This window comes from Malaclemys terrapin, chromosome 2, assembly GCF_027887155.1.
Source record: "Malaclemys terrapin pileata isolate rMalTer1 chromosome 2, rMalTer1.hap1, whole genome shotgun sequence".
In the NCBI taxonomy this organism is placed as follows: domain Eukaryota; kingdom Metazoa; phylum Chordata; order Testudines; family Emydidae; genus Malaclemys; species Malaclemys terrapin.
This window is the reverse complement of record NC_071506.1, coordinates 273,505,279-273,649,457: the sequence shown is the minus strand read 5'-3', so window position 1 is coordinate 273,649,457 and position 144,179 is coordinate 273,505,279. Positions and strand designations below refer to the sequence as shown.

General features: G+C 41.9%; 1 protein-coding gene across 2 annotated transcripts; it reads left to right on the top strand.

Annotated features, from left to right (window-relative positions):
* Nucleotides 1-55,762: 55,762 nt before the first annotated feature.
* LOC128833204 (sodium channel protein type 5 subunit alpha-like) lies at nucleotides 55,763-136,886 on the top strand. Of its 2 annotated transcripts, XM_054021228.1 has the most exons (27): nucleotides 55,763-56,005; nucleotides 57,744-57,862; nucleotides 59,866-59,982; nucleotides 61,894-62,022; nucleotides 64,047-64,138; nucleotides 65,066-65,287; nucleotides 68,279-68,342; nucleotides 69,725-69,866; nucleotides 81,262-81,459; nucleotides 82,410-82,592; nucleotides 83,203-83,604; nucleotides 85,107-85,233; nucleotides 91,232-91,470; nucleotides 91,878-92,066; nucleotides 93,245-93,610; nucleotides 98,319-98,765; nucleotides 101,799-101,939; nucleotides 104,414-104,537; nucleotides 108,079-108,233; nucleotides 112,480-112,653; nucleotides 113,168-113,290; nucleotides 123,779-124,057; nucleotides 124,817-124,874; nucleotides 129,865-130,002; nucleotides 130,664-130,764; nucleotides 132,347-132,617; nucleotides 135,302-136,886. In XM_054021228.1, exons 1-27 carry the CDS (start codon nucleotides 55,763-55,765, stop codon nucleotides 136,507-136,509), a joined length of 6,051 nt encoding a protein of 2,016 aa, XP_053877203.1. In that variant the 3' UTR covers nucleotides 136,510-136,886. The 2 variants fall into 2 exon arrangements, with proteins under 2 accessions (XP_053877203.1, XP_053877204.1); XM_054021229.1 differs by lacking the exon at nucleotides 101,799-101,939.
* The last annotated feature ends 7,293 nt before the right edge of the window (nucleotides 136,887-144,179 follow it).

Below are 144,179 nucleotides of genomic sequence, written 5' to 3'. Positions count from 1 at the left end.
GACAAGAGGTGTGAGGATACTTAACATGGGGAAACTGATTCAATCTGTGTAATGACTCAGCCATTCCCAGTCTCTATTCAAGCCTAAATTAATGGTATCTAGTTTGCATATTAATTCAAGTTCAGCAGTTTCTCTTTGGAGTCTAGTATCGAAGGGGTAGCCGTGTTAGTCTGGATCTGTAAAAGCAGCAAAGAGTCCTGTGGCACCTTATAGATTAACAGATGTATTGGAGCATGAGCTTTCGTGGGTGAATAACCTCTTTGGAGTCTGTTTTTGAAGCTTTTCTGTTGCAAAATTGCCACCTTTAAGTCTGTTACTGAGTGACCAGAGAGGTTGAAGTGTTCTCCTACTGGCTTTTGAATGTTATGATTCCTGATGTCAGATTTGTGTCCATTTTTTCTTTTGCGTAGAGTCTGTCCGGTTTGGCCAATGTACATGGCAGAGGGGCATTGCTGGCACATGATGGCATATATCACATTGGTAGATGTGCAGGTGAACAAGCCCCTAATAGCATGGCTGATGTGATTAGGTCCTATGATGGTGCCACTTGAATAGATATGTAGACAGAGTTGGCATTGGGCTTTGTTGCAAGGATAGGTTCCTGGGTTAGTGTTTTTGTTGTGTGGTGTGTGGTTGCTGGTGAGTATTTGTTTCAGGTTGGGGGGCTGTCTGTAAGCGAGGACTGGTCTGTCTCCCAAGATCTGTGAGAGTGAGGGATCATCTTTCTGAAAAAAATCTGAAAAAACAGATTGACAGAGCCAGAAGAGTACCCAGAAGTCACCTACTACAGGACAGGCCCAACAAGTTAAATAACAGAACGCCACTAGCCGTCACCTTCAGCCCCCAACTAAAACCTCTCCAGCAAATCATCAAAGATCTATAACCTATCCTGAAAGATGATCCCTTACTCTCACAGATCTTGGGAGACAGACCAATCCTGCATAAGAAGAATTTTTGGGTCATATAGATCCATTTTAGTGGCTTTATGTTACTCCCCTTTCCTAGCCCCTTGTGAAGGTGGTATGACCGGGGAAGAAAGACCATGGCTGCAGTATTTCTGCACTTCAGTTTTCCCCAGGTGCTCACATTAGCCTTGAAGAGTCATAGGCAGCCAGGCACAATTGATAACAGTCTTAAGGCTGCTCTAAGTTCCACCAGTGGCTGAAGTGGCCCCATGACTGGATAGCTGCAACAGTGGTAGGAACTCACCTTTCTCTCCCTCAGCTTTGTGGTACTGTGCTAAGCACAGCTTAGCCAGACGAAAGAATCTGGCCATTAGGTCTGCCAGAAGGTTCAGAGAGTAATTATTTTGTAAAGAAAATTAATAGCATCTAATTCACCAACAGCTTTATCTGTTGTATTGGGAAAAGCTCTTGAAGTGTCAGAAGAGAAGCTGGGACCCCAAATACCTAGATTGATGAAATGACAGTTGATGTCCCAGTCAGGACCAGAAGGGACTAATGTTAGCAGTGACATTTGGATATGATGCAGTTGAAGAGAGGTTCTATCGGAAAGAGACTGTTCAGAAGATTGTGACAGGACACTAAATTAAATACAAGAGCGAAAAAAAACACAAAGTGTTTGAAAAATGCTAGAAGGGAGAGAAGTGATGTAGTTAAAGAGTGAGTTTCACCTCCTGATGCAACTTTTAAAATGTATGGAGTTTCTTTTATTAAAGTCCAAGTTGCTTAAAAATAAATAAATAACTAGATAAATAAAGAAATTAAATATAAAATAATAAAATAAATTTATGTAAATAAATAGAAATAAATAGAATAAATAAATTTTAGCTCAAATTAGAATTTATCATCCTTTGCTTCTGTTTCCTATTTTTTGATGGGGTTTGCTTGTTCTGCTATAGTGTAAGTTCTTCTGGTCAGGGATGGTATCTTAGTCTGTTTTGTAAATTGCTGTTGTAGTAAAGAGACATGGCCACCCTCAGAGATTGACAGGGAGGGACGGCCAGATGCCCCTTGGTTGGCAGAACCAGGAAGTCCACACTTACCATGCCGGAAGCAGAGGGGTGGGACAGGAACAGGAAGTATAAAAAGTGTGCCCTGTAGCTCAGTTTAGCACCAGCTGCCAAAGGAAACGGATGTGTTCTCCCCACTGCTGATGCAGGAACCCACAGAAGACTTTAGTGATTGTAGCAGGATGAGCACCCGCTCCAGCCCTGATGGGGTTGGAAAAGCCCTGCAGAGGACTGAGGCTGGGGGAGGGAGCAAAACCCCACTGATTGGCAGAAGTGGCTGCAGCTGGGGCCATGCCCCAATCAGGGCCCAGCTGGCCCTATAAAGGCATTCAGAGAGGGATGGGCCTGGCTGCAGGGAGCTTAGCCAAGTGCCTAGAGTGGAGCAGGGCTGGGGAGAGGCCAGGGAGCTCTGGCCTAGGAAAGCACCAGGCTGCAGGCCTAGTGGAAGGCTCAAGGGGCACTTGGGTTGCAAGAGGCAGCAGGTCCAAACCCCTTCGCCTGTGATGAGTGGCTGATACTGCAGTCTGCCCCAGTGAACGGTGGCTAGATGGAGACTGGGCAGTAGCCAAGACTGAGGTGAAGTGGGGATAGTGGGTGGGGGTTCCCCTGGGGGAGACCCAGAACTGTGAGGGGTTACTGCAGGGGGAGGGGGGGCAGCACCCAGTTAGAGGCACCGGGTCCTGGGAGGGACACAGGGGCCAGCAGAAAGGCAAATCACTGGCCTGCAGAGGGCACTCTGGAAGCTGGAGAGCTAATTCCCGGGGACAACCAGCAGGAGGTGCTGCAGGGGTGAGTCCACCAGCTTACAGTGACCCAGAGCTGCCAGACCCAACCAATGCTGTGGAGCTGCTGGGGTTGCCATTGGTGGTATACCCTGAGAAGACACCAGACTCCCCACACCTAGGTTCCAAACCTGAGGAGAGTAGGAAGTAGTGCAGGGAAATTAGACAGCCATCTGGTTGAGTTCTGGCCTGATACAAGGTGTCTTGCGGGCGGATCCCCACTGGCGGACCACTCCACCACTGTCGGCGCCCTGGCCTGGGACTCAGTGGAGTCTGGTGGGCCCACGTCCCCCTACCCTCTGCCACCCCACTCCTGTTGTGGCAGCCTCCCCACCATAGGCCAGGAGTCCTGTGTCAGTCTACTGCCTGAGCCCTACATGGAGTTTGGTGCTCACACAGCCTGAAGGCCAAGTTCCTAGACTCTTACCTGCTCTACCTTGCTTGAGGGCTGCACTTCTAGACTGCTTGGTGCCCTGCTCTTCCTAAGAGCCTGGGCCCCTCAACTGTTCAATGCTCTACGCTGCCTCAGGATTTGAGCCCTAGAGACAGCTAATTCCCCCTTGTACAGACTGCTGTGCATGACAGCAGAGGAGTGGCTGCCCTCAGAGATTGACCATGAGGGATGGACATGCATGCCTACAGCTGTGTAAACTAATGGTGTAATGTAAATCTTAAATAAGATTCTAAAGCAGCATTGGAGGCAGATAAGCAGAGTCCTGGGGAAGCAGCGTTGTGTGGAGTATTTGACTCAAAACTAATGTACAGAAAATTAAATTTGATTCAAGTTCAGTCAGTATTCACAAACTAGTGGTGGTTTGCTTACATTTTTGTCATGTCTGCAAACTTTTCAAAGCATATAATAATTAGTAATAATGTCTGTCTTTCAAAGTGTAAGCCCTTTGGGGCAGGGAGTGTGTTTTCTTGTGCCGTACTTGTAATGGCTATGTCTTTGAACATCTAATTGCTGTTAAGCAGATGATGCCATAAACCAAGTCAACGCTATTCTACCTCACAAACTCAGCCTACTAATGCACAATGTCTAGTGCCACTTTGTAGTATAGAGATTACATATTGGATACACTGCTGGGATCTGTTTAGTGTCTTCAGAAGGCTTTACTGAGTGAGAACAGTGTTGGGGAACAGGCACAAACTCTGATCTCTGAACCTCTAAACAAGATGGATTCAACTTTCCTGACAAATGGGAAATAGAGAAGAATAGGTTCCACCAAAACAAGCCTGGTGAGAGGGATCTTCAAATCAGCTGATGTGACCTGAGTGGAAGAAGTAGTCAGAAGTGTAAAAGTCCTACAAAGTGTGATGTCAATGGAAAAATCATTCCACTTTGCCCAGAACTGTGTGACTGCTTTGTTTGAGACTTCTGAGTTAGTGACCTGCAATGTATTCCACCACTGCCAAAGAATTTCCCTAAACAGGCACCATGGACTCTGATGACCTTTGGCGAAGCTGTGTGACTCCTCCTTCTCTATGTTAATTCAGAAGCTTCATGAATTCCTAGCAAAAGAAGGAAAGACTTTAAATGAGATAATAAGAGTTAGGAAAAGGCTAGGGATAGGAAAAGCTGATGGTTGGATGCAGGTAGCAAAAGGTTGGAAACAGTAGTGAAGGTGAAGAGGATGGAAATAGGGACAACAATGAAAGGAGGAGGAGGAAATTGTCAATTTTGTTTTGGACTCCATTGCCTGCAATGGGCACTGGATCAGTCCCATCCCCGCTCCACCTTTTTTTTTTTTTTTTTTTTTTTTTAAACAGACTGTTACAGAACATTATCATCATACGCTCAGAGTGAGATACTCCAATCAACCAACAGGATGCTAAATTCTATCTTAACCAAAAGTAACAAAAGCAAAAATAACAGTAGCCATCAACCTCCTTGCCAGGTGTAAATGGTGGGGGGAGGGAAACAGGTCTGGCCATTGCTGTTATTTGGTTAACTAGAAATAATTGGAAATCTAACCAGACCCCAGAGTTGCAAACTTTGATAAAAAAACAATGGCTGAACATCCTCCAGCAGGAGGGCTGATATAATTGGACCCAAATAATCTGATTTCCTTCTTCACCCTACCATAATCACCTAATGCATAACAATAGGCATATAATAAATTCTTTAATAATTATTATGATTAAACAACACTTATTGACAGTCTTCAACAGTTGTTTGTATCCAATTGGAAATTTGAGTCCATTGCAAGTGATATAAAAGATATAATTCTGTTTCCCCTATATAATAGAACTGGTGACGGAGTAGAGTGTGGAAATTACCAAGGGGTCTCCCATCTATCTATTCCTGGTAAAGCACTGGCAAGAGTCCTCAATCAGCTTCTACAACACTGTGTCAGATTTCTTTCTGAGAGGCACTTGGATACCTCAGTGATGAATGCATTATAAATGCTTGGACAGAGTCATCAAGTGGTTTCAGAGTATGATGTGGTACCAGTGGTATGATCTTTATTCTTTGCCAGCACCAGAGAAGATAAGTGAAGAATATTAACCATAATAAGTGGCTTTTATCAATCTACAGAGGGCCTTTGAAAGTATTAAAAAGATATTTAGGCAACTCCTCAGGAAAAAAATGGCTTCCTGGGCAAGTCAGTTGCAATCAGCTGTTTATTTCATGAGGCTATGCCTAGAAGAATCAGTTATTGCAATAATGTCCTTCCACCTTGCGCACCCCGCCCCAGCCCTGTGGTAGCTCCCCGCCCTCCCCTGCCCTGAGGCACCGCCCCTGGCAGCTTCCCTCCCCCTGGCAGCTCCTTCCCCGGGAGCCGGGCAGCAGCTCCCAACCCCAGTTCACCTCTGCTCCGCCTCCTCCCTGAGCACGCTGCCCCCGCTCTAATTCTCCTCCCCTCCCAGGCTTGCGGCGCCAAACAGCTGATTGGTGCCACAAGCCTGGGAGGCGGGAGAAGTGGAGCAGCGACCTCGTGGCAGCCCAGCCCAGGAATGCTATTTATAAAAAAAAAAAAAAAATTGTGGGCCCCGCTTTTTGGCACCCCCAAATCTTGGCCCCCTAGGCAACCACCTAGTTTGCCTAAATGGTAGCACCGGCCCTGGTCCTTCCTGATCCCAATCTGATCAAGACAGGTGTGAAGCAGGGATACATATTTCTACTGGGTTTGATTCAGTATGTTTTTTTTGCTGTTATTGATGAAGTTTGTTACAATCTGCAGCCAGGAATCTGCATTCATCTTGAAGAAGATAGAACTTTCAATCTGTCATACAAGGAAGCAAAACCTAAAATCACTGACTGTCTCCAAAATCTGCCTTCTGCTGCTGGTCTTTTTGTCCTTTCTAAACAGGAGCTACACCAAGAAATGGCTACACATTTTAATATAGTAGCAATGAACTTTGGTCTCACTGTCCGTATATTTAAAAAAAAAGGCCCAAATTCTCTGTCAATATCCCCTGGTTACCGTGTTGGTCCAAAATCATCACCAAAAGACACCAAGTTTACAGTTTTATAAGATGTTATTATTAACTAATGTTCAAAAATTCAGGCTTCATATAAGTATTCAGATGCTAAATCTCTAATATTCTTCCTTTGCTGAATATTTTTTAATATAATGGAAATCATTTTAAGAAAGAAAATGTATCATAATGTTATTTACTTTTACTACAGTACATATAGTATTTTCCATACTTAGAATGGGAAATACCACAAATACTGTGATAGTCATCTAGAGTGCATTTTTAAATGGCATCTCCTGTATCTGTTCAAAGCTGAATAGTTAGGAGGCACAGTTCCCTTCCCATGATATTTGTGGCCTGGTAAGCTCATGTGCTTCTCCTCTTTTTTTCTGAATGCCAGTTCTGATGGTGGTTTACGGTAATCCAGAGACAGGAGCCTCTCTCTCTCTCTGGCCTCTCCATGTAACGCCAGATGAATCTTCTTTTATGACCAGTTTATATAAGACAATCTTACTGTTGTTCCTTTCCTACCCATTCCCCACCTGTAACTAACTTTAGCTATTAGTGTGTCATTCTGCCCAGGGCTGGCCTTACCATGAGGTGAACTGAGGTGGCCACCTCAGGTGCCAGACTGTGTGGGGGTGCCACTAGGATCCAGAGTGTAGAAAATTGTGTCTGCTGCTGGTGCATATATATCATCTCTGCTCTAGATGCACAGAGATGGTGGAGTGCTGTGCTGGAGGAAGGAGGGCACAAGAGACATAACAGGCAGGGAGGAGAAAAGTGAGAGGGAATAACAGAAAACAGCAGGAGCTGCAGGGAGAGAGGAGGAGGAGCCTTTTATGTATCTCGCTAACACCCAGGAGCCTGGACTGATTAACACCAGCTTCTCAGGGAGCTTCCTGTTTCCTGCTGCTTCCCTGAACCCACTTGAGGAGAACAGGCAGTCAACTGAAATAGTAGGAGCCAGTTAGGCCCTTAAGACGCTGATATCTTCCCTCACTCAGGCCCTGCTCCCAACCTGCTTATTTGTCCCTTTCAATTGAGTGTTGAGAGCCACTATAGCTGGCACAGAACAGCAGTCATGAGTGAAAGAAGAAAACGCCCCTCTGGGGCAGGATTCAGAAAAAGAACGAAAGCAAAGGAAGCTTTTCTATCTAAGCAGGAAGGCACTCTCCTGAGATACATAGACACAAATGTTCACGGTGAACCTTCTGGCCCCAGTGAGTATGTGAGTGGTGAGGAGATGCCTGATCTTCCAGTTAGTCAGAGTGCAGGTGATCTGGCAGCTACTGCAGCATCCATATCTCCATCTCAAATGGATGTAACCATGCACATTTCTGAAGAAAAGTGTAGATCAGAGAAGAGTGCGGTGGAGGCGCAAGAAACAGCTGCTGCTGAGTTTAGTTCCTTAAGTCTAGATGATCCAGGACTGTGGACCCACTTGAGCAGTAGCCTGAGGGACTTCCTTGTATTGCATAGGCCACAGCAAGTGAAATACTTCATGTTCCCCAAAGACAATGAAAATAGAAGTTTCCATCCAACACATTACTGGCGTGAAATCCTCAATAGTGACAAAGTGGAGAGGCCATGGCTTACATACTCAATAACGCAGAATGCTGCATACTGTTTTTGTTGCAAACTGTTTTTGTTGCAAACTCTTCCAGTCTAATGTTCCAGCCACATTGGGTTCTACAGGAACAAAGGACTGGAAAAATCTGACTAGAAATCTGGCATGCCATGAGAAGGCAGCAAATCACCAGAGAGCATTCCATAGGTGGAAAGAGCTTGAGATGAGACTAAGGGTAAAGGTCACAATAGATGATCAGCATCAAGAGAAGATTACATCAGAGTCTCTTTACTGGCAAAATGTTCTGAAAAGGCTCATTGCCATTGTGAGAATGCTTGCTACCCAAAACCTAGCACTGCGTGGCACTTCAGATCAACTGTATGTGCCAAACAATGGAAACTTCCTTAAAATTGTGGAGCTGATAGCTGAGTTTGATGCTGTACTCCAGGAGTATCTAAGAAGAGTCACTACCCATGAAATGTACACACACCACTACCTTGGAAAAACCATTTAAAATGAGATCATACAGTTACTGGTAACAAAAGTCAAACAGAAGATTGTGGCAGATCTGAAGTCAGAAGATATTACTCTGCTATTCTGGACTGCACGCTTGACATCAGTCTTACGGAACAAATGACTTTAATGGTGCGTTTTGTAACAACAACAGAACCTAGTGAAAATGTCCCTGCAATGGTGACTGTCAGAGAGCATTTTATAGAATTTATTGACATTGATGATACTACAGGAGCTGGTATGACAAATGTGCTTCTTAAAAAGCTGGAAGATACAGGAATTGTGATAGCTGACATGAGAGGTCAGGGCTACGATAATGGTGCCAACATGAGAGGAAAGAACAGAGGAGTGCAGACACGGATCCGAGAGTTAAACCCTCGAGTTTATTTTGTCCCATGCAGTTCTCATTAATTGAACTTGGTGGTCAGTGATGCAGCATCAGCTTCTAGTGAGGCTGCTGAATTTTTTAATGTAATTCAAAGCATCTATGTATTTTTCTCTGCATCAACTTTTGGCAAATTTTGAAGCAACATCTGGGAACATCCTCTCTGACACTGAAACCACTGCCACACGATGGGAAAGTCGAGTGGAGACGATAAAGCCTATCAAACACCAAATTGGGAAGATAGATGATGCTATAGTTGCCATTATGGAGGATAATGCTATGACAGGAACTGTTCGTGGGAGAACAGTGGCAGAGGGAAATGGAATCACCAGAAACATATATAACTTCAAATTTCTGTGTGGCTTAGTGTTGTGGCATGACATACTGTGTGAAATAAATGTTGTAAGCAAGAGACTCCAAGGTGTTGACCTTGATATATCTGGAGCAATGGAACAACTGGACAAAGCAAAGTCAAACCCACAGTCTTACCGGTCAGATGAGGGATTTCAAAACGTTCTGAAGAGTGCACAGAAGTTGGCAGAGGAACTTCACGCTGAAGCTATTTTCCCACCCATTCAAGAATAGAAGAGTCACCGAAGAAGATGACATTTTGATTACGAGGCACAGGATAATCCCATAAGAGACCCCAAACAACAATTCAAAGTTGAATTCTTTAACTGGGTGCTAGATTGTGCTGTACAGTCAGTTGAAGAATGTTTCATGCAGCTCAAGGAACACAGCAGTATATTTGGGATGTTGTATGATATTCCAAAACTCCTCACTATACCTGAAGAAGGCCTATACCAGCAATGCAGGCACTAGAGACCGTGTTGACACATGATGGCGTGCGATATTGATGCACGTGATTTAGGTGATGAATTAAAAGCCCTTTCAAGATACGTTTCAGCAGGATCAACTCCAAAAGCTGTTCTGGAATGAATAGACTTTTTATATACACACAAATAAGATGACCACCTTCTTTCCAAATGCTTTTGTTGCTCTGCGCATACTTACAACACTTCCTGTAACAGTTGCCAGTGGAGAACACAGCTTCTCCAAGCTGAAGTTAATAAAAACACATCTACACTCCACAGTGACACAGGAGAGGCTGGTCGGCCTTGCAACCATCTCAATAGAGCATGAGCTGACCCAGACTGTGGACCTTCAGGAAGCAGTTCAAATCTTTGCAATCAAGAAGGCACGGAAAGCACCACTTTGATGATTCAAACAGATAAAAATGCCAGTGTTTACTATGCAGACAAGAAAAGTTACATTTGCTGTTCAGGCATTTGAAAGTTAAGTGTTACTTAAAATTTTTGAACAAGGCATTTTAAGTTGTTAGTTCTCCTTTATTGGGATAGGTAGCAGAGCAGTACCATGAGAGGAGTAGAACAGGAAGAAGGCAGTATTGAGATTTTTCAAAGTTTTGGCCCAAGCGAGGGGGTATGAGGGCGTCATTTGAGCTCCCCGTCTCAGGTGCCAAAATGTTGTGGGCTGGCCCTGATTCTGCCAGTATCAATTAAGTTTGCTTAAGTAAGGAAAAAGTGAACCTCATCATGCAGATGTACTTACATCTGTGTCATTAGTATAAACAAACAACATACCTCTAAGTCAAAGGTATAAGAAAAGGAGCATTCAGAGTAAGGTCTTTAACTTTTCAATGATGGGGGAAAAATCCTTTTGTGAAAGAAAAGGTTATTTTTCAAAAGACATTTAGCCACCATGACAGTGAAAATAACCTTTAATTTATGATGATGGGTTCAGTACTTATACCTGTCTATACAGAAGCAGATGTTCTAATTGCAATGCTTTTTTCATAATGTTTTATAACATTCTATTAATAAAATGTAATGGGGAAAGTAATATCTAACTCGTATATTCTGTTATACTATGTTGGTCATTGGATTTGATTATTAACATGCTGCTGCAGTAAAGGATAAAATAATAGATACAATTTTATTACTTATTGCTTTTTCCATTGTTCAGTTTTTAACTCCTCTTCAGCTGAGCACTGTTTGATATTCACCTGAATACTACAATTTTTAATACTTAATTAAAATTTAGCTGATAAACATGAACAGGGATGAAGAGCATTGTCAGTCTTCTGGCGTGACTAGCAGTCCGCTAGCATCTGACATGGTTTTCTGGAGGCCTACCCCCTAAGCTATTGTGATACAGGAAGTAATCCATCTGGAAACTGTCTGTGCTGAAAGTGCTTGCCCTCTTATTCTGTCTTGCATACAAAATGAAGAGCTGAGGGGACAGCCTGAAAGGCTTAGTTCTGTCAAGATGGAAGGCTAAAGCTCACCTCACATCCAAAGTATGTAGACACTCCTCATCCCTATTTGAGTGTGGCTTTGGGGGAGAAAACATGTAAGTATATTGTCTGGTTTAAATGAAAAGCCAATACCACTTTAGTTAAAAATGTTGGATGTAGCCTCAAAGTTACTTTATCTTTGAAAAATCACATGTGTGGAGGTCCTGCCATGAGAACCAGCAACTTACTTATCCTTCTGGCTGATATGATGGCAATGAGAAAAGATACTTTCTGATACAGGTGAGGCCAAGAACAGGTGGCAATAGGCTTGCATGGAGGACCCATCAAGGCAGATAATACAATGTTAAGATTTTAAAGTGGTACTGTATCTATAACAGGAGGAAAAAGCTGAATAATCTTTTAACAATCTAGAGAACATGGGTTTGGAAAAGACCAGTCTCCCTTGAATGGGAGGATGGATAGCTGAGATCATTGCTAAGTGAACCCTTAGGGAGCTTAGAGAAAGGCCCGAGGATTTGAGATGTAACAAGTACTCAAATGTCTTGAATCTTAGCTTCTGTTGCCTATATTCCCTGGAGAATGGACCAATTGGTGAAACACTTCCACTTAGCTCAATAAGTGGCTTTAGTGGACTGTTTTCTACTATTAAGTAATATTTCCTGAACTGCCACTGAACAGTCTTTCTCAGCTTTATCTAACCACTCAACCACCATGTCATGAGGTGCAGACTGTTTGGATCCAGGTGCAATATTCACCCATGCTGCTGAGATAGCAGGTCTGGGAGAGGAGGCAGAGGCCATAGAGGTGGAATCAAGAGACTGTGAAAATCCAAGAACTAGCATTGTCTCAACTATGCTATAATAATTATCTTGGTATTGTCATTTCAATCTGACAACCTTCAGGATGAGAGGAATGGAAGGGAGATGCATACATGAGACTTGGTCCCCACCATAGGAAAAGGCTGTGGTTAGTGAGGCTGGACTATGACACACTTGGGAACAGACTTGACATTTTCTGTTATCCTTTGTCACAAATGTATTGACTGATGGACTGCACCAGACCTGAAAAATGTTTCTGAGCACACACTTCTTCAGGGACTGCTCATGATTTTGGGAAAATCTCCTTCTGAGGTGATCGGCCAACTGATTCTGGGAACTTGGTAAATACGTGGCAATGGGAGTAATGTCTTCTTTGATACAAAAGTTCCACCACTTCATTTCTTCTTGACAAAGCTGATTGGACTTTGCCCCTCCCTGTCTGTTTAGGTAGTACATCGCAGTTGTATTGTCTGTCAGTGTTTGGACCGACAAGCCTCTGATGCAAGGGATCAAAGCATAGCATGCCCCATGAAGTACCTGGAGTTAAAGGATGTTGATATGAAGAGTTGCTTTGTGCTCCATTCATAATGCTTGTGTTTTCAGGTTCTCTAGGACCCCACCCTTTCACAGAGGCATCAGTAATGATTCTCCTGGATGGAAGTGGGTGAGAAAAGGGTGCACCCCTGCAAATGTTGTTCTGATCAGTCCACCACTGTTGAGATTGTAGGACTGCAAGATGAACCCAGACCAACTTGTCTATAGGATGACTGGTCAACAGACTGACTTCAGTGACCTTTGAAGGATACGCAGGCAAAGCCTGACATTGTGGGTCATGTAAGTACATAAGGCTGTGTTGCCAAATAGCTTTAGACACATCAAGACTGTGATGGTGGTGTCTGACTTGAGAGGGAGGCATAGTTGATGAATGGTCTGAAATCTCTCCAGAGGGAGAAAAGCCTTGAATTCATAGAGTTGAGTAGGGCTCCACTGAACTTGGTTTTCCATGGCAGGACTCATGTGGATTTTCCCCTGTTCAGCATGAGTCTCAGATGGTTGAAGAGATGAACGATGAACTGGATATGATGGAGAATCTGATGTTTGGATCTGCCCTGCATTAACCATACATCCAGGTCAGGGGAGATGAATATTCCCTTTCTCCTCAAGTAGACCATCACATACTTGGTGAAAAGACATGGGGTTGACAACAGGCCGAAGGGAAGTATTGATAGTGTTGGGCTGCTATTAGAAATCTTAGAAACTTCCTGTGAGTTGGCAGTATTGTCACATGGAGGTAGGCATCCTGCAGATGGAGGGCATCAAACCAGTCATTGCAGTCTAGGGAAAGAATGATTGATGCTAGGGAAACCACACAAAGTCTTACATACTTGATGAACTTGCTGTGATTTCAAAGGTCCACCCTGGGTCTCAGATCTCCCCCACACCTGGTACTTGATGGATCAGAAAGTATTGTCAGTGAAACTCCTTTCCCTGATGTTGAAGGGGAACTTCCTCTAGGGCCCCTAGAGTGAACAGTGTCTGAACTTCTTGAAGGAGCATTGACCAGTGAGATTGGTCCCCGAATAGCGATGGGGCAGGTGGGTGGGAATGGGAGATGGAGAGAAATAGGATAGAATATCCCAGTCTCACAGTGCTTAGGAGCCATTTGTCTGTAGGTATAGAGTCCCAAGCAGTGAGGAAACAGGACAATCTGTCCCTAGAGGAGAGATGGCTGGAAGATCACTGATGACTGACTATATTGCTGTCTTCGAAGAAATCAAATGGACTGCTTCTTAACAACTGAGGATGTTGTCGAGCTGAAGTTAGAGGGCCTCTTTCTCTGTGATTTGTGCTTTCTCTTCAACAATTTTTACTATCTTGGTGGGTATACAGGCTGTCTGTTATACTGATGTTGATGTTGTTGTTGGATCTGTAATGATGGCAGATGGCTGGGGTATCGATTTCTAACAAACAAAGGGTAGCGTGAGAGTCTTTAAATAATGTAAAGTTTCACTGGTTTTATCTGAAAATAAAAGTTAATCGTCAAACAGGATGACCTTTGTAGTTTGCTGGATATCAGAAGCTAAGCCCAAGTTCTGTAATCATGAGGGTCTCCTCACTGTTAGTGCAGAGGCTATTGCCATAGAAGTAACATCAGCCACATCAAGCATGGAGTGAAGCAACACCTTGGCCACCATGGAGCCTTCTGCCAGAAAAGCTTTAATTTCCTCCCTTGCATTTTTTTGGTAGTTTGTCAAAAACTTGGACATTGCATTGCAGTTTACAAAGTCTCATTTAGCTAACACTGTCTTCTGTTTCACTATATGCGCCTGGAAAGAGGAAATGGAATGATTTTTTTCTCCCAAATAGATCAAGTATTTTGGGCTCTTTTTTCTGTGGGAGTTGATTTAAATCTCCCCTGATGTGATCTCTCATTGGTGGATGTAACTACTAGTGAGGCAGGATGGAAATAAGATATTTATCTGTGCGCTTAGTTCTAGGAGCTAAGGAGACTCGTGTATTCCACAAGGTCTTTGTCAGTTCTAGAAAAACCTCATTATTTTGGAGGGCAGCTGGCATGTAAGTATTCTCTTTCACAAGCTCAGCTTCTATGCTCAAAGCCCCAGCCATTCTTGTTAGCAGTGCCTGATGAGACTTAAAATCCTCTGCAACCAGAGAAGAAGAGTCCAGGATCATGGAGTCATCGGGTGAGAAGGAGGAAGGGATAACAGGAGCCAATGGATGCTTATGTGATAGAACTGGTTCATCAGCAGTGGCTCCTCCTGCAGTACATAGAATCATAGAATATCAGGGTTGGAAGGGACCTCAGGAGGTCATCTTGTCCAACCCCCTGCTCAAAGCAGGACCAATCCCCAACTAAATCATTCCAGCCAGGGCTTTGTCAAGCCTGGAGCTCAAGGGTGAATAGAATCTCTGTGTGCTTCCAATTTAGGTGGCTCTGGAAGCTGTTTTGCCAAAGGCAGTGGCAACCTTCCTCTAGATTGGGCCAGTGATTGAGACGTGGGGGACCAGGAAACACCAAAGGGTTCCAATAATTCCATGGAGGGAGACCATAAGGCATGGGCAGCCAAAAAGTATTAGGCCCTGATGACTTGTTCCTGCTGAATGATTGGCCCTGCCCCCGGTACTGATGTTCTCCTGGGGGCAGCCTAGATGATTAGCTAGAGTGACTGCATCTAGGAGAGGATGGTGAGATACTATAAGATTCTGAGCTCGACTGAGAAGAATCATCTGAGTAGTCCATGGGCATCAGGGGTGCAAAGCCTGATGGGGACACTAGGTGATCTGTTGTATCTATAGCCCTCTGTGAAGATACTAACATTGGTACCTAGGTAGATATGGTAGTTGGTATTACAGTGGTGCACAGAGACACTGAAGGCATGTCTTTCTTAGAGTGGGTCCTGACTACATTTTGCACTGTAGCACCGACTGACGACTGTTCCGGTACTGAGGTTGTTGGTACTGAGACAGGGAAACAGGCTAGTACGAACACCGATGGTCCAATCTATGATGACACTGTGTGTGCTGGTGCCAAAGAGGGCACTGAGTCCTTGCCATATTTTGTAGCTGGTGCCGACACTAATATAGCTAACAGTCTCTGCAGCTGAGCTGAGACCGACAGGCCCCTAAAGGAGGATGCACCACCAATGCAGTGGACTTATGCACCACAATAAAGTCTGGAACAGAGAGGCAAAATGAGTCGTTTGCTGCTTTATAAGCTTGTGGAGTTGTTAGTACCATAACATTAGTGCTGAAACAGTGTCCATTGTTACCAGACTCAACAGCTGTTCTGCTGACAGTACCAGGGTCAATGGCATGGAACTAATATCCTCCTGCCATGATATCCGGGAGACATGGGTAGATGTCCCAGCTCTACTAAGTACCTGAAGAATCCCAATGATGTTTCAAGTATTTTTTTAAGGAAGAAGAGGAGCTCTTCTTTCGACTTCAAGAGTCTCCAGTCTGTCTTCTGAGTCCTCTTTCAGGGGGGCCCTGAAGGGGAAGAAAGTTCCCTCTTTCTTCATGGAGAAGAATCCAAGTCCAGGGGTCTGTCAAAGACCATCACAGGTATAGTCACAGTCTGTGGTGGCAGGGTGCTCAGTTGAGGCCTTTTTGCCTGCTCCCTGTGATGGTGTTTGAGGCCACAAGTCTCTGGAAATCTGCATCCTTTTCTTGAAAGAATCAGCTACTACACCTCTCCTGCATGTGTCCCTTGCTGAGGCACAAAGGCAGTGCACATGGGGGTCACTACTCAGGATAGAACCCCACATGACAAACAGTGCTTAAAGCCCAATGAATGCTGCATGCTACTGGTGACTACACCAAAAACTATTAAAATAACTTAAAATATAATAAAAACCCTCACTAACGGGTACTAGCTGCTAACTATCTACAGGTAAGTAGAAAGCTAAACTCACAGATTGCACAGAGGAAAATGTATGTGAGGTAAACTGAACAGGGAGCTCAAACTTGGGCCACAGGTGATGAGAAGGAAATGATCGGAGACCGGGCTGCCCCACCCTTATATTGCCTTAGCAGGGGCCACAATGAGGGGTCACCCCAACAAGTATTGCTACAGAAAACTCTCCAGCTTTAACATTCTGGGCACATGCACACGTATGCAACCAGTCAAAGAAGGAAGTAAAGTTCTGGGTATTATAAAAAACAAGGGTAAGATGAACAAATTGTAGTTATTTTCCATTTTTTTTTGTTTTAATGTAATATTTAGGTATGTTTTCCAAGAGGCAGTTGGAGACATTTCTTTTAGCAGAGACCAATTATGCATTGGCTTCAGCCTAACAGTATCTATCAAAGTGTCACAGATGCTTTCATGTATGCAATATATTGCTTCGTCAGACCGCAGAGAAGGGAAGATTCAGGCATCACAGAGTTTTCCGCTTAAGTAGGTGTTGAGCAAATTATCCCATTACATTTCAGCATGCATTAGTCCATTAAAGAGATGAAAATTCCTTTGTGTAATCAAATGGTTTCAATGTGTACTTATACTAGTCATTTCCTGTTACTCCATAAAGTTCTTATTACCTTTTATTAAAAAGATCTGAGTTTTTATAGGACTGTAACTGTAAAAAATCATTTGATAAAGGAAACATTCTCTTATATTTGGCAAAGTAATTAACTGTAATTAATAACAGTAAATACAATTAGTGATTTGAAGGATTTTGTTTTTCTCTTAATTTATTAACATTCTGGGTAGCTTTCTCATAATGGATTTAGTTCCTTATTTACCAGAAAAAAAATCTTTCTTTATTTGAATGTTAGAACAATCCTGCTTTGAGAAAAGGACAGGATGAATATGACTTCTAAGGCAGTGATATGCAGACCTCAGTGGTTCAGGAGCCAAATTGGCAATCAACATTACCGAAAAACAGTGTGAATTCATTGTTTCATTTACTACAGTACTAGTCATATTTAAACAGTATGACAGGGAAAATACTTATATATTTTCTCATAGCAACTAAGTTAATAACTTAGTGAAAGTTGATAACTTACTTGGTTAATAATATAGTAAAAGTATCCTGGTTGCTTAATAACGTTAATATCATGTGCTGCAAAGAGCTGCAGGAGACGCATTAAAGAGCTACTCCTGAAGGAATTCTGCACCAAAAAATAAATTCTGCATATTTTATTTGTCAAAATAATGCAATATAATCACACCAGTTTCACTTATTTTGGTAATTTATTTAAACTTCCATACAGAAAAAAAATCACAGTAACTGTTCAGCATTTCCTAAACACATGAAAATTAAGGTTTCAGAGAGGCAGCCGTGTTAGTCTGTATCCACAAAAAGAACAGGAGTACTTGTGGCACCTTAGAGACTAACAAATTTATTTGAGCATAAGCGAAGTGGGCTGTAGCCCACGAAAGCTTATGCTCAAAAAAATTCTTAGTCTCTAAGGTGCCACAAGTACTCCTGTTCTTTTTACATGAACATTGAGTTACAAATACTGTACTGGTAACCAAGACCCGGTATTCCAGTTATAATCCTGGATTTTCATTTAAATTACATTACTTTTATTTTGGTGTTTGGTGTTCTATAAAGTAGAATGTCGCTTTAAATTGCTCAGAGTTTCACACAAGAAAGTCATCCGGGTTTGCTAATCATTGTCCTGCATTTTTTTTAAATGGATGAGTAAAATAGATCCTGAGCTGTAATCTAACCCCAATGTGCCTCTTTGGCACAGGAAAAAAAGCAAGAGAGCACAGAGATCTTCCTAGCTGATGATTCCGTTACTGTCATTTACACCACTCTGGCAAGGTAAAGGAGCCTTAATTGACTACGGATGGCATCAATTAACTAACAGTGGGAATGAGCAGCCTGTCTGTTCAGTTGTTACATTTCTGCTCTGCCTCAGGGGCAGAGCCTGTTTCACACAGCCCTACACGTCCAAGCCCAGGATGCAGCAGCAGTGACGAGAGGATCAGAATGAATGTCTCATTCATTCTCATGCGGGCAAGCACCCAGCCCCACCACCTTAACGTCTCTCCTTGGATGCAAGCATGCACGCTCAGCCTCCCTCTACTCCGCTGTCTGCTGCCGGCTGCTCCCAGCAGACGCCTCCAGGCTGCCGTGGAAGGGATATGTGTTCCCCACAGATTTCTTGGCTCCCCCATTTTTCTGCAGATTTCCATAGATGTCCCTCCACATATATCATTGCTATATCTCCAGATGAGGCAGTCTGCCTTAGTCTGCCTCTCCTCCCCCAGAGGGTTACAAGATCTTTGGTATGCTGCCCTCGACTGGCAGGACACATACTATCAAGTTTCAGAGTAACAGCCGTGTTAGTCTGTATCCGCAAAAAGAAGAACAGGAGTACTTGTGGCACCTTAGAGACTAACAAATTTATTAGAGCATAAGCTTTCGTGGACTACAGCCCACTTCTTCGGATGCATATAGAATGGAACATATAATGAGGAGATATATATACACACATACAGAGAGCATAAACAGGTGGGAGTTGTCTTACTAACTCTGAGAGGCCAATTAATTAAGAGAAAAAAAAAAAAAAAAAACTTTTGAAGTGATAATCAAGCTAGCCGAGTACAGACAGTGTGATAAGAAGTGTGAGAGTACTTACAAGGGGAGATAGTCAACGTTTGTAATGGCTCAGCCATTCCCAGTCCTTATTCAAACCGGAGTTGATTGTGTCTAGTTTGCATATCAATTCTAGCTCTGCAGTCTCTCTTTGGAGTCTGTTTTTGAAGTTTTTCTGTTGTAATATAGCCACCCGCAGGTCTGTCACTGAATGACCAGACAGGTTAAAGTGTTCTCCCACTGGTTTTTGAGTATTTTGATTCCTGATGTCAGATTTGTGTCCATTAATTCTTTTGCGTAGAGACTGTCCGGTTTGGCCAATGTACATGGCAGAGGGGCATTGCTGGCACATGATGGCATAGATCACATTGGTAGATGTGCAGGTGAACGAGCCCCTGATGGTATGGCTGATGTGATTAGGTCCTATGATGATGTCACTTGAATAGATATGTGGACAGAGTTGGCATCGGGGTTTGTTACAAGGATAGGTTCCTGGGTTAGTGGTTTTGTTCAGTGATGTGTGGTTGCTGGTGAGTATTTGCTTTAGGTTGGGGGGTTGTCTGTAAGCGAGGACAGGTCTGTCTCCCAAGATCTGTGAGAGTAAAGGATCATCTTTCAGGATAGGTTGTAGATCTCTGATGATGCGCTGGAGAGGTTTTAGTTGGGGGCTGAAGGTGACAGCTAGTGGTGTTCTGTTATTTTCTTTGTTGGGCCTGTCTTGTAGGAGGTGACTTCTGGGTACTCGTCTGGCTCTGTCAATCTGTTTTTTCACTTCAGCAGGTGGGTATTGTAGTTTTAAGAATGCTTGATAGAGATCTTGTAGGTGCTTGTCTCTATCCGAGGGATTGGAGCAAATGCGGTTATATCTTAGAGCTTGGCTGTAGACAATGGATCGTGTGGTGTGTCCTGGATGGAAGCTGGAGGCATGTAGGTAAGTGTAGCGGTCAGTAGGTTTCCGGTATAGGGTGGTATTGATGTGACCATCGCTTATTAGCACAGTAGTGTCCAGGAAATGGACCGCTTGTGTGGATTGATCTAGGCTGAGGTTGATGGTGGGATGGAAATTATTGAAATCATGGTGAAATTCCTCAAGGGCTTCTTTTCCATGGGTCCAGATGATGAAGATGTCATCAATGTAGCGCAAGTAGAGTAGGGGCGTTAGGGGACGAGAGCTAAGGAAGCGTTGTTCTAAGTCAGCCATAAAAATGTTGGCATATTGTGGGGCCATGCGGGTACCCATAGCAGTGCCGCTGACTTGAAGGTATATATTGTCCCCAAATGTGAAATAGTTGTGGGTGAGGACAAAATCACAAAGTTCAGCCACCAGGTTAGCTGTGACATTATCAGGGATACTGTTCCTGATAGCTTGTAGTCCATCTTTGTGTGGAATATTGGTGTAGAGGGCTTCTACGTCCATAGTGGCCAGGATGGTGTTTTCTGGAAGATCACCGATGGATTGTAGTTTCCTCAGGAAGTCAGTGGTGTCTCGAAGATAGCTGGGAGTGCTGGTAGCGTAGGGTCTTAGGACAGAGTCTACATAACCAGACAAGCCTGATGTTAGGGTGCCAATGCCTGAGATGATGGGGCGTCCAGGATATCCAGGTTTATGGATCTTGGGTAGCAAATAGAATACCCCTGGTCGGGGTTCTAGGCATGTGTCTGTACGGATTTGTTCCTGTGCTTTGTCAGGGAGTTTTTTTAGCAGATGGTGTAGTTTCTTTAGGTAATCCTCAGTGGGATCAGAGGATAAAGGCCAGGCCCAACAAAGAAAATAACAGAACACCACTAGCTGTCACCTTCAGCCCCCAACTAAAACCTCTCCAGCGCATCATCAGAGATCTACAACCTATCCTGAAAGATGATCCTTTACTCTCACAGATCTTGGGAGACAGACCTGTCCTCGCTTACAGACAACCCCCCAACCTAAAGCAAATACTCACCAGCAACCACACATCACTGAACAAAACCACTAACCCAGGAACCTATCCTTGTAACAAACCCCGATGCCAACTCTGTCCACATATCTATTCAAGTGACATCATCATAGGACCTAATCACATCAGCCATACCATCAGGGGCTCGTTCACCTGCACATCTACCAATGTGATCTATGCCATCATGTGCCAGCAATGCCCCTCTGCCATGTACATTGGCCAAACCGGACAGTCTCTACGCAAAAGAATTAATGGACACAAATCTGACATCAGGAATCAAAATACTCAAAAACCAGTGGGAGAACACTTTAACCTGTCTGGTCATTCAGTGACAGACCTGCGGGTGGCTATATTACAACAGAAAAACTTCAAAAACAGACTCCAAAGAGAGACTGCAGAGCTAGAATTGATATGCAAACTAGACACAATCAACTCCGGTTTGAATAAGGACTGGGAATGGCTGAGCCATTACAAACGTTGACTATCTCCCCTTGTAAGTACTCTCACACTTCTTATCACACTGTCTGTACTCGGCTAGCTTGATTATCACTTCAAAAGTTTTTTTTTTTTTTTTCTCTTAATTAATTGGCCTCTCAGAGTTAGTAAGACAACTCCCACCTGTTTATGCTCTCTGTATGTGTGTATATATATCTCCTCATTATATGTTCCATTCTATATGCATCCGAAGAAGTGGGCTGTAGTCCACGAAAGCTTATGCTCTAATAAATTTGTTAGTCTCTAAGGTGCCACAAGTACTCCTGTTCTTCTTTTTGCACATACTATCAAGTAGCAATACATCCCTCCCACAGGAAATTCCTTCATTTCATAGCAGGAGGCACCAATTACCAATATACACTGCTTCTCTTTGGCCTGTCATTGGCCCCAATGGTCTTCACAAAGTGCATGGTGCTAGCAATGGCTCATTTGTGCCACCTCAGCATCCAAATTTTCCCTTACCTGGATGATTGGCTGGCATGCAGGGCTTCAAGTGTCCAAGGCCTGGTCTATACTGGGGGGGGAGGCAGGGGATCAATCTAAGTTACGCAACTTCAGCTACGTGAATAATGTAGCTGAAGTCGACATACTTAGATCTACTCACCGCGATGTCTTCACTGCGGTGAGTCGACAGCCGACGCTATCCCATCGACTCCGCCTGCGCCTCTCTCGCCGGTGGAGTGCCAGATTTGATGGGAGAGTGCTTGGCGGTCAATTTATCGCATCTAGACTAGAAACAATGAATCAACCCCCGCTGGATCGATCGCTGCCCGTCGATTCTATGGGTAATGTAGATAAACCCAAAGTACAGCACAACATTGTCGTTATCAGACAGCTGTTCACTTGTCTTAGCCTGAAACTGAATTTGGGCAAGTCAAAGTTACAGCTGACACCGCACATAACATTAATAGGCTGTGGCAACAAGGACTGCTCCTATCTACCAATGGACAGGTTTCAAGCTGTACTATCTCTGGCTGAAACTACAAAGTCCAGTCCAGTCAAAACACTATATTCCTGACTTCAGCTTCTCAGGCACATGGCCTCATGCATGTACACGATTCTCATGCCAAATTTCACCTAAGTTATTTTCAGCTGTGGCTCCATTTTGTATATCATCCATCAAGACACTCTCTGGATTTGTGCCTTTGCATACCTGCATAAGTGCTTCAATGCTTGGGCAGGTGGTTACAACCACACAATGTTTGCAAAGGGGTGAAATTGAGAAGCGAATCAAGTCCATTATTTTGTTAAGTGGAGGACCCATTCTTCCCTCATGTATGCAATAGTGAATGAATAAATCATGTAATTTAAATATACAGCACTTACCTCATCACTATTTACTTCAGGTTTATGTCAATTTTATCTAAATAAATTACATTGGTGGAAAACTGTAGTAACACAGTAGTGAAACAGTTCCACAGGCTGTGAAGTTCAAACAGTGTTTCCTCTTCTCACCTTCTCCTCACTTCATAGAAAGATCAAAGTCCACACACATTTTTATGAAAGTCATATACACCTCTACCCCAATATAACGCTGTCCTCGAGAGCCAAAAAATCTTACCGCGTTATAGTTGAAACCAAGTTATATCAAATTTGCTTTGCTCCGCCGGAGTGCGCAGCCCCCTCTCCCCCCCAGCACTGCTTTACTGCGTTATATCCGAATTCATGTTATATCAGGTCGCGTTATATCGGGGTAGAGGTGTATTATATACTGTGAGCCAGTTCTCTTCTCACAAAGATCATAGAGGCATATAAGACCCTTGACTTAATTGAAGTTACTCCTGATTTCCATGCATGTGAGAAAAGGATCAGGTTTCTTTTGTGTTTTGCTTCTTCAAGGAGATTAATAATAAAATGTTTCTACTGTTTGGTTATATGTGTTTTCTGAGGGTATATTAAACTGATTTCTTGTTACTGTATGTGTGTTGAGTGGTAAAGTGCTTGGTATTGTCAGGGCAAGCCCCTAGATATACCTATTCTTGGTTGGTATAAGTAGACTAGCGATGCTCACTTTTTAACTTGACTTTGACTCAATACCGTAGCTCTTAATATTGTGCAGTTAGACCACCCAGAGGAGAAAAATGGAGCAATGCAGAGTACTCTACTTAAGTAATTAAATAAATTTTCGTGCTGTTTGAAATGTGCATTAGACCATTTAGAAAGCTGAAAATTTCTGTATGCAACAGAATGGTTTCAATATGTTCTTAAAATGAAAGTCATTTGCTCTTATTCTGTAATACCAATTATCCATTTAAAAGAGTTTGGATTTTAGATCAGTGTCATTTCTTATTTCATTCTCTGATAGAAGGAAATGGGAATCCTTTATACTAGCTCTTTATTTTGACAAAGATGCCAATTAACTACTTTGTACAATTAGACTCCACTATTATGTAGACTAGAAAATGGCTTAGGTTTTCCTCATAAAGGAAAGCAGAATATAATAGAACGTTAAGAGCTATTCTAATCTGTTATTACAAAGCACTGCAAATCACTAAATACTACTTCAGATCATTCCCCAGCCTTTACACTGGGTGAGGAATCTCCATGTAAGTTAATGTTCACTGCATCAGCTTTGATTTGAGTTTCCGCACTGTACAGCAGCCCTCTCTCCCCATGGGGTTGGATTGTCAGCAGAGGCCACTGAAGAAGCTAGAAGTTATGTGGAGTCATTGGATCTATGTATGGATAGACCCTACCCTGCAATGTGAGAACTGTGTTTCAGGGGCAATCCCCATCTGTTTCTATGGGAATAAAAGCAAATCCTGCAACAACATTCAATAGAACAGGCGTTCTCAAATTGGGGGTTGGGATCCCTCAGGGGGTTGCAAGGTTATTACATGGGGTGGAGGTCACGAGCTGTCACCCTCCACCTCAAATCCCGCTTTGCCTCCAGCATTTATAATGGTGTTAAATATATAAAAACGTGTTTCTAATTGATAAGGGAGGGGGGTCGCACTCAGAGGCTTGCTATGTGAAAGGTGTGGCCAGTACAAAAGTTTGAGAACCACTGCATAGAACAATAAGGTAGAACCTCTCTGGTACTAAACTCACTGAGTTCTCTTTTTCCTACAAAGGGATAACCCACATGGGGGAAAGTTTGGTCCTTTATTTGCTTTGCTTTAAATGTGAATTAAACTCTGTTTGAAGTACTTTCTAGTTCATTTCAACTACTGTCCTATATATGTCTACAGAAGTTGCAAAATCCTATTTTTGCAGGTTATATCTCTTTGTAATTAGAAATTCTATTGTTTGCAGTTAAGAAGCTCTTCATTTTTATTTTAAGTTTAACCCATTACAGCATGCAAGGGTTTTTTTGATTAAGGATTTATACAGTTCCACATTGAAAGCTTGAAATCTGTCAGAGAATTGTAAGTTGAAATGTTTGACTTAACAGTGGAAGAGAAAGAACATCATATTGAAAATCTCCCATTTCTGAGTGCATGTTACTATAGAAATTCAACCCTACCTTGCATATTACTAAAACTTTCTGTCTATATCTCATTTCTCAAACGTTACAACATCCCCTCCCTCACAATTTCTAATTTCACAAATTATGACCGTTGCATTTTTGTGAGACAAAGAACATGACATAACTGTGGTTTGGTATTTTTATTTCATGATCAAAAAGTTCACATCTTTCCAGATACAGTTTGTGTTACCAACCCCACTGTATATCATTAAAAACAGATTGTATTGAATTGGGAATGGAATTTACTATGATGTTTCTGGCTAACGTCTAGACGAGGGGTTCTCAAACTTCATTGCACCACAACCCCTTTCTGACAACAAAAATTATTACATGACTCCAGGAGGGGGTCCGAAGTCTGAGCCCAGGTGGCAGTGCCAAAGCCCAAGCTCCACCATCCCAGGTTGGGGAGGGGAAGCACAAAACCAAAACCCAAGCCCAAGGTCTTCAGCCCCAGGCAGGGGGCCTGTAACCTGAGCTTCACCACCTAGGACTGAAGCCCCTGGGCTTTGGCTTCAGTCCTGGGTGGTGGGGCTCGGGCTTCAGCTTCGGTCCCGGACTCCAGCAAGTCTGTGCCAGCCCTGGCAACCCCATTAAAATGGGGTCTCAACCCACTTTGGGGTCCCGACCCACAGTTTGAGAACCGCTGGTCTAGACTATGTGGAAGGACCAAATGTTTATCTTTAATATTTTTGATGATGCCAGCTTTTCAGAACTGCATGCACAGATGTTCAGTGAGATGCATATCTAATTTGCTCTCACAATTAGCACAATTGCATTCACAAATGTGGTAATTTCATGAGAAAATGACCAGTTAGACATGGCTACTACAGTGATGACAGCCATATAAGAACCTAGATAGATAGTGCATGGAGCTGCAATATACGTACAATTCTTCTTGTCTTGTTATTTCCACTCCTTGTTACTTCTAAATTGTAAATTCTTCATAGCAGGGACTGTGACTTTCTATCCATACTGCAAAGTGTCTACATTTCTGTAAAATAATATAATACAACAGATAAACTGTATATACAATCATCAGCAAACACAAGTAATTAAGCTGTCAGTTTAAAGAAAACTAGGAACTGAAATTTCCTGATACTGGAATAAATACTTTTTAAAATCTCAGTTTAGTATTCCAAGGTTCTTGCTACTCTAGGGAGGGCAATAATTAGGAGGCTGTTGAATCCAGTAATTTCAACCAAACATGTAACTTTCTTGTAAGTCATGTTACTTGACATTTAATGAGTGCTGTTCTTTTCAGATAGTAAATATATATATACTGAAATGTTTCTCTTGTCTTTAAGTATTAATTTATCTTAGATTCAAATATCCATTAAGATCCATCCAATATTTACTTTGTCCATTTAGATTAAGCCATTTTCTACACTATATCCATTCTCAGGTGTATTGCTTAGCCTTTTAGCGCCTCTGGATCACCTTTATGCATTTGCACTCTGCATTCATTATTTTGTAAAACATATCCACATGGTTTCTTGCCATTGTGGAATTTTGTTTGCCACTTCTTGTTTTCATAAAGACTACAGTTTATGAAAGCAGCATTTACACTTTCCCCTTTCCAGATGTCTTTCACCCAAGCATCAGTAGCGTAGCTGGGGGGGAGCAGGGGGAACAGCCGCTCCCCTGAGCACTCACTTGGGGGCGCTTCCCAGCACGTCCGGGTCTTCGGCGGCACTCAGGCACTCACTTCGGCGGCGGGTTTCTTCAGTCGCTCCGGGTCTTCGGCGGCAATTCAGCGGCGGGTGCTTCAGTTGCTCCGGGTCTTCAGCAGCAATTCAGCGGTGGGTAATTCGGCGGAAGGTTCTTCAGTCTTCAGCGGCAAGACTTGGGGTTTTCTTTTTTTTCTTCACTGCTTTGCAGCAGGTGGCGCCTTTTTTTATATGTTTGCTTCCCCTGCTCTTAGAACCTGGCTACGCCACTGCCAAGCATAAATTTCCTCCAGTTTTGTTTCGGTGGTCCACATTTCTTCCCTTCATTTACTATCACAATTACCTTATTCGTTTGAGGTTCTTCTCTTCTTTAGACTGGAGTGGAGAGAAACAAGGTGGAAGTAGAGCGGGGAGCATAGAAATAAACAGATAAATGCCTCTCACACCATGGTTGGGGATTCAAAAGGAGAGGTTGGGTGAAACAAGTGGAGATGGGAAAGGGTTGAGTCAAGTAGCAGTTGCTGTCTAAATTATGTCCTCCTCTAAACATGGTGGATTTTCAATAGGGAAATGCACTGGAATTAATTCTGCACCAAGTAGCATTAACTCTTTCTCCACACTTCTAATCCCTTCGGAGATGGGTGAGACAGAGGGAGATGGGGCACAGGTGTAGTGGGGAGAGCAAATGGGATTATAGTTCTTGAGGGAGCAATGCTACCAAGTGTTCGGGAAAGGCCAAAGAATATTGCAGAAGAGAAACGTTTGCCTTGAGATGGACCAGGATTGTTTAGCTTGTTGGTCTGCTTTTCACATTGATCCTGAGGTTCAATGGGAGATTGTGGTCCACAGGCCCTGTTCTTTCCACACGACTTTAAACATTTTCCTCTTTGAGAGGATGATATGGCGATTATTCTTTGAGGTGAAACTTACAGAGATCTTGAAGTAGTTTACTTGTCCCTTTCTCATGGATAGTTTCTAGGGATGGATATTTCAGCACCTATTTATTTCCTTCAAACTATACACGAGTAATGAAATACAGATTGAGTGGAACATGATAAAGAATATGTTTTTAAATTTTTTTTTAAACTTTTAATTATCAAGAGTTAGGTTGTGTCTTTAGGCACAGCCCTGAGCAAGAGATGGTGAGTAACTTGCGTCACCCCAAGAGTAGCTTGGGGAGGCAGTGTGATTCAGACGTGGACCTCCAATTTGCTAGTCCTCCCCAACTTGCACTGAAGTGGTAGTAAATATAGTCTATACCAGCAACAAATTCCAACACCCCTTCACCAGCACTGACCTGTGAGGGGGTATGGGGTGGAGCCAAAGCCAGCATTCTCTTTTGAGTGCTTCTCCATAGGCACATTCCATTAATGGATATGTATCTGGTTCATGTACCAGAGATTGGAGCCTTTTTGAGCCAGCAGTATCCATACAGCATACAGTCTTCAGTCCTCATGCTCCATAGCAAGGCCATATAATGGCAAAGCACACCAGCTGCCACCCAGTTCTGCTCATTGCCTCCTGGCTTAGGGACATAGTTCTGACTGTCCTAGAGACTGCCAGCCCTTTCTTTACTATATAGTTGTTAGCTTTTATTGATAGTTTAGTTAGTAGTTATAGTTATTTGGTTGCCTCTTGCAGCCCTTGGTTCTTCAGAGAGTTTCTGACTCACCTTCAGAATGGCTTTGTCTGGTTCTCCCAGATTCAAACTCTGCCCCTCATGTCAGGGAGCTTTCCCAGCCTCAGATTTGCACTCAAAGTGCCTCAATTGTCTGGGAGACTCACACATTCCCAGCAATAGTGCAATTTGTAAGGCTTTCAGCTCTCACAAGAGGAAGGACAGGGAGGCCTGGCTTCGGGTCTTTCTGATGACCACGTCCATGAGACCTGCTTCAGATGGGGCTTGCTAGACCCTGCTGTGTGAGAACATTCAGAGTCCAAAAGCATAGGGGAGGGGTCTTTGCCTTTGAAGGCTCCAATGGTGTGGACTTGAGAATGAGAAGTTATCACAGTGTACAGTACTGGAGTTCTTTGTGATGTGTTTTTCATATGCACAGCCACAACTTGCGCTTCCATCTTCTTTACCTCAGCACCAGATTCTGCAGTGAGAAGGAACCAAATGGCAGCTGGCACACTTCACCCATATGTGCTCTCAGTGTGGAGCATGAGGACAGACAAACGCATGTGTTCCCTATGGGTACTGTTGGCCAAAAAGACTCCAATTTCTGGCACATGAGTTGCATGCACACCTTTAATGGAATGTGCATATGGACAACAGATCTTGAAGAACTTCAGTTACTGTACACAGGAAGTAACTTCTTATTCTGCAGTCCAATCCTCACCCATAAGGGGATGGGAGTAGGCACAGAGGGACAGGTGTTTAAAGGTATGTAGGCAACTAAAGATGCAGAAGGATGCCTAGTGGGATTTTCAAAGGTTTCTAGTGGTCTGTGATGGGGTGCTCCACTCAGCACTAGGATGGTGCCTTCTCCTGGTCACTCTGGGGAATAGCTCATCAGGTAAACACCCTTTCCCATGGTTGCACGCCATTTCTCTGCCTCTCTCTCTGGGTCTGCAGCCCCTCTCTAGCACCAAAAACTGCTGTTGCCACCTCTTTGTGACTCAGCCGTCCAGCCAGGTCACTACTGTATCTGCATTATCCCCTTTTGGGGTATCAAAGTCTTCCTTCAGCATTCACTGTCCCATGGTGTCACTTCCTCAGTGGCTGGCAGGGGAACCTGGGCCTGCCCTCTATTCCGAGTTCCAGCTCAGGAACACACTAGTCACCAGTCAATGTCTGTTCCCTTCTAGCCTTTACTGCCTTTCCCTGAGCCTTGTCCTACCTTCCTGGCTTCCCCCTTCCCTGTGTTTGCCAACCCACAGGCACCTAACTTCTCCCAGGAGTGACTGCAGAATTTTCTATTGACCTTTCTGCTGCCAATATCCTGCTTTTCATTCCTCTTCAGCTGGGCTCCCTCACTCAGTCAGGAGATTACTTAGTCATCTGATTCCTCTCAGATGTGGCCTGTTGGGTCTTCTTTGTCTTCATTATCCCTTTCAGGGCAACTGTGGGGTAAACACCCCAGCACATGGCCTAAATGCTATTTATTTCAATGGGAGTTGTGCACTTTTGAAAATCACACTAGGCACCTATCTGCATGATTAGAAAACTAAATACCTTTAAAATCTGTCCTTCAATGCTTTTTTACGCCTGTGTGTCTGGACCCAAGGTCCAGATAGCCTATGCAGGGAGGAAAAGGTGGTTTTTACTCTCCTACATGGGCATCTAATCCAAATTACAATCTAGCTCTATTTACTTCAGTAAATAGATATGTCAGATACTATGATGATGAGGGCCATGTAAGGACAAAGGTAAATCGATAGCATAAGACATTGAAAGGAACAAATATAATATAATTTTGAGTTTATATTATGAATTCTGAGATTTGTTTGATTGATCTGTGCAACCTGCTCCTACTTTATGCTGTTAATTGAAAATAATAATGAAAGAAGTGAAACCAAATGGATGGATAAATCTTTTGGCTGTTTCTCTCTAAATGCAGTGTATGTGGCTAGTTCAGCAGCACCATGAGACTTCCTTTAACTGTTCCTGGATTTCCACATTGACCTATTTTAGAAGTATATGTTTTGCCCATGGAACTAAATAGTTAATATAACATCCTTTTCTTTGAGTTCTAGCCAACCAAACCCAGTGTGACGTTATTGACATGAACTGTGACCATATAGATCATTATTGCAACCAGGGTCCTATGGCTGCACCAGGTCTTATACGAGGAGGTCAAGTAGGGTGTCTATGGAAAGGCTGTAGTTTGCTGGTTATGATTATGCTGTCTGTATGTGTTTATCATTTTTGTATTTGAAGTTACAAATATTGGCTATGTGCTTGTATCTCAATGTGTTTGATGCTAAATAGCCTCTTTGAAGCATTTGGTCACCTTCTTGAGAAAGGACTATTCTCAGTAAGTGCCCAATCAAGAAACACTTAACTGACAATGGACTTTGGGAGACGCCAATCCACATCTGAGCTTTCCTGGGAACATTCAAACTAACATGTAAACAATGGCATCAGTCTGCAAAAAGCTGAATCATTCATGGACATGTGACTTGCCCAGGTGGCTACAAATTCCATCTTGTTGCTGTGACTTTGCACAGAAGAACAAAGGGTTTTCCACCCACAAGAGAGAGAATATAAAAGGCCCTGGAAACCTCTCCATTTTGTCTTCAGCTGGCCCAAGAGATGACCTCTCCACCCCAAAGAGATGCCTGGAAGAAACTGGAACAAAGGACAGTAACTATGGGGGTGTGAGTGATTGCTGGACCCAGACTAGGAAGGAGTCCAGTCTGTGAAATAAGCTTTTTGGAATATCTCTGGGGGTGAGATTTCATCTGTAATCAGTTTCTTAATGTATTAGGATTAGACTTGTGTCTTCTGTTTTATTTTGCTTGGTAACTTACTTTGTTCTGTCTGTTATTACTTGGAACCACTTAAATCCTACTTTTTATACTTAATAAAATCACTTTTGTTTATTATTGAACCCAGAGTAAGTAATTACTACCTGGGAGAGCAAATAGCTGTGCATATCTCTCTATCAGTGCTATAGAGAGTGGACAATTAATGAGTTTACCCTTTGTTGACTTTAATTCTCTGTAAGCCAACCCTAAGCCATGTTGTGAGTCGCCCCTCCCTCTGTGAGAGCAACGGCAGACAATCGTTTCGCGCCTTTTTTCCGCGCAGACACCATACCATGGCAAGCATGGAGCCCGCTCAGATCACTGTGGCAGTTATGAGCATTGTAAACACCATGCGCATTATCCTGCAGTATATGCAGCACCAGAACCTGCAAAAGCAGGGGAGGAGGCGACGGCAGCGTGGTGATGAGATTGATGAGGACATGGACACAGACTTATCGCAAAGCACGGGCCCTGGCAATTGGTGGTAATGGGGAAGGTTCATGCTGTGGAACACTGATTCTGGGCCCAGGAAACAAGCACAGACTGGTGTTGCAGGTTCTGGGATGATTCCTAGTGGCTGCGAAACTTTTGCATGCGTAAGGGCACTTTCATGGAAATTTGTGACTTGCTTTCCCCTGCCCTGAAGGACAAGAATACCAAGATGTGAACTGTGAGGGCTGCTCTCAAGTGAGTGGCAATAGCCCTCTGGAAGCTTGCAATGCCAGATAGCTACCCGTCAGTCAGGAATCAATTTGGAGTGGGCAAAACTACTGTGGGGGCTGCTGTGATCCATGTAGCCAATGCGATCACTGAGCTGCTGCTATCAAGGGTAGTGACTCTGGGAAATGTGCAGGTCATAGCGGGATGGCTTTGCTGCAATGGGATTCTCTAACTGTGGTGGGGCGATAGACGGAACGCATATCCCTATCTTGGGACCGGAGCACCAAGGCAGCTAGAACATAAACTGAAAGGGGTACTTTTCAGTGGTGCTGCAAGCACTGGTGGATCACAAGGGACGTTTCACCAACATCAACGTGGGATGGCCGGGAAAGGTACATGATGCTCGCATCTTCAGGAACTCTGGTCCGTTTGAACAGCTGGAGAAAGGGACTTACTTTCGAGACTAGAAAATAAGCGTTGGGAATGTTGAAATGCCTATAGTTATGCTTTGGGACCCAGCCTACCCCTTGATGCCATGGCTCATGAAGCCATACACAGGCACCCTGGACAGTAGTTGGGAGCTGTTCAACTATAGGCTGAGCAAGTGCAGAATGATGGTAGAATGTGCCTTTGGATGTTTAAAAGCACACTGGTGCAGTTTACTGACTCGATTAGACCTGTGGAAGCAGAGAAAAGAACTGACAGAAGGGAACTGCAATGCATGATGGTTGTTAGCAAGAGTCAGGCTTCGTTAGCAAGAGACAGTCTTTGTTAGCAAGAGTCAAGCTAGCTGTGACCCTGATAACCCTGATAACGCGAGATTTGTAGAAGCGAGGATTGTGTGAGGATTGTGTGAGGATTGTGTGAGACGGGTGAGAAAGAGCTGTGTAAGAAGTCATTGTGACCTCAGTATAGATAAGGTGTAGAAGACCTTGTGTAGATAAGGTATAGAAACTAATTGTATGTTGGCAAGAGTCAAAACAAGTGAGGAAATGAGATATCAAGATGGCCTATGTATAAACAAAATACAGCTGTCCCTGATTATTTCTGTAATGAAAGGTATAAATGCTTGCTGTAATTAGTTACCAGGGAGAGACCTACTTGCTCTCTCCTCTGCACATGTGAGAGTTAATAATAAAGCCTCTGACTTGCTGCACCTAAACAAAAATAGTGAGAACTCAGTTTTTCTCCGACAATTTGGGGGCTCGTCCGGGATGGCAACGCCCACTGAGGCAACGGCAGCTGCTACGGATCGTTCCCCTTCGAACCCCATGGCGCCACAATAGAGGTAAGAGACCTTTTGAAATCTCTATTGGGGTGTCGGAGGAGGACTGTCCGTGGGGCCGTCTGCCCCTGTTGGGCTCACGCCATCCGAACTTATTGACTGTGCAGCAAGGTCAGATGCTGAGCGGCGTAATAGGGGAATTGTTTGCCGCCCCCTGTAAGCATATGCTAGGTGCATAGGGTTTGCACCTGTATTGAGGAGTTGTTACTGCCTCAAGAGGGGTTTTTACCGCCTCAAGTGATGCATCAAGGTACTTGGGAATAGTACCTGGAGGTACTCAGGAGTAGTACCTGGTAGAAGGCCTTGGTATGTTGGTGTGTGTAGTCGGTGTGTGTGTGTGTGTGTGTACACAGTGTGAATTGAGTGTTACCGGAAGACGCCCAGAGTACTCTGCGAAGTCTTTTGGCTCGTGACCAGAACTACTCTAACGCAAGCCCGGTAACTAGAGGATCTTTAGGAGATCCGACCCATGTAGGTTGACTCGGCCTGGCATCGTCCGGCGAGGAGGCTACCTGGGTCTAGGAGTGTGTGCACCCATCTTTCCTCCCCTTTTCCTCTCCGTGTGAGCCACTGACAGTCTGACCATCTCACTGGATGCAACAGAGTAAGCGGCGCTTTCTCTCTGAGATTAGCCGACGCTCTTTGCTGAAGGGAGGTGTAGGGGGTCATGGCTATCCTTGTTAGTCACTCCTGTGTGAATACCCTGTAGGGAGAGATCCTTAGTTTATGAGCCGCTAGCGCGGACAGGGCATCCTTCCCCTTTTGAGTGTGTGATTGGAAAATGGGTGGGGGACAGTCTAAGTCTTCCCTTTCACCCCCTAAGGGTACCCCAGCTTATTTCATGTACGTACATTATGGCCCGAAAACCTGCAGGTATTTAGATAATTGGAATCTTTACACGCGTGCAAATCCATCTAGACAATGTCCACTAGAAGGTACCTTTGATTTAGACAAACTTAAATACCTTAAAGAAACTCTGGCTTCACCAAAAGCCTCTGATACACAGTGGGAGCAATTTGTTGGTGGGAGGAAGCAACAAAGAGACTCCACGAGTCTCGAGTGCGGAGTCTAAAGGACTCCCAGGAAAAGTTAAAAGCCCAAGTGCAACATTTACAGCTTAAATGCAAGGCATCCAGCTGTTTAACCCCTAAAGCGATTCCTTCTGCTCCTGTGTATCCTAATCCCGTTCAAGCAATTCCTTCTGCTCCCCTTTATCCCCAATTAGTTAGGTCTGACAGTGAGGAGGAAACTGCTGAGGATATTTTAGATTTCTTCAGTAACATTCAGCAGCAGCAGCAGCCCGTGCTGCCTCCTCCCCCTGCACAGCCTGGGTCTGCTAACGAATCTCACCCAGCAGTGCCAGTTTCACCACTGCATGTATCAGCTGCACACATTGTTCTCTCTTCCCCTGGGAGAGAAGCCTCCTCTTCACCACAAAGAGGTGATTCTGAGCCTCCCAGTAGCTCCCCTGATTCTAATCCCTCTGAGGAAAGTACCCGTTATCTTACTAGAAGTGTGGCACATGCACTCCAGGTTCCTTTAAGAGGCCTGGAACTATTTCTCAAATGCGTACTTTTCTTGGCATGACTGGGTACTGTAGACAATGGATTTTAGGCTATGCAACAATGATTAAACCCTTACAGGATCTGACTAAGTCAGGTACCCCTGAGCCTCTTCCTTGGTCTCCAGAGGCTGAACAAGCTTTTGTTGCTGTCAAGCAAAGTCTGTCCAGTGCACCAGCCCTGGGACTTCCTGATTATGCTAAACCATTCACTCTTTTCTGTCATGAGCGTAATGGGTTTGCTTTGGCTGTATTAACGCAAAGGCACGGAGACAAACACCGTCCCATTGCTTATTACAGTACTGCCCTAGACGCTGTGGCAGCTGGATTTCCCCCTTGCCTGCATGCTGTAGCTGCAGCAGCTCTTGCTGTTCAGGTATCTGAATCTATTGTCTTAGGATCTCCTTTGATTGTTACTGTTCCTCATGCTGTGGCTGCTCTCTTGTTAAAATCTAAGACACAGCATCTATCCACTTCTCGTCTTACAAAATATGAGCTTGTCTTGTTGTCTTCATCTCATATTACTTTGGCTCGTTGCCCTGTTCTAAATCCTGCCTCCTTGTTGCCTGGGCCCAAAGACGGAGACCCACATGACTGTGTGTCTGTGACATCGGTTCTCTCTCGTCCAAGAGATGATTTACTAGATGTGCCTTTGCAAAATCCTGATCTTATTTACTTTGTAGATGGTTCGTGCTTGCGAGATTCTAAGGGCAAATTGGTTGCTGGTTATGCTGTGTGTTCTGCACATGCTGTTATTGAAAGTGCTTTCCTTCCTTCTGTGTTTTCTGCTCAAGTGGCCGAACTTGTGGCTTTAACTCGAGCCTGCATTCTCGCTCAGGATCAAGCAGTTACAATCTATACAGACTCTCGTTATGCTTTTGGAGTGGTACATGATTATGGGTTGCTCTGGAAGTATAGAGGTTTTCTTACATCCACTGGTTCTCCTATTAAGAACAGTCTGTATGTCTCTGCTCTTTTAGATGCTCTTTTATTGCCCAAAGCTATAGCTGTCGTGAAATGTACAGCTCACCAGACCCCTCATGATGAAGTTACCCGTGGAAATGCTTTGGCAGACTCTGCAGCCAAAGCAGCGGCCCTTTCTGCACCTCAGGCTGAATATACTTGTGCTTTGATTGAACAGCCTCCACTAGCCTCCCTTGAGGATCTGGCCAAGATCCAGGAAGCAGCACCGGCAGCTGAGAAACGTTTATGGAGTGCTAATGGCTGTATTCTACACCCTGATCATCTTTGGCGTGCCCCAGCTGGTCGCCTGGTTGCACCGAAGATGCTAATGCCCTATCTTGCTCGTGTATACCACGGAATGGCTCACGTGAGCAAAGGGGGGATGGTTGCTGCGGTTAACTGAGATTGGTGTGCATTCGGGTTCCCAGTCATTGCACATCACTACTGTCAACAATGTGTGATTTGTCAGCAGCATAACATTGGTAAAGCTGTTAAAGTTAGGCAGGCAGCTCACCCTCCCCCTTGGGGACCTTTTGTAAATATTCAGATTGATTTTATTCAACTGTCTAAATGTTGTGGCTATGAATATGTATTGGTTTTGGTGGATGTATTTTCAAATTGGGTTGAAGCTTTTCCCTGCAGGAAAGCAGATGCCAGGACTGTTGTGAAACTTCTGCTTAAAGATTTTGTACCACGATTTGGCATCCCTGTGAGTATCAACAGTGACCGTGGAACTCATTTTACTGGACAGATTGTAAAGGAGTTATGTGCAGCTTTGCAGACTCAACACAACCTTCACTGTCCCCACCATCCGCAGTCTGCTGGGACAGTGGAACGCCAGAATGGAATTCTGAAAAATAAACTGGCCAAGATTTGTGCTGAAACAAACTTGAAGTGGCCAGATGCCCTTCCTCTGGCACTAATGAGTATGAGGGCCACTCCCAATCGAAAGACTGGACTCAGCCCTCATGAGAGTCTGACAGGGCGCCCGATGAGACTACCAACTGCGCCCCCACTGACCCTAGCTCAGATGGACATTCATTTAATGGATGACACAATGCTTAAGTATTGTCAGACACTAATGAAATGTGTTAAGTCTTTCTATACACAGGTGAAAGAAGCACTACCCAAGGATCCTGTGCAGCCCTGCCACTCGCTGGAACCAGGAGACTGGGTCTACATAAAGGTCCATCAGCGAAAGACTGCCTTGGCTCCATGCTGGAAAGGCCCTTTCCAAGTCCTGTTAACTACCAACACTGCTGTGAAGTGCCAAGGACTGCCCACCTGGACCCATGCTTCGCACTGCAAAAAGACCCCTCCGCCTGGAGAGGATTCTCCAGCTGCTGATCAGCCTATTTCTCCTGCTAACTCTGCTGTGCCTCCTGGACAGCAGGGAAAGAGGACAAGGTGAAGTGCTAGTAACCTCTCCCTTGTCCACTGACAGATCTACTGTGCCTTTGAATTCTTTTACAGGAACCACACCAGTACAGGGTGAAGTGCTAGTAACCTCTCCCCTGCACTGTGGTGAATCACAACTGTTTTTGAAGAAGAAAAGAAGAAACACTCGCTCTGCTGAAACCACCAAAGTCCAGAACCTTCTAACTACAAAGGACATTAAGAACTGGCCCTGGTGGAAGAAACGAAGCATTGTTTATTGGCAAGGAGGGAACTGTGGGGAACGTTCCTGGGAATGTGGGGTCCAGTGGCGGGGTGGATTCTTTCCAGGATCAGGGCTTTGTGCTTATGGACAGGTACCTTCAGGATGCACTGCCCTCCCTAATTGGCTTTCAGATGATAAATATCAAAAACGCCTTGCCACTACAAAGACTACACCTACCACTAGTCCCTTGACCCTTGCCACCACCACTGTAACTTATCCAGATACAAACAGTACTACACATTCCAATGAAACTCATTGGCCAAGACATTCACATCTCAGTGATTTACTGAAATTTTGCTCAGAGAAATTATTCTTTAAAGTTCAAGACAATGTATATGAGCAAACAATTGAATGGAGAACAAATGGATCAGTAGAGATAAAAATACATGATATCACTACTAGTGAACCCCCAAGAATTAATAACTGCAATTGATGGGTTCTATAGTGAAGTAGATATGATGATTGTTCCTGGAATTTGTACTGTGTTAAATGAAAGAGGCCCTTATTGTTATTTGATCACCCAATTAGTGAACAATCGAACAAGCACTCAAAGAGTTTGTTCTGCCACTGGAAATTTTACCTGCATAGAAATGATTCCAGTGACTGATAATGTGACTTGTACCTTACTGCAATACACTCCATCTTATACCATTAATGTTAATGCCTCCCGGAAATACATAAAGGTGTTTGACCAACAGATGTGGTATAGTACTACACCAAAGAGAGATGTAGTAGGATATCGATGGACTGTGATTAACACCACACTGGGAACTGTTAAATTTTCATTGCCCTTATCCAGTTTCCAGATTACCTCTACATACCCGAACTGTTCACAAGGGGCTGCCATTAGATTAGCACAACAGAGGGCTTGGGTTATTTCTTCTAGAAAGAGAAGAGACTTGACCGGATCCCTGTGGGATGGGGCCAATAGTGCAGCAGCAGTTTGGAATATTTTTAAGAATCAGGAACATGATGAGAAATTGGGCCAACTAGAGAAGGCCATAGGCCTTGTTTCTGGAGCACAACTAACCCAGGTACAGGCTGGAGTTGGTGAGTTACATGTTATCTCCGCCCTTAGTTCTATGACCCAGAAGTTACTGACAGAGATGGTATTGAATATCACTGAGGCTGGGAAGGCATTGCAGTGGGATCTAGCATGCTCAGAGATTCAGGATTTCTTGAATGACCAGCTAATGGCCATTCGGAATGATCTAGAGCACCAGGCTTGGCCCACTGCCCTTACAGACACGTCAGGAGTGCCATCTGACCTGTGGCCATGGAGACATACTTGGAAACTTTCTGGGTGGAAGTGTGGACGTTCTCAGTGCTCCTTCCAAGCATATGGACCGGTACAGGGGGTGTGGGCTCCCACATACCGTATCCTGCCAGGTCCATGGGGAGGATGCATATGGGATTGGGTAATTCATCGAGACATCTGGGAAATTAGACCACCTGGTATGCCCAATCGATTCTTAGTTAGTGCTCCTAGGATTACACCTGACATTTGGATCGGGTTAGGTAACCTGTGGACATTCTGGCCATTAGAACCCCCACAGCTTCAGTGTACACGTAAACTGAAGCCAGGAGAAGTTGTCACTGTCTATGACTACGTTTGCTGGGAGGGTAGGGGACAAGGAACTACCCTGACAGGACACTTACTCTTCCAAGCTAATGATAGCTGTGTGTATGTTAATGACACCATATCACAAGACATACATTTTAATCTCACTACCACTGCAGGCAATCATATCATTTACTGGCCTGCAGATAGAGTTTTTCAAGTAGCCCTTAGGTTCCAGATACCCTTTAATTGGACTAGCTTACTATCTGATAGATTTCAAAATTTGCTTTCATTGTTACCTGAGATTCAGAAAATCTCTGAAGTACAAGGGCAAATTCACATGCTTCAAAATGTATATCAAGTAGAAAAGTATGCCTTTCACACTGCTTATAGAGTATCTACCTTATGTACTAAATATGATGTATTGTGCTTTATGACAAAGGCTGTACAACAACCCCATTATAGTATTGCTATGGGAATGTTATTGCTTGTATTGTTATTAGTTAGCTTAGGATTATGTTATTGTTGTTGTAAAAGACGTAATAATAGTAATACCTTTCATGTTCATGCTAATCATGCATTATCATTGCATCCAATCAAAACCCCAAAGGTTGAAGCATCTGATTTAGAATCTGAAGTCCAGGACTTGATGCAAATAGAGATTTGAGAATGTTTGTTGTACTAGAAGTACAAAAGGGGGGGGTTGTGGAAGCAGAGAAAAGAACTGACAGAAGGGAACTGCAATGCATGATGGTTGTTAGCAAGAGTCAGGCTTCGTTAGCAAGAGACAGTCTTTGTTAGCAAGAGTCAAGCTAGCTGTGACCCTGATAACCCTGATAACGCGAGATTTGTAGAAGCGAGGATTGTGTGAGGATTGTGTGAGGATTGTGTGAGACGGGTGAGAAAGAGCTGTGTAAGAAGTCATTGTGACCTCAGTATAGATAAGGTGTAGAAGACCTTGTGTAGATAAGGTATAGAAACTAATTGTATGTTGGCAAGAGTCAAAACAAGTGAGGAAATGAGATATCAAGATGGCCTATGTATAAACAAAATACAGCTGTCCCTGATTATTTCTGTAATGAAAGGTATAAATGCTTGCTGTAATTAGTTACCAGGGAGAGACCTACTTGCTCTCTCCTCTGCACATGTGAGAGTTAATAATAAAGCCTCTGACTTGCTGCACCTAAACAAAAATAGTGAGAACTCAGTTTTTCTCCGACAGACCTCAGCAAAACCAATATTCCCATCGTTATTACTGCTTGCTGTGTGCTCCACAATATCTGTGAGAGTAAGGGGGAGATGTTTATGGCGGGGTGGGAGGTTGGGGCAAATCGCCTGGCCGCTGATTACGCACAGCCAGACACCAGCGTGGTTAGAAAAGCACAGCAGGGCGCGCTGCGCATCAGAGAAGCTTTGAAAACCAGTTTCATGACTGGCCAGGCTACGGTGTGAAAGTTCTGTTTGTTTCATCTTGATGAAAACCCACCCCCTTGGTTCACTCTACTTCCCTGTAAGCCAACCGCTCTCCCCATCCCTCCCCCCCTTTGATCACTGCTTGCAGAGGCAATAAAGTCATTGTTGTTTCAGATTCATGCATTCTTTATTAATTCATCACACAAATGGGGGAATAGCTGCAAAGGTAGCCCGGTAGGGGTGGGAGAGGAGGGAAGGACAAGGCCACACTGCACTTCAAAACTTATTTATTGAATGCCAGCTTTCTGTTGCTTGGGCAGTCCTCTGGGGTGGAGGGGTTGGGTCCCTGGAGGCTCCCCCCCCACATTCTTGGGCGTTTGGGTGAGGAAGCTATGGAACTTGGGGAGGAGGGCGATTGGTTACACAGGGGCTTCAGTGGCGGTCTGTGCTACTGCTGCATTTCCTGCACCTCAACAATACATCGGAGAATATCAGTTTGATCTCCTAGTAGCGTCAGCATTGTACCCTGCCTCCTCTCATCACTCTGATGCCACCTATCATCTTGATCCCGCCACATGTCCTCACATTCATTTTGTGCTTTCCTGCACTGTGACAGTGTCTGCCTCCATGCATTCTGCTGGGCTCTTTCGGTGCGGGAGGACTGCATGAGCTCAGAGAACATTTCATCACGAGTGCATTTTTTTTGCCTTCTAATCTTCACTAGCATCTGGGACAGAGATGATAAGGGGAGCATTGAAACATTTGCAGCTGTGGGAGGAAAAAAAAGGGAGAGTTGTCTTTAAAAAGATACATTTTAGAGAACAGTGGGTAGACTCTTTCACAGTGAACCAAGCTGTTAACATTACATAGCATGTGTGCTTTCTTTACAAGGTCGCATTTTGCCTCTTATATTGAGGGCCTGCCGCTTTGGTGTGAGAGATCACACATGCAGGGCCGGTGGGCAACAGAATTCAGCTTGCAGGCAGCCATGGTAAGCCACAGTCTTTGGCTTCTTTAACCTTCATAACATGCGGGGATGGTTTCAAACAGCAGTGCCTTTATTTCACATACCAAGCACCCATTGGGTTGGCCATTTAAAAAGGAGGGGCTGTGGTTTTCGGGTTAATGTGCAGCACAAACCCAACTAAACCCCTCCCCCCCACACACCCAATTCTCTGGGATGATCGCTTCACCCCTCCCCCCACCACATGGCTAAGTTTTGGGAGTACATCCAGGAGAGCTTCATTGAGATGTCCCTGAAGTCTTTCCGCTCCATCCCCAGACACGTTAACAGACTTTTCCAGTAGCTGTACTGGTCACGAATGCATCCCAAGTCTTCAGGGCAAATTAATCATTAAACACGCTTGCTTTTAAACCATGGATTATATTTACAAAGGCATACTTACCAGAGGTCCCTTCTCCACCTTCTAGGTCCGGGAGCCAGCCTTCGGTGGGTTGGGAGGGTACTAGATCCAGGGTGAAAAACAGTTCCTGGCTGTCGGGGAAAATGGTTTCTCCGCTTGCTTGTTGTGCGCTATCTTTAACCTCCTCCTCTTCCTCATCCTCCTCGTCCCCAAAATCCGCATCCCTGTTGCGTGCAAATCCATTGATGGAGTCCACACACAGGGCTGGGGTAGTTGTAGGGGCACCCCTTAGAATGGCATGCAGTTCTTCATAGAAGCGGCATGTCTGGGGCTCTGACCAGGAGCAGCCGTTTGCCCCTCTGGCTCTTTGGTAGGCTTGCCTGAGCTCCTTAAGTTTCACGCGGCACTGCTGTGGGTCCCTGTTATAGCCTCTGTCCTTCATGCCCTTGGGAGATTTTTTTCAAATGTTTTGGCATTTCGTCTTTTGGAACGGAGTTCGGCTAGTACGGATTCATCTCCCCATACAGCGATCAGATCCAGTACCTCCCGTTCGGTCCATGCTGGAGCTCTTTTGCGATTCTGGGACTCCATGGTCACCTATGCTGATGAGATCTGCATGGTCACCTCTGGGCTTGCCACGCTGGTCAAACAGGAAATGAAATTCAAACGTTCACGGGGCTTTTGCTGTCTACCTGGCCAGTGTATCTGAGTTGAGAGTGTTGTCCAGAACGGTCACAATGGAGCACTCTGGGATAGCTCCAGGAGGCCAATACCGTTGAATTGCGTCCACACTACGCCAAATTCGACCCAGCAGGGTCAATTTCAGCGCTAATCCCCTCATCGGGGAGGAGTACAGAAATTGATTTTAAGAGCCCTTTAAGTCGACAAAAATGGCTTTGTCGTGTGGACGGGTGCAGAGTTAAATCCATCTGACGCTGCTAAATTCGACCTAAACTCGTAGTGTAGACCAGGGCTAAGAAAGAAGGACAGAGCATCAGTGACAGAAAACTAAGGCTTAAATAGGAATTGAAACAGAATTTCTCCCAGCCTATTGCAAAGCTATATTAGAAGCCCTGAGAGCTTTCTTCTCCACTTCCACAGAAGCTGCCAAAATACACTCTAAGGAACTATAAATTCTGGTAAATTGTGTCATTAGCCCTGACTGCATGTAGTCCACAGTAGAACTTAGCAGCAAGCATTGCAAAGAGCTATCATCCTCTGTAGTTAAAAATATTGCTCACATTTGGAAAAGCTTCTCGGGATCTGCAGATACAATCCCTTATGATGGTATCCAATTACCAGATTGCTTTCATCCCTTGAGGTCAGCCTTTCCTAACCAGAGGAAATATTATCAGATGCCCTGGAGGAGACACAACCCAAAACCTGTGAATCAGCCCCCTTCCTGTCATTTTTGGTACAAGAGAGTCATGAGCAACTGGGGCCTCTTCTGATTTAGACAGAAAATGCTTCATTTGGAGAAGGAATCTTCCTTCCCCCTTAAAACATATCACGGAGTAACCAATGCTGAAATAAGCTATTCTGGATGCACTGGACCTGGCTAACTATTGTCCACTATCAAACCTTCCATTGATGATCGAGCTTATTGAGAAACTGGCCAAAAGTAGCAACAAGCTTATTTAGCTAAAGCCAATATCCTAAACCCGGCACAAACCAAATTCAGGCCAAGACACAACAGGACAGTCCTTTGATGATGATGGATAGAGGTCAGATCTCCAGTCTCATACTCCTGAACTTCTACACAGCATTCATCCTGGCTGATTACAGGAGAGGGGAATGTTGAAGCCCAAAGGAATGCACTAAAATAGCTTAAATACTTCCTGGAAGGACATTTCCACAGGGTAGTTATAGGAAACAATACCTCCCCCACCAGACTCCCTTACTTGTAGAGCCCCACAAGATCAATTCTTTCTCCAGTCTTATTCAACAGCTGTATTCAGTCACTGGAGAACTGGCAAGACTTCATGAGCAGGAGAAGCCCTCCACCACTGCCATACACACTTTATGGTTTCAGCTGATTAATCTGTGCTTTCTAACATTCATTCTGAATTTGCTACAAAGTTTTGCCCTCAAAATTAGAATTTGTTAACAATTTTTGGGATCAAAAACCTGAATATCAAAAACATATTAGTGAAGGTGGATTGCAATCTTTCACGACTGCAAAAGCTATACCTATTTTTCCATTAACATCCTTTCTTTCTTTTCTTCCTCTCTAATTTTAACCTTATCCTTTCAATATAGTTCTCAGACTCAGCACCATATATATTTTGCACTATTTTGCTAGTGGAAGGAGATGGAAAAATATTCAAATAATACGAAAGTATTTACGGTGAAAGTTTTTGCAATACAGACAGGGAGGAGAATCCACTACATGAAGAGAAGAGGTTGTAAAACAGATTTTGCCTTTGTATTTCCTATCTGCTTTGTTCAGATTCAGTGCAAACAATGTTTTTTTGTCAAAGATACTCTTATTTCTGCAGCAATAGAATAAAATTGTAAAGGAATACTCAGCTAGGAGCCTCCCCCATTCTTTGTTTACTCGAGTTACAGCCTTTCCCATGAGATCTTATAAAATCACATTAGTTACTTTCACATCTAAACAAACACACACTCCTCCTTCATTCCCTCCCTTCCCTCCATATACACACCCCACATACAAATAACACTGTCTCTGGCGTAAGAGCCTAGCCAGGGTGGAGAGGAATTGCTTAAGGGGGAGATACAGATGGTGATACATGGAGGAGAATTTTCTAACCCTTGGGAGATAACGGGCCTGAAACTTGTTTCTCTTTGAATTAATGAAATGAATTCTGGAGCCTTTCTTTAGAAGGAGTGGGAAAAAATGTAAGTTTTATGTACTTAATACATTCTTTTTCTTCTTGGGAATAGGAATATTGTTGGGAACTTTTACTTGCTTCAGTGACGTATTACCTGCTTAAAAGACATTCAAGAAGCTAAGCAAACCCTTTCGTCTAGGTGAGTGGTTTGAACAGAACATTAAAATTGGGCAGGAGTTAAAGAAAATGTGAATGTTTATTTCTCTGAGAAGTGAAATGGAGTTTCTCTCACTCCAATTTTAGTATATTCTATCCCTATGATTTCAGATAGGGTCAAATAACATTTAAAAGACAGAGTATATGGTTCAGTAAAATTTGATCTGCTTTGATGTTGAGATGCCAGAGATAAGATTGTTTAGTTATAATTTTTTTCTTCAAAACCAAAAAGTCCCCTAGAATCTGGAATTATTTCAATAAAGTAAAGTTTAATACCTCATTATTTTATCAGAAAGTGAAAATGTTTATTTTATTTAAGAACGCCACATGCTGACTGTGATTAACCTTTATATTCTGAAAACAAGAAAACAATAGATCTTCTTTTAAAGTGTTTTTTTTTTAAATCAGAGGCTTAATCAGGTCTCTGTTTTGTATTTGAAACCAAAATAATTCAGTAGGAAACTTGGAAGATGATATTTGGTGATCATGGTTTTATCAAGACCAGGGCAATGACTCCAATGAGAGAGAGTTGGTGGGAAAATAAATTAAAGAATGATGTAGCCAGTGGAAAAGTGTCTGAGATTAAATATTTGATGGGCATTTGGCTGGGGGAAATGAAGATAAACTTTTTAAAGACACCTAAATGGCAGTCAGAGGTCTGTTTGTTTTGACCAGTTAGGACGGTGAAAGGTCCTAAAGATTGCATTTGGGGTAAATCTCTGGAAAGATGGTATAAAATGAAATAGAAGCCATACAGAGACTTTGTCAACCCTCACAAGTAAATCTGTAGATGTACCCAGCTCTGAGCGTTTTTGAAGCTCAGTCCATGGTCCTGGTATGTATTCCAGTAGCTTGTTTTGTAGGTTTAAGTGTTTAGTACTGTTGAATTTTCTTTTGAAATTGTAGGATTTGAACAGAAACTATTTTATGAGTTAAAATGCTTATTTTTTTTTATCTTGGCTTCTTGCTAGGATAAACAGGGCAGGTGAAGATGCAGATTATGGCAAACTGGGAACTTTTATTGTCTAGATAGCCTTTTCAGATTACTTTAATGCAAAATGGGACCTTCAGAGCTGCATTCTGCACATATGAGGGTACGTTTACACTACCCGCAGTATCGGCAGGTAGCGATCGCTCTATCGGAGATCAGTTTATCACGTGTAGTAGACGCGATAAATCGATCCCCGATTGCTCTCCCGTCGACTGCTGAACTCCAGCTCAGCGAGAGGCAGAAACAAAGTAGACGGGGGAGCGGCGGCCGTCGATCCCGCGCCGCGAGAACCCGAAGTAAGTGATTCTAAGTTGATCTAAGATACGTTGACTTCAGCTATGCTATTCTTGTAGCTGAAGTTGCGTATCTTAGATCGATCCCCTCCTCCCCCCATGTAGACCAGGCCTGAATTTTAGCTTCTTTCTGTGACTAAATACTTTTAGGCTAGAATTTGATACAAGTTGTGATTTTTTTTTTTTAGATTTGGAGGTCAAAATTTTCAGCCTTTGGATGATTTTCAATAATCCTTTGATAAGTGTCGAAAGTTAATGCTAAGATTATTTATTTGAGACCAAGGCATTGAACTCCTATATGCTTAAAATTTTCTCATGTTTTATTGAGGTTTTTACTTTTTACATTTATCCTAAGAAATGTATGAATCATTTTTAGAAATAACAATTAAGATTTTGTTGGCAGTGAGAAAAATGTTTTCCTTTAAATTATACATAAAGTTTGTTACTCCTAAACATTGTACTCTGGGTGTGAACTCCTTTTCTATGTAGGAAGATACCATCTGCAAGCAACTTTCTGCATTTCAAAAGTGACAAATTTGTGGTATTTTCAGTATGTATCTTATTAAAAAAAAACTCATCTTAAATTTTTGTTTCAGTGGGATTTTTATCCAGTTTTATTAGTTTTAACCAAAACTTCTAAATAGACAGTAGAAATATAACCAGCTTCTAATTTAAAATGTTGCTAATTTTTGGGCTAGAAACATACATACATTCATATTTATCTTAGTTATAATTTTAAATACACTATTCTGTCTAAATATACTGCTTATAAATTGAATCAGAATTTTTAGGAAAAATCTTAGGAGCAGTTTGTGATTTTCTAATTAAGCTAGAAAGATGGTTACATTTTAGCTTGATAATATTTATCCTATTTTGTTCAGACTGAAACAAAATTAAAGTAAATAAATGCATATGCAAATTTACTGCATCCCTAAAGTTTCTGGTCATTTGCCAGTGTGGCCTTTAATATTGCAAAGATTGCTCCTCACTGTCTTCTGCAATTTATGATTTTAACCACTTTGTCTTGTCCAAAGGATTTGTGTATCTTAAACAATGAAAAATAATAATTGTGTGATAAATAATTGAGAGTGCCAGAGACTGAAGTCCTGTCCTCCTTAAAATTACAGCATAGGCATTGAGGCATTGGAGGTTTAAGCATCCTCATACCAACCTGCCAGTGTTCTTGAAACCTGTCTCAAAGGGAGCACAGCTAGTAGCAAGAGTGTAATTTGCTTCCATACACATTTAGTCCTTAGTCTCTCTGCTAAGACCATCAACAGTGGTCCCAGTTGCGATGGTGTCTTTGTGATTTAGGCAGCAGTCCACTTGGAATTGGACTCAGACCACCAATGAATTTCAAATAAGGCACTGAACAACCATCAGGTGGTAATAACTTTTAGTCACTACTAACCAGGACTGTATTAAAACTGCTTTGCTAGATCCAAAATGTTCCAAATACTATTCCCAACCCTCTTACTCCTCCAGTGCCTTCAATGGAATATTCTTTGAACCACTGTGGTGTCACTTCAAGTGGTTATATCTGAAAGATTCTGAACATCCAAGGAGTGCTTGGCAGAGCTCAGCTCAGAAGGGGAATCATAGAATCCTAGAATATCAGGGTTGGAAGGGACCTCAGGAGGTCATCTAGTCCAACCCCCTGCTCAAAGCAGGACCAATTCCCAACTAAATCATCCCAGCCAGGGCTTTGTCAAACCTGTCCTTAAAAACCTCTAAGGAAGGAGATTCCACCACCTCCCTAGGTAACCCATTCCAGTGCTTCACCACCCTCCTAGTGAAAAAGTTTTTCCTAATATCCAACCTAAACCTCCCCCACTGCAACTTGAGACCATTACTCCTTGTTCTGTCATCTGCTACCACTGAGAACAGTCTAGATCCATCCTCTTTGGAACCTCCTTTCAGGTAGTTGAAAGCAGCTATCAAATCCCCCCTCATTCTTCTCTTCTGCAGACTAAATAACCCCAGTTCCCTCAGCCTCTCCTCATAAGTCATGTGCTCCAGTCCCCTAATAATTTTTGTTGCCCTCCACTGGACTCTTTCCAATTATTCCACATCCTTCTTGTAGTGTGGGGCCCAAAACTGGACACGGTACTCCAGATGAGGCCTCACCAATGCCGAATAGAGGGGAATTATCACGTCCCTCAATCTGCTGACAATGCCCCTACTTATACAGCCCAAAATGCTGTTAACCTTCTTGGCAACAAGGACACACTGTTGACTCATATCCAGCTTCTCGTCCACTGTAACCTGTAGGTCCTTTTCTGCAGAATTGCTGCCTAGCCATTCGGTCCCTAGTCTGTAGCAGTGCATGGGATTCTTCCATCCTAAGTGCAGGACTCTGCACTTGTCCTTGTTGAACCTCATCAGATTTCTTTTGTCCCAATCCTCTAATTATCATGATGGTGATGGGATGGTGATGCAAAGGTGGCTTTAAACCACCTTTTCACTTTCCTGATATTAAGCCAATATGCAATGGGTACCTCCCTTTGCACAGAGTAGCATCAGGGCTAAGGACCGTGAGAAATTTTTCACACACAAAAAGCACACTAGTGTAAATCCAGAGTAAATCCATAGAGAATACAATAGAGTTACACTGGATTTATACTTTAGTGCAAATAAGATCAGAAGCAAGCTTCTTGTAAACTGCTACAAATAGGGAAAATGAGGTGAGTATGATATTTTCAACTCTTAGTTTCTTTGTTTTTTCATCTTACTTTATACCTTTCAAATGATTATAAAATGTTTTTGTATTAAACTTTCATTTTTTAAGAAATGGGAGTACAAAATATGTCTTTTTAAAATTCACCAATATCATAATGTCTGTTTGATATGTTCATTTAAAATGATCAGAGTTCATGGAATATAACAACACATTTGATAAAACAAAAGGCCTGATCTGCAGCAGCTTTGAACTGTTCTACCAGCCCCAATGCTGTCTTACCCAGGTCCAAAAAAATTCCTGTCAGATGGCTTAGACCTACCATAGTGACTCTCCTGAAGCTAGAGCAAAGGGCATGACTAGGGTGATCCCCAGCTATCCTGGCTGCTAGAATGGCCCCTTGGGGCCTAGGCAGCCAATGCAACTTAGAGCAGCCACCTTTGCAGTTGGTTTTCTCCATGGGCTGGATAAAATCAATATGTCTAGGAGAAAACAAGAGTGAAATCCTGGCCCCATTGAAGTCAGTGATAAAACTAAAATGGACTTCAGTGGGGCTAGGATTTTCACTTCAAATCTTTAAACAACATTTAATTCCAGTTACTTACAATATAACATATGAACGTATTATACAAAAGTCCTTAACTGATCAGAAGAAAAGTTGAAAAGGGTCAGGAGAAAATTACCCAAGAATTAAGAAATGTAATTTACTAGTGACAAAATTGGTCACTAACACTAATTATCTACCCTGTCCCTCTTCCTCACCCCGGAATCAGCCTAATGGGTCTCAAACCACAGTTCTGACCTCTATTAAACAGATGTACTTCCACTGATTCAATGTCAGACAGAATTCAGACCATAGTCACTACAAGAAAAAGAGAGAGAAAATCTCTTCTACAATAATTTAGTTTATACATCAGAAGTAACATCCCTGAAAAAGAAAAATTGGAAGGAAAACACCTTTACTGTAATAGTTTAAGTACACATTTGGGTAATCATTTGATAGGTAATAATTTACAAAAAGTATACCAAAAAGCTAAAATCTCAGCTCATCAATCATATATTTGGTTGTTTGCTCATTATTTTGACTCTTGATCTCAGCTTGAGCGTTCAGGACTTGAAACTGTCTCCAACAAGAAAACTCTTCATTTTAAATACCCCCAAAGTATTCCATGAAAGGCCATAATATTTTCTATGTGCTGTTGTTGCCTCCATAACATCGGGCGGGGGGACTCTCTTAATGGCCTTGGATTAACAATTTAATCCACTGATGGTCAAATTGCTAAATCTAGCCTTGATCCAATACAAATTCAAAAATAACCACAAGTGCACTTTTTAGGTAACATAAATGACTTCATAGGATACTATTGAAGATTTCTGAATAAACAAGGAACATTTTTTTAATCCTATATGTTATATAACGATAAACTTTAATTAGCAAAAGTTTAGGTACCTCACAACTCTCTGTGGTTGAAGTGTATTTTAGAAATACTTCTGTTCCATTTAAGTCAATGGGAATTTTGCCATTGACATCTGTGACAGCAGGATCAAGCCTTTATTTCCTGTGTAACACCTAACCATTGTCCACTGGTCAAGACATTTGCACAAATATTTGGACCAGAAAACACACTCTGGCTCTGAATCCCAGCTCTGGCCAAGGAGTGCTTGGTAAAGTCACCATCAGAAGGGATTCTAGAGTGACTTGTGTACCCTGCCGCCAAATTTGGGCCAGCCAGGCTCCACCCCAGTTCCTGCCTATATATTAGAGTAACTTTGGCACTGGCTACTAATAATCCTCAGGAGAGGATGACATTGCTAAATCTAGCCTTGATTGGATACAAATGCAAAAATAATCACGAGTGCACCTTTTAGGTAACATAAATGACTTCATGGGATATTATTGAAGAGTTTTGAATAAACAAGGAACATTTCATTTAAATTTGAAGAAATTTTATATTTTGAAGGATTTTTTTTGATGCAGGAGAAGAGAGAAATCTGTAACAAAGTCTTCAAGAAAACAACATGAATGGTGAGGTCAGGGTAGGAAGCGTTTTAAATGATTATTTTAATATCTTGAGTTTTTGAGGCTGGTAGACTTTTACTGAAGCATTTTTGCTGATGAGCACCCGTGTAACATTTGGCAGATAGCACAGCAAAGCAATTATTGTATTCCCTCTGTGCACTGCACAGAAATGGTATCATTTCATCCATCATTCACAGCTCTCATTATCAATACCACAACATCTGAATGATTCCAAACAACAAAAAACAAATATTTGTTTGGACTTTAATACATTAGAGCAGGTTTCATTTTAATTGCACTACAATATTTTGAGCTGCACTGATTTCAAAATCACATATATGCAATATAAAGTTGCAAAGAATGAAATATTGCGAAGATATAGTGGCCCTGATTCAGGAAAGCACAGAAGGACATGTTTTCCAGAATAGGGATGTATTGAAGCATGTACTCAAGTGTTTTCCTAACCTGGGGTCAAAAGCACAAAACACATCCCTTTCTACTAGTAAAAAGCTATATCAACTACCAAACAAATTTTACTTCCCAGAATTCATTATTTTTGCCTTTTTTTTGTTTTGTTTTGTTTTTGGTATTGTGACTCACTCTGAGCAGTCTCCTCTTCCTAGCCTGGTGTTACTGGCTCCAGTTTTAGAGCATAACTCAGTCAAAATTCAAAGACATTGAAAAGAAGAAATGGGAAGTTAAGAATGACCATGAGCACTATTCTGCATTCCGCCCTCCTAGCCTCTGAAGTTTCTTCACCAAAGCAATCTGGCAACACCATGAGGAGTGTCTTGGTGAATATTGCCACCTTACACTTAATAACAGTAAGGCAAGTGGCAAGTCTTGACTACTTCTCATTTTGCTACAATATGTTTTGTCATGTCTTCTGAGTAAAAGCTCTTTTTAATTGTTCCCATATTCCTGTGAGCCAGAATGCAAGCCTACAGCAAGGGTTAAGAAAAGTAATAAGCAGGTAAGAAAACTACCTTTCTCCCTCATTAACATGTTGACCAGTCTGGAGATACAGTAAACTGTAGGAGTACAAAACTCCCTTCTGTCCATTTCATACATTTCATATGTCTTGAATCACATTCCTCCAAATATTTCTATACTTCTCTGAGCTTAAAATATGTGCAGTCATTGTGGGTAAAATTTTTGAAAGCACCTAAGTCCCATTTTCAGATATAATTTAGATATTTAGGAGCCCAAGAATCATTTAAAGTCAATGGCAATTAGGTTCCTAGGTGCCTAAGCCCCTTTTGGAAAAAACCCTGGGAATTAGGCTCCTAAATCACTTAGGTACTGTCAAAAAAATTCCTTCTGTGTATAGTAGATCGATTGATTCTTTGCTCACATAACCCAATTAAGCAAAAAGCCATAAAATATGTGTATAAGCAGAGTCTGGATGAGCTCTCCCCTGACATCTAGTGATGAGCTGTGGAAAAAGACTTCAGAAGCTGATCTGGTTTGCATGGACACACCCACCCTGCCTAGGTGCTCAACATGATGGGACTGCTTGCCCAAATGATCACTTATGGCTGGTGCTGGATTCCCAGTCTCCTTGTTATTGGGGCAGGAATAATAAAGGGTTGTTATCCTTCTTGTGTGAACCGAGGGCAGCAGAACTGTACCTGGCATACCCCAATGGAGGGACTCACTCTCAACATAGCAGCACTTGCTAGGCAGGGGACATGGGTTCCAAAGCCTAATGGGGTGAGAGAGGGTGGGGACAGGTACTTGTACTTCGTGGTGTGGGCCCTGTTTAAGGGTCCTAGACACCATTTGACCCTTCCTCTCTCCATGGTATAAGAAAAGAGTTAATTTAGACTCAATTGAGAGTCTTGTTACATGCTGCAGAGCTGAAATCACTGATACCTAGGCCTAAGTATTAGCCCAACTTTGGGACAGTGTCTCTATTGCAAGAGACTGCCCAATGTGCACCAGCAGTGAGGCTCCCCCACTAACAACTGAAATCACTGAGAGCTGAGTTAAGTGTGTGTGTGTGGGGGGGGGAGCTGATGACATCGTGGTGAGTGAGCAGCTGGTGGAGAGGTGCAGCAAGTGGCTAGCAAGGCGGCTGGTGGAGAGGTGCGGCAAGGGGCTAGCAGGGTGGCTGGCAAAGAGGCATGGCAAGTGGCTTGCAGGGCAGCTGGCGGAGAGGTGTGGCCAGCAGGGCAGTTCGTGGAGAGGTGTGGCAAGCGGCTAGCAGGGCGGCTGGTGGAGAGGGCCAGAGCAGAGCTCCACAGAGGTGTGCCCGAGCAGTGCAGTGTGTAGGGTGCCTCCTTACCACCCCCCCCGCCTTCCATACAGGGTGGGGGGTAAACTCTGTGGATGAACCTCTGAACTCTGGGGCTGAACTGGCCAAGGACAGCAACTGTAAGTGAGATACAGAGAAGAGATGGGCACATTAAAGGGACTTTTGGGTTGCTTGACTTAAAACCCTGAGGGGAAAAGGATGCCCCAACTTACTTGGGGGTGGGTTTTTTGCTCATGGTTTGTTTTTATGAACCCTAGTTGTGGTGTTTTCCCAAATTAATGCTTAGTTAAACTCATAAACTCATAAATTGTTTGCCCTATGTAACACCGATAGAGAGAGATGCACAGCTGTTTGCCCCTCCCCCCAGGTATTAATACTTACTCTGGGTTAATTAATAAGTAAAAACTGATTTTATTAAATAAAAAAAGTAGGATTTAAGTGGTTTCAAGTAATAACAGACAGAACAAAGTAAATTAACAAACAAAATAAAATAAAACATGCAAGTCTAAGCCTAATACAGTAAGAAAACTAAATGCAGGTATAAATCACCCTCAGAGATGTTCCATTAAGCTTCTTTGACAGACTAGCCTCCTTTTAGTCTGGGTCTAGCAATCACTCACACCCCTGTAGTTACTGTCCTTTTGTTCCAGTTTCTTTCAGGCATCCTTTGGGGTGGAGAGGCTCTCTTGAGCCAGCTGAAGGCAACGTGGAGGGGTTTCCCCAAGGGCTTATATACTCTCTCTCTCTTGTGGGTGGAAACCTCTTCCCCTCTCCTATGCAGGATCCAGCTCCAAGATGGAGTTTTGGAGTCACATGGGCAAGTCCCATGGCCATGCATGACTCAGTTTCTTACAGGCTGATGCCACATTCCCTGGAAAGCTGAGATGTGGATTGGCATCTCTCGAAGTTGATTGTCAGCTTAAGTGTTTCTTGATTGGGCACTTACTGAGAGTAGGCTTTTCTCAAGAAGCTGACCAAATGCTTCACTGAAGCTACTTAAAATCAAACAGGTACATAACCAATATTCATAACTTCTAATACAAAAATGATACATGCATACAAATAGGATGAGTATATCCAGTAGATCATAACCTTTGCAGAGATATGTTACATGGCATATCTAGCATAAAACATATTCCAGTTATGTCATATTTACACTCATAAGCATATTTCTATAAAGCATTATGGGGTGCAATGTTACAGCCATGTCTGGAGATTAGCTGACCTCATGTCTGATATGCCCCCTTCTTCCCACTGCTCAGACTGCATCCCCTCTCATTCTCTGGACATACAGTGTTCCCTTTTTGTGATTCAGCTGTTCCTTCTTCATGTCTTGGCCCTCTGGCCAGATCATTATATGTTTTCCCCTTCCTTTGGTGACAAAATCCCACAGGATAAACCATCCCAGGCAGTCTTCATGTCGACTGCCCTAACTGTGTCACTTTCCCAGTCGCTGGGAGGATAACCTAGGCCTACCCTCTACTCTGGTTTCCAGCCCAGGGATCCTCTAATCATTGGCCAAGGTCTGCAACGTCCCACTTCGCTGCTGTTTGCTTTAATCTTTTCCTACACCCTCTCTCAGGCTTCCACCCCACCACCTTCTGGGTAAACTCTTTCTTCAGGGCTTGGATCCCTGGGGTTTCTACTCTCCTCCAATAGGTTTCCTCCTTTCTCTATCTAATGCCTAGAGAGTGACTGCAGCCTTGCTCACTGTAGCCCTTTTTTGCTGTCATCTTCCTGGCTTTATACTAGCCCCTCCTGTTCCTTTTCAGCTGGGCTCCATTGTCAATCAGGGGTTACTTAGGCCACCTAATTCCCCTCAGATGTAGCCCATCTAGTAAATTGGCCCTTCTCACCCTCATTAACACTTTCCAGTCTAATGTGGTGTGAACACCCCATCACATTCCCCTTTTCGAAGTTAAATGCTACTATGATGGGGTTCTTTGGTATTTTTCTTCCTACAAGGATGTTAAATTAAATTACATTATGGTCGCGATGACCAAATGGCTCAGCTATATTCGCCTCTTGGACCTGATTCTGTGCGCCACTTAGGACTAAATCAAGAATTGCCTCTGCCCTTGAGGGTTCCAGGACTAGCTTCTCCAAGAAGCAGTCATCCAGCAGGGCTCCTATTCTCGGCCGTCAGCTTAAGATGCTTTTACATTTTTGCTTTGTATGCCCCTTTTACAGGAGATGGAGATAGAACACTGGTAGCAACTGGTTCCATGGCAGTTGGAGTTTGGCAGTTGGGTTCCAACACTTAGTTCATAGAATGGTGGACCCCTGCTGTCCATCCATTTGGGGGCAAGGGGGAATCTTATTGATTGGAGGAAGGCGACAGCAAGGGGGAACTTCCAGGCTTCAAGGAAGGAATCTGTTATCTCCTTTTTCAAGAAAGCAAATTTGCTACTCTTTGATGGAATTAATGAAGAGAAAGAAACAAATGTGGCAGGGCACCTCCTCCATCTTGTTGGGCTTAGCACTTCCTCCTCTTGCAATGGGAGGGGGGTGCTGGAGTAAATCACCCCGACTTCGCAGAGTGTTTGTTTTCTCATGCCGGATTTATCTAGCCATATTTTCAAGGTCCAAGGAGTACTCTTCTATCAAACAAAAGAAACAAATTCACAACACAAAATAAAAGGGATATCTTTTCCTACCCCCCACTTTGGGGGAGGATGCTGTCTTGTTATTGGCTCTGGTGTGCCAGTCTGTCCCCTAAACAGGGAGGAGAGCAGCCTCTCACTCTGGAGAAGCCTATCTCCCTCTGCCATTAACCTGCAGCAGCTTGCGTCCCCTCCTCTTTCACCAGAAGAGGGGTTTGTAAAGGTCTCGGGCAGCCCTTAATTGGTCTCCAGAAACCCCCGATTGACCCGAGATAAACTCTTGTTAGTTTACATGGAAAAAGGCTAAAATATCTGACATCCACCACTCTCTTACAGCTGTCCAGCCTGACTTTGTCACATAAGACATCTCATTTAATAAGTAATGCATGTTCTGGTCGGTGGTGGTTGTTTTGTTTTGTTTGCCTAGGAGATTGACAGCTACCAAAGCAGGTGCAGTTATAAGACAACTGCAAAGCTAACTGTGGTTGGTTGTATTTGCCAGGTTTTTGGTAGTCACTTACGTTGATACCTCTTGTTAGCTGTTTTCACTACTAGGGATACAATCTGTAACAGGAGGAAAAGGATGAAAAGATGGCTGACTTCTCACTACCATGTTCTAACAATTTCTGCAAGTTCACGCGTGAATCCTTGGCTGCTATTGAGAAGCGAATCGCTGCCAAGAAGGAATGCGTAGGTCAGAAGCCTGAAGAGAAACCTCGGCCCCAGCTTGACTTGAAGGCTTTCCAGAAACTGCCTGCTCTCTATGGAAATCCCCCTCAGGAGCTCATTGGGGAACCACTGGAGGATCTTGACCCTTACTACAGTGACCACAAGGTTAGAGCCATCCAAAAAGTTTGTTGTTTTAAACTTTGCTTTATTAAGATGTGCAGAGAAGAAATGCTTATGCTGAGGGCTATGATTTTTATGCCTCCTTGACCAGTTATTAGTAGAGAGCCTTTTCTGGTTTAGGGGTCAGAAAGCTAAATTTGGCAGTGCTTCCTTTGAATGATTATATTAAGACAGCTGTATTAAATCAGGTTATAATAAAATAGGTACCTAACATACTTGGAGTACGAAGTGATAATGTAATAAAACCTTAACTGTACAATCTACTAATCAAACAGAATGAAATTAATCAGCACGAGGCATATGCACCACTTACTTTCTGCTTAAGCTATCCAAATAGGGCTCAAGTGGGACTTTGGTGGTGTATGTTAGCCCTCTCCACAAAGATGAATTTCACCCACACTGAATATAACATTGGACACAATATAAAAATCTGTTACTACATGATGACAGAAAACAGAGTTATTGGTTTATCTAAAGTATCTTCCAGCCTACTAGACCTATGTGTAGGCTGATCAAAGACACTACATTACATGTAGCCTCTCTCTAAAGGCTGCTGATAGTCAGAATCACTTAATACAGTCTATTTCCTATGTTACAAATTTTAATAAGGAAATACAGAATATATATATATATATATATATATATATATTTACAGAACCACCAGTTCTTCAACAATGTTTTCTATAGAATATATTTTAGTCTTTAAAATATACCTGAGATTCTGAGACTTGAACCCATGTCTCCCACACTCTGATTCAAGCCCTATTCCCCAGGCTAATGGGATGGGTTTTTCCAAGTCTTTCCTGTTGCAGTTGTTACATCTTGTATAAATAATTCAATATTCATTGGCACAGGGACTTAAACCCAGGTCTCCCATATGCCCAGGTGAGTTCCAAAACAACTGAGCAATAGAGTCGGTCTCTCTCTGGTCCAAAGAATATTTAATTATTTATTCAAAGTGGAAGAGCTCCAACTAGAGAAATTGAGAAAGGGAAGAAGAAGGACTGACTGTATATCCCAGTTGTTAGGACACTCCCCTTTTCCAGTTTTTAGCGGAAATTCCAGGGTCCCTGGTTTTTCAGAAATTCTACCCTGGACCTGAGAAACCTTCCCAGTTAAAATGTCAGCATTTTGTGGGAAAAGTTTCAGGTCTGACAAATCAGTATTTTTTGATGAAAAACTTTTATTGAAAAATTCTGGACTAGTTGTAATGTCGATATTAGTGAATTCTGAGAAAGTGGTTCAGTAAATAAAGGCCCTGATCCTGCAAATGCTTACAGATGTATGTAAATTGACTCTCACATGAGTTGTCCCATTTACGTTAATGGGAATACTGACATGAGTAAAATGACTTCTTTGCAAATTCTTTTTGAGATCAGGGCTAAAGAAGGAAGTTTCCCACTGAGAACTTCCAACTGATTAATTAATAGCCTAAATTTTCCTTGGGAAAAAAAGGACATGTAATGTGTTCTCCATAGTACACAATATTTCTTATTGATTCATTGAAAATTGTGTGGTATAAATATATAATAAATCAAAAGGAATAGACAAGAATTACCAAAAAAAAGTCTTTCCGTTTAAACAAAGTGCAAGTCCAGACATCAAACTTTTACCTATAATCTGCAGCTCTGGCCACAAATACAAACCATTAACATCCTCAATTCAATTTCTGTAAAAGTTTAATATATTTCATATTATCTCTCATGTTTTGTTTTCTTTAAAGACATTTATGGTACTGAACAAAGGAAAAACAATCTTCCGATTTACTGCCACACATGCCTTGTGTATACTTAGCCCTTTTCAGCCGATCAGAAGAGCAGTGATTAAAATTTTGGTACACAAATATCCTTTCTGTTGGCTTTACTCATTCTATTTTTTAATAATAATACAAGATAATGGGTGTCATACTGTGCTTATTATATTTTGGACCATATGCTAGCTCTAGCCTTTTTATAAAACAATAATACATGTGCTCCGGATAGCTCACGGATAATTTTGAATGATTTTAGAAATGATTATTATTAGTGTATGAAACTGGAAAGTACAGGGATAGATCTGTACAGAGGAAGGATGGCCTTGGAAACCAGGTAACCGAGGGCCCAATTCTGATCTCACTATACCTGTGTAAGTTGGGAGTAATGTCATTAAAGTCAATGTGCTTGGTTCACTAGAGTGTTTAATCAGTTGTACACTGTGAAGTTACACTGGAGTACCACAGTGATACTTAGACCCAAGAGAGGGCATGATCCTGCCACTGTACGGATCTCAGAGTGCCACCAATCACATGGAGCCCTGCAAAGGTGTTATGAGCACCCTGAGGTGAAGTACGTTCTGTAATCCAAAGTCCATCCTAGTAGCAGGGGACAGGGTCTGATGGAGAGGTGCTGCATATGGCTCTGCAACGGTACAGGGAGGGAGATTTTTGTCTAGGATCACCTCTCCACCATGCTGAAGTATGGTCGCATGGGCTGGCAAGCGTAGTTCAGACATGCCCCTTCTCCAGCAGGGCTGTCCGTGTTCAGGCCCATGGTGCTTTTGGTGCAGCTGTTGGGTCTCTGGAGGTCCCTGTCTGAAAGGATGGCTCCTAAACTTGCAGCTGGTAGGCATAGAGGAATTTGAGGAGGGAAGATCTTCTGCATGCAACCCTTCTTCCTGAATTGCATGTCCACAGGGAGTGTGGTGTCCCACCCCTTCTGCCCTCTGCACACTCCTCCAGAGCTGGGTGCACATGGATCACATCTGTGATGTGGTGACTGTATCTGCTTAGCTTTCTGCGCCAGTTGCAAGAGGGGATCTGCACCAGTGATGCCACTGAGCTGTGCTCAGTGCTTTTGTAGATCCTGTGTATGTGGGAGTGCAAGCCACTGGCACCGCTTTCAGGCTTACACCCATAGTTACTATACTATAAAATCAGTGTCAGTGATATCAGGATCAGTTCCCTGGATTATGTTCCTGGCTCTTTCTTTGTGATCTTGGATGAGTGACTTAACCGCTCTGTTTCTTCATCTGTAAAAAGGGCATAATGCAATACATGCCTCAGAGTTTCACGAGGAAGTCACTGTTATTACCTTTACTTTTATTGCATTAGTGCCCAAGGGCACCAGCCAGATGCAGTACAGACACATACAAAGTCATGGTTCCTGCCCTAGAGAGCTTATAATACAATTTAAGATGGAGACTCCACAAAATGAGCATAACAAATTATATGAGAGAAGAGGAAGGGTAGAAGGAGAGTAGTGCCAAGCAGTGATATATTTTCCACACGTATCTTTTTGAACAAATGGTTTTTGTGTGAGGCAGGATGGTCTTGTGGCTAAGGCACTGACCTGGGACATTGACATCTGGATTCAATTCCCACCTGTCACAACTATCTGTGTCACCCTGGGCAAGTCATTTTGGCCCAGTTCCACAAAGTTACTTAGGCTCCTAACTTCCATTGAAATCTAAATACCTTTGTGGATCTGGGGTCTTTATCTCTTTGCACTTCAGTTTCTCATTTGTAAAATGAGGATAAAAATACATCCCTTTCCCCACTCATTGTCATTCTTTTCTATTTAGACACTGAGCCCTTTGAGGCAGGATCTGTTTTTTATTAAGTTTTACATGCAATGCCTAGTGCAACGAAGTCCCAATCTTTGTTGCTTAGATGCTACTGTATTATAAATAATGTTAATAATAGTGTATTATGAAGTGACATTAATTAAAATGAATAACATCAAAATAAAATTAAGCATGTCATAGAATTTGAATAAAATATTAAATCCACAATTGTTAAAACACTTTGTGTATTAGTGATATTTTCTGAGTATACAATAATGTTCTTTACCTTAACTCCTGTTACTTACATGGTTCACTATGTTTATTATGTGCACTATTTTAACCAATTGTGTCTTCATGGCTATATTTGATTCTCCTCGGAAGTCTAAGTCACCTGCAGCTCCTGAATGGAACATCTATGTTGAGTAAGTATTTCTGTAGGAATTTATTTTTCCTAATTCTCTAGTTCTAATCAATTAGCCTAATCTTGTAGTCCTCTCACAAGGTAATGTCATAGAATCATAGAATATCAGGGTTGGAAAGGGCCTCAGGAGGTCATCTAGTCCAATCCCCAGACAGATTTTTACCTCAGTTCCCTAAATGCCCCCCTCAAGGATCGAACTCACAACCCCGGCAAATGCTCAAACCACTGAGCTACCCCTCCACCCCATATTGGAGTCAGTAGGATTTTTGCTTTGGTTAGAACTTCAGGATTATTACTTTGTGGAAATAGGGCCATCATCTATTTTCATTTGCTCCATTGTAAATCCAGAGTAACTCATTGGAGAGCAGGATCTGAGCCATGAAGGAGAAAAAAAAGTGCTAAATTTCTTTTATTGTTTATCTTTCTTCCACCTTTCATTGCTCTAAGCCCTGAAGTCCTTCCTCAGTTTTTACTCATTGCTTATCCAGACAAGTCTCCCACCCATGTCAATATTGAATAAGGATTTTAAAATGTGATCCTTTGTCTTTTTAAATTTCTTTCAGTGATGTTGAGTTGTGCACTATTTGCTCTAGTAAAATATTCTGTCAGATGCTTTTTGCTTGTGGAACTCTGTCTTCTACATTGCCAGTTCTTGCAATGTTATCACTTTCACTAAATATCACAATATTTAGTATTTGTCTTAAAGCCCTAGCTCCTGGAGTCATGTTAAAACCTGAAAATCTCAGATTTAAAAAAAAAGGTACAATTCTAGCCCTCCTAGTTGTAGAGGAAAACTTGAAAATGTGAACCCTAATGGCCTCAACAACAGAAGGCAAAGAAAAAGAACCCCAAATGTATTATTTCTAAAATGTCATTATTTTTAGGCCAATTGTGTGACTTTTTCAGGCCTCACTCATGAGTTTTGAACACTTGCTGCTGGCAATCCTGTAATGAACTCTATGTAGCTGGCTCTCTGCACCTGCACAAATCCCATTAACCTCACTGCATCTCCTCTTCTTTTGGAGCACATTGCAGGATCAGCATCTAAATTAGCAACTTTCAGTCTATCAGCTCATCCACTTTGCTAACTGTAATATCTGAATAAAACTGTGTCATGATTTTAATATACATCTCCAGTTGTAATGGTGTGCTGCCCTAAGTTTCTATGTAAGGGAGTCAGAATTTAGACAGAATATTATATGCTGTGAGAATTGAAAATCTGTTTGAATGAACTCAGACAGGATTTTCAGAATATTTTTTCTCAGTGTAAAGGGCAACATTGCTGTTAAATAATTTCTGAACATATTTTCTGAGTATCAGATGCTTTTAGAATTCCCGCAGGAGACCTCGGTCTTGCTGAAGTGACAAGTGCACTCAGAAAAGCCAGCAGAGCATTTACTGACAATTTCCATTTAAAACAATGCTGCCTTTAAAATGAAGATCCTGTAAGTTTGTATTTCTGTAGGTTTTTCAATGTTCTTTAAAGAAATGGCTCCCAGACTCACAAACTGACCAACATACAGCTATTTTGGCACATTGCCAGGTGACGATATGAATTATCTTCAAAAATTTTAAAACTCGCCTGTGATTTTGGATACCTCAAATTTAGAGTGCCCAATCTGAGACACCTTAAAATTTTAGCAAAGAAAATTGTCAGAAGCAAGTGAATATGCTGCAGACACAGATGTTGGTAACTGCATCCAGACTGCTGTCAGCTAATATCTCAAATTGCCTATGAGTTAGATCCTGATCCAACACCCGTAGAAATCGATGGAGCCTCTCCATTATCTTCAACGGGGCCATTGGACTAGCTCCTGGGGGCTCTAAGGCAGCTCACAGAGTGAGTACGCTGAATGTGCCTCCTCCACTAATTGCTAATGTTCTCGCATTTCTTGGACACTTTACTCCCCAGGTACACTTTCACTGGCATTTACACTTTTGAAGTATTGATAAAAATATTGGCAAGAGGATTCTGTCTGAATGAATTCACTTTCCTTCGAGATCCATGGAATTGGTTGGATTCCAGTGTCATTGCTATGGCGTAAGTAAGGGTGTATATGTATATTAAGGGTTATCATGCAGCTAAAGTATTTTTGCTTGTTTTGATTTTTTCTCTAACTTTTCACTGAAGTGTCTAAATTGTTGTACTTTGCACCCAAGATACAAAATCATTTTAAGGAGCAATAACTGTATTTGGAAAAGCTATCCAGTGCTCCTGTATCCCCTTCATTGTAGGGTGTAGAGGATAGCAACAGTATGCCAGTCCCTCAAAAGAGGATAAAAGGGACTGCATAGAGAGCAAAGACAGCAATAAGATATACTGTATTCTATTACATAGAAACCAGCAGCCCCTTTATTTGAAATAGGAAAAGGATCTGACCTGACAGGCAGTAAGATTTAATATCTGTAGTGTCATGAAGTGTGTGTGCGTGCATGCATGTATATGAAGGCACTTTGGCGACATACATACAGACACCATTGTAGTCAGTGAATCAAATCTGGGATTTCGTCACCAGAAACACAAGTTGAGCTTGAACTACTGAAATTAGAAAGCTATTACAGTGGCAGCCACAAGAGGGAAATAAAATCAAACCCATTAAGCCATTGTATTATAGACTCTTCCTATTATTACACAAGCATGTCAAGAATATTTGCAATCCGCAGCTCAGGACTCATAGGGGATGTCCATTTTTATGTTAGTTTCCTTTCAAATATAAATACCAACAAGAGGCAGAACCTATTAGTCCAGGTTTTATTTGATTACTCCAAACATTCCAGAGTGTTGTGAGTTCCAAGGGCACTGGGTCTTTTAGTTCCTTCTGTCTTGGTTTCTTTTTATCACAGTAAGGCAATAAACAGGCAATACTATCATCCATAGCGATTCCAATTATTTCATTGTAGTAGATGGTATGGAGTACACTCCATACCAACAGTGGCTGGAGCTACTCCCTACAGAGTTCCTCTGAGCTGTCTGCATACACAGCCTCTCACTCACTGTGCTCCCAGTGACAGCACACTGACTGCAGCCCAGTCAATAAAGAGGAGACGAGGAACTTCCTATCACACACACAAATACAGCCATGGACTGTAGAGTTCGATTATATCCATAGGTCCCTTTTTGTTACTAGTTCACTTGGCACTATTGGCTATTGTTCTAAGGGAAAGAATATCAAAATGATACTTTAAGGGAAAAGAGAAATGTGGAGTTACATGTGCCAATGTTAGTGTGTGTAAGTGAAGCTTTGCTGTGGTCTTCCCCATCTTTGCTCCAAACAAACCAGATTGTGTATAAAATAAACTAGGAGAAACATTCTAAGTCACCTCATTAATATCTCTGCCTGTGAAGTCGTGACTCACTCAAAGTCTCAAGCTTGACCTCCTGCTTCACCAAAAGAACTCTGTGTGTGTGTGTGTATGCGTGCGTGTGGAGGGTGGGGAGGAAGGGGTAATATCAGATAGAGCTGAGAAGCAGAGAAGAGCAAAGACTGTAGTTGATAGCTATTGAGGACTCTGTGTTATGGGAGGATGTTAGGCGTCTTTTGTGGAATGGGGCTATTTGGGGGGAGAACGGATTGCTTTGCATTATGGGAATATGGGACACAGTTCTAAAGGAGAGATTTAATTCATTTTGTTTTAGGGAGGAAAATAGATGGATTTTTTTTTAGGAGGTAGGCCTGTGATGCAGGGGAATTGATAGCTTTATTGTGGGTCTAGGGAGGAGGCATACTTTGAAGTTTTACTTGAGGATCTGGTCAAAAAGAAATTATTCTCTTCTTCCTCTGCTTTAAATACATAATTTTGAATAATTTCTGTGTTATTTTAGTTTAAATTTAAAAGTGTATTGTAGGAAGTTGGCAACATGCATAATCAAGCACTGCCATGTAAATAGACTCTATTTGAAGTAACCAAGAAATAGATTTATAATACTTAGGATGAGCCCTTGACATGTGGTTTGTTAATGCACAAGATATTATATACTCAGAAAGGTTAGCAGTTACGAAAAGGCATATAAAATAGTTGCTTTGTTCATTCAATAGCATATTGTGTCATGTCTTGATTTTACAGATATGTATCGATATTTAGTAGTCTACGCAGTGTTTCAGTCCTTCGCACATTCAGGGTTCTGAGAGCTTTAAAAACCATTTCAATAGTCCCAGGTAAGAAGCCCAGATCTTTGAATATTTTCTGCCAACTACAAGTGATTTTCTCCTCCAACTTTATTATTGGTTGTTTTTTTTGCAGGTCTCCTGTCTTTTTTTTATCTGTATAACTTTCAGGTGTTACAGATACCACTGAATTTGTGGACATGGATGGTGTCTCAGGATTGTTGACCCAGTCAGAATGATTTAAACACTGGAAATAATTTGCCATCTAATTTATTTTGTTTATTTATGTCTGAGGATTTTGTTTGATCTTTATAATGTCTATTACACAGAAAGCCCTTCTAATTGTTCCTGTTTATCATTTTTTTTGACTGTGCAATGTCAATACCTCAACAGACTTGTGCTTTATAATTATTTATTATTATTGGGTCAGATCCTATTCAGTTTTTACTTATTCCTTAATCAGGAAAGTCAATTAGGTATTGCCTGATTAAGGAAGGGCTGTATAAAACTTGAATAAGGTCAATGAATCTGGTCCATTGGTCTCTGTCTGGTCCGTCTGTATTATTTTCTGTATGTCTCTAGAGTTCACAGGTCCTCCCTAGGTAGCATCACTGTAAATTTTATTAGCATGATGCTTATTCCCCTTTCTAGATTATGAAAGACAGACTATCCTGATCCTTGCATGGAGGAGGGTGCAATACGTGGGGGAAGAACATAATAAGTCTTCTGCCCTCCATACAGCCTGCTTTCCCCGCAAAAGTGCTAGGGATAAATGTGTGTAGGGGAAAAAACTACATTTCTCATGTTGATCACTTCTAGCTCATCTGGACTATGCTCGTATTGCAAACAGGCATGTAACACTGGCCCAGTAAATATGAAACGGTGGCTGCTGTATCTTGTTTTAAATCTCAAAAAGAATGGTATACCGTATGTGTATCAGTTTCTCAGTCCATACATGGTTGAATTTCATCTCTCTAGGACTGAAGGTCATTGTAGGTGCACTGATCCAGTCTGTTAAGAAACTTACTGATGTGATGATCCTGACCCTTTTCTGCTTGAGTGTCTTTGCCCTCGTAGGCCTCCAGCTCTTTAAGGGCAATTTGAGACATAAGTGTGTCAGGCGTTTTAACTACACCAACGGAACTATTACTTCAGATGATAAGACATGGGACTCCTTTGACTTGTTTATTAAAGATTCAGGTAAACTGCCCTCTTATTTCTTTTTAAAATTGTAGTATTGTATATATATAGAGAGAGAGAGAGAGAGAGAGACTCCTGCACTGCAAATGATATTGAAAATACCAATGAACTGCTACCACAACACATTAGTCATCAAAATGCCAGAGTGGTTTGCAAATGTCCTGGGATAATTTCTGATCTTGGTGATACAATTCTGTCTCTCTCTCTCTCCCCCTTCTCCCCGCTCATCAAAAGTATTGGAAATAGTGTTCCCAAAGTTTCTGATAATATTCATCTATGTTTCCCAGTGTGATACCATAGTAACTGAAATGCACATTAGCTCATTCTCTGATGTAATTCCCAGAAGTTCTGCCCTGTACAGTGTGCTAAACAGTTATAACTGTACAGAAAACTGTATGTTTAAGTAGGCTACACATTTATGTGTTTTGATGTGGCCTGTGAACAGTTTTATTAAAGATTCAGCTAAATTGCTTGATTTTTTTCCTTGAAATACGTTCTATATCTCTTTATTCCATATGTATGTCATGACCACAGTTAGTGCTGAAAGTATGGATGAGAACAGAGGTATGTGAAAACACATCAAAGCATTCTCAGAGGACAGGCACTAGTTAGATGCACCAAGGGAAGAAAGAGCTTTATGCAGAAGAAATATCTCAAAATACACCAGAGGAACCACACCAGAAAAAGTATTTGCATGTGTGACGGGTTGCCACCTGGAGCTGGGATACCACTGAGCCCTCTGACCCACCAGCCTGGGCTCCCTCACACTGTGCTGCTGTGACAAGCTGCAGAGCCCTCCAAGGTTGCACTTTCACCAGCATTCACACAGGTAGGGACACACCCAACTGCAGTTACATGCAGGCTTTCTAACCACCAGCCTCCCAGCCTAGGACCCCAGAGCAGTACCATCCTGCCCTGGTCAAATCTGGCTAGTATATGGGTTTAATACCCAGTCCACCTCCCCCTCAATGTGAAGAAGACCATACACACTTGTGGTGACCAAGCTGAGATTTTCCCCTGACACTTTAGTCAAACACACACTGGTTTGGATTAAAACATAAAATAAGTTTATGAACTACAAAAGGATAGATTTTAAGTGATTATAAGTGATAGCAAAGAGATCAAAGCAGATTACCTAGTAAATAAACAAAACTGCTAACTTAGCTTAACATAGGATATGAATTAGCAAATTCTCACCCTGAGTGATAAATAAACAAGCTGGCAGATTCTTAATGTACAAACTGTCTTTGCTTTGCAACTTGGGTTTCCCAGGTTTTCATACACAGGCTAGAAATACCTTTAGCCTGGGACCATCACTTCCCCCAGTTCAGTCTTTGTTCCTCGGGTGTTTCCAGGTGTGTTGTTTTAGGGAGAGGTGAGGTACCATCATGATGTCATTTCCCTCTTTTATATCTTCTTCCCACTTGCTGGAAAGCTCTTTTGCTGTGACCTGGGTCAAACAGTTCCCATTGTGTAGTGCTAGCTCTGAGAGGTTTCTATTGTACACAGTTCCTGGGGTAAGCCTTGTACTTGTGTGCTTTTCCTCAATGAGCCATTAACATTGTTTCACCTTTTTACTATTGTACCTGAAAGGCTGCTTGTGGGTGTTTTCAACCTCACATCATTTTTCAGTATCACATACATAGCCAAACTTCATAACTTCACATAGGATGATAGCACATACAATCCAATGAGATATTAATGTCTAGCACAGGGTGGGCAAACTTTTTGGCCTGAGGGCCACATCTGGGTGGGGAAATTGCATGCAGTGCCATGAATGTAGGGCTGAGGAAGGGGGTTGGGGTGTGGGAGGGAGTGCGGGGTGTGGGAGGGGGTGTGGTGTGCAGGAAGGGGCTCAGGGCAGTGCCTCAGATGGTGTCATATGATCCTCAACCAATAGAGGAAATTTATGAGGAGGAGAAACATCCTCAGACTGAAGATTTACAAGTGCCTATAGCTATTTAATCCTCATCTTCAGACGAGGCAGTGATTTCCTCTACATTGTCTCATCCAGATGACTGTAAGAGCTTCCAAGAACTGCTAAAGCAGATAGCAGAGTTCCTCCAGAGTCCATTAGTGGAGATGCAGGAGTCCCCACAGAAACTGCTAAACATTCTCCATGCCATAATGCCACGGTGTGTGACACTCCCCATTAATGATGGTTTATTGGACCATGTAAAAATATTTGGCAAACACCTGTGATAATCACCCTACATCCTACCCTGGATCTATGAGTAAGCAATCATTTTGACAGGTTGGTCAGGATTTGCACCACCACCATTTTGATAGATCTAGACCCTTTTCACCCTCTGTTTGGAAACCATCTACACTTCTTCCAGGAGCCATGGGTCTCTATAACAACAGACTGCTAAGTACTGGAGATTGTCTCAGTACGTTACTCCATACAATTCCATTGTACACCTACCCCTCACCCCCTTTCCCCATCTCTTTTCAGGAATCTCTCTCATGAAAGCAGAGAGAGAGTTTGGGAGTTATCAAGAGTACACTATATATATATAGAGAGAGAGAGAGAGGGAACAACTCAAAGACAGAAAAATTACTTACCTATATAGTAACTGGAATTCTTCGAGATGTGTTGTCCATATATATGTATTTCAGGACCTGCCCTTGTTCCCAACTACTACAGAGTCCTATTATGTATGGATTCTGCAGTGGCAAGGGAACTGAGTGGCAGTTGGGCATGCACCATGTTTTTATGCCCTTGGTATGGAAGCATAAGGACATTTAAGGTACATGCAGGGAGACAATGGACACTGCTCACCAAAATACTCTAATCTCTAGTGCATGGGGTGCAACGAGTGGAATGAACAGCACATCTTAAAGAACTCCAGCTACTCTACACATGAGTAACTTTTTTTAATCATCAAATGCCTATTTTACCTGTGTGTGTGTGTATTACAATTCATATTAATCTAGCGGGTTGATGTTAAAAAGTATTCTTGATTTACTATGCTTCCATTTTTATTGTAGAAAATGTTCTCAAGAAGAATGACACCACTGATAGCTTGTTATGTGGCAATGGCTCAGATGCTGGGTAACTGCAATCTACAATCTTTCTTGATTCTTTTCTTTCTTTGCTTCATATTCTTTGGCTTAACTCAGTCCACCAGTGATTAATGTAAAAAACAGATTTCATGTTCCTAACAACAACAGTAATGGGAACAAGGATATATACAAATAATAAGACAATTTAATGAAGGATAGGGGACAAAGCTCAAACCTGTGGTTTCCTTACTCAGGTCTAAATTATTTCCAGGCCTCCTGGAAGATGTTCTTGCAATTACTTTGACTTTCTTCTCAGGAATGCATTTAATACACATTTCCATTTAGTGAATTATATTTTAAAAGAATGATATGTGGAGAAGGAAGTAGGATTAACTTCAGTGTTTCTAATAAGAATGGGTGCATCATTTCAGAGAGAAAAAAATCTAATCCAAACTTTTCCCCTCCCCAGTGATGTAGGAAGAGAAGATTGAGAAAAAGGCTGGGGAGTTTCAGATGGGGATGGGCTTGTGGAGCCAAAGCTCTGCCTACTCCCTGCCTGCTTTCAAGGCCTGAGTGTGGCAGGGGGAAAGTACCAAGCATGTAACCCCAGCTTTCTTTTCTACCCAGTGCCCTGTCCCTGTAGTTGAGATACAGGGAGGCTGTGTGGGAGAGTTTCGGGAGGGAGGGTCTTAATTCCCCTTATGTTTTTGTGTGGCTGAGTAAGCCTGGGCCACAGTCTGGCAAGTGCTCTGCTCTGCACAAGACACAGAAAAGTCAGCCTCTGCCTTGAAGGTCTTATAATTCACAATCTAAAAATCATCTTAGCTCACAGTGCCAAAAATAGATCATAGAATATCAGGGTTGGAAGGGACCTCAGGAGGTCATCTAGTCCAACCCCCTGCTCAAAGCAGGACCAATTCCCAACTAAATCATCCCAGGCAGGGCTTTGTCAAGCCTGATCTTAAAAACCTCTAAGGAAGGAGATTCCACCACCTCTCTAGATGTAGAGATCAATCCTCTAAACAGTTACTTTTGTACCCATATTCCCTGTGATTTCAGTCAGAATATGTGTTAAGACAAGATACACTGGAAGACTCAGAGGAAGTGTTAACTAGAATAAGAAATATTATATAGAATACACAAACAGATATATACATATATATCATTAAAATGCAATTGTGTGCATCTGTTTTTGTATTACTGTCTCCACCCTTCCACTCTATGTCCCTCTTCCCCACCAAACTATCGCAGAGGTGTGGAGGACATTTGCATAGCATGGGATACTGTTTGCAGGTCTCACAAAAGAAGTGAATCCCTATATTTGAGTTTCAATATAGTTGACTATATTCTAAACTTACACATGAATTGAAGCTGCTTCCCTTTAAATTTGCACATTTGAAGCTTTCATCACTTTTCTGTTCTCCTCTGTAGCTCCTGTCCAGATAAATATATATGTCTCAAAGTTGGGGAAAATCCTGATTTTGGCTACACAAGTTTTGATACATTTGGCTGGGCCTTTCTTTCCTTGTTCCGCCTGATGACACAGGATTACTGGGAGCGTCTCTATCAACAGGTATCAAATTTACTTATTTCAAATACAGTAACTCCTCATTTAAAGTCGTCCTGGTTAACGTTGTTTCGTTGTTACATTGCTGATCAATTAGCATGCTCGTTTAAAGTTGAGCAATGCTCCCTTATAACGTTTGGCAGCCACCTGCTTTGTCCACAGCTTGCAGAAAGAGCAGCCTGTTGGAGCTAGCTGGTGGAACCAGGGTGGGCCGGCAGCCCCGCTATCAGCTCCCTGCTCCCCTAAATTCCCTGTGCGGCAGCAGCCCAACAGACTATCAGTTGCTGGGCAGTTCAGCTGCCCTGCCCCCCACTGCTGTGTGCTGTTCCTGCCCTCTGCTTTGGAGCTGCTCCCAGGAGCCTCCTGCTTGCTGTGCAGAGGTGGGGGGAAGAGGGGTGCTAATGTCAGGGTGTCCCTCTCCCCCCGCTTCTATACCTTAGCTCCACAGAGCAGGAGGCTCCCAGGAGCAGCTCCAAGGCAGAGGGCAGGAGCAGCACACGGCAGGGGTAGGGGGTGGCAGCTGAACTGCCCATCATTTAGCAGTAAGGCATTCCCTGGGAAATATCCCACCCTCTTCCACCCTCTGATTTCACCACCTTAACCAAGCTTCACAGTCATCATAGCTGTGTACAGTATTAAATTGTTTATTTAAAACATATACTGTGTGTGTGTATATGTATGTGTATACACACACACACACACACACACAAAATACAGTCTTTTGTCTGGCAGAAAAAATGTCCATGGAACCTAACCCTCCTTTTACATTAATTCTTATGGGGAAATTGGATTAATTTAATATTGTTTAGCTTAAAATAGCATTTTTCAGGAATATAACTACAATGTTAAGCGAGGAGTCACTGTACTAAGTAAAGCAGTAACCTAACTGGCTAAATGTATAAAGTATTTAAAATTTAAAGAGAGAAAAAGAAGTTCTCCTTCAAATGATTGTGCACATATACATGCCACTGTAGGTGTGTGTGCGCCTAGTGCCCTCAAGTCAGAGGCTTTTGTCAGTACTACCATTAGGTGGCACATGAACCCCTGCTCCCCTCATGCTGTCAGGTAGGGCATAAAGGGCATGACCGATGCGTCTCTCTCAGTTCCTTTTAACTGCCCATGGTGACAGTTGGAGCTCCCCATTGCTCTGCTTCAGTTAACCATCTTTCTGAGTCTTTGTATATATAGTTAGTTAGTGTCTTAATAGTTTAATAGTTTAGTTAGTTAGTCATTGTAGTTTTACAAGTTCCTGGGAGATTTATTATAAAAATCCCCCAGAATTTAAACAGTGTGCAAGGTGTAGGGCTGTTTTTCCTGTCATGGATAGGCACGCCAGTTGTCTGATCTGTTTAGGTGAGGGACATATGAATGACAAATGGCTCCATTTGTAAGTCCTTCCCCACCAGGTCTAAAAAAAACAAACAGTAGTTTGAAGATTCACCTCATGAAGGAGGTAATGCAGCGTGCATCTGAACTGGACCCTGACGATGAAACAGTGGATTTTGATTAAACCTGAAGTACCCCTCCAGCCATTTCTCACCTAAGCACAAGTTGGACGAGAAACCTCATGCTTTGTCTTCTTTATCAGATTGGAAGCATTCCAGACTCTGACTCTGTCAAAAACTCTTCTAAGTCCTCTGATACATTTTCTTGACCATACAAATCTAAGTGTTCCCCAATACTGTCTGAGGAGGCACCCTTGACTCTGGTTCTGATATGGCTGCCAAAACTGGTGTCTTCACCTGTGCTGGATCCTTTTTCCTCTCCTTCATTAGTTTAGTCTGTTTCAGCACCATCCTTGGTTTTTCCTTACCTGACACCCCTTTGGTGCAGCTGAATCCTCAGCTTGCACCATCAATGCAACAGGTGCTGTCAATGCACTCTGTGGCTATCTCAGCTCTGCCAACTCCCTTGATGCCCTCTGTAGTCATGCCAGCTCTGTTTATGCTCTCACTGATTACACTGCTCTACAGCCAAAATGCTTCTGAAATAAATGTAGTCAAACTTTACTAATTCTGGGTCACTGAGAACGAAAATGATGCTTAAAATTGTTGATTGGCTCTAGTTTTCAAGATATGCTATTGGGTCAGAATATACGACCCTTGACTTGGGAATGGCAGAGGATAAGTGAGTTATAAAAGGAAGGGATCTCAATTTAAACCAGAAATGACTAAAATACATCTTTGACTGGATCTATGAATAAATCTATGGCTGGGTTTGGACAGTACTTGCTTTTTAGGCAAAACAATGAATGATGCAATCTGAAGCTGGTATTGCGTCATACATGATATGAATTGCATCATGTTATTCCTAGAAGTCATGGATGATGCAATCATAATGAAGCTTACATCACTCTGCTGAACAAATTGCCCTATATCAGCTCTAGAAATCATACAGTGTCATGCTCTCTTATTTGTCAGTGTTTGATTTTGCAAAGGGACACATTTCTGTTTCGCCAAAGTGAGCAGAGATGTCTCATACTTGTGTGAACAGTGCAGATAACTTCTGCTATGTTTGTGGTGAAGTGACTTTTGCATCACAAAAGCGCAGTATAACCACTATGGTTAAGAAAGCCTATCACCTTTATTTTGGCTGCAAAATTGGAGATCAGGCAAGAGGTGGGCCCCACACATATGCTGCAACACTTGTGCAACAAATCTTCGCCTGTGGTTGAACAGGAAAAGGAAATCTATGCCTTTTGCAGTGCCATTGATTTGGAGAGAGCCAACAGATCATACCAGCAATTGTTACTTCTGCATGGTGCCTCCAGTTGGGAAAGGTGTGTCAAAGAAGAAAAAGTGGACTGTGCATTATCCAAACATTCCATCAGCTATACGCCCAGTACCCCACGGAGAAGGACTGCCGGTTCCTGATGCACCAGAATCATTCTCACTTGAGTCAGACGAGGAAGAGGATGAAACTTCTGGTCCTGAACCATCAATGTCACAGGACCCACATTTTCTCCCATCCTCCTCTGAACCACACCTCATAACACAAGGTGAACTGAATGACCTTGTCAGGGATTTGGAACTACCCAAGAGTAAGGCAGAGCTGTTGGGCTCCAGACTACAACAGTGGAAACTCCTGGCAGATGATATTAGGGTTTCCATGTTCCGTGACCATCAAAAGGATCTTGTCCCATTCTTCTTCATGGAAAGTGATCTTGTAGCCTGCAACAACATCGATGGTGTGATGGCAGCCCTCAACATCATTCATGATCCAGATGAGTGGACACTGTTCATTGATTCATCGAAGACGAGTCTTAATGCTGTTTTACTGCATAATGGCAATGTTTTGCCATCAATCCCAGTTGGTCATGCAGTCCATATGAAGGAAACCTATGACAACATGAAACAACTTTTGAGGTGCATAAACTATGACCAACATCAGTTTGCAGCTTTGTGGAGATTTGAAGATTGTTGCTCTCTTGCTTGGTCTGCAGACTAGATACACAACGTACTGCTGTTTTCTCTGCGAATGGGATAGTCGTGCAAGAGATTCCCACTACATCAAGAAAGATTGGCCACTCTGACAGTCATTGGAGTCTGGGAGGAAAAGTGTTCAGCATCCACCACTTGTTGAATCAAGGAAGATTTTGTTGCCACCCTTACACATCAAGCTGGGTTTGATGAAGAACTTTGTCAAGGCCATTGACAAAACACAAGCAGCTTTCAAGTACCTCTGTGGAAAATTTCCAAGGTTAAGTGAAGCTAAGATAAAGGAAGGTTTCTTTGTTGGTCCTCAGATTCGTGAACTTCTTCGAGATGATGCATTTGACCATGCACTGCGTGGCAAGGAAAAGACGGCATGGAAAGCCTTCCAGTTAGTGGCAATAAATTTTCTCGGAAACAACAAGGCAGACAACTACAGGTTGTTGGTGGCAAACCTCCTCAAGGCATACAAAAGCCTTGGTTGCAACATGTTAATAAAGATACATTTTTTGCACTCTCATCTAGATTTTTTTCCACCGAACTGCGGAGCAGTGAGCGACGAGCACGGCGAGTGATTTCACCAGGACATTGCAACAATGGAGAAACACTATCAGGGCAAATGGAGCCCATCAATGCTTGCAGACTATTGCTGGACAGTGACAAGAGATGCTCCATTTAATGAATACAAGAGACAAGCCAAGAAGCGCCGAGTAGACACTGAATAGGACTAAACTATGTACATAATAGTTTTTTGCCTTTTGTTTCATAATACATTTTATTTAGATAACCCTTTTGCTGATTTTTAAAGTGTTACATAAACAGGACAGGTGAAATATTATCATGTAAAGCAACCATAAAGACATGAAAAGACCTAGGTTTACAATTTATGATTAAAACTCTACTATCTACACAATATACATAGACATAAAATGTAAAAACTTAAATATCTTAGAAACAGTAGCCAATCAGTTGTTTTATTGCCATATTTGAATTCAGCACATCAAAATACATAATAAATAGTACATTTTATCTCTGAAGCAGACGACTTCTCAAAAATTGTAGACCAGTGTTATGCCAGCCCCAGCCATGCATCCAGCACTACTGATGCATTCTGCAGCTATGCTGGCTCCACTGATAATGATGATGCATGTGGCACTGTTGATGCACTCTGTGGATTTACTGGCACCACCAGCACTGACAAGTTTATCTGCCTCTTGCTGCCCCAACCATTGTCTGCTTTTGAACCTCATCTGTCTCCAATACCCAGACCTCCTCTAGAACCCTGACGGGAACTGCTCCTCCCTATCCTGAGGATGTTTTATGTTTCTTCTTTGGACTCTGAGAGAGAGGACTCTGTTTCTTCCTCCAGATCTTTTAGATTACCCTAGGTCTTCAAATACCAGACCAAAAAACTAGGGTTGGATTCCCTACAGAGGAGTTTCAGCTTGGGGTCCCTCACCATAGATGTCTCAGGCCATGCCTTTTCCTCCTTGGCCTTTGGATGCCCCAAAAGATTCTCGACCCCCGTCTCATGCACCTTTTAGGAGAAAGTCTCCTCCTTCTGTAGTGCAGGAATCTTCTTCTATGGAGGAGGGGGAATAATTGGAGGGGTCACCAGATGTTCCTCCTCACATTTCTTCATGTTTTCCAGATGAAGCGGTAACTCTGGAGTCAACTTCTCTCTCCGCACGATCCAGAAGATTTCAGTGTTTTTCAGGACCTCATGAGGAGCATGGTTACCTCTGTAGAGGTCCAGGTGGAGATTGTGCAGGTTCTCCTGGTGTAGGAGGGGTCACCCTTCCTATCAGCAACATCTACTAAACCCAGAGAAGACTCTTTGGCAGACTCCAGTCTATATACCTCCTTTGGCTAAGAGAGTAGACAGAAGAGATCAATTTGCTCAACAAGATTTTGATTATTTCTTCACCCACACATCTCCTTATTCCTTGGTGGTCGCAACTGTTAATGAATGATTTTGCCAATCCCAATCTAAGGCCACTTCCATGGATAAGAAATGAAAGAGACTTGAGCTATATGGTTGTAAGGCGTATTCCACTGCCATGCTTCAAATGAGAGTTGCCAATTATCTCACTCTTTTATCTAAATATAATTTGGTTAACTGATAAATTGCTGGAGGAATATAGGGAACAATTTCTCGCCTTAGTTTCCAATGGTCAATATACATCTCAGACATCTCTTCATGCAGCAGTAGATGCTGCTGACACCACCTTGTCTTCTGTGGCAACTGCTGTCTCTATGAGATATTCTTCCTGGCTGTAGTCTTCCAGTATTCCAAAAGAGATGCAAATTACAACTGACAATTTACACTTTGAGAACTCTAAATTGTGTTCCGCCAAAACAAATGCTGCTATGAGCACATTGAAAGACTCTCATGCAACACTTTGATCATTAGGAGTCTACATTCTGGTTACTAAAAGGAAACAATTTAAACCACAACCCTGTTCTAGGCCTTCTTTCCATCAGCAGCCTCCATATGCCTCTAAGAGAAGGACAAGATTTTTCTCAAAGACACCAGCCATCTTCAACTGTGGTGGGTCCTTCTCACCAGATGACTGCATCCTTGAAGCAATCGTTTTGATCCTTCCCTTGAAAAGAATGCACTAATGATATTGCCTCCTTTCAGATAATGCCTATCCCTCTTTTACTGTGCTTGATTACCTTTGACAAATGGGTACTCAGCACAGTAAAGGAGGAATCTGTCATCCAATTTACATCTTTCCCTTTTCCCAACCCACCTTCCCCATCCATTTTTGAGGACTCCTCTCACAAGACCATGTTACTTCAAGAGCTGTGGTCCCTTCTAGAATTGGGAGTGATAGACGAAATTCATTACCAGCACAGAGGAAAAGGCTTCTATTCCCAGTACTTCCTGGTCCTCAAGAAATCTGGTGGTCTCCGCTCCATTCTAGACCTAACAAACCTTAACTATTTCATCCAAAAGATCAGATTCAGGATGGTTACCCTCACTTCTATTATCCTTTCCTTGGAGATTGGTGTTACCCTTGATTTATAAGACACATACTTTCATATTGTGATACATCCTTGTCACAGGAAGAATCTTCAATTTGGGGTAAGCACCAACCACTACCAGCATGCAGTACTTCTCTTCAGTCTCTCATCAGCCCCGAGGAACTTTCCCAAATGCATGTCAGTGATAGCAGCCCATCTCCATCATACAGGCATTTAATATTCCTCTATCTAGATGACTGTCTAGTCTGGGCAGCATTAAGTGCTCAGGTCCAAAATGACACCCTAGTCATCAAACATTCTCTCATCTGGGCCTGAAATTAAATTTGGACAAATCTCAATTAAAACTGACTCAATGACTGACTTTCATAGGAGCAGACCTCGATGCCAGAACAGCCATTATCAGATTGTGGGTTCTAGGTGGTCAGGCCTCGTTGTTGGAGGAGTGCCCAAGAAGAAGTACCAGGGGTCAAACTTGGATGGACAGCCAGGAACAGGCTGAGGGCAGTGCTGAAACTGAAGTCTGGGGAAAGGCTTGGGGTCAGAACCAGGGCCAGAGTCCATAGAAAAGCCAAATCAGGATCATAATCAGAGTTTGAAAACAGGCTAAAGGCTGGAATCAGTCCAAGGGTCTGGGGGTCAGGAGGTGGGTGCATGGCTGAAGCAGGTCAGGAACAGGGCTGGGGCAGGGTCAGAATAGGGCACAGACAAGGTGGGAGTGGGCTGGAACAAGGCTTGGGCAAAACTGGGGCTGGAATAGGGACAAGATCAAGGGTAGTCTGAAAGCCTAGGAAATCTGAAACACAGCAAGGCAGCAGGAGGGTCCCTAGCTGAGTGGTGCTATTGGATAGACAAACTTACAGCTTTGGCAGTTGGAGTGCCTGGGCTCATCTGACTTGGACCCTGCCCAAGGATAAGCTGCTGAAGCATGCCTGAGAGATATGTCACTGCAGGCTCTTCTGGAGGGGTGAGTCATAGCTGAGTGACCAGCCCTGGTCCAGCTATGGGTTTGCCTCACTGCCATGGCTTAACTCCTAAAGGAGAGGCACCACGCTATAGCCTTCCTTTCCCAAAACCTCCAAATTCAATCCAGCAACAGCAGTGTGTGCCTGCCTTCAGCTCCTGGGTCACTTGGCTTTGTGTATGTACGTAACTCTAGATGCCAGACGTCACCTTTACTGTTTCCAGGCCTGGCTTCATTCAGTATATCACCCTTCCAGGCAGCCTCTGGACATGCAGATTTCCATACCTGCTTGAATGTTCTAGTTTCTGGATTGATGGTTGGAGCCACAAAATTAGTGCAAAGGAATTCTGTTTCTGGCCCCAGAACCTGGTAACAGATCGGGGAGGCATCTTAGTCAACTTCAGGCACAAGCTCTTTGGTCACCTCAGGAAGTTTCCCTCCACATAAATGTGCTGGAGCTCAGAGCTAGTTGGTGGGCCTGCCAGATATTTATGCCTACCATTCAGAATCAGATGGTACAAATCCTCGCAGACAACATCACTGCCATGTTTTACCTGAACAAGCTGGCCAGGTACAAGACAGTCTCAACTGGGCCAGGAGGCTATCCTTCTATGGAATTTGTATGTTCATCACAAAGTTTTCCTGAAAGCCTTTCACCTTCCTGCTATGAGAAACATGCTGGCAGATTCCCTTAGAAGGGTTTGCAACTGAGAACATGTCACCTCAAGACAGAGTGCAGATATAAAATGTCTAGACATCATTAATGACCGCTTCTTGGAGCAGCTAGTCCTGGAACTCAGAAAGGGAGAGGCAATTCTTGATTTAGTCTTAAGTCGTGCAAAGGATCTGGTCCAAGAAGTGAATATAGCTGAAACACTCAGTTAGTTATAGCAACTATAATGTAAGTATTATTTACCCCTTCACATAACACAAGAAGAGGAGAGATTAAAAAGACTAGGACTGTTAGAAAGAGATTAAGGGTGATATGATGGAGATCTAAAAAAATCATGAATGGCGTGGAGAAAATGAATAAGGAAGTGTTATATACCCCTTACATAACACAAGAACCAGGGGCCATCCAATGAAATTAATAGGCAGCACGTTTAAAATAAACGTAAGGAAGTACTTCTTCAAACAATGCACATTCAGCCAGTGGAACTTGCTGCCACTGGATTTTGTGAAGGCCAAAAGTATAACTGCGTTCAAAATAGAATTAGATAAATTCATGGAGAATAGGTTCATCAATGGCTATTAGCCAGGATGGTCAGGGATGCAGCCCCATGCTCTGGGTGTTCTTAAACCTTTGACTGTCAGAAGCTGGGCCTGGATGACAGGGGATGATATCACTCGATAAATTGTCCTGTTCATTCTCTCTGAAGAATCTGACACCAGCCACTGTCAGAAGACAGGATACTGGGCTAGATGGACCATTGGTCTGACTCAGTATGTCCATTCTTATGTTCTTTTGAAAATCTGAATAACAAATGCATAAGATTTTGTTCCAGGGTGGGCTGCAGCCCGGGTTCCATCACAAACGTTTGTCTCCTTTCCTGATCCAGTCACCTAATATATTCATTCCCCCCAGTTCCTATCTCTCTGAGAGGAAGCTGAAATGAGACAAAGCATTATTAATCTGTATTGCACCGGTGTGGCCAAGTCAATATTAGTTCACTGATCTACATCGACTGTTCATCTGATTGCCAATATCTTATAACTACTCAAGGATCTTCTGTCCCAGAACTAGGGCAAGTCCCTACATTCAAACCTTGAATTTCTCCACGTTACTGTGTGGATGATCTCTGGTTGAACACTCATGAGAAATTGTGCTTCCAAGAGAGGCCATCTTGGTGAGTGGCACAAAGGAGTCCATGAGAGCCACATATGCATCAAGTTGGAAGAGGTTTTTCATTTGGGCTCATTCTCACAGTTTATCACCCCATCACACATAAGTTACACATGTAGTGGACTATATTCTGCACCTGAAATCATCAGGCCTCTCAAATTGATCTGTGAGAGATCACGTGGCCTCTATTTTGGCATTACCTTCGACAGTACATGGTTTTTTCCAACTTTTCTTACCCTCTTGCATCTTGGTTTTGAAAGGCCTAACCAACACATACACTCCTGTGCCACCTGCTGTATCTGTATGGGATTTAAAGTCATGGGAGCCACTTTTGAGCCTATAGGAATGACAACCTATGTTGTCTATGAAGATGGCATTTTTGGTTGTAATCACTTTCTCAAGGAGGGTTTCAGAACATTAAGCTCGCCTAGCTGAACCGCCTTTCACAGTCTTTCATAAGGAAGGTGTCCCTTAGGCCACATCTTAAGTTTATGCCTAATGTAGTGTCAGCCTTCCATCTGAACCAAACCATTCTGGTGTTTTTCCCCAAACCTCATTTGACTGTGACTGAAGAAGCACTCCATATCTTGGAGGTTTGTAGAGTCCTGGCATTTTACTTGTACCACACTAGACCCTTCAGATCTTCCCCCAGACTCTTTGTGGACTATGCTGAAAGAACTTAGGGTCAATCAGTGTCATCTCAACAAATCCCCCATTAGTTTTCTGACTGTATCAAACTCTGAAGTCCCTCCTCCATGTGAATAATGACTCACTCTACGACTTCAGCTTTTATGAGCAATTCTGCAACAGCTGATGTATGCAAGGCAGCAACATGCTTGTGCATGCATACCTTCTCTACTCATTACGCCATCACTCAAGCCTCCTGTGATGATGCCACATGAAGACGGTGCCATAGTCGCTCTTCAAATGATCCAAAGTCCCGCCGCCTGTAAGGGAACTACTGATGTGTGGCCCATAGTGGAATGTATATGTACACAATCACTCAAAGGAGAAAAAATGGTTACTTACCACTACAATAGTAGTTGTTCTTTGAGGTGCGTTTGACACACACACATTCCACGAACCTTCCACTTTTCTTGTGACTTCGGATTTAACTTATGGCAGTACGAAGGAACAGGGAGGGAGGTAGCAGTCTTCCCCTTTTATGCCCTTGCCTGATAGCATGAGGAGAGAGGGGTGCACACACCACCTATTGGTACTGCTGGCAGAAGTCTCCAGCTCTGGCGCACTAGGTGGAATGTGTATGTCTCTGACTCTAGTAGACTATAGTGGAATGTGTATGTGCACAACAAACAACAACAGTTATTGTACAGGTTAGTAACTGTTGTTTTTTTTTAATGAAATGATGGGTGCAAGTCACAGAATAAGTGACTGTTGTGCACATCAGTATGTTGGGGAAACTACAGCTAATTCACTATACTGAACTTTCAGTTAAGAATTTTGACAGGGAAATTAAACAGCTCACGAAAAACACTTCATAGATTGATGTCTGATGGGTTAATAACTACAAAGCAGAATATTTTACTAGCCCGGAGGAAAAATTCAAAATATGCGACATACATATCCATAAAAAGGGGGAGCGCAAGAGGGATTGGCAACATAATCCAGAGCCTTGCACCTCTGAATCTGACTCACACCTCTTCCTATTTGCTGTTTGGCAAGAGCATAGCCTCTTTGTACTGTGGTGTTTGCCAGACTTCCTGCAAGGGGGCAACATAATGCTTCCACAGCCCTTTAAACTAACCCTAATGCGCTGCAGTCCCAGCAAGTGTAGTGCAGCAGAAAGGGACTGAGATGTCACCATGCACTGCTCCAGTAGCACAATAGAGCCTTCCCCTCAGATGTGCAGGTCCCTTTCTGTTCACCCAAACTGAGCTCTACTGGCCACCATCAGGAAGGTCATTCGGGTTCATTTGAGGTAGTATAGGAAGTAGGAGAGGGAGCAGAGGGCAGGGTTCTATTAAGGTTCTTTCCAAGCATTTTATTCAGGAATATGGATATGTGACCAAGCTTTTAAAAAATATTTTAGAATAATATTTACTACTTTCATATAGTGCTTTACATCTTCACTGTGCTTTTCAATATTAATTAATCTAATTAGATATGAAATGTCATTTCAGACTTCTTACTGTAGTGTGTACTTTGTGCTTACAGACTCTCAGAGCTTCTGGGAAGATCTACATGCTCTTTTTTATGGTGGTCATCTTTCTGGGCTCATTTTATCTGGTCAACTTGATCCTGGCTGTAGTAGCAATGGCATATCAAGAGCAGAACAAAGCTACTATTGCGGAAACTGAGGCAAAGGAAAGGAAGTTTCAGGAAGCCATGGAACTGTTAATAAAAGAACAAGAGGTCCATGAACTGTTCCGTTGTTAAAATTAGGCAATCTCCACCTACAGTATATAATATTGATAATGAAATTTATCAGTCACTCCTTATCTTTGAGTGTGTATAAACAATGACTCCATGGTCACCCATGAGAAGAGGTGCCAACTACTATCTTATTCAAAGTTGTCAGACTGCTGCCTAGAGTAATAGGAATGATTCCTTATTTGTTGGTAAATTGTAACTGTGAGGAGTCAACAGCAGAATGTAACATTAGTCCATGGTACTGTAAGCAAATTGATATTATTAAGTATGTCTAAAATTCCACCAATCTATAGTTTCCACAGAGACACATGAACATTTTTGTATTCCTCTGCTGTGCTGTTATATGCTTGTGAGTAGGCTGGGTATTGAGATATACAATAATTTTGTTCTTTGACTGCTTTAGAGTTAGATCCAAAGCCCATTGAAGTAAATGAAAAGACTCTAGTTGACTTCAATGGCTCAAGCACCTAGAGAGCAGAATTCTTGTATAGAAAAATATCACTGAAAACTTAACACAAATTGTGATTTTCAGTGTTTAAGCCCTCATATTGGGAAGTGGATAGATTATGCAGAATCAGGTTAAAAACTGAGTATTTTTACAGTAAGCAAAAATGTAGTGAGTATACAAAAATGGAAGTTGAACCACATGAATAGTCCAGACTGTTATATTTTGTCTCCGATAGGGGCTATTACCTGTTTGCACATAAACACGCAGCATGTAACTACTTGTTCAGTATTCTATGTGGAGTGGGAAATCCTTCCTAATTCCTGCTGTGATCAGCTTGCACCAAACGCAAGGAGTATTTTAACCATCTATATGAAATGATAATTGTTAACAAGAAAGAATTACAGAGCACAGCAATCTTTTCCCTTACGCAGATGCTAATTGTGCAACTATAATATCAGCTATGGTTTTGTTTGTTTAATTTTAGGCATTGTCTGATAAAGGAAATGATACAATGTCACTTTGCTCTTTTGAACTCTCGTCTTTACCATCAAAAGAAGTCAAAGATAGAAGCAACTTGAGAAAGAAAAATAAGTCCTTAGGGATAGAAGATTATGGGGAAGATCAAAAAGTTCCCAAATCACAGTCCAGTGATGATCAACGAAAGTCGGTAATTCATTGTGTAAATTCAAGAATTGCTCAAAAGTACAAATAAAACCCCATTAAGAAACAGTAGGCTGTATTTATAGATAAGCTAACATCCGCTTCTTCAATATTTAAAAAAAAATCTCTTTTGGGGTGGGAAGAAAGCATATAATGTTACAATGCAAAAGTTAAACTTTGAGAAAGTTGTGTGTGAAAGAGAAGGTATAATGAAAGTGAAATGTCAGCCTTCATTGCAGAATTTTTTGTAAGAGAAGTAGTTTCATGAACATTTAAAAATATACATAAAAAAAGCATTTCCTGCAGTATTAGGAAATAAAACAAAACTGCATTGGAACTAGAATTCAATTAACATTCCATAAACAGTCTTTTGCAAAAATAAAATCAATATTTAGTGAAATGAAGTTACATGGATTACCAGAGATTCCTGCTTCAGCTGATAGGATTTCAATAACTGTCATTTAAAAACTAAATTAAATCCTTTTTGAGTAACTTTAAATAAAGGGGGACTTATGGATTTTCTATGGTTGATGGGAGAACTCAAAATCTTTATCAATCCCCAGAAATGTATTGCTTGATGTGCCATTTCCCCCTTTTTCCTTTTTTGGGACTTTTAGGCTCTTCTTGGTCTTACTTATGGTGCCAGTGCAAATCAAATGAAGCGCAGGCTCAGCCATGGAAACATGTTCAATTTCCAGATATCTGGCAGAGACATTGGCTCCAAAGCTGATTTTGGTTGTGATGAGATCAGCAGTGCTGGGGAAAATGAAATCCAGCGTGGGTCACTGTTGGTTGCACGGACTGGAAGACTACCGAGTGTGCAAAGTCAAATGAGCCATAGTTCTTACCCTGCTACTCCTAACTGCATGCAGAATGGCAAGTGCAACAGCACAGATGGTTACAATGGCGTGGTTTCATTAATGGGAGGAGGAAGCACCAGGGCATACAGTCTAGAACCACCTGCTTCTGAAGGGTTATTGCTCCCTCCAGTTATGGAAAACCCTAGAATAGGTGATTTGGTAAGAAAAGTGCAATTTTAAAAACATGTACTTCATATTATGTTTTCCTCCAGAAGCATAAGGTTTTCTGTGGTTTCTTTACGTACTTTAACATATTGAACATCCACAAAAACACAGTAGGGCAGGACCTATTGAAGAAAATCTGCTCTCTGCTACGTTATTTTAAATCCGGAGTAACTCCAGTGAAGTTGAGAACAGAATCTGAACCAGTGTGAGCATCGTGGACTGAATTCTTCACTTGAATAAGAAGATACAACTTCACTGATGTAAATGGATCTGCATTTGCTTACTCCGGCAGTTAAAGTGGCCACATGAGTTTAACACAGCTCTCATGCTACTGACAAGTGTTGTTAAAGTGGTCAAAGTATTTCTATTCTAAACTGCCTTTTTCACCTGTTCAGAACTTTTGCAAACTTTCTTTTCAGGCACCTGAAATTTTCTAGGTCTGGTCTCTGCCAGTGGTGAAAAATTTGAGCAAAATGAGTTCAGCCATTTTTGAATATGAAAAATAATTATTGTGATCTTTTTTGAGCAGCTCTTGTGCTGAAATGGTTTGCAATAGAAAGATATAATTTGGCATGAAAATACTCCTTAGTGAAAATAAGTGATCCTTGGTATTCCGATGAAAATTCACTTTTGTTTGGAGAATTCATGATGGTTTGAAAATTGTACTCTGCCTGTAATATAACCATTTTAAATAATCTCTCAGTGCACTAAAGCAAAAAGCTGCACTGTACATGGATGTGTGTTAGATTTTGGATCTTTTTAAAAAGTTTTATGTGGGATTTCAGAAATTTTGGAGAGTGTGTGAAAATTTTCCCAGTGGGGATGAGACGAATAGGCAGGACATAGGGAGAAGCAATAAAACAGGCTGAGGAGAGCTGGTGCTGTAAAAAGAAAATCATATGTGCACAATGGGAGATCTGCAACCTGTTGATCCTCCTCTAGGATAAAAGAGTTGAGAAGATAGGGAGTGGGAAAAATGTGCAAAATTTTAGGACTTATGGGTTGTCATTGCATTTATCTAGCCCTGGTTGAAAGCATACAAACCCGTTACATTTGTATATGATTCCAACCCAAATCCATGAAGAGAGGGGAGGAGAGGGAGGTCAGGATAACAAAATTAATAGAATATTATAGCATACACTATCTGCTTGGGCACATGTGTGTAACATGCCAGGTGTTTCATGATGTGCAGAAACCCTACAGATAAATTCAGGATAGGAAATTCAGAAGGCTCAATAAAAGAGGAATTGTAGATAGGTAGAATCTCTTTAACCAAATTGAAATTTGTGCAGAAGTCTGGAATGCACATACCCTGGGAACTTGAACGGCCACAAGGGATTAGGGCCTTCATTTTACATCTCATTCTAAATGGCTGAGGGAGGCCCATTTATTTCACAGCATGTCTTCATTCATATTAATCTCCACAACTACCCATCTGCCTGTTACTTCACTTTGTTTTGTGGTATGTTACTAACCACGTTTACTTCTTTAAGCAGAGCACTTTATGTGATGAGGCGAGCAAGATGTATTTGGCCCCTCGTCTGTCAGTGGATTATTTTAATGAGCCACTTCAAAGACAAAGGGCAGCAAGTGCAATCAGTATCATTACCAGTGTCCTGGAGGGTAAGTCATTTCTCATCATTTTTTTATTCAGACCTAAGCATATGTTGATGTGAAAGATCAGAATGTCATCAAAATGTCAACAGCAAAAATTTAAAGTTGTTAATAGAGCCTTTGTAGATGCTATAGTTAGGAAATTCCAGAATTAATGTTGCCTATGCAGCCTTAATTTGGCTCCCTTGTGAATATGTGTTATAAAACAGTCTTTAATTACATGATTAGACTTTTTATTCTACAGGACTCTCACCTCATTCAGTGCACAGGATGGACAGTGAATGAGATAGGGGTAGCAGAAGGAGAAAGGTCGTTCTCTCGTGTTTAAGGCACTGGAGCTGGATATAAGAGAGCTGAGTTCTATTCTTGGCTTTGCCATAGTCTGTGATATTGGGAAAGACCATCATAGGCACATGCTCAAGGGAGCCAAATAAAGATTGAACAGGCAAAATTAATTCTGTCGTTTCCAGACTTTTCAGTGCTTGACTTTGCCACCTTAAAATTCTTTTAATTTAGTTTTTATACATAATTATAGATGGATCTGCTAGTGTCACCTATTATTAAGGTTACCTGACACATCTCATTATAAGATTCTGTTCCAGCTGCTTATAACTTTGCCAAACATTAATCTTTTGGGCTGAAATCTTATATGCTGGGTGTCTACCTCAGACTGATCAATTTTGGAAAATTTCAGCTGTAACTTTTTAGCTGTTTCTGGAAAAAAAAGGTTAGGGAAAAAACCTTTTGGTTTGCCCATGTTAAAAAATTCTGGTAACCTTTTATTTGAGAAGCTCTTGTTCCCCCCCCCCATTCTTTGAATAGAGATTTGAAATTTGGTAGGGGCTATGTAGGCTATATGAAAAAAACAGGTGTGGGGATAAGAAAGGTGGCCTGGAGTTTAGGAGTAATTTCCAACTGACTGGGCTGAGTGTATTTGTAACAATTTTGTACCCATTCTTTGTTAGTTGTCATACTGTAGCATTAGCAAGAGCTTGAAATATAGTGGCTCTCCCCCACTACATGAGGCATTATATTCCCTCCGTTGTTCTGCCAGTCTTTTAGTAAATAAATAACATTAACAAAAGCATTGGGAGAGGTGAAAATTTGAAGCAGTACCTGCAAAGCAACTGTCACGACCTGTCCCTTTCCTGGCATACTTTATTCAACATCAGCGTCTCTAGGTTGGCCTTTCATCCAGGGGTGCTGGAACAATTTGTATAGTGGGCATGCTGAGAGCCATTCAACCAAACTGTAAACTCTAGTTCCCGCACCTATACTTTTATCCCTCTAATCTCCCTCTTAGACATTTGCCTGTAAATATTAGGTGATCCCTCTATTTCAGGGGACCTGCAGGTCTCTTCAGAATCCCCCAGTTGACTATACCTCAACTTTTGGTTTTGAAAAACCACTACCCTTTTATTTCACCAGACTAAACATAACAAACATAACAATAGCCTTCAGAATTGTCGTGTTTCTTACTCCACCAGGGAAAACCTAATCTTATAGGAGTCTGGCTGTGTGCTTCCTTGCCTGACCACAGTCTAGCTCTATGCCCTCACTGTGATCCTGCTCCTTCTGACCCCAGTAACCAAATGAACATCCTTCAAATTCAACCCCCTCACCCCAAAGTTCCAAATGATGGAACTTCCATCCAGGAGCCAAGCCTCTATGTCTCTGTATATACAACAACATATGTGCTTTTTGGTCTTTGTCCCACCTGTAAATAGTGGATAATAATAGCTCCTCATCTTGTGAAAATCAATTGTTTGTGAAGCACTTAGATGCTTTAATAATGCTTTTTAAATCTAGATTCATAGATTCATATATTCTAGGACAGGAAGGGACCTCGAGAGGTCATCGAGTCCAGTCCCCTGCCTGCATGGCAGGACCAAATACTGTCTAGACCATCCCTGATAGACATTTATCTAACCTACTCTTAAATATCTCCAGAGATGGAGATTCCACAACCTCCCTAGGCAATTTATTCCAGTGTTTAACCATCCTGACAGTTAGGAACTTTTTCCTAATGTCCAACCTAGACCTCCCTTGCTGCAGTTTAAACCCATTGCTTCTTGTTCTATCCTCAGAGGCTAAGGTGAACAAGTTTTCTCCCTCCTCCTTATGACACCCTTTTAAATACCTGAAAACTGCTATCATGTCCCCTCTCAGTCTTCTCTTTTCCAAACTAAACAAACCCAATTCTTTCAGCCTTCCTTCATAGGTCATGTTCTCAAGACCTTTAATCATTCTTGTTGCTCTTCTCTGGATCCTTTCCAATTTCTCCACATCTTTTTTAAAATGCGGTGCCCAGAACTGGACACAATACTCCAGCTGAGGCCTAACCAAAGCAGAGTAGAGCAGAAGAATGACTTCTCGTGTCTTGCTCACAACACACCTGTTAATACATCCCAGAATCATGTTTGCTTTTTTTGCAACAGCATCACACTTTTGACTCATATTTAGCTTGTGGTCCACTATAACCCCTAGATCCCTTTCTGCCGTACTCCTTCCTAGACAGTCTCTTCCCATTCTGTATGTGTGAAACTGATTTTTTCTTCCTAAGTGGAGCACTTTGCATTTGTCTTTGTTAAACTTCATCCTATTTAACTCAGACCATTTCTCCAATTTGTCCAGATCATTTTGAATTATGACCCTGTCCTCCAAAGCAGTTGCAATCCCTCCCAGTTTGGTATCATCTGCAAACTTAATAAGCGTACTTTCTATGCCAATATCTAAGTCGTTGATGAAGATATTGAACAGAGCTGGTCCCAAAACAGACCCCTGCGGTACCCCACTCATTATGCCTTTCCAGCAGGATTGGGAACCATTAATAACAACTCTCTGAGTACGGTTATCCAGCCAGTTATGCACCCACCTTATAGTAGCCCCATCTAAATTGTATTTGCCTCGTTTATCGATAAGAATATCATGCGAGACTGTATCAAATGCCTTACTAAAGTCTAGGTATACCACATCCACAGCTTCACCCTTATCCACAAGGCTCGTTATCCTATCAAAGAAAGCTATCAGATTGGTTTGTCATGATTTGTTCTTCACAAATCCATGCTGGCTGTTCCCTATCATGTTACCACCTACCAAGTGTTTGTAGATGATTTCCTTAATTACTTGCTCCATTATCTTCCCTGGCACAGAAGTTAAACTAACTGGTCTGTAGTTTCCTGGGTTGTTTTTATTTCCCTTTTTATAGATGGGCACTATATTTGCCCTTTTCCAGTCTTCTGGAATCTCTCCCATCTCCCATGATTTTCCAAAGATAATAGCTAGAGGCTCAGATACCTCCTCTAGCAGCTCCTTGAGTATTCTAGGATGCATTTCATCAGGCCCTGGTGACTTGCAGGCATCTAACTTTTCTAAGTGATTTTTAACTTGTTCTTTTTTTATTTTATCTGCTAAACCTACCCCCTTCCCATTAGCATTCACTATGTTAGGCATTCCTTCAGACTTCTCGGTGAAGACGGAAACAAAGAAGTCATTAAACATCTCTGCCATTTCCAAGTTTCCTGTTACTGTTTCTCCCTCTTCACTAAGCAGTGGGCCTACCCTGTCTTTGATCTTCCTCTTGCTTTTAATGTATTGATAAAAAGTCTTCTTGTTTCCCTTTATTCCTGTAGCTAGTTTGAGCTCATTTTGTGCCTTTGCCTTTCTAATCTTGCCCCTGCATTCCTGTGTTGTTTGCCTATATTCATCCTTTGTAATCTGTCCTAGTTTCCATTTTTTATATGACTCCTTTTTATTTTTTAGATCATGCAAGATCTCGTGGTTAAGCCAAGGTGGTCTTTTGCCACATTTTCTATCTTTCCTAACCAGCGGAATAGCTTGCTTTTGGGCCCTTAATAGTGTCTCTTTGAAAAATTGCCAACTCTCCTCAGTAGTTTTTCCCCTCAGTTTTGATTCCCATGGGACCTTACCTATCAGCTCTCTGAGCTTACCAAAATCTGCCTTCCTGAAATCCATTGTCTCTATTTTGCGGTTCTCCCTTCTACCCTTCCTTAGAATTGCAAACTCTATGATTTCATGATCACTTTCACCCAGGCTGCCTTCTACTTTCAAATTCTCAACGAGTTCCTCCCTATTTGTTAAAATCAAGTCTAGAACATCTTCCCCCCAGTAGCTTTTTCAACCTTCTGAAATAAAAAGTTGTCTGCAATGCAGTCCAAGAATTTGTTGGATAGTCTGTGTGCCCCGCTGTGTTATTTTCCCAACATATATCCGGATAGTTGAAGTCCCCCATCACCACCAAATCTTGGGCTTTGGATGATTTTGTTAGTTGCTTAAAAAAAGCCTCATCCACCTCTTCCACCTGGTTAGGTGGCCTGTAGTAGACTCCTAGCATGACATCAGCATGACATAGGGTTTTGTTGGTTATTGTTTTTGTTTGTTTTGTTGGTGTGTGTAATCTCTATAATAAAATCCCAAGAATGTCATTCTGTTTGTTACTCTGAAGCCTAGAATATCTATAAAGTCAGTGTGAGCATGGCTGAGAACTCTTTTTTGTTCAGAATATCACCAGGTTGAATCATCACTGGGTTTTGCGGTCTCTTGCTATAAACTTTTGAAGTTTTCAGTCATTTTGACTTGATGAATTATATCCATGCTGTGTTTGGCTACAGTATCTATGTATCTATGCCATGCCAAGAGTCCTAGACCATTGTGATATCAGAGGTAATTCAAACAATCACCCTTACTTTACAGCTAGTTTACATTCAATAATTTCATTGGTGCTATGAGGGAGATTGCACAGATGGTGGATTACTTGGCCCAGCTACCAAACCTGTGTGCCTAACTACCACCCACACAAATCCACAAAACTCTCCCAGCACAATACAGCACACACAGAGATGAACAGAACCACCCACCCAATAACACAACTAGCACACACAATAACCCCAAATGTGATTCTGAAGCCTAGAATGTCTGTGGAGTCAGTGTGGAACAATGGAAACAGCTACAAGCATGGTTGAGAACTCTTTTTGTTTGGAATACCACCAGGTTCAATCATCACTTGTCTAGTTTTTAAGTTCTCAGCCATTTTCATCTTTTTTTACATACATGATTTTACGAATTATACCTATGCAACAGCACAGGCTGTCAGCTACTACTATAAATGATATATGAGTATCCAGAATGATCATTTACTGCAGAGGTAATACACTTGCTGCCCAGTCTTCCCCAAAAAAATGTAAATTACATTATTTTAGTCAAATGAATGCTATACACCAGATGGAAGAATCACACCACTTTTTTCATCACTCTCAGATCCTTGAAAATAACTGTTAACCTTACTTACAGTTTCAACCAGCATTGTCAAGATCCACTGACAATTTGGAACCTAATAAATGTTACCTATGTGTATGTACTGAGTTTTGCCTCTAGTGAGATTTGGCTTTAAGTGAATCTAAAACTTTCCTAAGATTCAGGTGTGATATCAGGTGAAGTGGATCTAATAAAATTTAAGTGTAGTACAGGCATTTCACTTCAGCATTAATCAATCTCAGAGCTATTTATTGCATGCAGCATGGTCATTGGTGACGTTGCACACAAGATTTATGACATGTAAGTGGGGGAGAAAGCACAAAAGTAGTTTAAAGTTTTATATTCCTTGGTGCATCTGGAGCAAGGTTTTACCCCAGTCATATTTTCTAATGGTGTTGACAATAGGAGTGTATATCTGACGAATAAAGGCCTGATCCAAAGCCTACAGAAGTTCAGTGGGTTTTGAATCAGATCTTATCTGAAGAGAATGAGTTTAAATACTAATTCGCTGGTCTAGGAAGGGTATTTAAAATGACTGCAGAGTGAGGGAGTGCCTACTATAGAAAACGAGTGATATAATTTCAGAAAGTATCAAGAAGAGTTCCCTGATCACTTGTGAAGTGATGGAATTTGGGGTTTTTTCCTGTGCTTTCATTAGTTGCAGTTCTTCTTTTGCCACTTCTTCTCAGCACTGATTACTTGGTTATTGCTTTGTTTTTTGTTTGTCATTAAGAACTTGAAGAATCACAACAGAAATTCCCTCCATGCTTGAAAGATTTTGCCCTAAAGTATCTTGTATGGGACTGTTGTCCACTATGGTTGAGACTCAAGAACAAAGTGACAATTTTAGTAACGGATCCATTTACTGACCTCGCTATCACTGTTTGCATTGTGGTGAATACTATCTTCATGGCACTAGAGCACCATAACATGACACGCCCATTTAAATTCATGCTTTGCGTAGGCAACATGGTAAGTGAATTCTCACATTCTATATCAAGAATTAATTTATGGATATTTCTACCCAGAATACAAAGAATGCTTATAAGAAAGAAAGCTTTTCTTTCTTTCTTTCTTTCTTTCTTTCTTTCTTTCTTTCTTTCTTTCTTTCTTTCTTTCTTTCTTTCTTTTGTTAACTTCACGGATATTGTTACTTTTGGTTTTCAGACATTCTAAACATCCTTTAGAATGCAGCAGAAAAGCTTAGAGTTTTTATTGACAATGCATTATATGAATACATGATAAACGTAGGATCTGCTGTTCAGATTTCATTGACCTATCTATAGCTATGCTACTATATTTAAAGGAAGGTAGTCTAAAGAGAAGATGTGCTTATGGTACCCTTTTAGCTGACATGACTTACTCTTTCTTTGTCACAGGTCTTTACTGGCATTTTTACTGCAGAAATGATCTTGAAAATCATTGCTCTAGATCCTTATTACTATTTTCAGCAGCGCTGGAATATTTTTGACAGCTTAATTGTCACCATCAGCTTAATTGAATTAATTGACTTTCTACCTAAAAGCGGAAAAGGAAGAATGCTATCAATTTTACGTTCTTTCAGACTGGTAATGTCTCATACTGATTCAATCTCATAAAACCTTTTGCATGAATATAATAGAGAGGATGTCAGTGCCCCCCATTGAGTGCAAGGAAAATTAATTTGTAAAGCCTCAGTACTAGAAATAGGAAAGACATTTTGCCAGATTTCAAACCCATTTGGATTTGACTGAAACTAATACAGCATTTGTATTTCACTTGGAGATGGTTAAAAACGTTTGGAGTGAAGGAGGTAGAAAACCCCCCCAACATTAATATATAGTGAAAGCTGGAGCAGAGGATAGACAGAATGAAAAGCAAAAGCAGAGAGACTGAGAAAGAAGAAGCAGAGCTGGAGATGGAAAAAAATTGTAATAGGCATTATTTATATTATATAATTGCTAGGCACATTTACTAGCCTGAGTTTTAGAGAGGTGGCTGGTTTATCTAGCCATATAATATAGATCAGTCTTTTTTTTAGCTAGAAACTTTGGCATCAATAGGACTATTCACATGTTCAAAATTAAGCATATGCTTAAGGTGTTTTGCTGGTTATGTGCCTTGTATACTATGGTGATGGATGGCAAACAAAACTCAAGATAGGTACTTGGCCTGGTTTCTAGAGGTGCTGAACAACCATAACTCCTATTAACTTAGAGTTGTGGGTCTAAAATTTAGACCATTTGTATATAAAAGTTTGATTATTGTAAATGCAAATCAAGTACAAATGAGGTTAATCAGGAAGGTTATTAAAGTTTTGTTTCCAGGAGACATGGAAATTTTGGAAGAATGAAATCTGCCAATATGCTGTCCCCCAAGATTATTTCCTGAGACATTCAAATTACAAGTTGGTAATAAATGATTAGTAGGGGTAATAATAATCATTTATGTTATGGAAGTGTGCAAAGACAACAACCAGGATTGGGGCCTCATTGTGCTGGACTCTATAAAGCTATTAAGAAACAGTCATTACCCTGGAGCAAAAAGACACAAACAGATAAAGAGCGGGGGATAGTGATATAACACATATACAGATCAGTATGTCTATATTGCATTGATCATATATAGACTTTAAAATACACTACATTTCACAGTGTTTGAATAGTTTAAAATGTATATATAATGTTTTAAACTATTTTTTAAACAATGCAATCTGAGGAATATCTAATCTTCTGTTATCTAATGCTATGTTTTATTTTTTACACAGCTGAGAGTCTTCAAGCTGGCAAAGTCCTGGCCAACTTTAAATACCCTCATTAAAATCATTGGTAACTCAGTGGGTGCCCTGGGTAACCTCACCCTGGTTCTGGCGATCATAGTCTTTATTTTTGCCGTGGTAGGAATGCAACTTTTTGGGGAACAATATGTTAAAAAATATGATGAAAAATGCTATAAAATATCTGAGGATTGCAAGCCACGTTGGCATTTTATGGATTTTTTCCACTCATTCCTTATTATATTCCGAATTCTGTGTGGAGAATGGATTGAGACCATGTGGGGTTGTATGGTGGTAGCTGATAAACCATTATGCCTTCTAGTCTTCTTGCTCGTCATGGTGATAGGAAACCTAGTGGTGAGTTTCCAGCTATTTTTCTGTTCTGATTGCATATGTAGTATACGATATACTGACTTGTCTTTTTATCACTCAGTGGTAAGTCCCCAAAAGATTGGTAAAGATGTCACACTATGTTGTGCTCTAGAAAATCCCATTTGTCTTTCACCATTCATTGTGTTCATTCCAGGGAGGAATAATTTTCTAACAGGAAAAAAAAATACTGGCAAGAATTTATTTTCTTATCAGGAGTTTGGTGTAAATTATCACTAAGCGTATGATTATCAAAACTTGTGTCTGCACCACGTTCTTTGCAATCAGCCCCTGGACCCATATGTAGCGACACTGAAATCAGAATTCTGCCAGTACATAGCTCAATGCAGGCTCATAATTCAGGTCTCTTTAGATGCCAGACATTGGTTCTACTTCTCCTCTCTTTTACACTAGGCTAAATCAGGAGTAACTACATGGAAATCAGTGTAATTACACTACTGTATAAGTAGCATACATAAAAGGAAATGCTGGCCCATTAACTCTGAGATGACATTTTCATTGCCAACTTGCTTTCTGCATATCAGTGGAATCTTTTTTTTTTAAATTAAGATTTGATTATTTTTATTATTCCCACACAAAAATTAAGTTCATTTGGAGTTAAGGTTGAAAGCACATAAGAGTAGCTTAAGGGCACCAAACATTACAGGGATGTTTGTAATTACTCCTAAAACAAACATTACAAACCCAGGACATTCAGAGTTAATCAAAAACATCAGCTTGTGATGTTTACATGGCACCTCCCCCTCCCCCCCACAGTCTCATATTTCAAAACACAATGCAAAATTAACTATATACAGTGAAAGACTCATGGGGTACAAGATCCAATTCTTCTCTTGCTTACACCAGTATAAATCCGGAGTACCTCAATCTGAGTTAACAGAGTTACACTGGTGCAAATGATAAGTGTCCCAGGACCAAAGATTCTCATCATATGTGTTATTTTAAAATTGTAGGTTGGAGCTGGCAGTCATCTCTTATAGTAAGAAGCTTAGTGCAATAAAACAAAACAATTTAAAGCTTTCAAAAACTTTATGTGGCAGGAGAAGGGGTAGCCATCTGGGGATAACTGTCTTGTCCAATACGAAGCATCATAAATGATCATGGACTCCTACCACCTTGATCTTATGACAAAAGAACCGAACAGTCCACAAACAGTGAAGGAGTTGGACACTGGGACAACCACCCTAGGAGACTAGCTGCCAGTAGTTGGCCTGAACCTGCCAACCTCTTTGAAAGAGGGTTTATACCTGAATCCTGTTGCTCTTCTTCTGCTGCTGGGTTTCCTGAATCAAAGTTTCACCCAGAACTGGCACTTTATCAGGGGAGAGTTTGGGGAAAGTCACAGAAGTAGAGTCAGTGGACTTGTTTACAAGAACATTTAGTCTGTTTCAAAGCAGGTTAGATCAAAGCTCACTATGGACCTTTTAGTATGCAGTTACATGGTCCACAGGACACTTAAAGAGCAGCAACCTAATGTGGGGTAGATTTACACCCCAGCTTGATGTGAACTAACTGTTCGTGTATACAAGTCCAGTGATACTAAACCAAACTAGTCTTGCAGCATTCCCTGATGTTCCAATTATGGGTGTTCCCTTCTCACTGCACAAAACACAGAACCCTTCCATTGTGTCCCGGCCTGTCCCCCAGCATATCCTGCTACTCCAAATCCCTATACCACTGCCGCCACCCTACCCAACACATCTTGTGATTGTGATTTAGTAGTGAATGAAGGCAAGGAGGCAGGAGATTTGGATTCTATTTCTAGCTTAATCACTGATTCACACTGTATCTTGCCCAATGTCACCTAATCTCTATCTCCCTTGGTTTCCCTAACTGTAAAATGGGAATGATATTTACTGTCCCTGTAGCTCACTGGGATGTTGGAAGATGAATTAATGTTTCTCAAGAGCTTTGAGAGCCTGAGATGAAAGGTGCTATAGAAGGGCAGTACTATAATGAACAGGATGGTGTGGATTTACTGAATGAAATCAAGAACTCATCATCTGTGTGTCTTTGGTCCCTTACTGATTACAGAGATTCAGTTTTAACTTCAGTGGCATCTGTCATTGTAGAATAAGAGGATCTGAGTTATATCACTGGAGTCGCTGTGAAATTTTAAGTTGGCATGGTTTTCAGTCTGCACATTTATAAAAAATCAGGCCCCATATACATATCACATTTAGCTTACAAAAGCTCAGCTGGGAATTCACTAACATCATAAACTAATCACTCTTTGTCCCTTCCTAGTCAATAGCATCTCACCTTCCACAACTTCTTACCTTTGCAGAGAAAGTTCCCCGCAGAGATGTCAGAATCAGGTGGACACAGTTCCCTAAGGAATTCTCTTCTAGTCCTTTCAGTGTCTGTCCTGACTTTGGGGAAATTTCTCAGTCTGGTCTTCTAGAGTCCCATCCTCCCTTTGCTGAAGACATTTATTGGGGATGCACTGTTGGGAGCAGTTCCCTTTGAGGTCAAAATCTCATACAGTTTCACTAGGTAACCACCAGATCTAGCAGTGGGAAGGTGGTTGCCCTCCCCCACTCCCACATGTTGAATGTCTCCTGATCCTCTATTTTGTTCCTGACGTCTTACCTGTTTTACAAGTGATGTTTCACAGGAGCATGTTGTTAGATTTTTGGGTTCTATTTTTTGCTCTCCCACTATCTCATTGTGTGGACTTAACAAAGTCACTCCATCTCTGTGCCTCCCCATCTGTAAACAAACCCAAACAGAGTTTCCCCATCTGTAAAATGAGGATAACAATGTTCCTTTGGCCCACAGGATGAGTGCCTGGTTATGAAAAAATCCATATTTGTCTAAATGGGATGACAAATGTATAGATCCACCACTCCATTACCCCTCCACTCTGAGCCCCACCCACATATTCCTGAGACATGAGGCCAAAGAAGAAAATGTTTGTGGGAGCTTCTTAAAATATCGGTAGCACCAGATCTGCACCAGGATTTTAACGCAAAACATTCTGCCAGAGCTGTAATTCAAGGCTTACCAAATGACTTTAAAGGAATTTTACTTCTCTGTTCTCTCGATTTGCTCAGACTTCTCTAAAACCTGACCCAAACCTGAAATCAATGGAAAGACATCTGTTGAATTCAGTGAGCTTTTAGTCAGACCTTCATAAATGAAATTCCCTTTTGTTTCAACACCTTTTTTCAAGAATCTCATTTTAAAAAATCTCCCTTCAAACCCATACTGCAGCTTCCAGGGCTTGTCTGTATACATTCCGTTGACAGTGTGCCCATGCCCCGTGCAGTCAAGTTCAGATTCTTTTGGCCAGCAGTGTCTGTTAGGACCATGCCTGCACCCTGAGTGTCTTTGTGCCTCCAAGCGAAGGGCATAAAGGGCAGAGTGACCCCAAGCACCACTCAGTTCCTTCTCGCCACCCCTGGCTTAGAGTCAGAACCCTGCAATATCTGAATCTTTTCACTCACTGTGTGACTGTATCATTCTTTGTAAATAGTTAGACATTACCTCAATGATTAGAGACAAGATCAGAATAGTGTTTCCATTTTTTCCTCTCCCACCTTCCCTGCTACAACAGTCTTATAACATTAGGATTCTGTATTGGCAAAGGAATTGAGGGGCAGTTGGGGTCGCCCCACACTTTATGCCCTCATTTGGAGGCATGAGAACACTCAGAGCACAGGTGTGACCCCCAATGGGCACTGCAGGCCAAAAGAATCTAGACTTGAGTGCAAAGGGCATGTGCACACCATCCGTGGAATGTATATAAACAGCTCATCTCAAAAAACCACAGTTACTTTAAGGTAAGTACCCATTTCATCCCCCTTTTATCTTAAAATGAATATAGAAATAGGTTTTCCTCCCAAATTTCTGGCCCCCTCCTCTGGAAAACCCTGGAGGAAAAACCATGATTCTATAACTGCTGATTCAACCATCTCCACCACTATATTTGGAGCAATATATTCATCAGCTAACTGGATATACATTTTATAGTGCCGCCTGCAATCAAATTGACTCTGCCTAAGGGGAGTAAGTCCTAGAATATTCTTCATTACAATGCTACAAAGTTGATAGACACACTGAGCCTGATTCTGATCTCATATCCATGCAAATCAGAAGGAGCTCCACTCAGGTCTGGTGTAATTACACCTAGGTAAAATTGTTGTGAGACTAGTATTAGACCTTCATTATCCTGTACTAGGCCCAGACTGTGCCTTTACCCTACAATCCAGGCTGATAGCTCTATTGCACAAATCCCTCCAACACTGTTTTAACAATATTGTCCTGTTAAAGGAACAGCACCCCCGTAATTAGTGTATCTGTAATTTTATATAATTGTCTCCTCCTTGTGGGATTGATGGAGTACTGTGATACACCAATTTTTTTATTACTCTTTTTCATGTTTCAGTTAAATTGTGTGATTTTTATACATATCCCTGTATTGGCAATAAGGTCATCATTTTATGCTAAACAAAATCTACTTTTTTTTCTTTTGAGGATCATGGAAACATATACATTTGTGAGAGCCAAATATGCTGCATGAAAAATAATTTGCTAAACAATCATTTCATTTTGTCTTGTTAAGGTTGGTGCATTAAGAAAAAATTGTTTAGAAACTGGCTAATCTTCAAGCCATTATTTACATTTCAAAATTATATTGCCATGATTTTCTTCTTATTTCAATTATTTTCAGGTTCTCAACCTGTTCATTGCACTATTGCTGAACTCCTTCAGTGCTGACAACCTCCAAGCACCCGAAGATGATGGAGAGATGAACAATCTTAAGATTGCATTTGCTCGGATCCACAGGGGACTTTACCTGGTGAAACACGCAACATGGGATTACTGTTGTGGACAGTGCCAGCATCCAAAGAAAGCTGCCAAAAAGAAAAAGAAATTGGCTGCCAAGAACACATGTTTGAAGGCTCGGAAAGAAGGGAAAATTTGTAAAGAAAATCACAGTAACAATGGGACTGAGAAAAATGGGGACAAATGCTCAGTTAGCATTCTTGAAGATTTTATCACCAACCCTAACATGTTTGTCTGTGTCCCTATTGCTGAGGCAGATTCTGATAGTGAACATTATGAAGAAGATGATGATAAGCCAACCACATTCTCAGAAACTGAGTTCTCTAAACAGGTAAGAAGCATATACAGGGAGAATATGTTTGATACTAATGGGGTTTTTAATTTAGCAAAGCGTGATCCAGCTGCAGGAAGTTTAAGTTAAAAAAGTTCCAACTGGAAATAAGGTTTAGAATTTTTAAAGTTAGGGTGATCAACCGTTAGAAGAATTTACCAAGGATTAGGTAAATTCTCCATCACTTGGAGTCTTTAAGTCAAGATTGGATCACAAGTTGCTGGGCTTGATGCAGGAATTACTGGGTGAAATTCTTCTGCCCGAGTTATGGACGAATTTATACTAGCTGATCACATTGGGCCATTCTGACCTTGAAATCTATGTTTGGCATCGGTAACCAGGCAGAGAGGAAATAATGTCAAGGGCTCGAGCTGTGAACTCGTAACAAGGAGATCTCTCTTTCTCTTCTGTCATCTCATCAAAAAGATGGATGGGTTAAGAATGGAATGTAATGGAATGGAATCTTTCAAAATTGGAAATCATGGAAATCAAGATTGAGGGGAAAAACAACTGAGGAGAGTTGGCAGTTTTTCAAAGGGACACTATTAAGGGCCCAAAAGCAAGCTATTCCACTGGTTAGGAAAGATAGAAAATGTGGCAAAAGACCACCTTGGCTTAACCACGAGATCTTGCATGATCTAAAAAACTAAAAAGGAGTCATATAAAAAATAGAAACTAGGACAGATTACAAAGGATGAATATAAGCAAACAACACAGGAATGCAGGGGCAAGATTAGAAAGACAAAGGCACAAAATGAGCTCAAACTAGCTACAGGAATAAAGGGAAACAAGAAGACTTTTTATCAATACATTAGAAGCAAGAGGAAGACCAAAGACAGGATAGGCCCACTGCTTAGTGAAGAGGGAGAAATAGTAACAGGAAACTTGGAAATAGCAGAGATGCTCAATGACTTCTTTGTTTCGGTCTTCACCGAGAAGTCTGAAGGAATGCCTAACATAGTGAATGCTAATGGGAAGGTGGTAAGTTTAGCAGATAAAATAAAAAAAGAACAAGTTAAAAATCACTTAGAAAAGTTAGATGCCTGCAAGTCACCAGGGCCTGATGAAATGCATCCTAGAATACTCAAGGAGCTACTAGAGGAGGTATCTGAGCCTGTTACAGATCCATATATAAAACTTGTTTGCATATATATAAAAACTCTTGTTATTTTATACTGTCTGTTCTATGTAGTGAAGTACTTAGTATGTATGGTACACTACACTCAATATGGGTGACATCCTGGCTCCATTGCAGTCAAAGGCAAAACTCCAATTAATTTCACCCAGTATGTTAGGGGAAACCACTACAATGTTGGCATATTCTGTATAAACACATGCTTTCAGATTAATTGCCATCAAGTAGCTCACAGGTAGTATAGAGGACAATATTATTACATACAATAATAACATAATATATAGTGGATAACTGATAACGTGAATATCAACTATCCCCTCAGTGACATTTGGAATCATCTTCATTGTATTGCTAAGGAACAGAGAGACTACATCCACCCTGATTGAATTGGCCCTGTCAACACTGGTTCTCCACTTGTGAAGTAACTCCCTGCTCTCCATGTGTCAGTATATAATGCCTGCATCTGTAACTTTCACTCTATGCCTCCGAAGAAGTGAGGTTTTTACTCATGAAAGCTTATGCCCAAATAAATCTGTTAGTCTTTAAGGTGCCACCAGACTCCTTGTTGTTTTTAGAGTTTACAGGGATCCCTTGGGTCAGTTATATGCATAATGATTCACTAAATGGTGGCATGTGAGGTTTCTAGACATCATAATCACTGGAAAATGTGTGCGCTGATAATAGTTAAAAAGTTATGTGTCTATACTGAAAATTAGGTTCTCAAGGCAGGTAACCCAGCGGTGACATACCTCAGGAATGTTTCTTTCACGCAGCAAGTAATGGCATTTATCTCTCTGTCTGGTCATGTGTGTATTGGGCATTGTATGTCTCACAATGGGTACCTGTTTGTATACTGAGTCAAATGCTAATAAAGACATTACAAAAGCTTCAAAAGAGGAAATTTACAGGGAAAAATAAACAGTAGCAGGGAATCCTTTTCATGAGTAAAAAACAGTGGATAGTGGGATATATTTGGCGGTGCAGAGGTATACCCTGCATCTTTCCCCTCGGAGGCAATCTGACAGCAAGACTTGTCTCATGAACAGATCACAGCCATGTCTGGTGGTAAAACTCTGGAAGGACTTTGGGTAGGCATTGCTCTATAAGATATGAAAGTAACTAGTTCAGTAAGTCTAGGTTCTAGAATGCATGTAATGATTTTCTTTTATATGTAACCATTTGTTTCTAATACTTCAGCTTGCTATCACTTGAAGCTCTATACTTTGTTGAATAAACTTTTACTTGTTTTCACTATGAATGTATCTAAGTGCTGAATGTTAAATGGAGTTGTGATCTGAGGTATAACTGGTAAATCTTGGGTGTAATGCATCTTTGGGAGCTGCAAATGTGAATACAGCAAGTGTACAGTGAAACAGGGCCTGGACACTCCAGGGAGATACTGGGAGAGTTTGGGGGTTGGAGGGTGCCTATTGCTAAGCCAGAGAGCGAGTGTGGGGCCTGCATAGGTGTAGAGGGCAGTGTGTGTGTTGCCCATGGGCGGTGGACTTGGTGAGCTGACCCACAGCAGGGACTGACAAGGCTTTCTCTTGCTAAGGGCATGTGGTAGAGAAGTTCCTCAGAATCCTGGGTACCCGTGGGAACGTCACAGGAGTCATGATTGACTATGAATCTAAAATCTCCCCTTCAGATCCTGAGTTCTTCACTTGGTTTTGATGCAACGATTCCCATTGATTTCAGTGGGCTTTGGATCAGGCCTTAATTTATTTTAGGTAACCAAGGCAAACTTTTCCCACTTTTCCCCAAGACTACAAGTGAGCAGTTCAAGGTGCTTTGTGTTCCATTTGGAGTGTTCTACTTTAAAATTAAGTGTGCTATCCCTCTGCCACAAAAAAGAAAAGAGAAAATAAAATAAACCCATCTTAGATTATCTTCAGCAGGAAAACCACCTGAGGCAGAGGGGAGAGCAATGTAAAAGTCCAGGAGTTTGGAGTAAAGGATCTGAGGTTTTCTCTGAAGACTTAAGTGAGTTTAACATATGTAAACAAAGGAAGGATGAATCTTCACAAGGACAAAAAGAGGTAACACCATGTTCTTACCTAACATGAAATCACCAACATTGGCCAATTCCTGTATGTTCTGTTTCAGTTTTTTGGAATCTAATAAAGATAATGACTCAAAAATAATGTTGTACAATAAATTTTATCTTTATTATTCTATTTTGTGTTTAAAGCACAAGAACTCTTTCTTCGCGTATTGGGAAGGCCTCAGATATCTTAGCCATGCAGGTGTTCATCATAGTTCCATTTTTAATTAATATTTGCATCATAACATGACTGATAAATTCACTTGGCTCAGTTATAGTTAGCTTAAAGTATTCTGTCTCATTGGTTAAGGGTGGAATAGTTGGATCTCTATGAATGGAAATGGCAAAATGCTGTATTTATAAATATTAATTAAAAACTTTATTAGGAAGAGAAACTGGGTTCTGAGTTGCCTTTGATTCAGAAACATTACCTATAAAATTAACATTGTCTACTTGACATCTGAATTACCAAAAATGTTTTGTCCCAGAAAATGGTTTCAGGGACCATTCTGGTGTTTCCAGTCTTTTTTCTGTATAATTTCAAAACACATTAAATTTATTTTGTATATGTAATCTTAAAAACAATTTTCCAAGTTGAATATCTAAGGGTTATACTCCTCTAGTCAGGGAGTGGACATATACAATGCTGTCTATATGTCCAATCAAAACAGCTCAGATTTCAAATACAAAATATTTTAAATGAATTGCTCACAAAAAGTAAAAAATTAAATCTCATGATTATTTACACAAGTCTTTGGAGAATAATTTTGAATAAGGAACATATTCAAGAAAATCACAAATTGTTCATCAGCAATTTGGAAACAGAAAAAGTGGCAGAATTCACTGAATAAATAATTTGTTATGAATTATTCACACATCTCTAGTGGTGTGAAGTGTGAAATATGCTGGAATACAAGGAAGTCTATGCCAGTGGAGAATACATTATGTTTTATGTGATTACATGTTCTAATTCATGTAAATTATCGAGGGCATTTTACAGTACTTTCATTCTGAACAGAAATGTGTAGAGCTCTACCAAATAGGACTCTGAATAAACTATACTGTATTTTCATTTCTCTATTTGTCTCTCTCTCGCTCTCTTTTTCCCTAGGTGGAGTGCGCTGATTTTAATTGTTTTCAGCTCTAACTAGTGAAATGTTTTAAAGCCTGTCTGTGTTTGAGAACTATATGCACTTAATTCAAGAAAAGTTGGAATCATTCCCATATGCAAGTTTTATTACAGTGATTAATCTAGTACCTTTAAATCTAGCTTTGGCTTTAAGTTGATGTGGAGATATTTCAGGGGAGAAAGTCCATTCCACCAGAATGTTGCCAACTTAGCTATTTTGTCACTAGATTTAGTGATTTTTTGGTTTCCCTAGTGAGAAAATAAGTGTCAAAGTGACCACTGACAAATCTAGCAACTTTCACTGCCAATTACAGTGACATTCAGAGAAAGAAGTCACCAATATGTATAGTCACAAAATCATTCACAAGCAGCTCAATAGTGTTAATAAAATCCATCCTATGCTCTTCTTATTCATTCTGTTGTATACCAAGTCAATGTCATTACGTCTCAATTGAGCATGTCCTCAGAAGGAATCACATTCCAGGGCTTCTTGGGCTAAGATCACTATAATCTGCAGGTGAGGAAAAGAAGTTTGTGGAGGCTAATTAAATACTTTGCTAAAGCCTGGCGCACTTTGGAGAGAGCAGCACATTAACCAGGACTTGTTTTTACCCAAATGTGTTCTTTCTCACCGTTCCATAGTAGGTAGCACACCCTGTGATGCAGGGAAAGATGGCTAATGAAGCGGGCTGGGCAGGGGAGGCAGGTTAGCCAGTGAGGAGAGCCGCAAGGATGGAAGGTGGGGTGGGATGAGACAGGGCCACGTGCCCCAATGCAGCAGGGAGGGGGGGCACTGTGCTTCCAGGAATGAAGCCCTTACTACAGGATCAAAGATGGAGCTAGCTTGACTTTGTTTCCCCTTTACTCCTTCCCCTGGCTTGGCCTGGGGTTACCTGCCCAGCTGTTTTCAGAAATGAAACCCTGGAAACGGGGGAGGGGGGGTGGAGGGGAGGGTTGTCCGGCTAGCAGATTTTTGTTTTTAAATCTACTTTCTTGGCTCCCTACAGTGCCAAGCTCAGGTCAGGTGAATGCCCTCTTCCCCCTGGTTCTGGGCTCTCCCTTTCACTAACCTGTCGGCTCAAATCCAGGCTGGCAAGACAGGCGAAGCTCAGCTGAAATTAACCAAGCCACCTGGGCTGCAGTGTACAGAGCACCCTTACCAATGAGCAGGGGGCTGCAGTTTCCTTCACAACAACCAGAGGGCACCCTTCTGATGATGACTGTACTGTTGTAGTTGCTTCTGGTGTGCAACAGAATGTAGTAAGAAGAGCATTCAGTTTATTTGAAAGCACAGTGACTACTTTAAACAAAAAAATGATACATTGTCTTCTCTTGCAAAGCACCTGGATGACATCAGCTGTTCTGAAGGCAGCACAGTGGATCTGACAAATCCTGAGGAGCTTCTGAAACAGATCTCTGAGCTGGCTGAATTCGTAAAAGAACCTGATAACTGTTTTCCAGAAGGTAAGGATCTGCTAATTTCACTATGACTAGGAAGTGAGACAAACAATCCAAAGCAGCCTGTTCTCCTAGGTAATGTTGAGACACTCAGGCACTCAACACCAAGGCACTCTGTCTGCTTGCAAAGTATTTAATAATAATATAATTACTGAGTAATTGCACAGAACTTTTCATCCATAGATCTGTGTAATAGTCAAACACACATGAAACAGGCACAGAGAACTTGTTAGTATTCAGCTGAATTTCTGTAGGATGCAGAGTAGCAGCCGTGTTAGTCTGTATCCGCAAAAAGAACGGGGGTACTTGTGGCACCTTAGAGACTAACAAATTTATTAGACCATAAGCTTTCATGGGCTATGCATCCGAAGAAGTGGGCAGTAGCCCACGAAAGCTTATGCTCTAATAAATTTGTTAGTCTCTAAGGTGCCACAAGTACTCCTTTCTGTAAGATGGTAAGTCCAGAAGCACAATTTAAATTGCTGCAAAGCTTTACAAGTTTACTTCATGTCAAAATTTGTACTCAATGCTTATTTTAATTTTCACAGCTGGCTCCTTCTAGCCAAAACTAAGAATACTGTGGTTTTCACTAGAGAAAAAATTAAATTTATTAATATTTCATCCAAACCCCTACTTTATATCAGTTATTACTCAGAGCCAACAGTAGTCTCCCTGAACTGTCTGTAGTAGAAGTAACAGGGTAAAACATGTCAGTACCGGGCAAATTAGTCGAAACAATAGTAAAGAATAAAATTGTCAGACACACAGAAGAACATAAATTGTTGAGCAATAGTCAACATGGTTTCTCTAAAGGGAAATAATGTCTTACTAATCTATTAGAGTTCTTTGAAGGGGTCAACAAACATGTGGACAAGGGGGATCCAGTGGACATAGTATACTTAGATTTCCAGAAAGCCTTTGACAAGGTCCCTCATCAAAGGCTCTTACATAAATTAACCTTAACTTGGCCCCTTTGTGTATATGCATTATGATACATTCTTTAATTACATGATCACATACTATTTTTTTTTATAGCATCCCTGCCTCCTTCAGTGCACAGAATGGATGATTCTCACTTGATAAGCAGCTATTCAATATTTTGTTTTCTCTTTGTTGATCAGTATGTGGTCCCATGCCTTATTTACTGTACACTATTCAAAATCTCCTATGAAGACAGCATTATTAAATTCCTCATGGGCTTTTCTCTGGTGCTTATCACTATAGTACATGAGTGCTTCACAAACAGTAAAAAGCAACAGAGGGTCCTGTGGCACCTTTAAGACTAACAGTAGTATTGGGAGCATAAGCTTTCGTGGGTAAGAACCTCACTTCTTCAGATGCAAGACTTACCCACGAAAGCTTATGCTCCCAATACTTCTGTTAGTCTTAAAGGTGCCACAGGACCCTCTGTTGCTTATTACAGATTCAGACTAACATGGCTACCCCTCTGATACCTCACAAACATATGTCCCCACAACACCTCTGTAAGGTGAGGGGATGGCATTTTCCCCATTTTACAGATGGGAAACTGAGACTCAGGGAGATTAAGTTCAAAAATATCCACTAATTTTGGGTGCCCAATTGGAGACACCTACGACCTGATTTTTCAGAGTACTTAGCATTATATAGCACTTCCTATGTTCAAAGCACAGATCACATTAATTTCAGTTACTGGTTGTGTGTGCTCAGCACTTCTGCTCATGAGACCCCCCCAGGGTCTTCTGTTAGGAACCCAGAGAATGAGGAGCATATAATTAGTGACCACCTGTGAAAAGATTGGTTTAAGTGGCTTGACTAGCACCACATAAGAAGTCTGTGGCAGAGACAGAGGTATAGTCTAATTCCCCAGGCATCATTCACCTGCCTTAACCATGAGGCCATCCTTTCTCTTCCTGCAGTCCACTGCCTCATGCACTATACCACATTTGGCTTTTGGAATAAATGAGGCAAGGATCCTACAGATAACACTTTTCTTCATTACCACAACCCTTATTCATCCCCAGAGCAGGTCCATCCTTATGCACTGAATCAGACCAGGGTCCAGTGGGGAAAAAAAAAGTATGTGATCGTGTAATTAAAGACTGTATCATAGTCCATATGCACAAAGAGCCAAATTAAGGTTGCACAGGCTTGTGGCAGACACCCAACAAGGAAAATTTCAGCCCAAATGGTTAAAGTTTGGCAAAGTTATAAGGGAACTGAAAAGGGGGTTTTATAATGGGAAGTGTCAGGCAACCTTAATAATAGGCACTTCTACCTGCCCCAGCTATAATTAAATAAGTACTAAAAAGTATATGAGTGTGAGGTGGGGCAGCTGCCCCACTCCTGCAGAACAGGGGCTAAAAGCAGCCAAGCTAGGTTGATTGGGGAAGCAGCCACAGGTGTGGCTGGTTTAATCAGGCCACAGCTGACCTGGATGAAAGGGCTGTGGGGCTAGGAGACAGGGGAGTCTCACTCTAGCCCTGGAGTGAGGTACCTGAGGCGGAGCAGTGCTGGGGAAGGGCAAAGGATGCTGGGGAGCTCTAGCCTGGTAAACCCCCAGGCTGCAGGCTTTGTTGAAGACCTATGAAGTTACTGGGGCTACAGAAGGGCAGCCTGGCAATAGGCAAAGGCAGCAGGTCCTATCCCTTTGCTGATGATGAGTGGCCATTACAGACTGCAGTCTGCCCCAGGGAAAGGGGGCTGGATGATGACTGGCAGTAGCTACTGAGGCAAGGTGGGTTTAGAAGGTTAGGGGATCACCTGGGAGGGGAGACCCACAGTGGGGGTACTGCAGGGGCAGAACCCTGAGGAAAGGGGCACCAGGGTCTGGGAGGGACATGGGGAGCCCTAAGGCAGGTGAGACACCTGCCTGCAGAGAGCGCTCTGGGCTGGACAAGCGCTAATTCCCAGGATGACCCGAAGGAGGTGCTGCACCGGTGAGTCCTCGCCACTACAGAGTGGTGTGCTGAGATTGAAAGGAAACTTTTCCCAATATTCAACCTACATTTTCCTAAACTGTAAGATCAACTAGACAGTTGACTAGTCATACAAGTTATATAGTAGAAACCCAGTCAGTTTGTACATTTGAACATAGAATGGATAAATGACTAGAAATGACAAGGTAGGAAACAATCCTGCAGTCAAGGGGGATGGACTAGATGACCCTACAGATTATCTTTATCTCTAATTTCTAAAATACAATGACTGCTTGTGCCAGTTGTGCTGTTCTTCCATCTCTCAATGCTAATCATGGTGTTGAGATAGCTGGTAAATTTCCAATGCCATGAGGTCCATCCTGTTGTTTTGCTTTGTTCTGTAAACCCAGCCATCAGCATTCCTAGAGCATTCCCAGTGTTCTTACCAATTTCCAGTGAGCTGGAAGGTAGCTCACTAATGGGTGCAAGATATTCCTAATTGCTGAAAAATAATTTTGTAGTTTGCTTTCAAATAATAAAGGACTGAGAAAGAGGAGACAGACAAGTTTGAGGAACTAAAGACTTTCCCCTGAACCCAGAAATTTCCATGGCTGCCCTGGGTACTCATGTAACACGTGTCCCTCTTTCAGGCTGTGTTCGATATTTCCCTTGCTGTGTGGTGAATACCACAAAGTTTCCAGGCAAAATGTGGTGGAACCTGAGGAAAACCTGCTACAAAGTTGTTGAACATAGCTGGTTTGAAAGCTTTATCATATTCATGATCCTGCTGAGCAGCGGTGCCCTGGTAAATTTTTACTTAATCTCATCTCAGGTTGAATTATAATTGTATGCAGGGGTGTTACGTAGCTTTAATTTAATATCCAAGACATGACTTTTTTGCTTAGGGCAGAAAGGTGTATTTTCAGACTGGTTGGGAGAGGGAAAAATTACTTAGCATAGGGGTAACTTCTTTTTTATAATGACTGTAAAATACTGTTAGTCACATGACAGATTTCCATTCTGCTCGTATATTGGTTTTGCTGTGACTTTTCTGTGGCAGTTGTTTCAAATGCATAGATTATCATTTTTAGGTGCTTCATTAAAATCAAGCATAAGAACAGCCATATTGGATCAGACCAAAGGTACATCTAGCCCAGTATCCTTCTTCCAACAGTGACCAATGCCAGGTGCCCCAGAGGGAATGAACAGAACAGGTAATCATCAAGTGATCCATCCCCTGTCGCCCATTCCCAGCTTCTGGCAAATGGAGGCTAGGGACACCATCCCTGTCCATCCTGGCTAATAGCCATTGTTGGTCCTATCCTCCATGAACTTATCTAGTTCTTTTTTTTTTATCCCTGTTATAGTATTGGCCTTCACAACATCCTCTGGCAAGTAGTTCCACAGGTTGATTGTGCATTGTGTGAAAAAATACGAACAGGGGATGAATCACTTGATGATTACCTGTTCTGTTCATTCCCTCTGGGGCACCTGGCATTGGCCACTGTGGAAAGACAGGATACTGGGCTAGATGGAACTTAGATCTGACCCAGTATGGCCATTCTTATGTTCCAAGTGGGTCCAAAAGGGTTAACACTGCTCCTGGAACAATGCAGGAGGGGTGGGTGTGTGTGTGTGTGTGTCCCCTGGCTGTCTGCGGAGGAATGAATACAGTCATTAAAAAAACTGGCCCAAACTGACCCAAATCAACAGAGGGTCCAGCAAGACAAAGAGATGCCCCAGTGACTGAACAATCATCTCTAACAGAAGGAAACCCCAGGAAGCAGGACTTGTGAGCTGAGCTGGAGAACAATGTGTCAGGTGACTGGTAGAAAGGAGCTTTTTGCAGGGACTCGGGAGCCCAGATCTGCGGGACAAAGAGGAGAGAGAGCCAGAGATGGAGTCCATCACAACTTGGCTGGCTCATCAAGGCTTGGCCAGGAGGGACTATGGCTTAGCTGAACACTGAGAGGTAGAAGTTAAGGATTTTCAGAAACAGGTGACTAATAAATGGTTACCTTGTTTTGAAAAGACTGACTGTGTCACTGTAAATGCTCACTGAGAGCCTCCCACAGGACTCTTTTTTGGCTGGATTCACTGCAGGAATCCATGGAGAGAGACAGGGGATGCTGGTGCCAAAGGCCAGTCTTAGAGACCATGGGCCTGCCTCTGTGGAATTGTGTAGGTCCTTGGGGCCTGGCACACAAAAGGGGTCACTCCCAGGAAACTGGTGACAGGCTGGGGGGATAGACCTGACTCTGTGACAGTCTCTTTCACCAACATAAGTTGGTCCAATAAAAGATATTGCCTCATTCACCTTGTCTCTCTAATATCCTAAGACCAACATGGCTACAACAATACTGCAGAATTTTGTGCCTATATGAAAAGATATTATTCCCCTAGAATCCACCAAAAATAAAATTCTTTGGGACAGAAGTGATGCATGTATGTGTGTGGGTGACTGTAAGCTACAAGTTGGTAAATTGGTGCAAGTCTGAGTTTAGTGTGAGTCTAAGTTTGTGTAACTTACATATTGAGGGGCCTTACGTAGGTTTAACTAACTTAGTTTCTCTCTAGGATTACATTTTCTTAGACTCACCTCAGAATTTGACTGTTTGTTTCACAGATTGTATCCAGGAAATTTCTAGGCCTGTAATGAAACTTTGTGATAGTCATCTAGGTCTGTAGTTGACTGAGTCTATGGGGTTGTCTTCACCTATGGGATACTTCAGTGTTGCTGTGAGTGATGCAGCAGGCATCAATTTAGCTGGTCTGATGCAGAGGTGATAAGTCGATGCAAGAGCACTCTCCCGTCTACTTCAGTACTACATCTCCCCGAAAGGCAGGGCCGGTGGAAGGAAGTTTTGTGCCCCAGGCAAAACTTCCACCTTGCGCGCGCCTCCTTCCCCCCTTGGCAGCTCCCCCCCTCTGCCCTGAGGCACCCCCCCCCCAGGGCAGCTCTCCAGCCTCCACCCTGAGGCATCCCCCCCACCGCAGCTCACCCCTGCCCCGCCTCCTCCCCGAGCACGCCATCGCTGCTTCACTTCTCCCGCCTCCCAGGCTTGTGGCGCCAAAGTGAAGCAGCCACGGCATGCTCGAGGAGGGGGCAGGGGTGAGCTGGGGCGGGCAGTTCCCCTGCGTGCTGTCCCCCCTCCCCCCCCACTGCAGGGAGCCCTCTGCGCGCTCCACTGCCCCAGTTCCCTCCGCCTAAATGCCGGCGGCGACCGGGGCGGCCGAAAATCAGGCTGCCTCAGTCCCTGCCGAAGAAAATGGGGGCCCCCCAAATCCTAGCACTCTAGGTGACTGCCTAGGTCACCTAAATGGTTGCACCAGCCCTGCCGAAAGGTTGAAGCTATGTCGATGGGAGAGCTATGTTGACTTAAATTATGTTTCTTACATAACTTAACTAGCATAATTTAGATCAACTTACCGTGTTAGTGCAGAACAGGCCTATATTTGTAACAGGGACACCTGTTTATACTTGTATTAGGATTTTCAGAGACAGGTGATGGAACTCCCAAACTTCCACATGTTCCATGTGATGTTCCTCAGCTTTACATCTGCTGCTGATCTCTCTCAAAATTCTGCTTCCAAGATCCTGATTTCTTTGATGTTCTTCCCTAAGTGAAGAATCATGTCAGCTCTCCAGGAAGGTTCCTAGAGCTGAAATGCATACACAATTCTAAATAAGAACCTGCTGTTCCCTTCTTGAAACAAACAACAACTTGTAAGATTATTTCATCATTAAAACAATGACCACATACCAAGTCCTTTCAGCTTTGATACTTAGAGGACTTATTTATGCTGATGCAGGATTTGAGGAAGCATAAGAGATATCAGAGTTGGCATTTCCACCACCCATCTTTACATTTTTCTCATCCCCCATCTCACCGCTTGTAACCACTTTGTCTGCCACAAACAGATTTTTGTGTCACAAAATACAACTTTAATGAAGATTGACTCTATATATATATATATATATATATATATATATATATGGAGCCAGGATTGTTCCTTGCATATGATAATATTTTGTAGCTCTTCCACAGTATCTAATATGTTCTTTTCATTATTGTCACTAGAGCTGGTTGAAAAAATGTTTGGCAAAACTTGTTTTCTCCAAAAAAAATAATTTTAGGGAACCCAAAATTTTTTACAACATTGTGCCGAGAATCAGGGCGGTGGCCTCAGCCTGCCCTCAAATGAACTCCTCCCTCTGCTCCTCTAGCTGAGCCTGGTGGTGTCCTCAGGCCTCGATTGGTAGCTCCTGTGCTGAAAGTGCATGTTCCCAGTCCCCCTGCAACTGCTGTTTCTTCTGAGTACTGCTCACAGGCATACTATGCCTGGTCCCACTCCTCCAAAGTAGGAGCTGGTTAATGTGGTGTAAGCTGCACTTGCAAGAGAGTGAGTACTAGGTTGCTAGCCCGATGTTGGGAAGAGCAGCAACTCTGGATGCTGCCATCTCAGGTGGGACCACAAAGGTGGTCCCCAACTCCCTCTCTCGCTTCTAGGGAGTCACTGTCACAGTGGTGATAGGGAGCTACATCCAGTTGCTGTGCCACCACAATGAAGTACTCCAGTATGACAGAGGTTGGCAGCAACTTAGGGAATGCTGAAGGGATCCCTTCTCTCCTCCACTCACCCTCCCCATCTTACCTGCCTCACCTCCATCCCTGAATGATGCAGTGAAAATATGAATAAACATGAACAGTAGGACATTTGCTGTTCTAGATCAAAAAATGTCGAAAGCATTTTGGCATTTTCTCAAATGAAACGTTTTCTGGATTCTATTCTGTGAAACAAAAAAACTTTTTTCCAAAATCATGGAAAACAAATTCTGTATTTTTAGCCAGCTGTAATGATCACCTTCATTGGGACTATTGTTATGTGCAAAGTTAAGCTGTTTTGTAACTGTTTGCAGGATGAGCCTCCAAGTTTCATGTGGTTTGGGGTTTCATAATGAAAAGTGCATACATCTCTCATCTCAGCACATTAAATATAATCCCAATCTACAGAGTTTCAGTGGAATATTTTAATCTTCATTATTCCAGGCATTTGAAGATATTCATCTTCAAAACAGAAAAAACATTAAAACCATGTTGGAATTTCTTGATCAAGTCTTCACTTATATCTTTGTCTTGGAAATGTTTCTGAAATGGCTGGCTTATGGCTTCAGGAAGTATTTCACCAATGCCTGGTGTTGGCTTGATTTTCTTATTGTAGATGTAAGTATTGCATTTGAACAATTCTGTGAACTGGATACAGCAACAAAATGTTCACTCTTCTTTTTTGGATGTACCTTGAAGGGGAACTGATTTTTAGAAAGTGCTGAGCACCTATCATTTAAAAATCAGGACTCTTCAAGTTGTCTGAATTTGGGCAATGAAAATCACTTTTTAAAATGTTGGATTCAAAAATTCCTCCATCTTTAATAATCTCAGGTAGCGTTAATAACTCAGATAAATACATTTGTTTTGTTAAAATGTATTGGGTGAAATCTTGGCACCACTAAAGAGAGTGGGTATTTTACTATTAATTTCAATGGGACCAAGATTTCACCTGTTATTTAATTGTCAGTGTCCATTTAAGATGCATTTCTACTTGTGCTATACAGGCTGTTTATTCACACTTCCACTGGTAAGATTTATTTTTTAAACAAGAGTTAAAACAAAAGAAGAGGAGAAGAGGACGGTAGGATTGCGCTAATATTTTGGACTTTTACTTTGTGTCTTCATTCAGGTCTCTTTAATAACCCTCATAGATAAGTTACTTGGAAATTCCAAAATAGGAGCCATGAAATCTCTTAGGACTCTCCGAGCTTTGAGACCATTAAGAGCATTGTCACGGTTTGAAGGGATGAGGGTAAGAGTAAATAAAGCAACCCTCTATTGTGAATATCAACTATTGTGAATATCAAGGATGTAAGGTGACAATATTTTATATGGTTTTGTTTTCATTATGTTGCACAGCACCATAGTTAAGGTTACATTTAAGAATTCAGTTTTAACAGGAGCTTTAACTACCTATTTTGTAAAAGTCTCATTTGAAATGGCACCAAATGAAACATAGAATATAAACTATGAGCACAGTTTGAATTTTTTGTGGTGGATTGGTGAAAAATGGGTCGATACAGAGAATAATAAAAGTTTTTTAAAATCATCTCTGGCAATTTTTCACTAGATTCTCACTTTTTTCTTTGTACTCCTTATAGCAAGAACTCTACTACAATCTGGTACCTTTCTTTTGCTTACATTGTTGCTCTTCATGTGCTGATCATTAAAATACCAATTGTACATTAGGAGTGTTTGTCAAGAGAGCATTTTATAACTTTTTAGCCATAATGGCAAATTTAAGCGCACTTATCTATGTTTTAAACTTGGGTAGCTCAGTCTCTTGTAAAGAGTGTTGTGTGTTTTTTGTCAATTCGCTTTAGAGTAGGTCTTTTGTTACTACTTTTAGTATTAGTTTTAACATTCAGTTAGGTATTGGTACTGGATGATAAGCAGCTATGTTGGCTCCTAAATCTCCCTGTTTCAAAACATGACGTTCATGTATTGTTGCTATACCAGCCACATGAAAAGTGTCTTTACTGTCTAGATAAGTGGCATATTCCTAGTAAATGTGCAATCTGCTGTTCTTTTGGCCAGTGGTTTCAAATGACCTGGGAGATTAAAATCAGGATGTATCTCCTGGGCAGATCCATGAGACCAGATTCCGATCCTGGTCATTCAGACCGGTCTCCAGTATTCCCTCAACAAGAAGTGCTCCTGTGGTTGTTAGAAGATATTTGGCTGAAAAGAGCTACAGGTTTCATTCTCCTGGTCCTTCAAGGAAAAAGAAGGCAAGATCACCTTAAGCTTCAAAAGGAACTTCAAGGCATAGAAAAGTGCCCTTAGTCATATGATTCAGGGCTTCTAAGAGCTCAGAACTGTTAAAGAGAGAATCTTCTGATAGTTTTGAGGCTTCAGTACCACCTCTGAATGTTATGGTACCATCTACTGTACATGGTCCATCAGGGCGCATGGGTTCAATACCAAGTGCCCAGGTGCCATTTAAGGTCAAGGATGCTGCCTCCAGGTCTCTTTTTTTCTTTTTAATGCTGCATGTACTGATAAGTTCTACAGCTCCAGCTTCGGTACCAGTTATTTCAGGTCCTTCATTCACCATACCATCAGATTTAGTTGTATCTGATCATCCAAAATCACCTCTAGTGGCTTATGCTGAAAATCCATTATTGGAACTGTATATAGGTGAATCATAAATACCGTCTATTGAACTTCTAACTTTCGGGTCTGAAACTCACTTAATGAAGACTCCTCAAAGTCCTTATTCAGAAAAATATGTATTTTCTTCAGCTTCTGGGGCAAGTTTGGAGGGATCTCCTTCTTCCTCACCTGCCTATCTCTCATCAGAGGTTCATTCTCAAACCAGACTGCAGCAGTCAACTTGTAATTATTATGAACCTTCCTCTGCTCCTGGTTTCCTTCTCCTTGGGCAGCCATGCAATTTCCTTATGGGCAAAGATGTGGCTGTACTGGTACCCTTGGACTCTTCATCAGAGCTATAGAACTCCAACTTCATCTAATTCAAGGCAAAGGTCACAATCACCTGAGCAGTCAGAGTGTCACCCTGATGAACAACCTCATACATCTCCTATGATACATCAGCAGGTTTCCTCTGATACATTTCTCTGGCTACCAGAGACCCATCAAACCCCGGAGAAAGAAGCATAGGTTCCAGTGGAAGAGAAACACAAACCCATATGGTTCAAGTACACAACCAGCTTCAAAATATCAGTTTTGAAGGGACGGTTGTGGATTTGAAGCCTCCCCATTCTTTAGCCTGCCAGCTACAACCGTTTTCCCATCTCCCCATTCTGACACACATGGGAGTGAATTATCACAGACAAATGAGTTTTGGAGATTCATATACCCCCCCCCCCCTTTCTTTAGGAACCCTTCTCATGAGCTCAGACTAAGAGTGGACATAAACTACCTCCTTTGTTTAGGAGTAATGGAGCCTGTCCCAGCTCTACACGGGGAAGGGTTTCTACTCAAATTAGTTCCTCTTTCCAAAGAAAAATGGAGGGTGGATACTGATTTTTAGATCTAAGACTCCTAAACAAATTTGTGAAGTGTCAAAAATTCAGGATGGTGACTCTGGCAGCAATAATTCCTTCATTAGACTGAGGGGATTGATTTTCAGCCCTTGACTTACAAGACACATTTCCATAAACCCAGCTCACAGACAATACTTGGGCCACAAAGATGTGTAGGGCGTAAGAGCAGGTTGAATGGAAACTGCTAATGAAAATCTCCAGTTGAAGGTGCATGGGACTCTTGCACACCTGAAGTGGAGAACCCATAGGAACACACACCTTGAAGAACTACAGTTGCTGCACTGGGTGAGTAACCTTTCCTTCTAGACTTGTGGATCTTTACACAAAGCATAGATATGATTGAGTTCTGATGTCCCTTTTCTTGATGGTTAAACCCTTCTGAGGCTTGCAAGGGCCTTCCGTTTGTATCTCTTCAACCAACTCTGAAGATAATGGATGCCTCCGAACTGGGTTGAGGTGTGAACTTCCTACATCAGATTCAAGCATTATGGTCTCAGAAAGAGTCTCTTCTACATATAAACATGTTGGAACTGTGAGCAATTTGTCTTGTCTTGATCTGACAGGACAAGGTTGTTAAAGTCATCAACAATATCACCACCATTTTTTACATAGAATCATAGGATTTGACAGGACCTCAAGAGGTCATCTAGTCCAGTCCCCTGCATTCATAGCACGACTAAGTATTATCTAGACCATCTCTGACAGGTGTTTGTCTAACCTGCTCATAAAAATCTCCAATGATGGAGATTCCACAGCCTCCCTGGGCAATTTATTCCAGTGCTTAACCAACCTGACAGGAAGTTTTTCCTAATGTCCAACCTAAACCACCCTTGCTGCAATTTTAAGCTCATTGCCTCTTGTCCTATCCTCAGAGGTCAATGAGAACTATCTTTCTCCCTCCTTGTGAAAACTATCATGTCCCCCCTCAATCTTCTCTTCTCCAGACTAAAAAAAACCCCCAATGTTTTCTATCTTCCCTCGTAGGTCATGTTTTCTAGACATTCAATCATTTTTGTTGCTCTTCTCTGGACTTTCTCCAATTTGTCCACATCTTTCCTGAAATGTTGCCACCAGAATTGGATACACTACTCCCAGTAGAGGACTAATCAGCATGAAGTATAGTAGAAGAAATACTTTTTGTGTCTTGCTTACAACACTCCTACTAATACATCCCAGAATGTTTGCTTTTTTTGCAACAGTATTATAGTTGACTCATATTTGGCTTATGATCCACTGTGACCCCTAGATCACTTTCTGCAGTACTCCTTCCTAAGCAGTCATTTCCCATTTTGTCTGTGTGCAACTGATTGTTCCTTCCTAAGTGGAGTACTTTCCATTTATCCTTGTTGAATTTCATGCTATCTTCTTCACTCCATTTCTCCAGGTTGTCCAGATCATTTTGAATTTTAATCCCATCCTCCAAAATTCTTGCAACTCCTCCCAACTTGGCATTGTCCACAACTTTATAAGTGTACTCTCTATGCCATTATCTAAATAATTGATGAAGATATTGAACCGAACTAGACCCAGAACTGATTCCTGTGGCACCTCACTCAATATGCCCTTCCAGCTTGACTGTGAACTACTGATGGTTACTCTCTGGGAATGGTTTTCCAACCAGTTATGCACCCACCTTATAATAGCTCCATCTAGGTTGTATTTCCCTAGTGTGTTTTTTTGTTTGTTTGTTTTTTTTTTTAATTGGAAGGCTGTGAGACTGTATCAAAAGCCTTACTCAAGTCAAGATATACAACATCTACTGCTTCCCCTCCTATCATTTCAATTTATATTCTGGTTATTTAACAGAATTTGGGTTGAATTTGGGGAGAAGCTGCTAACAGAAAGTTATGAGGTAAGAAATTTCTTATTCTGTTGTACAGCTTCTCTCCTCATTCACTGGTAATTCATTCCTTATTACCCTGTCAAAGAAACATAAACAGACAAGAGAAAAAAGATCAAAACTCTTTTATGTCAAGAAGTGCAACTTCTTTGGGAATGGTGTATACAATATCAGGTGTCCCGGAAAACAGTTCATCTACCAGGTCTTTTGAATGCTCATACAGACCAACTAAGCAGTTTTCATCAGACCATGACTTGTCTCTGAAGAGATCTGCGGCTCTTAGGAATTCCAGAATTGGGGTCAGCCTCATGTAGATCTGCTTGCTACAAAAAGTGTCAGAAGTATTGCACAAAAGCAGGGATCAGTCCAGGCTCTACAGCTGACATGTTCATCATCCAATAGTCTGTAGGTCTTCATTTTGTCTACCCTCCACTGATTTCAAGAACTTTAATGACGCTCAAGCAAGACTCAGTTTACATGATTCTCCTTGCACCAGCATGGCCAAGACAGTACTGGTTTCTGGAACTGTTCAGATTGTCAATACATTCACTGATCACCCTTCCTCTACTTCCCAACTTGATATCACAGAGCAATCCTTTGTCTGGACTTGTCAGCACTACATCTGAAGAACAACAGTTACAGAACAAGTTAATAACCATTTTCCCCCTGCCTATTATTCTACTATAATTAAACTCTGCTTTATCCTTCCCCCCCCCCCACACACACTTCTGGGATTCACTGCTTGCTAATTCCCATTAGCAATGAATGAGGAGAGAAGCTGTACAACAGAATGAGAAATTTCTTACCTCATAACTTTCTTTCTGTTAACAGCTTCTCCCCAAATTCTGTTAAATGACCAGAATATAAATTGAAATCTTTCTCTGAAGGGAGATTTAGGCATATATTGTGTTAAGGCTAATTTCATACATTATATCAAGTCGTCTTGATCATGATGATGATCAATTCCTGGAGTATTTCCACAGCTGTGGAAGAACTCTTCTGATAGCCTGAGAGGAAGGCTTAGTCCTGGAGCCTCCAGCAACAACACTGGACTGCCTCCAAATTCCATGGGGGGCATTAAGTAAGCCATTAATAATGAATTTGGAGAGAAGCAGCTAATAGAAAGTTGTTTTTTTTTTTTTTTTTTTTTTTCCCAATCTCTGTCACAAATTCAGGTTCAATGTAGGTTTCTATGAATGAAAAGTTATTAAAATCTATTGGGTGTTCAAAGGCCCATGATATAAATTGGTTGCCTCACTCCAGTTTCTAAAGGATAACTATATACATTAAGAAAACAAAACACCACCAGCACATTTGGAATCCTTTCCTCAAAATTTGCCACAGGTTGGCTTTAGTTTAGACTAATCTTTAATGAAAACTGGATGATCCCTTCTGTTGCCACCCCCTGATAGCAATTGCTTTCCAAGGTTGAGACATATTAGTGGGGCACTGTGAGGAAATTTATGCTGCCATTAATGAATGTGTGTCCTGACCTTTTCGATAGCACTTAATTCACTAATTAATAATCATAATGAATAATGAAATTTTACCTTCACTCACAATATGGTATTGTACACATTAGTGACAGAAAAAGCCTCTGAGGATTCAGCTTACTTCCCAAATTCAGACTTTGCCCCTGCTTCTCATATGTTGACCTAACGAATACAATCCGTGCACTCGGCACATCTAGATTACATTGCTATAACTCTCACTACCTGAAGCTTGTGAAGGCCATACTACACTGACTTATAATAGCTCAGGATTTGGTTCTCCTCATGGCCTTCACAGTTATCTATTGCAAATATGTAAAGTCACTTTTCCATGCAGCCTTTGGAACCTGTAAACAAATATAAAAGAAACCGAGAAATACAATATTAGTAGCTTAGAAGAAAATGAAAATACTGTGCTCTGGCGGAGAATAAGAATAGGCATTTCCACAATCAGAGTCAAAACTAGATAAATTTTCATTTTGTGAATCAATATCACTTTATCTCAGACTCAGAATTTAAGAGAGAGAGTAAAGGCTTGTGTCGGCAAAGATCCTAATTTTGAATGCATGAAAGCATTGAGACGCAAACCCATTCAAATACTGACTCAAGTCAGTAGACAAGCTGTTAGATCATTATATATGAGTATTGATGTGAGTTATTGACACCTAGTAGTGGATTTGAAAGAAAAAGCTAGTAATGTAGTGGGGAAATAATTACTTTTTGTGATTTACAGTGGGTATAAATGCATTTTAAATGTCTTTTCTATTGTTTGATATACATTGTATTTTATGTGGTAAGAAGAATTTGAATCCTGGATAACTGGTCTAAATCTGCCCTCAAATAAAACTGTGCAACCCCTATTGAATTCCATGGGAGTTGCACAGATGTAGCTGAGGCAGATTTGTGACTAACATATCTACTGCTTTCCTCTATTCTGTTAAGCATTATCCCAAACTATCACCTATGTGGGAAACCCTGCATGGGGAATTTGCCACAGTTCCTCCTGTGGAAGAAGCAGGGATCAGTTTCAGATCTTGTAAGATCCAATAAAGGTAGTGTCTGTCCACAAGGGGGTCCTATGCCTCTAGATGGATTCTGAGGCTTCTTTCTTCCCATCCCAGCCCCTTGGCAGCACAGCATCAGTGGGAGAGGCTTTCACAAGATAAGGGGAAAGTAAGGAAAAATGTTGCAGAAGTGGCATTCCACATACTATTACATGTATATGGCAAGTAAGGTTTGTATAGTAAGCTGTACTCTGTCTATTACAAATCAGATGTAATATCCTTGTGCTCTATTGACCATAGAGAAAAATTGATATGAGGGATGGTCAACTATCTGAACTGTCTATGGAGAATATGAAGTAAGATGTTGCTCTCTTTGATCATAGGACTGGAAGAGACCTCAAGAGGTCTTCTAATCCAGTCCCCTGCACTCAAAGCAGGACCAAGCATTACCTAGACCATCCCTGACAGATGTCTGACCTGCTCTTAAAAATATCCAATGACAGAGATTCCACAACCACCCTCGACAATTTATTCCAGTGTTTAATCACTCTGATAGGAAATTTGTCCTAATGTCCAGCCTATACCGCCCTTGCTGCAATTTAAGCCTATAGTCTTTTTGTCCTATCCTCGGAGGTTACTGAGAACAATTTTTCTCCCTCTTGAAAACTGTTATGTCCCCCCTCAGACTTCTTCTCTAGACTGAAAACACTGGGTTTGTTTAATCTTCCCTCATAGGTCATGTTTTCCTAGACCTTTAATCATTTTTGTTGCTCTTCTCTGGAATTTATCCAATTTGTCGACATCTTTCCTGAAATGTGGTTCCCAGAACTGAGGCCTAATCTGCACAGAGTACAGTGGAAGAATTACTTCTTGTGTCTTGATTACAATACTCTTGCTAATACATCCCAGAATGATGTTTGCTTTTTTTGCAACAGTATTACAATTGTAACCCATTAAGACTCCCAGATCCCTTTTTGCAGTACTCCTTCCTAGGCAGTCTTTTCCCATTTTGCATATGTGCAATTGATTGTTTTTTCCTAAGTGGAGTACTTCACATTTGTCCTTATTGAATTTCATCCTATTTACTTCAGACCATTTTTCCAGGTTGTCCAGATCATTTTGAATTTTAATCCTATCCTCCAAAGTACTTGCAACCTCTCCCAGCTTGGTTTTGTCTGCAAACTTTGTGTACTCTCTGACATTATCTAAATAATTGATTAAGATATTGAACCGAACTGGATCCAGAACTGATCCCTGCGGGACCTCACTTAATATGCCCTTCCAGCTTGACACTGAGCCTCTGATAACTGGTTGGAACACTGTTCCCAGAGAGTAGTTATGCCCCCATCTTATAATAACTCCATCTAGGTTGTATTTCCCTGATGTATAAAGAGGAAGTGAATTGAAAGGTGATCTACAATTAGACTGTAGGCTACTTGTGGTTAATGGTTGGTTGGTTTATGGTGCTTTGTAGTAGGGTTACCATATTCTCTGCCTCCAAATGGAGGACACTCCACGGCCCCCGGCCCCGCCCAAACCCCGCCCCATCCCCAAAGTCTCCGCCCCCTCCCCTGCTTCCCGCGAACATTTGATTCGCGGGAAGCCTGAAGCAGGTAAGGGCGGTGTGGGGGGGAGGAGGCGCGGCCCCGGCCGACCACCCCCGGCCCGCCCAGCACTGCCGGCCCCCGGCGGCCCGGCGCACCCCCGGGCTCCCCGCGGGTCCGCCGGCCCGGCTGACCGGCTCCCCGCCGGCCCGGCTGACCGGCTCCCAGCCCGGACCCCGGCCCGGCCCCGCACCCCCGGCTCCCCGTCCGGCCCCGCGCCCGGCACTGCGCCCCTAGTTCCCGGCCTGGCACCATGCCCCCGGCCCCGCACCGCCGGCCCCGGCCGAGCACCACCCAGCCCTCCCGATTTTCCCGGACATGCCCGGCTTTTGGGGATTTCCCCCCGGACGGGGATTTGAGCCCCCAAAAGCCGGACATGTCCGGGAAAATCCGGACGTATGGTAACCCTACTTTGTAGCCCATACTGGAAATTATATGAAGTAGGACAAGTAGATGTAAGAGGGTTTCTGGGTGGGGATATAGGAGTAGAATTAAGACTGTAGAATCTTAACTACATATTTTGTCCCTGTTTTTATAATCGGTGTTCTAAAAATGTTGTTTTGAATTAAGATATTTATTTACAACTTTAACACAATCTTAAAGATTTTGTCTGGGAAATGCTTTAGTTTCTACATAAGCTATACAGAACTTAAAAATTCTCCCCCCCCCCCCCCCCAGGTCATTGGGGCATTTAACCACAGAAAGTGCAAACTTGAATAGTACAATATTTGTGGTTTCTTTCCATTTTTCCTGATGTGATGAAAGGTGTCTGAAACCTGTAAAGAAACAAATATAAGGAACTTGCCTGGGTTTGGAATTTATTATGAATCTTAAATGTGCTCACCCGAATATAGCGTAAGTTTCATACTACACCTGTAGTCAGTTTGACACTCCCCCTACTCCTCCCAAAGAAGTCCAGCCTCCCACTTTATCTTTAGATATTTCTTGGGTGTAACACCCAGTGGCCTGCATGACCCCTCTCTTGCAAAATGTCACCTATGGGAATCCAGCTGGCCCTATTGGCTGTGACCTGTGTGAAGGTAAATATCACCCATATCTATCTTGTTTGGGGTACAGGGTTCCACTCTGAAGTCCATGTCTGTCCTTTACTAGAGATCAAAATTGGGACCAGCAATGAGCAGAAGCCCATGTCCTAATCAGGATGTGACAGCTTTGCATTTATTGACTCTTGAGATCATTAGTAGAGATTACACTTTGAAGCACCTAGCCAGATGTAATAAGATCCACAGTGGAAGTTAAAATCTCCATTAAACATGAGTCAGAACATGTTATGGTGTTTTTATCTTTTTTATCATTTTCTTGTGTGAGTTCATTGGAGAGCATAGTAATTGTCTGGTTTCACCCACACAGTTGTTGTTGGGGCATTTCCATATTGAAGCAGGTTCTCTCGGGGATTTGGGTGGCCCATTCCATGATGCAATCTTCTCCTCTGCCACAATGATCAACACTCCCTGCCCCTCCCGCCCCCCATTCCCCTGCAACACACCTTTCAAGGTCCATGGGTCCTACCCAGGCCTGTCATAACATGTGGTGTACCTCACAAATACCCACATAGTTGATATTTGGACAATACCAGACAATTACTACACTCTCAAATGAACTCCTACAGGAAAATGATAAAAGACAAAAACCCTATCACCTGTGGGTGAACACTTTTCACAAAGTGATCACTTTATTTCTGACCTATCAGTCCTCATCCTCAAAGGAAATCTGCACAACACTTTCAAAAAAGAGATCTGGGAGCTTAAATTCATAACTTTGTTAGACATTTATAATCATGGACTGACTAGAGACACTGGATTTATGCTTATTACAACAATCTATAACCCACTAAGAACCCCCACCCTAGCTGCTTCCCCCCCACCTTCCTTTGTCCCCTGTGGATGGAGGGATGTTAATGGGTCACTTCACCTTGAATGGTCCACTGAAATATATGTTAATTACTTATGCTAAACACTCTGTTACACCTTGTATTTAGCTGTGACATTCTGAGTAGGTTTCCCAGACCTGAAGAAGAGCTCTGTATTGGCTCAAAAGCTTCTCTCTCTCTCACCAGCTGAAGTTGATTCAATAAAATATATTACCTTGTCTAATAAAACCTATTAGCTTGTCTCTTAATATCCTGGGACTGTAATGAATAAAACAACAATGCATACAAGGGATTGCTTAGATTTTTCAAAACAGTTGAATGTAGTGAATAGCTATTTAGGGCCATGCTCATGTCTATAATGCCTATAATAACTGTATGCTTTTCTTTCATTTCACTTTTAAGGTGGTTGTAAATGCATTGATAGGTGCCATCCCTTCCATCATGAACGTTCTGCTTGTCTGCCTTATTTTCTGGCTCATTTTTAGTATCATGGGAGTGAACCAATTGGCAGGACGATTTGGAAAATGCGTTAACATGACTGAAGAAAAATCAGTATTAAATAAAAGTATTAAGAACAAACAGAATTGCACAGCCTATAATGAGACACAAAAAATATATTGGACAAATGGTAAAGTCAACTTTGATAACGTTGGTTCTGGTTATCTGGCTCTTCTTCAGGTGGTAAGTTCTGTTTTGTTTTTTTTTGCTGGCTGGCACAATGGGGTGGTGTCATGGTGCTGATTTCTTACCCACCACTGTGCAAAGTGGTAATAGTGGCCCTACAGAGCCTTCTCTCCCCCTCCAGCCCATGTTCAGACTGGCAATATAGTTAGGCCATGTGGGGCCTCTTACTCTAGTGTACAGACATGTAGGGTCTAGGGGTGATCTACAAACTGATGATGTAGCTGTTTGAACATATGTTACTCTGATTTGCAGCTCCTGGGAAGATGGTACGTTTGTTTTAATTTCATGAAACTCAAGGCAAAACTCTCTCCCTGCCAGAAATGGGAAGGGGGAAGACAGCATTAGTGGGCTAGTTCCAATTCCCTGAATCTTGGGCTCAACCCCTACTCAATACAATTTAAACCTGTTGTCAGGCAGCTTTGGTCTGCCACTGAATTAAGGTCCTTAATGGGTCATATACAAGTGGAGGAGTGCTATGGCAGAATATCACTGCAGTCTGCATCCTCCCTCTCCTGACATGCCCTCTATGCAAGAAGATGGTGGGCTGCAGAGGCCTAGGGCCCATCTGTGTCATAGACATGTCATCAGGGAGATCCCCCCCCCCCCACACACACACCAGAAGTAAATCTACTGGGCATTTATGGACCGACTGTAGTCCCTTTGCACCAACTCAGTGCCACAAATATGTTGTAAACAGGCTAAAATATCTGTCCCTGAAAGTTGAATATGATTTTAATAATTTGTCTTTTATTCTAGGCGACATTTAAAGGTTGGATGGACATTATGTATGCAGCAGTAGATTCACCAGGGGTAGGTCACAAATATTAAATATTCTCCCTGGTGACCATCTCTCCAGGTTTTTAGTTGTTTCATCTTTTTCATACTTGTTAGTTTTAAGTGATACAATGTTATAAGTCTTTTCTGTTAACTGTTTTCTTGGTGTTGTCCACTTATGATAAGACTCCCTGATCTTTATTTCCAACATCTGATATGCACATTTCACTTGCAATACCATAATTATAGTTAACTGGTACAGTGAATGTTTTAGAGGGAAGCTGCTTTGTCAAATTCAAAGCCTACGAAATTATAACTAGGAGCAATTCAGGGTTGAACTAAAGTGGATGACAACCATTTGAAATAAATTGTCAAATATTATTTTATTTAATATTTATATTTCTGTAACATCCAGAGGCCCGAATCAGGGCTCTATTGTATTAGGTGCTATATGAACATAGAAGTCTTGTGTACACAGAGAGTGGGAGGGCAGTTCATGCACAATGAATTTTTGTACACTGAGTGGTGCATATTATATAGTACACACTGGCATACAGACTGTAAATATTGCTTTCTGATTCAACATGTATCCGTGTGTGAATAGCTGGGACTTTCTGTGGAGTAAGCGGTCAGCATTCGGAGTGGGTATCCAATGGTGCTTTGCTTCACTGCTGGGCTCTATACATTCTGGGGCTTTTCTAGCAGAAGTCAGTCAGAAGTGACTGGAATTCTGGTACTTGGGGTAGGGTTGCCAAATTTCTATTTGCAGAAAACCGAATATCTTTGCCCCTCCTCTCCCCCAAGGTCATGCCCCTGCCATGCCCCCCGCTCACTCCATTCCCCCTCCCTCTGTTGTTTGCTCTCCCCCCCGCCTTAATTACTCATTTTCACTGGGCGGGGGTAGGAGGTTGGGGTGCAGGCTCTGAGATGAAACCGGGGATGAAGGGTTTGGGGTGCAGGAGGGGGCTCTGGGGTGGGGCAGGAGATTCGGGTGTGGTAGGGGGTATAGGCTCTGAGCTGGGGTGCAGGCTCTGGGGTAGGGTCAGAAATGATGGGTTCAGGGTATGGGAGGGGGCTCCGGACTGGGTCAGGGGGTGGGGATGTGGGAGGAAGTTTGGGTGCGGGATACATGCACTCAGACATTAGTCCTCTCTAAGGCCTTGGCTACACTTGCAGATGTATAGCGTTGTGAGTTAAACCTGACTTCTTGCAGCTGAGTAGGGAAATCACTGCAGTCTGTCCACACTGACAGCTGCCCAGTGCACTGTCGTGGCCACATTTGCTGCAATTGCAGTGCCATTGTGAGCGTTGCATTATGGGCAGCTATCCCACAGAACACCTTTTCCCATTCTGGCGCCGTGGGTTGTGGGAATGGGGCGTGGGTGTGGGGGATTCTGGGTCCTGTTCCAATGCCCCGGGATGCATCACTTCGCATCCCAGAAAGTGGGTTGGAGGTGACAGTGGGGCACAACGGAAAGAGTTTTGGGACAAGGGCTGTAGGGGGGGATGGTGTTTGGGTTTCCGGTACTGATCCTCTTTCTGCATGGCTACCAGCTCCTGGATAATGTCTGCTTGGCACTCCAGGATGCTTATGAGCCTATCAGTGCTTTGCTGTCGGTGCGCGGTGCTTTGCCGCTGGTGCGCTGCATTTTCCTGGCGGATCCTGCTTTCTCTCTCCCTCCAGTTCTGTGCTTTCTCATTCTCTTTAATAGATTGCCGCATGTCTTCTTTACTTTTTTGCGGTCTCTTCCTGAGTCTTTGCAGTCTCTGAGCAGGCGATAAGAGGGACGGCTGAGGTCTCAAGGTTGATGCAGCTGTATAGGCAAAATGCAACATTTAACAGAGGCAGCATTGTTTATACCAGACAGAGTAATGATTCCCCCCCCGCACTTAAGGAGTAGAAAACACACAGGGTCTACACAATAGCATAATTTTCCCGACCGAAACAGAGTGCACACATCCCATGGGAGCCTCAAAATGGTGAGTAAGGGGGACTGATTGTTTCAGGGCTGCACTGTCCTCTGGGTTTCTGTGCCTCGGGGAGAGCCAACAGCTTCAGGGGGCACCTACACTGAACACTGTCCCAACATTTTCCACAGGAGTTCGTCCTGGACGATATCTCGCTGCTGAGGGTGACCTGGGAGGGTCTTCTACTGCAATGCGACTTCCGCCCTGGCCCATATGCAGCTTGCCTGTGTGCAGCAATGGTCCCCTCGTGGCACAGTGGTGTGGACACGTTAGCCTGGCTGGGACAAGGACCACGGTGGCTCTCCAGATAAACCTGCGCAAGCACATTGCACACGTTCTGGATGAGACATTCGAGGAGATTATCGAGGCCGATTACCGCGATGTGATAAACCACATCAATGCACTATTCTGCATCTAGGCATGCATGCCTAACCCTCCTCTCCCAAAGAGCCTGCACCGAAAAAATTCCTTCCCTGTAAATGGTTTTTTTTTCAGGAACCTGCTCTTCTGTTTGTCCTCCACCAAGTACTGGCCACTGCGACTGGCTACCTTCCTCCTGGCTCGAGAAGAGCTCCTGGCTGCATGGCTCCAGGGATTCCGGGGTGTCTCCATCTGGCCCACCACCATCACTCCCATTTTCCTCCTCCTCTTCCTCCTCCTCCTCCTCCCACCCCCCACCGGCTCTGAAGTGTCCATGGTGGTGCTCGGAGTGGAGGTGGGGTAAACCCCAAGTATCGCATCCAGCTCTTTGTAGAATTGGCAGGTCTCAGGGGGAGCACCCGAGCGGCCGTTTGCGTCGCGGGCTTTGCAGTAGGCACTCCGCAGCTCCTTCACTTTAATCCTGCACTGCAGGGCGTCCCGGTCATGGCCCCTTTCCATCATGTCCTCTGATACTTTCCCGAAGGTATCGTAATTCCTACAGCTGAAGCGCAGCTGGGACTGTACAGTTTCCTCCCCCCAAACACTGAGGTCCAGCAACTCGCCATTGCTCCATGCTGGGGTTCGTGTGGCGCGTGGAGGCATGGTCACCGGGAAAGATTCGCTGATAGCGCTCCACACCACGCCAGGCTGAGCAAACAGGAAGGGGATTTTTAAAATTCCCGGGGAATGTAAAGGATGGGTCACATGGTTGGTTACCTGAGGCCAGGGCGGTAGAGTTTGAACTGATGACCAGAGTGGCTAGAACAGGCATTGTGGGATACTGCCAAATAATTCTGGAGGCCATTCACAGTGCATTGGGCGGCCACACTGGCGCCGCAGCGCTGCAGCGAGAGGAATAGCAAGTATTGCACTGCCGGAGAGGTGGAGTACATGCAGCGCTACAACCACGGAGATACAGCGCTGCAAATGCCTTGCCAGTGTGGATGGGGAGTGAGTTACAGCGCTGGGGGAGCCTTTACAGCACTGTAACTCACAAGTGTAGCCAAGGCCTAAGTCAATTCGCAATGAACTTAATATACTTTCAAAATGGATTATAGAATACATATCAACTGGCCAGATAGTACACATTAAGATTTTCATCATATTGACACAGGTGGTTAATGAGAAATATTCTTTTGCTTATTCCACACTGTATCATTTGTGTGTACGGAAACATCTAGGCCAAGATTTTCAAAAGCAGGAGAATTTGAAGTTAGGCTCCTCATTAAGTGGCCTGATTTTCAAGTATTGAGTACTCAACAGATCCTACTGACCTCAGTGAAAACTGTTGATTAACATAAGAACATAAGAATGGCTGTACTGGGTCAAACCAAAGGTCCATCCAGCCCAGTATCCTGTCTACCGACAGGGGCCAATGCCAGGTGCCCCAGAGGGAGTGAACCTAACAGATAATGATCTAACAGGTAAGTGGTCTCTGTCCTGCCGTCCATCACCACCCTCTGACAAACAGAGGCTAGGGACACCATTCCTTACCCATCCTGGCTAATAGCCATTAATGGACTTAACCTCCATGAATTTATCCAGTTCTCTTTTAAACCCTGTTATAGTCCTAGCCTTCACAACCTCATCAGGCAAGGAGTTCCACAAGTTGACTGTGCGCTGTGTGAAGAACTACTTCCTTTTATTTGTTTTAAACCTGCTGCCCACCTTTGAAAATCATGCCAAGAAAGTCTGATTCAATTCTCACTGTACTCAGTAATGACTCCATTGACCTCAATGAGAGTGGATTCAGGCATATATTTAGTTACGATGGATAATATTTTAAACAAATGCATAAAAAGAGAAACATTATCTTGTGTCCTTGTGTGAATACTGAAGTACAAAAAACCCTAAATTCAATCTTCTAATTTCTTAGTCTTCAATTAGTGGAATGGGAGATTTTGCCCTACAGGTTTCTGAGCATAATTTTAATCAATATCAATGCCAATTACAGGAATCTGTTCTGCACAGAATAATCTTAACAAAGATTGCAAAGGAAATCAAAACAACAAATAGTTATACTAGACCTTGAGCCTAATTCTCTGCCCAATTACTTCAATGGAAACATGCCAACAGAGAATTTGGCATATTTTCAGAAGGTATTTTCAGCTTATCCGGAAGGATAATCAAGTTCTAGGCAAAACATTGTTCCTTGTTAAATTGTCATCCACATTGTCTGTGGCCTCCTTGGATTTAACTTTAATCACACTACAAATTTAGTCTCTGCTTCCCTTTCTCCCCCACCACCACAGAAATGCAAGACCTATGGCTTGTCTACAGTGAGTTAGTGCACAGCAAGCCAGGGTGTGAAACTAGAGTGTAGCAGCTTACTGCACATAGTTCACCATGTGTTCACTGCTACAGCAGAGTGAAAGTCCCAGTGTGTGGCTTAGCTGCGGCAAGCAGGTGCACTGTAGATTCCCACCCTAGTTTGCTGTGTACTAACTCCTGGGTAGATAATCCCTTATTTTTGTGCATTACAGACAGGTTTTTTTTTCTGCATTTCTAGTGATGAAGCAAGTTGGATATCCTGCAAGGATCTCTGTGCGGGAGGACCCCTGCACCTATACAGAACTCATTTCAGGACCAGGGCCATACTATTCTCAGTCATTTTTCATCTTGGTTATCATTTTTGCAGAAAGAAAAACAGCCAAAGGAGGAATATAATCTGTACATGTACCTCTATTTTGTGGTTTTCATAATCTTTGGATCTTTCTTCACACTAAATCTCTTTGTCGGTGTCATTATTGACAATTTTAACCAACAAAAGAAAAAGATAAGTATACTGGATATGTTCCCAGGCCCGATATATTCCTTGTGTGGTCTTCAAACTAGAGCATGCCAGCAGTACATGGAAGTTCTGAAATATCTATATACATTTATTACATGAAGCAGCATCAGTACTGAATTTAATAGAGGCAGCATTACAAGTGAAATGCTTCCCCTTCTCCATACCATTCCCCTCTATCCTAGCCATGTAACTCTTGGCTATTGGGCCTGCGCTGATTCATAAGAGTCTATGAAGCCAGCTACATGGTTCCATGAATACTACTTCCCCTGCACTGGAGCTGAGCACTGTGGGACAGGGTCTGAGAGCAGCTCTGGGGTTGGGCAGTGGGCCTTAGATGGAGGAAGCAGCAAGATGAGTTGGAGGGGCAGGGAGAAAGTTGCTCCTTCCCTCAGATGCCTGGGCTCTTAGCAACCTAAACGTTTATTTGCTTTCTGAGCCACTAGAGTGTCACCACAGAACTGCTGCTCTGGGAGATCTTGTTAACTTGCTGCACTGTTTTGGGCCTAATAAGGTACTGGGAAAAGGGTTAGCAAGAGATGAAAGGATAGAAGAAAAAGAGAAATGTTGGATTCCAATAATTTAGATGCTTGCATGGCAGTAATGTTTCTTTCTCATCAAAAATAACAGTAGCATTGTCTCCATATACTTAGGTGGACAAGACATCTTTATGACAGAAGAACAGAGAAAATATTATAATGCAATGAAAAAACTGGGATCCAAGAAACCCCAAAAACCTATCCCAAGGCCATTGGTGAGACCATCTGAGTTCTTCCAACTAAAATATCTCTAATCAGTGAAAATCCATAGTAAAATTCACTTAATCCACTGAAAAAAAACCTACTATATATATACAATATACCTGTTTCTTTCCATTAGTGTACAGTGTTCATAGTCTTAACTCTGCACCAAGAAATTGTCATTGATTATAAAGGTTATACAGACTAAATGTTTATGAAGGTCAATGCAGAAATACTGTTTTGTATATTTATCCTGAAACAGAGTATCCTTCAGGATTTGTATACTCTGATATAAATATATAATCTACCTATTATGAAATTAAATAACATTGTAACAGATAAAGATTGGAGCTATCCACTAGTGAGTATATACATTTATTTTACATGGTTACTAGGGATGATTGGGGAGCTGTGGGAAATAGGAGATGTGATTTCTTGATTTTAGTAAGGCTTTTGATACAGTCCCACATGACGTTCTAATAAGCAAACTTGGGAAATGTGGAATTACTATAAAGTGGGTGCAAAACTGGTTGAAAAACCATACCCCAAGAGTGGTTATCAATGGTTCCCTGTCAAATTTGATGTATCTGGTGGGATCCCAGAAGGATCTGTCCTGTGTCTGGTACTAGTCAACATTTTCATTAATGACTTGAATAATGGAGTGGAGAGCACTTATAAAATTTGCAGATGATAACAATCTGGGTGGGATTGCAAGTACTTTGGCGGACAGGAATAAAATTCAAAAATACCTTAATAAATTAGACAAGTGTTCTGAAATCAAAACAGTGAAATTCAGTAAGTAAAAGTGCGAAGTACTACACCTAGGAAAGAAAAATGAAATGCACAAATACAAAATGGGGAATAACTGGCTAGGCAGTAGAGCTGCAGAAAAAGGTCTGGGGATGACAATGGATCACAAATTGAATATGAACCAATAGTGTGATGCTGTTTGTGAAAAAGGATAATATGTGGATTATATTGTTTTGTTTTGCTTTGCTTGGCACTTGTGAGGCCTCAGCTGAAGTGTTGTGTCCAGGTATGGATGCCATACTTTAAGAAAGATGTGGACAAACTGGAGTCTGGAGGAGAGCAACAAAAATGATTAAAGGTTTCAAAAACTGACCTATGGGGAAAGGTTAAAAAAACTGGGCATGTTTAGTCTTGAGAAAAGAGTGAGGTGGGACCTGATAACAGTTTTCCAATATGGTAAGGGCTCTTATAAACAGGACTGTGATCAAATGTTCTCAATGTCCACAGTAGGCAGACAAGAAATAAACAACTTAATATGAAGCAAGGGAGATTTAGGTGCAATATTAGAAAAAACTTTCTAACTATCAGTCTAGTTAAGTTTTGGAATATGTTACCAAGGGAGGTTGTGGAATCCCTGTCACTGGAGATTTTTAATAACAGGTTAGACAAACACCTTTTCAGGGATGGTCTAGGTATACTTAGTCCTGCCTCAGTGCAGGGGGATGGACTGGATGACTTCTTGAGGTCCCTTCCAGCCCTACATTTCTATTATTCTATGCATGCCTACATTCTCATAATGAATACTAAATACTCTTTTTTTTTTTTTTTTTTTTTTTAATCCTACAGAACAAATACCAAGGGTTTTTATTTGACATCGTAACAAGCCAAGCCTTTGATGTTATCATCATGATTCTCATCTGCCTTAACATGATCAGTATGATGATAGAAACTGATGATCAAAGTCCAGAGAAGACTTACATTCTTAACAAAATCAACATACTCTTTGTTGTCATCTTTACTGTAGAATGCATCATGAAATTATTGGCTCTAAGACACTACTACTTCGCCAATGGCTGGAACATTTTTGATTTAAGTGTTGTCATCGTGTCCATTGTTGGTAGGTAAAAATACACAAACATTTTCTTCAGTATCCCAAATTTAGTTTTCATAAAATAAAGTGAGTTGCAATTGGCTACTTGGCCACAAACTGTTGCTGAAATGGGACCCAGGATGTTAGAAACAAAGTGTTGGGGAAAGTAGTCAAAACAGATTTTTTTTTAAAAAGAGAGAAAGAAAAGAAAGGTGAGAAGAATAAATACCAACACATATATTCAAAGTAGCACAGAACAGGAATTTATAAACTTTTCCTATTGTTTTATCTTATCTTTTAAAAGGAACTACTTTTTATAGTGGAAGGATACATTGTATATAATCTCTAATAGTGTGTTTTCTCTTACTGTTTGAAAAGTTGTAAATGTACTGCACCAGGTTATAATAAGTATTATACTTTGGTCTCATAACACTGAAAAGAGAATTCAGATGATAAAATTAATAATTTTCTGTGTTAATTAGGGGTTATTTTAGGGATGTGAAACATTTTAATTTTTACTAAAATTCAGATTTTTTTTTCAGACTTCAGTGATTGTATAATCTTTTATCATATGATATCATGACCTGTAATTTTGGTTCATGAAGAAATATTTTGCCAATTTTTAAAGCATATACAATACATTCACATTGTAAAGGAGACTCAGTTTCAAAAATTGAAATTAAAATATAGCAACTTTAATTGATAAATCCTGAATAACAATAGATATGGGAATATCCAAAATACAAATATTTGTATATGTCATACAATTTTCCAACAGTTCTTGTGAACAAGCACATTATCTTTGACAGAAAGAAGAACAGGAGTACTTGTGGCACCTTAGAGACTAACAAATTTATTAGAGACTAACAAATTTATTAGAGCATAAGCTTTCGTGGACTACAGCCCACTTCTTCGGATGCATATATAGAAGTGGGCTGTAGTCCACGAAAGCTTATGCTCTAATAAATGTGTTAGTCTCTAAGGTGCCACAAGTACTCCTGTTCTTCTTTTTGCGGATACAGACTAACACGGCTGTTACTCTGAAACCTGTCATTATCTTTGACAATTCTCTTGTTAGAGCAATCTTTTTATATGGAAAAATCCTCATGTCGTCCTCATCAAACTCATTGATTTTGTCCTCATGCCTGTAGTATATTGTTATTAGTGTGTCATTTTATTTGACAGTCTAATTTAGACTAAAGTTATCTTGATTCTCCTCTCACACTGGTGGAAATCAGGAGTCACTCAACTGAAGTCAATGGATTAATACTAGAGCAGTGGTGGGCAACCTGCGGCCCGCGGAGCGCACATGGACCATCAGGGTAAGCCACTGGCGAGCCGCCAGACCATTTGTTTACACTTGCACGGTCGCCCGCAGCTCCCAGTGGCTGCGGTTCGCCATTCCTGGCTAATGGGATCTGTAGGCAGCTGTGCAAATGTAAACAAATGGTCTGGTGGCCCGCCAGTGGATTACCCTGATGGGCCGCACGTGCTCCGAGGGCCACAGGTTGCCCATCACTGTACTAGAGTAACAGAGAGGAGAATCAGGCCCATATATGTTGAGTTTAGTTTGAAGGGAGTTTAATGCAGAAATGGAGTGAAGAGCTGGAATAAAATTTCTGTTCTGCTAATTTAACTACTTCTAAAGCAAATACTATCAAAAGTGATAGCAGAAGGTATATAGGGAAGGAAAATATCTGCTCTCCTCATAATTAGCCCCATTTAGTGTGGCAGTATGAGTATTGAGAGAAATGTATCCAAACCTCTTCCTGATTCCACTTTGACAGTGGTGAAAAACAGGGAGCAAAGAAGTGGGTCCCCATAAAGATTAGAGATTTAAGGAAAAACCTCCCTTAAAAGAGAAGTATTTCTCTATAGTGCTCCTTACCACAAGCTGTTCCTAGAAAATAGCAAAAATAAATAGACCTAAAGGGAGAGCAAGAGTGAAAAATTAGCAGGGGGGTGTAAAAAAGTATAAAAATTTACATCAAGCCTTGATCAGCTGATGTCTGGAAGATTACCTTTTTTTCTGTTGTCATATGAGTCTAGTTGGGGCTGCAATGGGACACTTTGGGAAGCCCTGAATGAATTTAGTCTTTCCTTGTGTAACACCACCTCTGGACTGGTCATCTGTAGTGACTGAACCTTGGACCCCTGGATCATGCCACTAGAAAGGGACCAAAAGCCTCATTGTTAGCATGGATTACACTGTTGTTTACTCTCTTTTTCTCTGTCTGGTTTATTTGGCCCTCATCACCACAGTATCTAAGACCCGAAATGCCTATGACTCTGGTGTCATGTTTTGTTTTTTTTATATGAGCTTTGTTTTTTCAACATTTAGAGCCAAATGTTAAAATACACTTACATAACCTGCCCCTACAAAAAATACACATGTACCAGTGGTTGTTGAAAATGCTGCACATAAAACACCTACTTGTATGTTTTCCATGTGCAATAGTTTATATACAGATTTTAGGGGTGCAACACACAGTACTCCAATGTTTGAAAAATATTGTCCATCGGGGTCCGTTATTGTTTTAATTTAAAAATTTTTACAGATAAGCCATTTAACTTTTTTTAAATGTGTACCTTTTCTTTTAAGAATCAAGATCCATCAGTGCTAGCACATTTTTACTGATACTATTATTTCTTTCGGTTAATAATTAGCAAAAATTAGAAATTCTAACTGATTATTCATTTCTGTTTTTTAGGCAGTGTGCTCTCTAACATTGTTAAAGTATTAGAATATCTTTTCCCACCTACACTCTTCAGAGTCATTCGCTTGGCTCGAATTGGACGAATACTAAGACTCATCCGAGCTGCAAAAGGAATTAGAACTCTCCTTTTTGCCTTAATGATGTCCCTTCCTGCTCTGTTCAACATTGGCCTCTTACTTTTTCTGGTCATGTTTATTTATGCCATTTTTGGCATGGCTAACTTTGCTTATGTTAAGTGGGAGAGTGGGATTGATGACATGTTCAACTTCCAAACGTTTGCTAACAGCATGCTCTGTCTCTTCCAAATCACAACATCTGCTGGCTGGGATGGTCTTCTCAGTCCTATTTTAAACACTGGACCTCCATTTTGTGATCCAAAGACAAAAGAAGTTGTGGGAGAATGTGGTAAACCTGTTGTGGGTATTATTTTCTTTGTAAGTTACATCATTATATCATTTCTCATTGTTGTAAACATGTATATAGCTGTTATTTTAGAGAACTTCAATGTTGCCACTGAGGAAAGTACAGATCCTCTAGGTGAAGATGACTTTGATATGTTTTATGAAGTCTGGGAGAAATTTGATCCTGAGGCAACTCAGTTTATTGGGTATTCGGCACTTTCAGACTTTGCAGATGCTTTGGCAGAACCTTTACGTGTAGCCAAACCAAACAAAATTGAGCTCATAGCAATGGATCTTCCCTTGGTCAGTGGAGATAGGATCCACTGCTTGGATATTTTGTTTGCTTTCACTAAACGGGTGCTAGGAGAATCTGGGGAGATGGATACTCTAAAAGTACAGATGGAGGAAAAGTTTATGGCTGCTAATCCATCCAAGCTTTCTTATGAACCAATCACAACCACAATCAGACACAAACAAGAGGAAGTTTCTGCCATTATTATCCAGAGGGTTTACAGGAGTCATTTGATGCAACGTTCCATGAAGCAGGCCTCTTTTTTATACTGTCATAGAACCTGTGATGGTGACATCCTTGAAGATGCTCCAGAGAAAGTGAATGAAAATTATGGTAGAAATTTAGACAAGTCAGAAACTGTGTCCTCAACATCTTTCCCTCCATCCTATGACAGTGTCACTGGGACCACTAATGAGCACCTTGAGGTAAAGATGGCAGACTCTCCGCAAAGTGTTGAACCTACCAATCGTCCACTATCTGCAGAGAGAGAAGAGGAATCCATTGTTTAAATTTTTAAGAATGCTTTAAAATATTGTTCCCAGCATGTAATGATGTAAATATACAGCAATTGAAGCAGCCTTCTTATTAAACATTAGTTGCAAAAGAAACAGTGGTGTTTTTACCCTTAACTGCAGAAGTTGGTAAGGTATTTTGACCCTGCTACATTCAACTTTGCTTAATGTTTATATTTATATATGAACAGGAATAATTTGTGTATGGTTACAGCCGTTATATCAGTGGCAGTACCAAGTTAAGGCAGAATCCTGAGTATGTGGTTACTGTGGCCCAGACATAGTGTTGATAGAGCAGTATTCCACTTACTTCTGCTAACCAGACGTTTACTTCTTTAGATTGGTTTGCTTTGTTGGGGAGCAAGTTCAAGGAAGATAAATTTCATGGTGTCTGGAAATAAATATCTGCCTGGGGTAAAGGGTGGGCTGGGAGAAAGTTAAAAGTTTGGGGGTTTTGGAAGTAGGGAGGGGGTTGAAATGTAGTCTTAATTCATTCCTAATTAACATTTTGATTATAAACCCAGTAGATTTATGACTCACAATCTGTTCAATCCTGTGTTTCACATATCACAAGCATAATCATTGCATGACTCATGGATATGACACAGTGTACTGGAACTCCTCCAATACGATGAATTTAAACAGAATAGCCATGGTGTGTATACTATTGTAGTCATGTTACTGCAGTATAATGAAATAATAAATATAACATTTAACATTCCGAAACAGTAATGAACTGAGTAAGAACTTCCTTTTGTTTTTAAACAAACCTGAATCTTTTCCCTTTGTAGTTATGGCATTGGCCTTGTTATGTTCACCATGTTTTCTTTCTTAAGGTCTTTGCTACTCTTGTTGGCATCATGCTCTCACAAAAATCCCACAAAGGCCTCTACTCCTGGACCTGGGTTCAGTCTCTTTTCCCATGCATGTAAATATTATTGGATATATATATATATGTGTGTTCAAACTCTCAGTATGAACCATTTCATTTTTCAGTGGCTGATTTGTCTTCCTTTGGGTCATATTTTCAGGTAGTCATAGCCACAACATTGCCAAGCCCCTTATTTCCCCTCCATTTGTTTAAATATCACTCATTTTTATATGAAGGTCAGTTTTCAAGATAAGATTTTTTTAAAAGTTGCAAGATTTATGCGATTATCAAGGGTGGTTGGTCCATGGGAGACACAGCTTTCTTTTCTTCACCACAGTTATTTCAGACTGAGAGGAAGCTTGGCCTTATGGCTGAAGCACTAGACTAGGACTCTAATCTGGGTTTTCTTGCTTGGCTACAGACTTCCCACATGACCACATGCAAGTCACCTCTGATTGCAGTGTAGACATACCCTTAATCTCTCTTTCACTCAGTGCCCCACCTAGGAAATGGGAATAATAATTATTATTCCTTTCTCCTCCTCCCTCACTTTTGTCTGTCTCTCTATTTAGATGGTGAACTCTCTGGCCAGGGACTGTCTTACTATGCATATCTATAGTGTCTTGCACAATGGGGCTGCGATCTGAGCTGGAGCTTCTAGGTACTAGTTGAGTACAAGAAATAATAATTATAATGCCTTTTAACTTTCTTTCTCTGTGTTGTTTCCCCTGCTTCCCCTAATCCACAGGGTCTCTCACTATGGAGTTTTGGGCCCATACTATTATTTTCTTCCTATAATTTGAAGCTAGACACAATGGACAATATCCTTTGTTGGTATCAATCAGCATAGTGTCATTGATGTCAGTGACGCTGCACCATGGAAATCAATTAAGCTATGCTGATTTGCACCAGCTGAAGATCTGGAGAAATGACTAAAATACTTCCTTTTGATGTAGTTTTTGTTATTACACAATTTTAAAAAATCCTATTTGCGGCCCAGCAAAAACCAGGTGGTGACACAAAATGAATTGCACTTGCCCATTTGTTGGGAATCATTCTGCTAGGCTATTCAACAGTAAACACGATGCATCTCCATCCATGGATAAAGCCTAATTCTATAGATTTAAAATCTTACTCATATTAGGGTGAAACCCATCTCTCCCTGCATAGAGACCAAGTAATTCATCTTTATACAGGGTACTAAAATGCAGGTAGGAAAGATGAATTCATCTTTCAATCACAAACAGGCCATGGAGCTACAGTACAGTCCCTTCATGGACACTATTCCAATCTAAGAGCTGGAAAATCAGTCACTGCACCTTCACTCACTGTGCAGGTGTTTGGGGACTGGATCTACACAACAGGTTGGTTCTTATGTGTCTTTCAAAGTGATTTAGCTTGAGGAGTGTGCTAAAGAAATCACTGAATGATCACAATTACCTTTAAAACATTTGGGTGATTGATGGAAAATTAAATCCAGATTTTCAAAGTTTTTAAATCATATGGGTCTGAGATTATCTTGTCTAAAGAGATTCAGCAATGAGACCTTTTTACAATGAAATTATCATGTGACTAATTTGTGTATACAAAACTGAGTTAAATATGTAAAAATAGAACTATGTATATTTAATATATTCTCTTTATGAAGAGAGCACTGTTTCGGGCATCAAAATGTGGGCTTTGTATTTTCTGTCCCATTAGTCTTGTCTACAGGGCATAAACCATGGGCCCTTTCTTCTCAAGATTTTTCTATTGAGTAAAATTTTCTAGGCATGAGCAGGTATATCAGAAGCAACAAAGTTAATATATAGTACAATCAAGTATCCATCTAGGTTAGCCTTCTGTACTCTGTGGCCATTTAGTAGTAGTAGTCACTGTTGATTTGGTAGTGGTTTGCCACATAGAATCATAGAACTGGAAGGGACCTCGAGAGGTCGTCTGGTCCAGTCCCCTGCACTCAAGAGAGGACTAAGTATTATCTAGATCATCTCTGGCAGGTGTTTGTCCAACCTGCTCTTAAAAAATCTCCAATGATGGAGATTCCACAACTTCCCTAGGCAATTTATTCCAGTTCTTAACCACTCTGACAGTTAAGAAGTTTTTCCTAAAGTCCATCCTAAACCGCACTTGCTGCAATTTAAGCCCATTGCTTCTTGTCCTATCCTCAGAGGTTAAGAACAACAATTTTCTCCCTCCTCCTTGTAGCAACCTTTTATGTACTTGAAAACTGTTATGTCCCCTCCCAGTCTTCTCTTCTCTAGACTAAACAAACCCAATTTTTTCAATCTTCCCTCATAGGTCATGTTTTCTAGATCTTTAATCATTTTTGTTGCTCTTCTCTGGACTTTCTCTAATTTGTCCACATCTTTCCTGAAATGTGGCTCCCAGAACAGGACACAATACTCCAGTTGAGGCCTATTCAGAGTGGAGTAGAGCAGAAGAATTACTTCTTGTGTCTTGCTTACAATACTCCTGCTAATACATCCCAGAATGATGTTTGCTTTTTTTGCAACAGTGTTACACTAACTCATATTTAGCTTGTGATCCACTATGACCCCCCCCCCCCGATCCCTTTTCCACAGTACTCTTCCTAGGCAGGCATTTCCCATATTGTGAGGCTATTCCTCTTTCTTTGAATCTAATATAGTATTTGGTTCCAGCTAAAGGACACTACCTCAGGCATACTCCTCAGATTGGAAATGATATTTTTATCTAAATTTTACTTAAAACTTTTCAAACTAGGGATCTGTATGTATATTAACCAATCTACAGTATTGAGTTATAGCCTGATTGTACATAAGCGGCCAGGTTGTCAGCTAGTAGTGTAAATATGCATTGACTTCAGTGGTGCTATGTTGATTTATATCACCTGAGAATGTTGCTGTGACTCTAAGAGGATCCCAATGCCAGCAGGCAAAGGGCTCCCTGATATGGAGCAGTAAGTCTCAGATGGCCTGACCAGTTCAGCGTACACCACCTCACTGTTGTCATAACCTGTATCTAAAAGGTGTCGTGAGGTATCCTATGTGATTTGGTAACACACTGGTCGTTAATATTATTGTGTGCTGTACGTATGGGTGAGTGAAACATGTGCTGGAAATATGATGTTAAAGTGTGTTTGGGAGATATGGCTTAAGTCACCCTGCCCTAGACAAAGGAATGTAGTCAAGCCACCTTGAATGTGTCTCCAGTGTAAATTGAACAGAGACAATTAAAGTACATTTACATAAAAGATAAACAAGGCCATCAAACTAACAAGTGGGGAAGATAACCACTTAATTATCATGACCGGGGAGGAGATTACAAAAATTAATAAGGTGTCAGCTCCCTGCAGAGTAATTCTGACTTTGAAAAGAAAGATAAAATGTTAAAAGAGAAAAAGGCATTCTGGAATCCTTCATGTGAAAGGACAAAGAAACCAAGCACTTTGAGCTCTTTGTTGGATTCTCGCTAAGAACTAGCCAGCCATCCCAGGAAAAACTGTGTTGAGAAAGCTACTTTGAACATAAGGCTCTAGTTTCCCAAATTAGGTTTTAATCTTAGGAGAGTATTTTTACTTTTGTTTGTAACCATTTCTATCTCAAGACCTTCTACTTGGTATCATTTAAATATCTGTTCTTTATTAATAACCTTAATTTTGTTTTATTACACAGTCATCTTGGCACAGCATTTCATACTGAAGAGTAAAATCCTCAGCCAAACTAACAAGCTGGTTCTGTGTACTGCCTCTTCAAATTCACTTCTCCTTTAATAAGGTTTGTGAGTGCTACAGTGAGAGGGGCTGAGCACTGCAGAGAAGATGGTTTTGAGAGATTGTGGGGCTGGAAGTGTTGTTGAGGTCCCACTGCAAAGCGTAATTGGGCAGTGGAAGCCAGTGAGACCTTGCTTGTGTACTAGCTGTTGGTGTCAAGGCTGAGAGCAGCAACAGGATAGCATTTAGGGCACCCAGAGTTGCAAAGCAGGTATTGACTGAATCTCTTACTAGCCTGGGTGAACTCTAAAGCACACAGGCTTCTATGTTTGACAGAGCCATTGCCTCTGGATTGCAAGTGGCAAAATCCACTATGACCAAGATATAGCTTCCCTCTTTGGGTAGGATGTGGCTTTTAGGGCCCACAATGTCTAATGCGACCTTAAAAAATGCCTGCTTTATCACAGGCAAGTTGTATAGAGGAACTTTTGGGGGTCCTGCAGTTCTCTTTCTCTTCTGGCATAAATCACAAGATCTGCAATAGTATTTCACATTATACTATATCCCTGGCCAGTAAAAATTCCTATTTAACCTAGCATAGGGGCTCTGTGCCTCTGACTGACCAGCAAAAAGGCAGTCATGAGCTAGCAACATTGAGTCCCCATAATGCTGGGCAGGCACAACTAGTTGCTTGGAAGGTTTCCCAACATTTTTATCTTTATCCACTGGAGCTTTCCTGTACAACATTCCTTCCTCTTCAAAAAAATCTTCCCCTATTCCCCCTCATTGAGGTTCCCTCCAGTCTAGGATGTGTCCCCTTATGCTTTCTAGCATAGGGTCTTCCCTATGCTCATCTGCAAAATGCTGGCAGCTGACAGCTGCTTCAGTTACAGGGGTTAATGCCTCCCAAGACCCAAGGGCATGCTAATTTCCTCTGCTACACAAAAGTTGGTATCAGCTCCTCCCACACCTGAAAGCACACTGCTTCCTTCTGCTGAGCTGGGAGAGTCTTCCTGATACCAGAGAAATTCCCCCAATTCCATTTTGTATCCCTGGCTTCCATTTTAAATAGGCAAGAGTCACTCCACCATTAGAAGTTGCAGGTCACATAGCATTAAAAATAAAATTGGCAGGAAAACTAAAGTAGGGGACAGATCAACAAATCATAACTGAGGTAAACAAGGGTTGCAGGCTAAAAATAGAACTGACAGTTTGGAATGACTGGAATGTGGGCAGTTGGCATGCCTCCAAGAAAGATCTGACAGGAAGATATTAGCAGAAGGGTCTAGAAAGTTCTGACAGGACAGTATAAGTTTGTGTGTCAGTGGGCAGCCGAGGGGTTAGGAGCTGACAATAAAAAAGCAGCAGCAGGACAGCGGCAGAGGGTGTCCTGCCCTGCTACTGGAATGCGGACACAGAGTGAGAAAAGGCAGAGACCTGAGGAGAAGACAGCGAGGTCAGCCTGTCAGTCATAATCGTAGTATAGTGCAATGTTAGTGTGCATATGTGTGTGCTTGTATTAATAAAGATGTATGAATGTCTATTAACTGTAAAAGGAATGTATATATGTAACATTTTAAGAAAAATTTAAAAGCTGCTGTCAGTGTCCTGTGGAAGATTGGCCATCTTAAGCAGGGTGCAGCCACTTAGAAGCACAGAGGAATGTTATTGAGGTTTACGATGCTCTTTAATTTGCGAGAAATTGTGTTTTAGGTTATTGTATTAGGGATTGTTATTTGCACCAATAAAAAGATGCCTTGTTTTGGAAAGACTATTGTTTTGTGTCAATCATTTATCAGAAGGCTGTATCTGTGTCTTCCAGGTATTTCCGTAGCCATCCTGGAGACCCATACCTTAGGAGAACAGATTAGTTAATAAGTGGGCTGTTTTGAGGGAACCCTTGGTAAACGTGGGAGGGGGCAATAGGTGAGCTAATCTATGGGTACCCTAATTCTGTTTTCATGGTAACACTTCCATCCCCCAACAGCAGTTTCTTTTGCTTTACCATTTCCTTCTGGGATTACAGAACAATATTCCTTTTTCTATTGGTTACAATATTAACTACTTTGGACATGTTCAAAATATCATTTCCCACCCCCATTTCCATTGCAATACAGTCCAACTCCCCTACTTTTAAGGGGCCCTCAGAATATTCCTACTCCCAATACACTTTAGCTAAAGGTGGAGGAGTTTTATATTTTCCCAGTCCCAGGAGTTCTACACCTTCACTCTGCAGCACATCAGACTCCTTGACCATAATTTCCCTGGCCAGATAAATCTGGGCATGGTGTCTCTCCACCCTAGGCATTCTTTCTCATTTCCCTTGGCAACTTTGATAAATTCCATATCCACCTGTAATGGGTCAGACCTCACAAAATTAATCAGGGGTCCCCCTAGCTCCTCTGTGTTAATGACAGCAGCATTAACCTGGGCTGGATTGGGTGTGGACTTAGTTTCTTTTAGCTTAAGTCAAGTGTTTCTCATGCTCAGTTGAGTCACGCAGGTAGCACCTTCTTGCACCATTCTCTTGTACATGGGGCTCAGAGTGAGATTTCCCAAGATGAGATCTATTTTGGGGAGATGGGTGCCTAGGCTCCTAAACACCCTCCTTTTTACCAGGGGCAAAACAGGCTCCCCTCCTTACACTGGATTTCTGCCCCTCTCTTTGAACTCACTGGATGCTCTAGCTGGCACATAGGCACCAGCAAGATCTGCTGATTTTTGGACAGAATCCAGTGGTTTATCCCAAATAGCTTGTCTGATCTCTTCAGAGCATAAACATAGGAACTGTTCCTGTGTGAAAATATCAGTCAACTAGTCATAATTGTCTGCCCCTTTCTCCTGGGCCCATTTTCTTATCAAATCACACAATTTATACACATTCATTTAATGTTTTCCCCAAGAGCTTAATAATTAGTGTTGGGACTTTCTTGTCCTCTGGAATTTTATTGTGATGGAGTGGAGGGTTTAAGCAGCCAGGTGGGCCCAATTAACTCCACAGTCTGCACCTGGAGGAGGAGCCAGGGAGCAGGGAATCGATTGGAAGCAGGCTCAGCTGGAAGGGCCTATATAAAGCTCAGGAGCTGAGCACAGAAGGGAAGCCCC

Excerpts from the sequence above, each read along its gene's own strand:
- LOC128833204 (XM_054021228.1), top strand. The coding sequence starts at position 55,763 with ATGGCTGACTTCTCACTACCATGTTCTAACAATTTCTGCAAGTTCACG. Across the intron at positions 56,006-57,743 it reads CTTACTACAGTGACCACAAG|ACATTTATGGTACTGAACAA; the intron begins GTTAGAGCCATC and ends TTTTCTTTAAAG. Across the intron at positions 69,867-81,261 it reads GGGAGCGTCTCTATCAACAG|ACTCTCAGAGCTTCTGGGAA; the intron begins GTATCAAATTTA and ends TTGTGCTTACAG.